The sequence below is a fragment of the Ovis canadensis genome, chromosome 3 (genome assembly GCF_042477335.2).
Source record: "Ovis canadensis isolate MfBH-ARS-UI-01 breed Bighorn chromosome 3, ARS-UI_OviCan_v2, whole genome shotgun sequence".
Lineage (NCBI taxonomy): Eukaryota > Metazoa > Chordata > Mammalia > Artiodactyla > Bovidae > Ovis > Ovis canadensis.
Genome location: NC_091247.1, coordinates 72471586 through 72615764, shown reverse-complemented (window position 1 = coordinate 72615764; position 144179 = coordinate 72471586).

Genomic DNA, 144179 nt, shown 5'->3' with positions numbered 1-144179 from the left:
GGGTCATCTGTCCATGGAATTCTCCAGGCAAGAATACTAGAGTGGGTAGCCATTTCCTTCTCAGGGAATCTACCTGACCCAGGGATTGAACCCAGATCTCCCTAATTGCACCCAGATTCTTTACCATCTGAGCCACCAGGGAAGCCCTACCTCCAATGAAAGTAATTCTAAAATTTATACTTGTATGTGACAAGCAGGAAAAAGTTTAATGTCAGCAAATGCTGTCCTTTTCACAGGCTCTGGAGACATATGTCTCCCTGATGTCAGCAATACCTTGAAATATTTAACAATGCTTAACTGTAGTGACAAATTATTTTATAGTCCTATAGCATGTCAACCCAGCTTGAGTTGGCAGTGACAAGCAAATTTACAGAAGGGAAGAGAAGCAGACTAACATTTAATTTTCATATTTGTTCCAGATGTTCATGCGGGTTTTAGAAAAGGCAGAGGAACCAGAGATCAAATTTCCAACATCCACTGGATCATGGAAAAAGCAAGAGAGTTCCAGAAAAACATCTATTTCTGCTTTATTGACTATGCCAAAGCCTTTGACTGTGTGGATCACAATAAACTGTGGAAAATTCTGAAAGAGATGGGAACACCAGACCACCTGACCTGCCTCTTGAGAAACCTATATGCAGGTCAGGAAGCCACAGTTAGAACTGGACATGGAACAACAGACTGGTTTCAAATAGGAAAAGGAGTACGTCAGCCTGTATATTGTCACCCTGCTTATTTAACTTGTATGCAGAATACATCATGAGAAACGCTGGGCTGGAAGAAACACAAGCTGGAATCAAGATTGCTGGGAGAAATATCCATAACCTCAGATATGCAGATGACACCACCCTTATGGCAGAAAGTGAGAAGGAACTCAAAAGCCTCTTGATGAAAGTGAAAGAGGAGAGTGAAACAGTTGGCTTAAAGCTCAACATTTAGAAAATGAAGATCATGGCATCTGGTCCCATCACTTCATGGGAAATAGATGGGGAAACAGTGGAAACAGTGTCAGACTTTGTTTTTGGGGGCTCCAAAATCACTGCAGATGGTGACTGCAGCCATGAAATTAAGATATGCTTACTCCTTGGAAGAAAAGTTATGACCAACCTAGATAGCATATTGAAAAGCAGAGACATTACTTTGCCAACACAGGTCCATCTAGTCAAGGCTATGGTTTTTCCAGTGGTCATGTATGGATGAGAGAGTTGGACTATAAAGAAAGCTAAGAGCCGAAGAATTGATGTTTTGAACTGTGGTGTTGGAGAAGGCTCTTGAGAGTCCCTTGGACTGCAAGTAGATCCAACCAGTCCATTCTGAAGGAGATCAGCCCTGGGATTTCTTTGGAAGGAATAATGCTAAAGTTGAAACTCCAGTACTTTGGCCACCTCATGCGAAGAGTTGATTCATTGGAAAAGACTCTGATGCTTGGAGGCAGTGGGGGCAGGAGGAAAAGGGGACGACAGAGGATGAGATGGCTGGATGGTATCACCAACTCGATGGACGTGAATCTGAGTGAACTCTGGGCGTTGGTGATGGACAGGGAGGCCTGGCATGCAGGGATTCCTGGGGTCGCAAAGAGTCGGACACGACTGAGCGACTGAACTGAAGTGACTGACTGACAATTGCTAATCACTTTGCCTATTATGAAGGACCATACCTTGGAAGAAAAATCTGCATCCTAAACTAATATTAAAGATATGTCTAGTTTTTCACTTGCCTCTGACTTACTTAAAAAATCAGTATATTAAAAGTAAACTTAGATGTATATTTTTTAGAAAAACTTCAACTTTATTATCATACTGAGCAATCTAAGGTAATGGAGTAGTAGAGGAAAGAAATTTCAGGTGAAAAGAGCACTGGATTCATTAAATATTTCATTCATTTATGGAGTGCTTACTGAATAATTACAAAACAAACTATTTCAACTTATGAAAAGCCCAAAGAAATAAAAGTACTATATTGTAAAACAATCAGGAAATCTAGTCACTGTACCATGTTAAGAAAAACTTTTTTGAATAAGAGATTTTTACTTGAGGTCAGAATGGTAAGTAGAATTTCTCTGATGAAAAGATAGCGAAGACTAGTATCTTGTTCTGGCATTGCTCTATGTTAGTAACATTACTCTACTTACAGAAGGAAGCAGATGATAATTTTTCCCCCTACATACTTATATGGCAGATGTTAGGGCTGAATGACGGAGAAGGCAATGGCACCCCACTCCAGTACTTTTGCCTGGAAAATCCCATGGACAGAGGAGCCTGGTAGGCTTCAGTCCGTGGGGTCGCTAAGAGTCAGACACGACTGAGTGACTTCCCTTTCACTTTTCACTTTCATGCACTGGAGAAGGAAATGGCAACCCACTCCAGTGTTCTTGCCTGGAGAATCCCAGGGGTGGGGGACTCTGGTGGGCTTCTGTCTATGGGGTCTCACAGAGTTGGACACAACCGAAGCAACTTAGTAGTAGTAGTAGTAGGGCTGAATGAAAAAGTTATTTAAAATATATATATTATTTGTCTTTGTTCTGCCATTAACTTATTATATGACCAGGGAAAGTTACCTACTAATTTCAAATTTTAAATGACCTGGATTCAAGATAATAATTTTAATTTGTGTTTTGATCTTAAAATAAAGACTTTATGATTATATGGTGGCTTAAAGTTGCTCATCATTTATTTCTTTTTTTTTTTCTTTTTTTTTTTTTTGAATGCTGAATTTTTTTTTTTTTAGTTTTTTATTTTTTAAATTTTAAAATCTTTAATTCTTACATGCATTCCCAAACATAGAACCCCCCTCCCACCTCCCTCCCCATAACATCTTTCTGGGTCATCCCCATGCACCAGCCCCAAGCATGCTGCATCCTGCGTCAGACATAGACTGGCGATTCAATTCACATGATAGTATACATGTTAGAATGTCATTCTCCCAAATCATCCCACCCTCTCCCTCTCCCTCTGAGTCCAAAAGTCCGTTATACACATCTGTGTCTCTTTCCCTGTCTTGCATACAGGGTCATCATTGCCATCTTCCTAAATTCCATATATATGTGTTAGTATACTGTATTGGTGTTTTTCTTTCTGGCTTACTTCACTCTGTATAATCGGCTCCAATAAGAAAGCTGTGGTACATATACACAATGGAGTATTACTCAGCGGTTAAAAAGAATTCATCATTTATTTCTAATCTATTTGAAAAACTGATTGTTTTTATTTATTTATTTTTTATTTATTTATTTTTTTTACTTTGTTTTACTTTACAATACTGTATTGGTTTTGCCATACATTGACATGAATCCACCACAGGTGTACATGCGTTCCCAAACATGAACCCCCCCTCCCACCTCCCTCCCCATAACATCTCGCTGGGTCATCACCATGCACCAGCCCCAAGCATGCTGTATCCTGTGTCAGACATAGACTGGCGATTCGATTCTTACAGTAGTATACATGTTACAATGCCAGTCTCCCAAATCATCCCACCCTCTCCCTCTCTCTCTGAGTCCAAAAGTCCGTTATACACATCTGTGTCTTTTTTGCTGTCTTGTATACAGGGTCGTCATTGCCATCTTCCTAAATTCCATATATATGTGTTAGTATACTGTATTGGTGTTTTTCTTTCTGGCTTACTTCACTCTGTATAATCGGCTCCAGTTTTATCCATCTCATCAGAACTGATTCAAATGAATTCTTTTTAACGGCTGAGTAATACTCCATTGTGTATATGTACCACAGCTTTCTTATCCAGTCATCTGCTGATGGACATCTAGGTTGTTTGTTTTTAAAGTCACAAACTTAAGGAGAGGGAATAGCTATAGTACCTTGATTTTTTTTTCCCAAATAAAATAGAAAAGTTCTAATTTTTAGAAAACTATTAAAATATCCATCTCAGATTACCTAAATTGTTTATTTCAATTTCAACATAGATTAGAATCCTACATCTGGAGCTATACCTAAATTCTGAGAATACAGACAGTTGCCTGATTAGTTTTTAGAAAATCATAGAAATTGAACTTCAGCCAATATTAGGTATATATAGATAAGTATTAAATGACACTAAGTTCTTACTTATCAGTGATATTATCTATTTTCTCTTGAGACAAAATTTCCTATAAAATCAAGTATCTGTAAAATGAGATATTTAAATGAATGACCTCAAACATGCCTTTCAGTTATATGATTCCGTATATCTATAGAATACTTTTCAAATAGCATGTTTAAAATTTCATGTGACCTCTACTATAAGCTGCTTTTACAAAGTAGCAGTCGGCATGATTAAAAAATTGACCCACTTACATAATATGTTTAACATTATTTGGTAGGTAAACTTTGTTTTATTTTGTTAAGCAAGGTTTCAGGTCAATGGAGGGTGCACAGTCTGAGACTGCATGATGGGGAAGGTACAGCCACCATGTTCACTGCGGTGAATTAAGGGTCTTCATGGTGTCCTTGCTCTGCTCTGCTATGTCTCTGCCTAGAAGGGATCTGTGTCACCTTTACTCAGAGTGCACAGACAATAAGTCCAGTGGTCCTGCCTAACAGGAGGCTGGGAAGACAAAAAGAGGCTTAGAACACGAGCATCAGTAGGCCTCCCATACAGAACCACGCAGTTTTAGAAGGGAGAAGCTGTGTTACATACACTGCAACACTTTAAGGGATCAGAGTGACCCTAGAGAGATGAACTGATTTCATCAATCACATAGCCAGGGAGAGACAAACCTGGAACAGATAGTTCTTAATAACCTAGCTTTTACTTTATTAAAAAATCTTCAAGGTTTTATTTTAATGACTGAAAAGCATTTTAAAATACCAACAGTAGAATAACTGTAGACACTGTGTGTCTATGTAATTCTATCCTTTTAAGGATGAAACTTTCAGCCTAGAAACTCCTCAGATGTGTTTTAATTCTAATCCTCTGTGGGCATAGCATTTAAATTCTAGGTCATTGTCCAAAGCCAGGCAAATAGCTAAGGCCAGCACAATCTGGATAAGATGGACTAGGATTTAATTTCATTACTTCCTTTTATATATTACATAGATAGCAGAGTTATCTTTTAAACACAGGCCTATTACTCATTTTCAATGGTAAATGCTTAAGTTCACTACAAATACTTAACTTCTATCCAGGTGGCAATGCCTGCAATTTCCCCTGCATCTCATCGTAGTAAAAGGACTATTGCATCTTCTAACCCTGCCACTTTACCAGTGTGCTCTCCAAAGGGTTATCTATAAATACTTCTAGATACAGAGGCAGTTTCCCCTTTCATGCTCCCTCTTTATCTTTTCCCCCCCTTTTCTAAATAGATATGATAAAAAAAAGAAGAAAAAAATATTAACCACACTTGAGATCTTGTCTTTTTTTGTATGTGAATATTGTCCTAACATATCTCTCCTCCTGAAACTCTAGTATGTTTTAATTTCACATACATGGCCACCTTTTGAACTGTCTAATAATTTTAGGCAGGAATGTTCAAAAGGTTTCATTTCTAAAGTTCTGCCTGACTTTATCAGATTTTGCTATTTGTCTGTTTACAATTTTAGTCATTTGTATAATTTATGATTATAAATTAGAGATTTGCATTGCCTTTTCTCTGTTCTTAGCTACCCTGTCTAAACCCTCCTCATTGACCCTCTGCCTGAAGTCTATAATACCCAAATCATACTACCCTCTATTTAGCAAAAATATTTTACTACTACCTATTTAAGGTAAGGGGCTAGTGGAACAGCCCATAATCTATTCAGAGGCTTTTCCTATCCCATATAACATTCCATTTGAGTTACTAGCTGACTTTTCTAATACACCAACTCACATTAAACTTGTTACATCCATGACTGAAGTTAAAGTAATACATTATTTTGCCAAACAGCTTTTATGTTTTAGGATAAACCTCATTCTTAATCCAAAGAGGTGAATGTTAGACATTTCTCACACTTCAGCCTGTCAGTGAAGGAAAAGCTTTTTGCCTGAATAAGCTTTTAGTTTCTCTTCAATGATTTCCCATTGTGGGTACTTGCTCTGTACAAATCTTGTTCCCTTTGGCTGTCCTGTGAAAAGAGGTCAGCAATGGTATCTCCCATTGCACACGTGCCATGTTGCATTCTAACCACAGTGACTGTCTGCAGTCACAGGATAAGGGCCTGAACTATATAATTGTGGGCTCTCCCTTGAAGAGGAGAGAGAACATTTTCCATTTCATCTATGGAAGAAGGATGTCTTGAAAGAGGAAACAGAAACGTTAAATGAGGGCTTCAGTACATTGAACAGATTGAAAAGGAATTTCTCAGCTGTCTCTGTAAATCATGTCCTTACACTTGGATTTTGAGAAATTAAGCTGTCCCAGAGATTATTTATAAATGGATTTATGAAGGCTTTTACCATGTTTCCATGACCAGTAGCAAGATATCGAAAAATCTTCAAGGATAGTCCAAGATAAAGATGAGAGACCTATATTTTATAAGCAAGATAATTTAAATATAGCTTAGTGTTTCTGTTAGCTCTGAGTATTTAATAAAGTTTTGATTAAAAGATCTACTCTAGTAACTATCAGTTTTAGATTGTTGGGGGAAAATACCCAAGTGAGTACTTAGGAGCATTTAAGGGAAACAAAACCCCACTAAGACATATGTAGTAGTAAAAGTATTAATAAAAACAGAATAAAATAGTCTAAGCATTCTTCTAGTTTCCATGCCTTTTAATTTTATTAACACTACTAACTGATAGTGCTACTAATAAGCCCATTAATAGATGAGAAACTTGGGGCAGAGAAAAGTTAAACAATTTGTTTACAGACACAAAGATATTAAGAAATGGAGGCCACACCCTCAGAGGAAGTAAACCATGTTCGGGAATGACAGACTCAAAAATATTTTCCATACAATGATTCTGTCTCCTTCGTCTGCCTTGGGTATTCTCAGTTAGATTTTATTAAGCAATTCCAACATATTCAAGCATTGTTAACTTACTGAGTTTGGTTTTGTGGCTCCATTATTGCCCTTTTATGCCAATATGATACTCTCTTTGTCTTATTTAGTGATCAGATGATTAGGATAACTTACAGAGTTATCGCAATCGAATCTGCTTAGTTACATAAGAATTATTTCGATGAATGCCTTGTTTTTCTTGACATTATATTTCCTCTCAAATATCTCACACTGACAGAAACATTCTTATGTTTTTACTTATTTATAGAACTGTTTTCACTCTTTTAACATAAAGGATGTTTCCTCTACAGTAATAAAAGGTATTTGTTTGACCAAATAAACTACTTCCAAAGATCAGTCATTCTCAAGAAAAAGATAAGGTAAATTAATAAAACCTAAAGGCAATACCAAGGAATGCTCAAACTACCACACAATTGCACTCATCTCACACGCATTATAAAGCAATGCTCAAAATTCTCCAAGCCAGGTTTCAGTGATATGTGAACCGTGAACTTCCAGATGTCCAAGCTGGTTTTAGAAAAGGCAGAGGAACCAGAGATCAAATTGCCAACATCTGCTGGATCATGGAAAAAGCAAGAGAGTTCCAGAAAAACATCTATTTCTGCTTTCTTGACTATGCCAAAGCCTTTGACTGTGTGCATCACAATAAACTGTGGAAAATTCTGAGAGAGATGGGAATACCAGACCACTTGACCTGCCCCTTGAGAAACCTATATGCAGGTCAGGAAGCAACAATTAGAACTCGACATGGAAAAACAGACTGGTTCCAAATAGGAAAAGGAATATGTCAAGGCTGTATATTGTCACCCTGCTTATTTAACTTCTATGTAGAGTACATCATGTGAAATGCTGGGCTGTAGAAGCACAAGCTGGAATCAAGATTGCCGGAAGAAATATCAATAACCTCATCTATGCCAATGACACCACCCTTATGGCAGAAAGTGAGGAGGAACTAAAAAGCTTCTTGATGAAAGTTAAAGTGGAGAGTGAAAAAGTTGGCTTAAAGCTCAATATTCAGAAAATGAAGATCATGGCATCTGGTCCCATCACTTCATGGGTAATAGATAGGGAAACAGTGGAAACAGTGTCAGACTTTATTCTTGGGGGCTCCAAAATCACTGCAGATGGTGATTGAAGCCATGCAATTAAAAGATGCTTACTCCTTGGAAGGAAAGTTATGACCAACCTAGATAGCATATTCAAAAGCAGAGACATTACTTTGCCAACAAATGTCCATCTAGTCAAGGCTATTTTTCCAGTGGTTATGAATGGATGTGAGAGTTGGACTGTGAAGAAAGCTGAGTGCCAAAAAATTGATGCTTTTGAACTGTGGTGTTGGAGAAGACTCTTGAGAGTCCCTTGGACTGCAAGGAGTTCCAACCAGTCCATTCTAAAGGAGATCAGTCCTGGGTGTTCTTTGGAAAGAATGATGCTGAAGCTGAAACTCCAGTACTTTGGCCACCTCACGTGAAGAGTTGACTCATTGGAAAAGACTCTGATACTGGAAGGGATTGAGGGCAGGAGGAGAATGGGACGATGGAATCAGATGGCTGGGTGGCATCACTGACTCGATGGACATGAATTTGAGTGAACTCCGGGAGTTGGTGATGGACAGGGAGGCCTGGCATGCTGCAATTCATGGGGTCGCAAAGAGTTGGATATGACTGAGCGACTGAACTGAACTGAACTAAACATTCTCTTTAATATTCCACTTCTCTATTGAAAAGAGCAAGGCTAATAGTGTTGTCTTGAATAGGATGGTTAGAACATGAATGAATGACTAGCACTTTATTAGAATTTTGAAGCGCTAACACATTCCTAAAATGTTCTATAGCTTTCTTTTCTACTTCAAATCAACCAAATAATCTGTTAGCTACCTAACACCTTCCAAGCCTAAAACCTAGAATTATGAAGGTTTTCCAACTCTATACTTTTGAGAAATGGCAGACAATAGAAAAAGGGAAATAATTCAAAGACTGGAAAAGAAATATTTAGGCACTAGTCTAAGGGAAGAAAAAGGTAAGAAACAAGAGCAACGAGAGCTTATCTTTGGCATTCAGACTGATTGCAACAGGAGAGCTAAACAGAGGGGAAGCGAGAGAAAGAAATTAAAACGGATCACTTTAGTGTTCCCATGCTTAATTTAGAAAGAAATCTCCATCTTCAAATGGCACTCAGTTTCAGATTAAGTGAATACACAGTAATGCTGCAGAAGATCTGTACCTTGAAGAGCTTTCTTATATGAGAAAATATTTTGTTGATAATTACTGTGCTTTAAGACTACCATGTGACCATCTCCTCCTCTGTTATCCCCTTCTCCTCCCACATTCAATCTTTCACAGCACAGGGTCTTTTCAAATAATCAGCTCTTCACATCAGGTGGCCAAAATATTGGAGCTGCAGCTTCAACATCAGTCCTTCCAATGAATATTCAGGACTGATTTCTTTTAGAATGGTCTGGTAGGATCTCCTTGCAGTCCAAGGGACCCAAGGGTGTTTTCTCCAACACCACAATTCAAAAGCATCAATTCTTCGGCACTCAGTTTTCTTTATAGTCCAACTCTCACATCCACACATGACTACTGGAAAAACCATAGCCTTGACTAGATGGACCTTTTTTGACAAAGTAATGAGATGGTTGTATGGCATCATCAACTCAATGGACATGAGTTTGAGTAAACTCCAGGAGTTGTTGATGGAGAGGGAGGCCTGGTGTTCTGCAGTCCATGGGGTTGCAAAGAGTCAAATATGACTGAGTGACTGAACTGAACTGAAAGGAAGACTACCATGTGCATGTTTATTGTTTCTCATTACTTCCCATTTGTAGAAAAGGATGTGCAAGTTAGTTGGGGTAAGAATGGATTTAGTCCCCTATTTTGGTCCATAAAATTTGAGTCATTAATTAAGTAAGTTGAGGTTGTTTAAGTAATTGTGAGTACTGGTTTTATCTTTATTACAGTATAATCTTGGTTCAGGAATAGATCATGGAGTGAGCAACTGGTTGGAATCAATAGGTGGAGGGAAAGATCCTGAATTTCTCAGGAAGAATTAGTTTTTTCATGTTTTGAAAACCCAAGAGAACAGTTAGAGAACTTGGCAATTGTTTAGGGGGAAGGTTTACAGCAAACTTAAAGACAGGTACTGAGATTTACCAGAGAAGACTCTTGAGAGTCCCTTGGACAACAAGGAGATCAAACCGGTAAATCCTAAAGGAAATCAGTCGCAAATATTCATTGGAAGGACTGATGCTGAAGCCGAGCCTCCAATACTTTGCCACCCGATGCAAAGAGTTGACTCATTGGCAGACTCTGATGTAGGTAAAGATTAAAGCAAAAGAGAAGAGGATTGCAGAGGATGAGATGGTTAGACAGCTCTACCAACTCAGTGCTTATGAGTTTGAGCAAACTCTGGGAGATAGTGGAGGTAAGAAGAACCTGCTGTATTACAGTCTACAGGTTCACAAAAGATGATTTAGCAACTACACAACAACAACAGGCATTCCTCATGTATTTCCTGCCCTCCACAGCAATTGTTCAACTTTTTTTGTAACTGTAATATCTTTCTTTTCTTAACCAAAAGTTCAGGGGCTCTATTAAGTCCCCTCAAAATTTTATGACTATATTGCAAGTTTAGGTCAGGTTGTTGAATCTGGTCACTAACTGATAGGAGTTCTAAGGTGAAAAGTGGTAGACAGTGTTTATGATGAATAGCTCTAACTTCCACTTACCAAGAAACAAATGAAATTCTGGTAAATGTTGATTATATAGGTAACAACTATTTTTGGATGAGTGCTGGAAAGGGAGAAATTAGAAACAGAATAGAGGTTGTTGTTTACTCCATGATGCTTCATAGATTTTATATGCCCATTAACAGCCAATAAAATTTAAAAATAATAAGAAATAAATGTCTATGAGTTGTGTTTTGCTGTTTACATTCTATGAAATGTTTTTGTGTGTGTGTGTGTGTAATTTTGAGTTAATAAAATATGCCATATGTAACAATGACCTAGATGGTGTTATTAAATGTTAAAACCAACCTGCTGTGGAAAGCCTGTGTCAGATTCCTTAAAGTAAAATGAAATTTAAGACTTTCATTTATGGATAATAGATGCAAAGGATGAGGAATAAAACAAGTAATACAAATCTCTGTGAGCAAATATAAACAGGACAAGAAAAAATGGAAGATTAATAAACAAGAAGCTATTTCAATTTCAGTTTATGGCATCAGCAGCTACTCATTTATAAGCCCCTATCACTCAGTCCCACTTAGCTTATGCTTTTCTCCACTCTATCTACTATCTTCTGTCAACAGTGGCTTTCAGTTTTCTTACTCAGGTACTTTGCACTTCCTGTTTTTTCTGTCAAAAACTTTTTTCTCAATATACTTAACACTACTCACCCCTTCTCACCTCTCAGAGGTCAATTTACATAATATCTCCTCAGAAAATTGTCTTAAGAAATCATATCTTAATTAGCTCCCCACCCCTTTTAATTTCATCATTGTAAGAGAACAACATGAAAGCTAGACTCAAACATTTTAAGAGTACAGCCTGCTATTGTCGACTATTAGTACAACATAGTACAACAGATCCCTGGAGTTCATTAATCTTGCTTAACTGAAACTTTATGCCAGTTAATTAGTAACTCACCATTTCCCCCTCCCTCTAGTTACTGAGAAATCACTACACCACTCTTTGATTTTATGAATATGACTGTTTTAGATAACTCATATAAGAGGAATCAAGCAGTATTTATCTTTCTTGGATTAGCTTATTTCACTTATCAAGAAGCCCTCAAGTCTCATCCATGTTGTAACAAGTGTCAGAATTTCCTTCCTTTTCAGGCTGAACTACATTTTATTGTGTGTATATACCAAATTTTCTTTAACCATTCATCAGCTGACATTTAGGTTGTTTTCAAATATTGATTATAGTAAATAGCACTGCTATAGTAAACAGCTTCCCTGGTAGTTCCGACAGTAAAGCGTCTGCCCACAATGTGGCAGACCTGGGTTCGACCCCCAGGTCAGGAAGATCCCCTCGAGAAGCAAATGGCAACCCACTCCAGTACTCTTGCCTGAAAAATTCCATGGATGGAGGAGTCTGGTAGATTACAGTCCATGGGATTGCAGAGAGTCAGACACTACTGAGCAACTTCACTGACTAAATAGCACTGCAAGGAAAATTAAGGCTAGTATGTCTTCAAATCTTGATTTAAATTCCTTTGAATAACTATCTAATACAGGATTGCTGGATCAGATGCTATTCCTATTTTTAGTATTTTTGAGGAACTTCCATACTGTGTTCCATAGCGGCTGCACCATTTTGCTTTCCCACCAACAGTGTGCAATTGTTCCAGTTTTTCACATCATTGCCAAGACTTGTGGTCTTTTGTTTTTGTTGATAAAACATGTACTGACAGATATGAGGTGATACTTTATTGTGGTTTTGATTTTAAAGTTCTTAATGATTAGTGCACTAAGCAATATTTTGTATACCTGTTGGTCATTTGTAAGTCTTCTTAGGAGAAATGTCTATTCAGGACCCTAGTTGTTGATGCTGTCTTAGGAGGATGGTGGCCATGGAGGCTAACAGAATTCTAAGAATTCTTTTAAATCCACTGTTTCTGGCTCAGAGACTCAGGGACCTGCAGAGCTCTGTTTTAAAGAGGTATCGTATTTCTAATATTGAGAGATGGAGGTCAAGAGAACAAGGTCCCTCTCTATGCTTCCTATTCTTAACACTATATCCCTATGTATGTGCTGCTATTTTAGGCTTCTGATTGCCGTTTGTATTACTTTGGATCCTCTAACCTAGAATAAGGAGTATTAAGAGCTCTAAGTTTTCACCTGTGATTCAAGCCGAGACTGAAACCATCACATTATAATTTGGCAGCATAGTCAGTTATCAGAATAGCTGCCATTGTATGACTTGGTTCTTGGTTTTTAGGCCATGTTTCCAGGGAGAAGGGATTATGCTAGCAGGATATGTGGACTGAATTTTAACACCATTTTGTGTGTGTGTGTGTGTTTCCATTTGAGTAACTTCAGTTTTCTGACATTAGATATAAGATATATTTTTTTCAGTACTTTCTAGTTATTAAATAGTTTCTGAAATCTGATAAACTGATACCTGTTGCTATACTTCAGTTAGAAGTGCTTTTGAATATTCTTATTTTTATTGGGAAAATAAAAACTCTGACACTGCTTTTCATCATCTATATCACTGCAGAAATCATTTATTTTCTGATTATCTCAAACTAGGAAGATATATGAGTGAGTCAAGTAATATTTAATGATGCTGGTATACATTTGGCAACAGGGAAACTAGAAATAGATTTCACATATAGTAATTTAATTCATTTTGCATTCAAGTTACCATGGATATATCTTCTAATACATACTGGTACTCATTTTCTCCTCTAAAATTCAAACATCCCTCCCACCAACAAGGACTTTATAAATCAAATAGCTGTATTCCATTACTTTTCACTGCTTTACCAAAAGAAAAAATGCCAGTGAGAAAGAAACATTACAGCCATATATGCATCACTCTTACTTATCTGCTTTGGTTATTTCTGCCAAATTTAATATCTGTCATTAAAGATGGAATTTCACTCTGTATATTTGGCTCCAGTTTCATCCACCTCATTAGAACTGATTCAAATGTATTCTTTTTAAGGGCTGAGTAATACTCCATTGTGTATATGTACCACAGCTTTCTTATCCATTCATCTACTGATGGACATCTAGGTTGCTTCCATGTCCTGGCTATTATAAACAGTGCTGCAATGAACATTGGGGTGCACATATCTCTTTCTTTTTTTTATTTTTATTTTTTTTAATTTATTTTTTATTTATTTATTTTTTTTAATTTTAAAATCTTTAATTCTTACATGCGTTCCCAAACATGACCCCCTCTCCCACCTTCCTCCCCACAACATCTCTCTGGGTCATCCCCATGCACCAGCCCCAAGCATGCTGCACCCTACGTCAGACATGGACTGGCGATTCAATTCTTACATGATAGTATACATGTTAGAATTCCCATTCTCCCAAATCATCCCACCCTCTCCCTCTCCCTCTGAGTCCAAAAGTCCGTTATACACAGCTGTGTCTTTTTTCCTGTCTTGCATACAGGGTCGTCATTGCCATCTTCCTAAATTCCATATATGTGTGTTAGTATACTGTATTGGTGTTTTTCTTTCTGGCTTACTTCACTCTGTATAATCGGCTCCAGTTTCATCCATCTCATCAGAACTGATTCAAATGAATTCTTTTTAACGGCTGAGTAATACTCCATTGTGTATATGTACCACAGCTTTCTTATCCATTCATCTGCTGATGGACATCTAGGTTGTTTCCATGTCCTGGCTATTATAAACAGTGCTGTGATGAACATTGGGGTACATGTGTCTCTTTCAATTCTCGTTTCCTCGGTGTGTATGCCCAGAAGTGGGATTGCTGGGTCATAAGGTAGTTCTATTTGCAATTTTTAAAGGAATCTCCACACTGTTCTCTATAGTGGCTATACTAGTTTGCATTCCCACCAACAGTGTAGGAGGGTTCCCTTTTCTCCACACCCTATCCAGCATTTATTGCTTGCAGATTTTTGGATCGCAGCCATACTGACTGGTGTGAAGTGGTACCTCATTGTGGTTTTGATTTGCATTTCTCTAATAATGAGTGATGTTGAGCATCTTTTCATGTGTTTGTTAGCCATCCGTATGTCTTCTTTGGAGAAATGTCTATTTAGTTCTTTGGCCCATTTTTTGATTGGGTCGTTTATTTTTCTGGAATTGAGCTGCATAAGTTGCTTGTATATTTTTGAGATTAGTTGTTTGTCAGTTGCTTCATTTGCTATTATTTTCTCCCATTCAGAAGGCTGTCTTTTCACCTTGCTTATATTTTCCTTTGTTGTGCAGAAGCTTTTCATTTTAATTAGATCCCATTTGTTTATTTTTGCTTTTATTTCCAGAATTCTGGGAGGTGGATCATAGAGGATCCTGCTGTGATTTATTTCTGAGAGTGTTTTGCCTATATTCTCCTCTGGAGTTTTATAGTTTCTGATCTTACATTTAGATCTTTAATCCATTTTGAGTTTATTTTTGTGTACGGTGTTAGAAAGTGATCTAGTTTCATTCTTTTACAAGTGGTTGACCAGTTTTCCCAGCACCACTTGTTAAAGAGACTGTCTTTACTCCATTGTATATTCTTGCCTCCTTTGTCAAAGATAAGGTGTCCATATGTGTGTGGATTTATCTCTGGGCTTTCTATTTTGTTCCATTGATCTATATGTCTGTCTTTGTGCCAGTACCATACTGTCTTGATGACTGTGGCTTTGTAGTAGAGCCTGAAGTCAGGCAAGTTGATTCCTCCAGTTCCATTCTTCTTTCTCAAGATTGCTTTGGCTATTCGAGGTTTTTTGTATTTCCATACAAATCTTGAAATTATTTGTTCTAGTTCTGTGAAAAATGTGGCTGGTAGCTTGACAGGGATTGCATTGAATTTGTAAATTGCTTTGGGTAGTATACTCATCTTCACTATATTGATTCTTCCGATCCATGAACATGGTATATTTCTCCATCTATTAGTTTTTCTTTCATCAGTGTTTTATAGTTTTCTATATATAGGTCTTTAGTTTCTTTAGGTAGATATATTCCTAAGTATTTTATTCTTTTTGTTGCAATGGTGAATGGAATTGTTTCCTTAATTTCTTTTTCTACTTTCTCATTATTCGTGTATAGGAATGCAAGGGATTTCTGTGTGTTGATTTTATATCCTGCAACTTTACTATATTCATTGATTAGCTCTAGTAATTTTCTGGTGGAGTCTTTAGGGTTTTCCATGTAGAGGATCATGTCATCTGCAAACAGTGAGAGTTTTAATTCTTCTTTTCCAATTTGGATTCCTTTTATTTCTTTTTCTGTTCTGATTGCTGTGGCCAAAACTTCCAGAACTATGTTGAATAGTAGCGGTGAAAGTGGACACCCTTGTCTTGTTCCTGACTTTAGGGGAAATGCTTTCAATTTTTCACCATTGAGGATAATGTTTGCTGTGGGTTTGTCATAGATAGCTTTTATTATGTTGAGGTATGTTCCTTCTATTCCTGCTTTCTGGAGAGTTTTTATCATAAATGGATGTTGAATTTTGTCAAAGGCCTTCTCTGCATCTATTGAGATAATCATATGGTTTTTATTTTTCAATTTGTTAATATGGTGAATTACATTGATTTATTTGCAGATATTGAAGAATCCTTGCATCCCTGGGATAAAGCCCACTTGGTCATGGTGTATGATCTTTTTAATGTGTTGTTGGATTCTGATTGCTAGAATTTTGTTGAGGATTTTTGCATCTATGTTCATCAGTGATATTGGCCTGTAGTTTTCTTTTTTTGTGACATCTTTGTGAGGTTTTGGTATTAGCGTGATGGTGGCCTCATAGAATGAGTTTGGAAGTTTACCTTCCTCTGCAATTTTCTGGAAGAGTTTGAGGAGGATAGGTGTTAGCTCTTCTCGAAATTTTTGGTAGAATTCAGCTGTGAAGCCGTCTGGACCCGGGCTTTTGTTTGCTGGAAGATTTCTGATTACCGTTTCAATTTCCGTGCTTGTGATGGGTCTGTTAAGACTTTCTATTTCTTCCTGGTTCAGTTTTGGAAAATTGTACTTTTCTAAGAATTTGTCCATTTCTTCCACGTTGTCCATTTTATTGGCATACAACTGCTGATAGTAGTCTCTTATGATCCTTTGTATTTCTGTGTTGTCTTTTGTGATCTCTCCATTATCATTTCTAATTTTATTGATTTGATTTTTCTCTCTTTGCTTCTTGATGAGTCTGGCTAATGGTTTGTCAATTTTATTTATCCTTTCAAAGAACCAGCTTTTGGCTTTGTTGATTTTTGCTATGGTCTCTTTTGTTTCTTTTGCATTTGTTTCTGCTCTAATTTTTAAGATTTCTTTCCTTCTGCTAACTCTGGGGTTCTCCAACTCTTCCTTTTCTAGTTGCTTTAGTTGCAGAGTTAGGTTATTTATTTGACTTTTTTCTTGTTTCTTGAGGTATGCCTGTATTGCTATGAACTTTCCTCTTAGCACTGCTTTTATAGTGTCCCACAGGTTTTGGGTTGTTGTGTTTTCATTTTTATTAGTTTCTATGCATATTTTGATTTCTTTTTTGATTTCTTCTGTGATTTGTTGGTTATTCAGAAGTGTGTTGTTCAACCTCCATATGTTGGAATTTTTAATAGTTTTTCTCCTGTAATTGAGATCTAATCTTAATGCATTATGGTCAGAAAAGATGCTTGGAATGATTTCGATTTTTTTGAATTTATCAAGTTTAGATTTATGGCCCAGGATGTGATCTATCCTGGAGAAGGTTCCATGAGCACTTGAAAAAAAGGTGAAATTCATTGTTTTGGGGTGAAATGTCCTGTAGATATCAATTAGGTCTAACTGAATCTAATGTATCGTTTAAAGTTTGCATTTCTTTGTTAATTTTCTGTTTAGTTGATCTGTCCATAAATCTCTTTCAATTCTGGTTTCCTCGGGGTGTATGCCCAGCAGTGGGATTGCTGGGTCATACATAAGGCAGTTCTATTTCCAGTTTTTTAAGGAATCTCCACACTTTTCTCCATAGTGGCTGTACTAGTTTACATTCCCATCAACAGTGTAAGAGGGTTCCCTTTTCTCCACACCCTCTCCAGCATTTATTGCTTGTAGACTTTTGGATTGCAGCCATTCTGACTGGTGTGAAATGGTACCTCATTGTGGTTTGGATTTGCATTTCTCTGATAATGAGTGATGTTGAGCATCTTTTCATGTGTTTGTTAGCCATCTGTATGTCTTCTTTGGAGAAATGTCTATTTAGTTCTTTGGCCCATTTTTTGATTGGGTCATTTATTTTTCTGGAATTGAGCTGCAGGAGTTACTTGTATATTTTTGAGATCAGTTGTTTGTCAGTTGCTTCATTTTCTATTATTTTCTCCCATTCCAAAGGCTGTCTTTTCATCTTGTTTAGTTTCCTGGATGAAACTGGAGCCAATTATACAGAGTGAAGTAAGCCATAAAGAAAAAACACCAATACAGTATACTAACACACATATATGGAATTTAGAAAGATGGTAACAATAACCCTGTATGTGAGACAGCAAAGAGACACGGATGTATAGAACAGTCTTTTGGACTCTGTGGGAGAGGGAGAGGGTGGGATGATTTGGGAGAATGGCATTGAAACATGTATAATATCATATAAGAAATGAATTGCCAGTCTAGGTTTGATGCAGGATACAGAATGCTTGGGGCTGGTGCACTGGGATGACCCAGAGGGATGGTATGGGGAGGGAGGTGGGAGGGGGTTCAGGATTGGGAACACGTGTACACCTGTGGTGGATTCATGTTGATGTATGGCAAAACCAATACAATATTGTAAAGTAAAAAAATAAAATAAAATAAATACTTAAAATAAATAAATAAATAAAATTTAAAAAAATAAAAATAAAGATGGAATTTCTTATCTCTCTTATTTTGGCTAATATTTGGGGGAGGAATAAGGTTTGACTGTGATATCTTTCCTAAGACATTTATTTATGTTTTAGTCACCTCTAAAATTTGTTACATCTAACTTTGATTCATGTTTCTATTTCTGAATTATTATCCAAATTAATTGAAGCTAAAAGTCTTTGTTTGACCTATAGCTCCCAATTTAGACAGAATTTTAAAAATAAGACAAGCATTTACATGACAATACTAGTAATCTTTATTTTTGTAGTTAAGAGTAAGATATGAGGATGCACTTAACAGTGCAAGGTATATAGTCTTGTATTTTATATATAGACATTTTACAAAAACTTTACATGGAATATAATCTACAAAAACATCAAATCAGTATGATGTACATACACCTGAAACTAACATAATATTGTTGTGAACAATATTTCAATAAATATTTGTTTAAAAAACTTAATTAGGAAGGATTCATTCAGACCTGATATTTACATCATTTTGTTTAATAACAATCTTAGAGAACATCTTTCAATATCAAACTCTTTCTGAAGGAAATAAAGTTGCCTTTTTCCTCTTATGAGGCAATTCTTACTTTATGTTCATTAACCTTCCTGCAAGCAGGTCAAAGCAACAGTTAGAACTGGACATGGAACAACAGATTGGTTCAAAATTGGGAAAGGAGTACATCAATACCGTATATTGTCACTTTCCTTATTTAACTTATATGCAGAATACATTATGCAAAATGCCAAGCTGGATGAAGCTAAAGCTGGAATCAAGACACTGGGAGAAATATCAGTAACCTTGGATAAGTAGATGACACTCTAATGGCAGAAAGCAAGGAGAAATTAAGAAATTCGATGGGAGTGAAAGAAGAGAGTGAAAAAGATAGCTTTAAACTCAAAATTCAAAAAACTAAGATCATGGAATCCAGTCCCATCACCACATGCAAATAGATGGGGGAAAAAATGGAAACAGTGACAAATTTTATTTCTTAGGCTCCAAAATCACAGAAGAGAGTGACTGCAGCCATGAAATTAAGACAGTTGGTTGAAAAAATGCTATGAGAAACATTTAGTTCAGTTCAATCACACAGTCATGTCCAACTCTTTGCGACACCAAGGACTGCAGCACGCCAGGCTACCCTGTCCATCAAAGGCTCCAGGAGCTTGCTCAAACTCATGTACATCGAGTCAGTGATGCCATCCAACCATCTTATCCTCTGTCACCCCCTTCTCTTCCAGCCTTCAATCTTTAGCAGCATCAGGGTCTTTTTCAATCAGTCAGTTCTTCCCATCAAATAGCCAAAGTATTGGAGTTCCAGCTTTAACATAAGTCCTTCCAATGAATATTCAGGACTGATTTCCTTTAAGATTATTTTGATCTCTTTGTAGTGCAAGGGACTCTCGAGAGTCTTCTCCAACACCATAGTTAAAAGCATCAATTCTTCGGTGCTCAGCTTTCTTTATAGTTCATCTCTCACATCCATACATGACCACTGGAAAAACCATAACCTTGACTAGATGAACCTTTGTTGACAAAGTAATGTCTCTGCTTTTTAATATGCCATCTAGATTGGTCATAACTTTTCTTCCAAGGAGTAAGTGTCTTTTAATTTCATGGCTTCAGTCACCATCTGAAGTGATTTTGGAGCCTCCAAAGATAGTCTGTCACTGTTTCTACTGTTTCCCCATCTATTTGCCATGAAGTGATGGGACTGGATGCTATGATCTTAGTTTTCTGAATGTTGAACTTTAAGCCAACTTTTTCACTCTACTCTTTCACTTTTATCAAGAGAAAAAACTTTTGTAGCACTTCTAATTGCTCATCCCATAATCTGAACACTTTGACAAAAGTTACAAGAGATGGAAAGGTTAAAGTACAGAATGTCTTAAAGCTTTTTAAGGCATAAAGTCTGTTCATAGTGTTCTACAGCATCCTTCAAGACTGGACAGTTTTATGAGAGTATCCGATTCTAAAGAAGAAGACCTCACCACTTAGCTTTTGCTGCTGTTGCTGCTGCTGCTGCTGCTGCTAAGTCGCTTTAGTCATGTCTGACTCTGTGCGACCCCATAGACAGAAGCCCACCAGGATCCTCTGTCCCTGGGATTCTTCAGGCAAGAATACTGGAGTGGGTTGCCATTTCCCTCTCCAACTTAGGTTCTGTTGTGGTAATAATATAGATATGATGGATATGTAGATGGTTCAAAAGAATATTATAACTAAACAACTGATTTGATTCCACTTCTCAAAAAAAAAACTAAATCAAGAAAAATTATGCTAGAATATGATGAATCCAAATCAAAAGTTTTGATAACTCCTGATTTATATAGTCATAGAGAAAACTGACTTTCCAGGTGGTGCTAGTGGTAAAGAATCTGCCTGCCATTGCAGGCTACTCAAGAGACATGGGTTTAGTCCCTGGGTTGGAAAGATCCCCCTGGAGAAAGGAAAGGCAACCAACACCAGAATTCTTGTCTGGAGAATCTCACAGACAGATTCTTTACAACTAGCGCCACCTGGGAAGCTCATTGTTCACTACAATTGTCTACAAATGGTATGCATGAAAGTTTCAGTCTATAGGGTCACAAAGAATCAGAAACGACTAAAGCAATTTAGCATAGAGAAAATTGATTAAAGCGTCAGATTAATAATTCTACTATGTCCCCCCAAATTTCAACATATTTCAATCCCTCCTTATAATTCTGAAAATTATGAATAAGGAACTGATGCTTAAGGATGAAAATAACAGTCCAAGATCAAACAGGTAACAGGGGAATAGCTGGGATTAAACTACATTTATCTTACATAAACCCCATTCTCTTCCCACTGTCCTCAAATAAACAAAGTTATAAAAGTAAAATCTCAAATGTAAGAAAAAGGATGGGTGATTTTTTTTAATTTATATTGAATTTTATAGACAAATGAAATTTGCAATATTCCCTAAAATACCAATATGACTACTTTGAAATTTAAGAAATATGCATTTTTCTTGGTACATTATATTACGCTCTCTCCTTCTATTGCGCATGCTTATAGATGTATAATGAATCAAGGGCACAAAATACGTACAACATGGAACAAGCTGGCTAGCCAGCAATAGACAAAGAGTCTTGACTTACAAGAATAAAAACAAAGAAACAAAAATGAACACAATTCCACTCCAGATAAGCAGAAGTAAGGCAGGTATTGGAACTGACTAAATATGGCTAGCATCACCAACTCAATGGAAAAGAATTCAAGCAAACTCTGAGAAATAGTGGAGGATAGAGGAGCTTGGTGTGCTGTAGCCAATGGGGCTGCAAAGAGTTGGACATGACTCAGCAACTGAAGAACAACCAAACATGGTTAGACAGTAGAATATAAATTCATATTCAGCTAGAGCACAGCATTTCCAAAAATTGAAGATATGAAAGAAATTAGGCTAGTTGATCAGTTCAGTTCAGTTCAGTCTCTCAGTCGTGTCCGACTCTTTGCGACCCCATGAATCACAGCACACCAGGCCTCCCTGTCCATCACCAACTCCTGGAGTTCACTCAGACTCACGTGCATCCAGTCAGTGATGCCATCCAGCCATCTCATCCTCTGTTGTCCTCTTCTCCTCCTGCCCCCAATCCCTACCAGCATCTGAGTCTTTTCCAATGAGTCAATTCTTCACATGAGGTGGCCAAAGTACTGGAGTTTCAGCTTTAGCATCATTCCTTCCAAAGAAATCCCAGGGCTGATCTTCTTCAGAATGGACTGATTGGATCTCCTTGCAGTCCAAGGGACTCTCAAGAGTCTTCTCCAACACCACAGTTCAAAAGCATCAACTCTTCGGTGCTCAGCCTTCTTCACAGTCCCCTATCACATTCATACGTGACCACTGGAAAAACCATAGCCTTGACAAGACGGACCTTAGTCGGCAAAGTAATAGCTCTGCTTTTGAATATGCTATCTAGGTTGGTCATAACTTTTCTTCCAAGGAGTAAGCATCTTAATTTCATGGCTGCAATCACCATCTGCAGTGATTTTGGAGCCCCCAAAAATAAAGTCTGACACTGTTTGCACAGTTTCCCCATCTATTTCCCATGGAGTGATGGGACCGGGTGCCATGATTTTCGTTTTCTGAATGTTGAGCTTTAAGCCAACTTTTTCACTCTCCTCTTTCACTTTCATCAAGAGGCTTTTTAGCTCCTCTTCACTTTCTGCCATAAGGGTGGTGTCGCACAGGGTAAAATAAAAAGTAGTCAGATATTCTGATATCAAGACACCTTTTTTCCCCATCAGGATTTGCTAGGAGCTCATTACATAAATGGTTCTCAAGAGTGATATTTTACCTTTGTGTAGTGACTACAGCCCCAGAATAACTGCAGCATCAAAAGATAAACTTTATGACAGTATTAAGTTATATCTTAATACACGTAATGCAAAAATTAGAGCATTTTAAAACATTTTAAATTATAAGAATAGAGATGGGTTATGTGTACTTTGAAACTGGAAAGTTAGAAATTCTGGCATCATGATTTTCCTCCATTCCTTATCACTACTTTTCTTTACTCACTTGCTCCTTTTCCCTCCCCAGGTGCTCTCTCTCTGTTTCATAACCCACAGAGCTGAGTACAGTATCTCATAATACACTGTATGTGTCATGGAGGCTGGGTTTTTCTGTGTGTGTTTTCTTTTTAATTTTCCCTCTCTTCCTTTTCCTGTTGTTTTTGTGTTAAAATTATTGAGAAAGACACCGGCTCAACTTTAAAGAATCTGCCCATTTTGATGCTTCTTACCATTGATGAGACTATATAATATATACGTAGCTGCAGGGCCCTTTCCTCAAAACACAGATGCAGGGAGAGAACTCTCGTGAACTGGAAGATAACCAGGTTTCATGCTGAGTAGTCTACTCTTGCAACGGGAGAAGGCGCTATACACCATGGAACCCACTCATAAGAAAACAATTAGCAAGCATCACATTATTAATTGTTATTTAATTCTATCTTTGGCAGGATAAAAGCGACAAGTAATTTATTCAAATAAATCTCTCTTAATATGCTTATGATTTAACAATAACTTACAGAAAGCATAAATGACTATAAGATATATATTGAAATATCAGTAGTATTTATCTTCATGTATAAAGGAAGGAAAATTTCATGTATTAAAGTTTTAAATAATTTTGGTACAATATAATTTATGTTTCCTAAATATTTTATATTGAATGTACAAATTTGTTTAAAAAGATATAAAATAAAAAGTAATAAACATCATGGTACACAAAAACACACACATCTATATACATTATGTGTGCATGAACGCTAAGTCAATTCTTTGTGACCTTATAGACTGTAGCCCACCAAGGTCCTCTGTCCATGGTATTCTCCAGGCAAAAATATGCAGTTGGTTGCCATGCCCTCCTTCAGGGGATCTTGCTGACCCAGGAATAGAATCTTAGTCTTTTATGTATCCTGCATTGACAGGCATGTTCTTTACCACTAGCACCATCTGGGAAGTCCATACTCATTATATCATGATATACAAAGTATTTATGGTAAATAATATATATTATTTAATTTACTGTTTAAGAGTAGCACTCCATATTTCTCACTTATGCATACATAAACAGAAGCAATGTCTGCCTTTCCTAGTATATTATACCAATGAACCTCCATCTGTTTTTCCCAGTATTTTGTTGCTGTCAGGTCACTAAGTCATGGATAACTCTTTGCAACCCCATGGACTGCTGCACTCCATGCTTCCCTGTCTCTCATCAACTTCTGGAGTTTGCCCAAGTTCATGTCCATTTAATTGGTGATACAATCCAACCATCTCATCCTCTGCCACCCTCTTCTTCCTTTGCCTTCAAATTTTCCCAGAGTCAGGGTATTTTCCAATGAGTCACCTGTTTGCACCAAGTGGCCAAAGTACTGGAACTGGAGCTTCAGCTTCAGCATCAGTCCTTCCAATGTGTATTCAGGTTTGATTTCCCTTAGGATTGACTGGTTTGATCTCCATCCTGTCTGAGGGACTCTTAAAAGTCTTCTCCAGCAGCGCAATTCAAAAACATCAATTATTTGGTGTTCAGCCTTCTTTATGGTCCAACTCTCATATCCTTTCTCACTACTGGAAAGACCATAGCTTATGACTATACAGACTTTGTTGGCAAAGTCATGTCTTTGCTTTTTTTTTTTTTTTAATTTTAGTTTTTTATTTTTTAAGTTTTAAAATCTTTAATTCTTACATGCATTCCCAAACATGAACCCCCCTCCCACCTCCCTCCCCATAACAACTTTCTGGGTCATCCCCATGCACCAGCCCCAAGCATGCTGCATCCTGCGTCAGACATAGACTGGCGATTCAATTCACATGATAGTATACATGTTAGAATGTCATTCTCCCAAATCATCCCACCCTCTCCCTCTCCCTCTGAGTCCAAAAGTCCGTTATACACATCTGTGTTTCTTTCCCTGTCTTGCATACAGGGTCGTCATTGCCATCTTCCTAAATTCCATATATATGTGTTAGTATACTGTATTGGTGTTTTTCTTTCTGGCTTACTTCACTCTGTATAATCGGCTCCAGTTTCATCCATCTCATCAGAACTGATTCAAATGAATTCTTTTTAACGGCTGAGTAATACTCCATTGTGTATATGTACCACAGCTTTCTTATCCATTCATCTGCTGATGGACATCTAGGTTGTTTCCATGTCTTGGCTATTATAAATAGTGCTGCAATAAACACTGTCTAGGTCTGTCGTAGCCTTCCTTCGAAAAACAAGTGTCTAATTTCATGGTTGTAGTCACCATCTGCAGTGGTTCTGGAGCCCAATAAGAAAAAACTTGTCACTACTTCCACTTTTTCCCCTTCTACTTGTTATGAAGTGATGGGACTGGATGCCATAATCTTTTAGCTTTTTGAATGCTGAGTTTAACGCTGTATCTTTCACTTTTCTCTTTAACCTTCATCAAGAGGTTCTTTAGTTCCTCTTTGCTTTCTGCCACTAAAGTGATATCATCTCCATACCTGAGGTTGTTGATATTTCTCCTGGCAATTCTGATTTCATCTTGTAACTCATCCAGCTTGGCATTTTGCATGGTGTATGCACACTGCATATAAGTTAAATAAACAGGATGACAATATACAGCCTTGTCATACTCCTTTCCCAATTTTGAACCAGTCAGTTGTTCCATGTCCAGTTTTAATTGATACTTGTTGATTCACAAGTCTTTCTCAGAAGAGGTAAAATTGTCTGCCATTCCCATCTCTTTCTTTAAGAATTTTCCACAGTTTGTTGTGATCTACACAGTCAAAGGTTTCTGCATAGTCAATGAAACAAAAACATGTTTTTCTGGAATTCCTTTGCTTTTTCTATGATCCAACAAATGTTGACAATTTGATCTCTGGTTCCTCTGCTTTTTCTAAACCCAGCTTGTACATCTGGAAGTTCTTGATTCAAGTAATGTGGAAGTGTAGCTTGAAGGATTTTGAGCATAACCTTACTGGCATGGGAAATGAGCGCAATTGTTCAGTATTTTGAACATTTTTTAGCACTACCCTTCTTTGGAATTAGGATGAAAACGGACCTTTTCCAGTCCTGTGGCCACAGCTGGGTTTCCAAATTTGCTGACATATTAAGTGTAGCACTTTAACACCATTATCTTTTAGTATGTTATATAGCCCAGCTGGAATTGCATCACTTTCACTAGCTTTATTGGTAGTAATGGTTCCTAAGGCCCACTTGACTTTACACTCTAGAATGTCTGGCTCTAGGTGACTGGTCACACAATTATGGTTATCTGGGTCATTAAGACCTTTTTTGTATAGTATATTATACCAATATACAATGCTTCAAGACTTACTATTTCTTTTTCTAATCATTTTAATTGAAAAATAAATTATAAATAAATTATAAATCATAAATATATTTATATCTTATTTAAATATTAAATATGCTATTTAATATTATTTTAATAATGTTTAATTTATTAAATTTTAAATATTTTATTTAAATGTTATGTTAAAATATGAGCAAAATACAAATTATAATATAAATAATAAATAAAATATGATTGATTTACAAAGTTGTTAGTTTCTGCTGTAAATCAGACATATATATATATATATATATATATATATATATATATACACACACACATATATCTGCTCTTTTTTTTTAATTCTGTTCCCATACAGGTCATTACAGGGTACTAATTAGTGTCCTGTGCTACACAGTAGATTCTCTTTAGTTATCTGTTCTGTATGTAGTAGTGTGTATATGTCAATCCTTTGTGGCTCAGCTGGTAAAGAATCCACCTGCAATGCAGGAGACCTGGGTTCGATCCCTGGGCTGGGAAGGTTCCCTAAAGGAGGGAAAGGCTACCACTTAAGTATTCTGGCCTGGAGAATTCCATGGACTGTATAGTCTATGGGGTTGCAAAGAGTTGGACATGACTGAGCGACTTTCACTTTCATATATCAATCCCAATCTCCCAATGTAACCCTCCCTTCCTTTCCCCCTTGGTAATAACCACATTTGTTTTCTAGATCTGTGACTCAACTTCTTTTTTGTAAATAGGTTCATTAGTACCATTTTCTTAAATTCTACATATAAACAATGCATATTTGTCTTTCTCTATACTTCTTCTAATAAGGATCATGCCAGAATCTAAAACCTCATTAGGACATGTCTGAAAGCCTTTCTTGGCAAATGTTTATTTAAAAAAAAAAACACTTGCATCTAAGGGAATTTCTCTTTAATATTAAGATTCCTTCCATTCTGTGATATGAGCTGTATTTCAATGAGGAGATTCAGTTTTAGACAATGCATGAGACTAGAAAGTTTGTCGTGCATAACTGTGCTGTCTCCTGACATCTAGTGCAGCCATGACATTCAGTTGAGAATCAAAAATGAGAGGAAACAGTTCTTTCATTTTTCACCATCTATTTTTCTTGCCCACTGATATTCAGCAATATTTTATACATTTAGTTTAGAAAAAAAGCAACATGGTCTTTCTTTTAACAGGCCATCTATATGTTGAAATGTGCAGAATCATAGAAACATAGATTACTGATATATACTTATGCTTCTATAACAGTCTGTACTCTATGAATATTCTTGAAACTTTGGTATTGGTTCTATAAAATTTTTCTGAGTCTTACTGTCATGAAAATCAGTCCACATCAACTTCTAGAATTGTGGTGACAACTACATATGAGAGTATTCAATAAATCAATGAATTATACTGAAACATTCTGGCTTGTTTTGATGGTAGGAAGTTTCCATCTCTAAAAATCAATGAACTCTTGAGCAGTGTATTTAGTTAGACAAAAAACTTTAAATTAACCATGGAACTACAGATGTGCAGTATTACATACATTATACTGAAAGATTTTTTAAAATTGTCAAAACTTATTTAATGGGAGTATTTTTCAATTAACTTTCTTTCAAATATGCTCTTCTGTCACAGACAATCCATGAACATTGAAAAGGAAGCATATACATATGTTTCATATATATATATATATATATATATACACATACACACACACACACACACACACACACACACACACACACATATATATATATATATATATATATATATATATATTCCTAACCCTATTGCTTCCATATTTGCTACTGTTTCTGACAGAGTAGGTATGGCCCACAGCTCAGTTCAGTTCAGTCACTCAATCGTGTCTGACTCTGAGACCCCATGGACTGCAGCACACCAGGCCTCCTCATCCATCACCAACTCCTAGAGTTTACTTAAACTCATATCCATTGAGTTGGTGATGCCATCCAACCGTCTCCTCCTCTGTCATCCCCCTCTCTTTCCTCCTTCAATGTTTCCCAGCATCAGGGTCTGTTCAAATATGTCAGTTCGTTGCATAATGTGGCCAGAGTATTGGAGTTTCAGCTTCAACATCAGTTCTTTCAATGAATATTCAGGACTTATTTCCTTTAGGATGGACTGGTTTGATCTCTTTGCTGTCCAAGGGACTCTCAAGAATCTTCTCCATACCACAGTTCAAAAACATCAATTCTTCTGTACTCAGCTTTCTTTATAGTTCAATTCTCACATGCATACATGACTACTAGAAAAACCATAGCTTTAACTAGATAGATGGACCTGTGTTGGCAAAGTAATATCTCTGCTTTTTAAAATGCCATCGAGATTGGTCATGACTTTTCTTCCAAGGAGTAAGCATCTTTTAATTTTACGGCTGCAGTCATGATCTGCAGTGATTTTGGAGCCCCCAAAAATAAAGTCTGACACTGTTTCCACTATTTCAGCATCTATTTGCCATGAAGTGATGGGACCAGATGCTGTGATCTTAGTTTTCTGAATGTTGAGCTTTAACCTAACTTTTTCACTCTCCTCTTTCATCAAGAGGCTCTTCAGCTCTTCTTCACTTTCTGCCATAAGGGTGGTGTCATCTGCATATCTGAGGTTATTGATGTTTCTTCTGGTAATCTTGATTCCACCTTGTGCTTCATCCAGTCCAGCATTTCTCATGATGTACTCTGCGTATAAGTTAAATAAGCAAGGTGACAATATACAGCCTTGATGTACTCCTTTCCTGATTTGGAACCAGTTGTTGTTCCACATCCAGTTCTAACTGTTGCTTCTTGACCTGCATACAGATTTTTCAGGAGGCATGTCAGGTGTACAAAATATGTATTATTTTAGTAATGTGTCATTGGTTTTATTTCTGTCCATTAATTTTGGAAAAAAAATAAATAATTAGGCAAAGTCTATTACAATAATACCAACAAATATTAGAAAAGTCACATTCAGACTGATAAACAATAAGATACTGAAATTAAGGCTTGCATTCTGACTTGTGAACAATTAATGGATATCTGACTCTGTTGATCTGAAAGTTATTAAGAATTTCTGGTTTAATTCTGGAAACAGGAAAGCCCTCAGAATTTGTCCATGATTCGTCATAGTATCACACATCTGATTAACTCAATAACTTTGAACAGGCTGTTTACTATGTTAACATGTACTTTTCAAATCACTGTGAAGATTAAATGACACCAATGTATAATACATAGCGCAACTGGATCTTCTAAAAACAATAGTTTTCTTTCTCTTTTCACCAAAACATGTTATGAAAAAGTAATTGCTACAACTCTACATGATAAGTTATTCATTTATTTATACTCTTTAATTAAGAGAGAGTATTTTTTGTTTCAAGGGTTATGATGTATAGATAAATTGTCATTGGTAATTTAATGTAAATATCTGGGAAGACACTATTATAAAAATTGCAAATTTTCCAAATACAATTTTGTAGACTTTTACAAAAAGTCACTCAAAACCACAATTTTTTTTCCAATAGATATAGTAAGCCAACTGTAAAATTTGCATGTAAGTATAAGTAATAGGAAAGAAGAGACATGTTGGGTATATTCTTCCCAGGTGGCACAGTGGTAAAGAATCTGCCTGCTAATGCAGGAGATGCAAAACACCCAGGTTCTATTCGGGAGGATTCCACTGGTGTAGAAACTGGCAATCCACTCTAGAGTTCTTGCCTGGAAAATTCCACAGACAGAGAATCCTGGCAGGCTACAGTCCATAGGGTCTCAAAGAGTCAGATACAACTGAGCACACACATACACACACTCACATATTAAAAAGTTTTATATAAGTACAGCAGTGTTGGGGCAGGGTTAGAAAAACAAGAACAACAGATCAGGAAGAGAGGACAGAAATAAACATATGAATTCTTTAAGACCCAAATAACAAAACGGATGCTCTGGAAAAGATGGACTGTTAAATGGTATTACTGGGACACTTGGTTCACTGCAGTTCAGTCGCTGAGCAATGTCTGACTCTTTGCAACCTCATGGATTGCAGCACGCCAGGGTTCCCTGTCCTAACCCTAGGATAATCTGCTGAAGCTTGCTTAAACTCATGTCCACCGAGTCAGTGGTGTCATCCACAATCTCATCCTCTGTTGCCCCTTTCTCCTCCTGCCTTCAACATTTCCCAGTATCAGGTTGTTTTTTAATGAATCAATTCTTTACATCAGGAGCCAAAGTATTGGAGCTTCAGCTTCCAGATCAATTCTCCCCATGAATATTGAGGACTGATTTCCTTTAGGATTGATTGTTTGGATCTCCTTGTAGTCCAAAGGACTTTGAAAAGTCTTCTTCAACACCACTGCTCAAAAGCATCAATTCTCTAGTGTTCAGCTTTCTTTAGTACAATTCTCACATCCGTACATGACTACTGGAAAAATAATAGGCTTGACTAGATGGAACTTTGCCAGCAAAATAATGTCTCTACTTTTTAATATGCTCTCCAGGTTTGCCATAGCTTTTCTTCCAAGGAGCAAGCGTCTTTAATTTCATGGCGACAGGCACCATCTGCAGTGACTTTGGGGCCCCCCAAAATAAAGTCTCTCAGTTTCCATTGTTTCCCCATCTATTTGTCATGAAGTGATGGGACCAGATGCCATGATCTTAGTTTTTTGACTGTTGAGTTTTAAGCCAGCTTTTTCATTCTCCTCTTTCTCCTTCATCAAGAGGCTCTTTTGGTCTTCTTCATTTTCTGCCATAAAAGTGGTATCATCTGCATATCTGAGGTTATTGATATTTCTCCTGGCAATCTTGATTCCAGCTTGGGCTTCCTCCAGTCTGGCATTTCAGATGATGTACTCTTCATATAAGCTAAATAAGTAGGGTAACAATATACAGCCTTGACATATTTCTTTCCCCATTTAGAACCGGTGCATTGTTCCATGTCTGGTTCTAACTGTTGCTTCTGGACCTGCATACAGGTTTCTCAGGAGCAGGTAAGGTGGTCTGGTATTCTCATCTCTTGAAGACTTTTCTGCAGTTTTTTGTGATCCACACAGTCAAATGCTTTATCATAAACAATGAAGTAGATGATTTTCTAGAATTCTCTTGCTTTTCCTATAATCCATTGGATGTTGGCAATTTGATCTCTGGTTCCTCTGTCTTTTCTAAATCCAGCTTGAACATCAGGAAATTCTCTGTTCATGTACTGTTGAAGCCTATCTTGGAGAATTTTGAGCATTACTTTGCTACCGTGTGAGATGAGTGCAGCTGTACAGTAGTTTGAACATTCTTTGGCATTGCCTTTCTTTGGGATTGGAATGAAAACTGACCTTTTCCAGTCCTGTGGCCACTGCTGAGCTTTCCAAATTCGCTGACATATTGAGTGCAGCACTTTCACAGCATCATCTTTCAGGATTTGAAATAGCTCAACTGGAATTTCATCACTTCCACTAGCTTTGTTTGTAGTGATGCTTCCTAAGGCCCATTTGACTTCACATTCCAGGATATCTGGCTCTAGGTGAGTGATCACACCATTGTGGTTATCTGGGTCATTAAGATCTTTTTTGTATAGTTCTTCTGTGTAGTCTTACCACCTCTTCTTAATATCTTCTGCCTCTTTTAGGTCTACACCATTTCTATTCTTTATTTTGCCCATCTTTGCATGAAATGTTCCCTTCATATCTCTGATTTTCTTGAAGGGATCTCTAGTCTTTCCCATTCTATTGTTTTCCTGTATGTCTTTGCATTGATCACTGAGGAAGGCTTTCTTATCTCCCCTTGTTATTCTTTGGAAGCATTCAAATGGGTATATCTTTCCTTTTCTCTTTTGCCTTTTGCTTCTCTTCTTATCTCAGCTTTTTGTTAAGATCTCCTCAGACAACCATTTTGCCTTTTTGCCTTTCTTTTCTTGGGGATGGTTTTGGCCACTGCCTCCTGTACAGTGTCATGAACCTCCATTCACAGTTCTTGAGGCACTCTGTCTATCAGATCTAATCCCTTGAATCTATTTGTCACTTCCACTGTACAATCATAAGGTATTTGATTTAGGTCATACCTGAATGGTCTAGTTGTTTACCTACATTCTTCAATTTGAGTATGAATTTTTTAATAGGATTTCATGATCTGACCCACTGTCAACTCTTGGTCTTGTTTTGCTGAGTCTATAAAGCTTCTCCATCTTGAACTGCAAAGAATATAATCAATCTGATTTCAGTATGGACCATGTGTAAAGTCATCTCTTGTGTTGTTGAAAGAGGGACATTTGGTTGCCCATATGGGAAATATTTTTCTTACACATTACTTAAAAATTCCACATGGATACAAAAACTCAAATATGAAAGGCAAAACTGCAAACATTTTATAAAGAAAATACAGGAATGGTATATTTGTGATCTTGGAGTAAGAAGTGATTTAGCAATTTATAACATACAAAAACTCTATAGAAAAAAGAAATCAAAAATTCAATCTATTAGAATTAAGGTCTTATTCTGATTGAAAATATAATAAATGAAGGGAAGAAATCTGCAATTTGGATAAAGTGTTTCCAACACATAACTGAAATTAGTGTTGATTCAGGGAAATGTGTGTTACATGGAACCAGGGAGCATATACGGAGTAATTCAAAGATGATTATAAAGTTTTTCTGAATTTGGCAATGTCAAAGGACCAATTCAACTCACTTATTCTGTGAACTATTTACGATTTCCTGTGAACTCATACAATCTCTTGCAGGTTAAAAATAAAAACAACAAAATTTATAAATAAAATAAATGACTTAGAAAAAACACATGATAGAAGAAAGCTACATGCTTTCTATTAAAATTGGCAAATATTTCCAGAATATGATACTAATAATATAGGTAAAAAAGAAAAAAAATAGATAAATTACATTACACCAAAATTTAAATGACTGTGCATAAAGGATACAATTAACAGAGTAAAAAAGCAACACGCAGAATGAGAGAAAATATATGAAAATCATGTCTTTAATTATAGGTTAATGTAAAAATTATAAAGAACTTCTACAACCCAAAAACAAACAACCTAATTAAAAACTGGGGAAAGGAATTTAAACTGGGATTTCTCCAAGAAAGATATAAAATTGGCCAATGAGTCCGTGAAAATATTCTCAATATGGAAAGCAAATCAAAGCCAAAATGAGATACCACCTCACATCCATTAGAATGGCCATTATTTAAAAAAATAATAATAATAAACTCAGAAAACAGCAACCGTTCATGAGAGAAGTGAAGTAACTGAAACAGTTGAGCACCGTTGGTGGGCATGCAAAATGAAGCAATTACTACAAAAAATAAATTAAATAAAAATGGTACAGTAGGTACTGTTGAGGTTCCTTGAGGTACAGTAGGTTCCTTTTTGAGGAACAATAGTAGATCCATTCCTAGATATATATCTAAAATAACTGAAATCCCACTATTTTATATATATTCAGAGCAAAAACCTAGTCTCAAAGAGAAATTTGTAAACCAGGTAAATGTACTTAATACTACTGAATGGTACACTTAAAAATGACTAAGATGGCAAATTTTATACTGGGCCACCTGTGAATTTTACTACAGCTTTTCAAAATATTTAAATTTTCCCTTCCTGATATATGACAAGTGTAGAAGTGTCTTCAATTGACATAAAAATGTCTCAAAATCTACTGCTTTCAAATCAGCTTGAAATATTACCGTCCTCCCAGGATTCACCTGGTAACAGTTCTCAGAACACCTTATGTTTTGCTTTTTTTCTGTATTTGTCTATGTTTCCAGAGACCTTCAGGTCAAATGTACTAGGAGGCTTATTTTTATGCATTATATCATGTTTCCATCAATATTAGTTAAACAAAATCAGTGAGTCAATATGCCCAATGAGCTTACTAAAACATTTGAAGCAATTTCATGATTAATAAGTGGAAATGTTTATTTCACTATATTAACTTATATTGCAGAACTCTGAATCAATACAAGTATACTTCCAACAAAGCTGTACATTTACTAATTAAATTCTGCTTAGAATGGTAGGAGGTTCCAATATATATAAGCTCCTCATCTTGTTGTGCAAGACTGGTTATGTTGTGACATTTATATATTTTCAACCCATGTGAAACATTTTCTAAAAAGTGCCTGTGTTTGTTTCCAAATCAGTGTGTGACAGATCTCAGAGAGTATCCATGAAGTTATCATTACATATTTAAGATTTATTTACCTATTTTACTATTAACACTGGGAAAACAGAGAAGCTAAAAAGTATTTTCTAAGCCTGCAGCTTTTTGCAAATTTAAATTTAGTTGTCATGTGTATACTAGTTTTATTTTAAATAATAGTGTAAAGATAAACTGTCATAAAGTGAGAAATATTTGCTTTAAAACTGGGAAGGATTTTTATTTGATCATTCATCATCCACCTTTGCTGATTCTTTGCTCATATGTTGTGTTGATAGACTAGAATGTGTTACTGAAGACATAGAAACAGTTAGTTTTCTTATTGCTAACATTTGTAACCCTTCTAGAAATAAATTTGATGTTGGTTCTTAGTGGGGTACTAGCTATTTATTTCTTCAGAAAATCTCATGTATACATTACTTACACTTTATTTGTATGTCTTAACAAATGCAGTAAGTTTCATTGCTGGTGGAAAGCCTGAGCTGCCTTTCTACAAATCAATGATAATTAAGAAAAATCACTTATATTTCACAGATTATACATGGCCCAGAAACCTTTAAAGATAAAATATTAATATTTATGACAAAACAATGAAGCTAGTGTCACTAAATTTTATTGAACATATGAAGAAATATATTTAGTTTAGTTAGAATTTTAATAGTGGTGAGTTCTCAGCATTTGCATCTTAGAAAAAAGGAATGGAAATTCTGGAAGGAAATTAGATCATCATACTAATATTTAATCCACAGTTTAAATTCATTGAATTGAGTCATGAAATTCACCCCCTTCTTTTCTAATCAATCCCTTTCTTTGAAATGTTAAAGAGAACAGTAGATATTACTATGCATAATTATGTTAAATGAATCTCTATTGGTTGTCAAAATATTTCCACAGATTTGAAACACGATTCCAAGTGTAAAAACAAATACTTGGGTTTGGCTTTTCATTAAGGAGACTATATAAATAATTATATAAAATGTGCCTTCAAGAAAGATAAAATTGCTTCCTGAATAATTCTTTAGTACACAAGCTAATTTCTCTTGGTATTCACCTCAGGGCTCTAGAGAATTGTTATAATCCTTAGGGCTTTACAGATGATTCATAATTACAGAGAATTAAGTAACTGAAGGTCACATAGTAATCTCCAAAAATTATATCCCACAAATAAATGAACTGACTACCACAGAGGTAGAGATTTGTTCAGGGTACTATGCCCATTCTATAATATTAAAAGAGTTCAGTCTTAAGAATTTTCACATTCAATTAAGTTTTTTTCTGTCATTTCTCTCCTCTTTCTTCTTTCTCTCCCTTCCTCTTTTTCCTTTCTTCCTCTTCCATTTTTTTAAAAAAAATATATATCTTTAAGTTATGAACTCTTTCTTTCTTTTCATTTTTCTCTTTTTTCTATACTATCTCTAAGTCTTACTTTCTTTGTCAAATAAGAAAAGACTGGTCCAGCATCAGTCAAGTAACTAGTGTTGAAAGCTAGATTGAATGTAAGAGGGCAGAGCTTGAATGGTAAGCTTGTTACTTGCATCAAGATGGGATGCATTTTCAAACTAGAGTCAATTAATATAATATAATAAAATATAATTAATATACAAACAACAGAAAATAAGATTAGCTGTTATTCAGAGATTTAATAATTCTGTTCCAAACTTTTCCTTAAATAAGATGTTGCTGAATATTACTTGAACTATTAATATATACTCACTTAAGGTTTCACTTATTTCACTCATTTCCTCTTCATAGAGCCACAAAATTAAAAAATGCTTGCTTCTTGGAAGAAAAGCTTATGACAAACCAAGGCAGCATATTAAAAAAGCGGAGACATCACTTTGCAGACAAACATCTTATTATTCAAAGTTATGGTTTTTCCAGCAGTCATATACGGATGTGAGAGTTGGACCATAAAGGAAGCTGAGCGCTGAAGAAGTAATGCTTTCAAATTGTTATGCTGGAGAAGACTCTTGAGAGTTCCTTGGACAGCAAGGAGATCAAACCAGTCAATCCTAAAGGAAATCAACCCTGAATATTCACTGGAGGGACTGATGCTGAAGCTAAAGCTCCAATGCTTTGGTCATCTGGTGCATAGTGGACTCATTGGAAAAGACTCTGATGCTGGGAAAGATTCAGGGAAGGAGGAGAAGGAGGTAACAGAGGATGAGATGGTTGGATGGCATCACAAACTCAATGGACATTAGTTTAAACAAACTCCAGGAGACAGTGAAGGACAGGGAAGCCTGACGTGTTGCAGTTCATGGGGTCACAAAAAGTCAGACCTGACTTAGTGACTGAACAACAACATGCACTATATTCTAGCAAGCATTATCTAAAATCTATACCACATAGAACAAGAATCTGACAAGATATTTCACACAAAAATCAGTTTCATGTTAAAATAATCTTATATGCTAATATAAAGTATCACTTATATTTCCTATCAAAACTCCTAAAAAGTCCAACCACAGGAATTGTGCTTTATTTTCTAATTCAGAGTTTCTTAAGCATAACCTCAGGCCCATTTCTGTACATGCAACAACTGGTGAAAGTCACTCAGTCATGTCCAACTCTTTGCAACCCCATGAAATTCTCCAGGTCAGAATACTGGAGTAGGTAGCCTTTCCTTTCTCCAGGGGATCTTCCCAAACCAGAGATCGAACCCAAGTTTCCCATACTGCAAGTAGACTCTTTACTAGCTGAGCCACCAGGGAAGCCCAAGAATACTGGAGTGGGTAGCCTATCCCTTCTCTAGCGGATCTTCCCAACCCAGAAATCGAATCAGGGTCTCCTGTTTTGCAGACAGATTGTTTACCAGCTGAGCTATCAGGGAAGCCCAACAACTGGTGACATTCCCACAAAGCTTATTCATTTAACAGATAACTTTATTTCCAGAACTCTGTTGCATAGTGAGGATCAGTCTGAGATTTAGTAATCTATTCTCTGGGTCTGCCTTCTGCTCTAAACTCATTCAGTCATGCCCAACTCTACACACCCAAATCTTTCTTTCATATCTGAAACTTCAATGCCTTCATTCAGACGGTGAACATCAATTAGAACTGCACCGCTGTGTATCATCACCGTGCTGTATGTCAAGAGATAGCTCAATGTATTTACTTCTGTTAAACTTATCTAAAATTTCTTTCCCCAAATCCAAAATTCATTTTACCCATCTCTAAACATCTTGGCATCTTACTCAGATACCATCTCACTCAGTCTACCATTTGTTGTTTCAGTCTTCCCCTCACATTACAATGTGGATCTTTGTAGGCAGAGATTTTGTTGCTTTTGCATCCATACTTCTTGGACTTTCACAAAGACTTGAACATTCTAAGCATGAGAAAAAGTGTTTATTGAAGTGAATTTTACATAGAAAGAAAAAGACCTTGAAAGTGTATTATTTGGTGCCTGTATTAGGTATTTCAGATCCTTTCTAGCTGCTGTTTCAGCCACCAGTTTTCTATTGGTTTTTAAGCACTTTCAAATTTTCACTTACCAGTAACCAGGGTCAAGACTGGGCAGAGTCTTTTTGTTCTCTGCCAATGTGCTTCCTCTGAAATAAAAACAGGACAATACTTGCTCATGTAAAGTTCAGGCCCATGGAATGAAACTAAGAGTTGGCAGCTGGCTTATAAATTATTTCTTTTCTCCTCCAACTACCCCCCACCACTTACCACTGGCACCACTGAAGTTGTTAGGCTTAACAGGGGCCAGTTCTATGAGACTTACTTGTCCTTAGCAGAAGGCAACTAATGAATGTCTCTGAGTATCTTTCTTCCTTCTTCCCCAATTCATTCCCTTGATCCTTCATAGCTGGTCCCTCTGCTTATCAGTTCAGTCCAGTTCAGTTCAGTTGCTCAGTAGTGTCTGACTCTTTGTGACCCAATGGACTTCAGCATGCCAGGGTTCCCTATCCATTATTAACTCCCACAGCTTGCTCAAACTTATATCCATCGAGTTGGGGATGCCATCCAACTGTCTCATCCTCTGTACTCCTTAATAAAGTGGTAATTCAGTAACAGTTTTAGTTTCTACTTTATTGGAAAGGGTTTCTCTCATAGCTCAGTTGATAAAGAAACCACCTGCAATGCAGGTGACTCCAGTTCGATTCCTGGGTTGGGAAGATCCCCCTGAAGAAGGGAAAGGTTACCCACTCCATTATTCTGGTCTAGAGAATTCCATGGACTTTTTAGTCCATGGAGGGGTCACAAAGAGTTAGACATGACTAAGTGACTTACACTTTATGAGAAAACCAGGAAGAGATTGGGATTTAATAACTAATTACTCTCAAAACTCCTGGTATGAGAGTCTCTTAAATAATCAATGAATACATTAGAAAACTGAGCTGTGAGAATACAGTTTTTAGTCATCTTTCACGACCAAACTTGTGTTAATGAACTTCACAATTTACCCTTTTTCTTTCACAAATATCCATGTTTGTTATCCTCTTATAATACCATATTGTTTCTCTCTTCAAGACAGAAAATATTATCTTCAGCATACTACTAATACTACAATCAATATCATCATCATCATCATGAATCTGTGAGTAGATTAACACTACAATCCTTGATTTGGTTGTTACCAAAGACAAAATACTAATAAATTTATGTGAACTAAAATGGACTGGAATGGGTGAGTTTAATTCAGATTTATATCTACTAAAGAATCCCTAAAAAGAAAAGAGAAGCCATCATAGCAAACAAAAGAGTCCGAAATGCAGTACTTGGATGCAGTCCTCAAAATGACAGAATGATCTCTGTTTGGTTTCAGGCAAAGCATTCAATATTACAGTAATCCAAGCCTATGGATTCCTCTGAGTATTCTTGCCACCTCTTCTTAATATCTTCTGCATCTGTTAGGTTCCTACCATTTCTGTCCTTTATTGAGCTCATCTTTGCATGAAATGTTCTCTTGGTATCTCTAATTTTCTTGAAGAGATCTCTAGTCTTTCCCATTCCATTATTTTCCTCTATTTCTATGCACTGATCACTGAGGAAGGCTTTCTTACCTCTCCTTGATGTTCTTTGGAATTCTGCACTCAAATGGGTATATCTTTCCTTTTCTCCTTTGCCTTTAGGCTTGGACAATTTTCCATTACAGCCAATGTCATGGGGATGAATACATTATGTGCACTTCTGTTCTGTATACCTTTTTAATAATGGGATTGTGGTTTAGTTACTAAGTCGTGTCCAACTCTTACAACCCCATGGTCTGTATCCTGTGAGATTCTTCTGTTCATGGGGTTTCTCAGGCAAGAATATGAGAATAGGTAAAAGAACAACTCAGCATTTTTGGCTATTTACAAACACTGTGTAATCATACAAGAGTCAATATATAATTTTTAACCAAAGAAAAAGTAAAGCTTTATGAGATATAATAAATTACTTTTTAAATTAGGGAATTATTTTATTTTTTAAATTTTAAAAAAAATTTTTATTATTTATTTATTTATTTTACTTTATAGTATTGTATTGGTTTTGCCATACATCAATATGAATCTGCCACAGGTGTACATGTGTTTCCAATCCTTAATACATCTTCATCCAACACCTGTGCTGTGAAAGGTGTTGTAATGAATATAAAGTTATATCATCAGAATTTGGTTCTTATGGTTCATAGTTATGACAAATATATACAAATAATACACACACATAATTGTAACAAACATGGCCTACAGGCTTTCCTCATATCCATTTTTTCCTTTTTAATTCCTAATGGCAATGTATCCAGACAAAATGTCTCCCCAAGATCATTTACAGGTAAGAGCCATTTAACAATTCTTTCCAATGGAGTATAAAGCAAATCATGATTTTAGTCTTCCGGGAAAGCATTTTCTAAATAAAATAGATTCACAAGCAGCTTTATTTCACTTCTTTCACTTTCCTCTTCTTCCTGCCTAGAAAACAGGAAAAATACTTCAGTGTAAAGGAGTCATATTGGAACCATGAGCTTCCCAGGTAGCCCTGTTGGTAAAGAATCCACCTGCCAATGCAGGAGACATAAGAAATGCAAGTTTGATCCCTGGCTCCAGAAGAACCCCAAGGAGGGAAATGGAAACCCACTCCAGTATTCTTGCCTGGAGAATCCCATGGACAGAGGAGCCTAACAGGCTATAGTCTATGAGGTCACAAAGAGTCAGACATAAATGAAGCAACTTAGCATGCTCACATGCGTTAGGGCCATGCAAAGTGATGCTGTGCATTAAAATAAACAGAGCAGGAAGTTAGAAGGATCTTAGCTTCCTTCACTGGATATTTTAATTGCTGCATCATCCTGGAATGCTTACTTCTAGTCTCCTTATTATGTAGGATTATTATAACTGTCAACTTTTAGGTTACTATCTCATAGAATTCAGTTCAGTTCAGTCGCGTCCAACTCATTGTGACCCCATGAATCGCAGCAAGCCAGGCCTCCCTGTCCATCACCAACTCCCGGAGTTCACTCAGACTCACGTCTATCGAGTCAGTAATGCCATCCAGCCATCTCATCCTCTGTCCTCCCCTTCTCCTCCTGCCCCCAGTCCCTCCCAGCATCAGAGTCTTTTCCAATGAGTCAACACTTCGCATGAGGTGGCCAAAGTACTGGAGTTTCAGCTTTAGCATCATTCCTTCCAAAGAAATCCCAGGGTTGATCTCCTTCAGAATGGACTGGTTGGATCTCCTTGCAGTCCAAGGGACTCTCAATAGTCTTCTCCAACACCACAGTTCAAAAGCATCAATTCTTCGGTGCTCAGCTTTCTTCACAGTCCAACTCTCACATCCACACATGACTACTGGAAAAACCATAGCCTTGACAAGACAGACCTTAGTCGGCAAAGCAATGTCTCTGCTTTTGAATATGCTATCTAGGTTGGTCATAACTTTTCTTCCAATCACACATGTAGTCATATAAATACATATATAGTCATATATATGTAGTCACACATAAATATGTATATAGAGATATATACACAAATGTATAAACCTGCATGGGGATTATTTTATGATAATTCATAGATTTAGACTTTGTGACTACTTGCCTCTATTCTGTACACAGACAACAACCATTATTATATCATAGGAGTAAATCTGTGCTAATCTATGCTAATACTACATTATCACATAAGAAAACTGACTAAATAAACCTAATACACACTCATGCACTAGGGAATCAATCAAAATAAATGTGTACTTTAAGAAAGGATTGTTGCACAGTACTACAAATATGAGTACATACTAATACATGTACCTATATGTCTTTAATGCAGAAATAAAATAGAAAGTAGTATATCAAAATGAATACAGAGAAATCAGAGTGGGTTAATGAATTACAATACATCTGTTTTATGAATATTGCATTGTTATTAAATGTGTTAACTATAGGAAAATATGTAACATTGTTAGCTTATGATTCCACTTTTAAATGTTGTACATGTGTTTATATAAATATAATCTGTGTATAATAAATATGACTTAGCATGTAAAAAGAAGGATGCCCACCATACTGATAAGCTTGGAGAACTCAAGACAATGGAACTGACAGTGAGTCAGTTGTATAAAATTAATTTATTATATACCTTTTATTCTTCTGTATTATTTAACTTATATAAACATGTCATATATATATGCATGCATATAATATATGTACATATATTAAATCCACATTAAAGAGATTAAAAACAGGCTTTCTTGCTCTTCACTATTTCTTGTCATTTGCTCTACTTATGTCTATTGAATCAATGATATCATTCAACCATCTCATCCTCAGTCACCCCCCTCTCCTCCTGCCTTCAATCTTTCCCAGCATCACAATTTTTTCCACTGTGTCCGCTCTTCACTTCAGGTGGCCAAAGCGTTGGAATTTCAGCTTCAGCATCAGTCCTTCTAATGAATATTCAGGACTGATTTCCTTTAAGATTGACTGGTTTGATCACCTTACAGCCCAAGGGACTCTCAAGAGTGTTCTCCAACACCACAGTTTAAAAGCATCAGTTCCTCAATGCTCAGCTTTCTTTATGGTCCAACTCTCACATCCACACAGGACTACTGGAAAAACCATAGCTTTGACAAGACAGACCTTTTATTGGCAAAGCAATGTCTTTGACTTTTAATATGCTTTCTAGGTTGGTCATAGCTTTCCTTTCAAGGAGCAAGGGTATTTAATTTCATGGCTTCAGTCACCACCTAGAATGATTTTGAGCCCAAGAAAATAAAGTATCTCACTGTCTCAATTTTTTCCCCAAATATTTGCCATGAAGTGATTAGACTGGATGCCATGATCTTAGTTTCCTGAATGATGAGTTTTAAGCCAATTTCTTCACTCTTTTCTTTTACCTCCATCAGGAGGCTCCTTAGTTCCTCTTCACTTTATGCCATAGAGTGGTATCATCTGCATATCTGAGGTTATTGATATTTCTCCCAGCAATACTGATTCCAGTTTGAACTTCATCTAGATTGGCATTTCACATGATTGCATTCTGCATGTAAATTAAATAAGCAAGGTGACAATAGATAGTCTTGATATATTCCATTCTCAATTTTGAACTAGTTTGTTGTTTCATGTCCAGTTCTAACATCTATACAGGTTTCTTGGGAGACAGGTAAGATGGTTTGGTATTCCAATCTCTTTAAGAATTTTTCACAGTTTGTTGTGATCCACACACTCAAAGGCTTTAGCATAGTCAATGAAGCAGAAGAAGATGTTTTTCTGGAATTCCCTTGCTTTTTCTATGAACCAATAGATATTGGCATTTTGACCTCTGGTTCCTCTGCTTTTTCTAAATCCAGCTTGTACATCTGGAAGTTCTCAGTTTACATACTGTTGAAGCATAGCTTGAAGGATTTTGAGTATTACTTCGCTAGCATGTGAAATGAGCACAATTATGTGTTAGTTTGAACACTCTTTGGGATTGCCCTTCTTGGGACTGGAATGAAAACTGACCTATACTGGTCTAGTGGTCAACTGCTGTGTTTTTTAAATCTGCTGGCATATTGAGTGCAGCACTTTCACATCATCATCTTTTAGGATTTGAAATAGCTTAGCTGGAACTCCATTACCCACATTAGCTTTGTTCATAGTAAAGCTTCCTAAGGCCCACTTTGCATCACACTCAAGGATGTCTGGCTCTAGGTGAGTGATCACACCATTGTGGTTATCTGTGTCATTAAGACCCTTTTTGTATAGTTCTGTGTATTCTCGCCACCTCTTCTTAACATCGTCTGCTTCTGTTAGATCCAAGCAATTTCTGTCCTTTATTATCTCTATCTTGCATGAACTGTTTCCTTTGTATCTCTAATTTTCTTGTAGAGATCTCTAGTCCTTCCCATGCTGTTGTTTTCCACTATTTCTATGCATTGTACACTTAAGAAAGTTTTATTATGTCTCCTTGCTATTCTTCCTTGGAATTCTTCATTCAGATGGATATATCTTTCTTTGCTCCTTTACTTTTCACTTCTTTTCTTTTCTCAGATATTTGTAAGGCATCCTCTGACAATCATTTTACTTTTTTGCATTTCTTTTTCTTTGGAATGGTTTTGGTCACTGCCTCGTGTACAGTGTGATGTACCTCCATCCATAGTTCTTCATGCACTCTGTCTATCAGATCTAATCCCTTGAATCTATTTGCCACTTACAGTGTATAATCATGCATAATCATAGGAATTTGGTTTAGGCCTTATGTAGATGGCCTAGTAGTTTTCCCTACTTTCTTCAATTTAAGTCCAAATTTTACAATAAAAAGTTAATGATCTGAGCCACAGTCAGCTTCTAGTCTTGCTTTTGCTGACTGCATAGTGCTTCTCCTTCTTCAATTTCAGAATATAACCAAACTGATTTCAGTATTGACTTTCTAGTGATGTCCATGTGTAGAGTCTTCTCTTGTGTTGTTAGAAGTGTGTATTTGCTATAAAAAGTCTATTGTCTTGGCAAAACTCTGTTAGGCTTTCCCCTGCTTCATTTTGTACTCCAAGGCCAAATTTACCTGTTACTCCAGGGATCTCTTGACTTTCTACTTTTGCATTCCAGTCCCCTATCATGAAAAGGACATCTTGTTTTGTTTTGTTTTGTTTTGTTTTGTTTTTGGTCTTAGTTCCAGAAGGCATTGTAGGTCATCATAGAACTGTTCAACTTCAGCTTGTTTGCATTTGTAGTTGGGGCATAGACTTGGATTACTGTGATGTTGAATGGTTTGCCTTGGGGCGAACCAAGATAGTTCTGTCATTACTTTTGATTACACCCAATTACTGCATTTCAGACTTTTGCTGACTATGAGGGTGACTCCATTTCTTTTAAGCAATTCTTTCCCAAGGTAGTAGACATAATGTTCCTCTGAATTAAATTTGCCATCATCAGTTCAGTTCAGTCACTCAGTATTGATTCCAGCTTGTGCCTCTTCCAGCCCAATGTTTCTCATGATGTACTCTGCATAAAAGTTAAATAAGCAGGGTGACAGTATATAGCCTTGATGTACTCCTTTTCCTATTTGGAACCAGTCTGTTGTTCCATGTCCAGTTCTAACTGTGGCTTCCTGACCTGCATATAAGTTTCTCAAGAGGCAGGTCAGGTGGTCTGGTATTCCCATCTCTTTCAGAATTTTCCACAGTTTATTGTGAGCCACACAGTCAAAGTTTTTGGCATAGTCAATAAAGCAGAAATAGATGTTTTTCTGGAACTCTTTTGCTTTTTCGATGATCCAGCAGATGTTGGCAATTTGATCTCTGGTTCCTCTGAACCAGACCCTTTTCTAAAACCAGCTTGAATATCTGGAAGTTCACGGTTCATGTATTGCTGAAGCCTGGCTTAGCGAATTTTGAGCATGTGAGAGGAGTGCAATTGTGTGGTAGTTTGAGCATTATTTCGCATGGCCTTTCTTAGGGATTGGAATGAAAACTGAACTTTTCCAGTCCTGTGGCCACTGCTGAGTTTTCCACATTTGCTGGCATATTGAGTGCAGCACTTTCACAGCATCATCTTTCAGGATTTGAAATAGCTCCACTGGGATTCCATCACCTTCACCAGCTTTGTTCATAGTGATGCTTTCTAAGGCCCACTTGACTTCACATTCCAGGATGTCTGGCTCAAGGTGAGTGATCACACCATCGTGATTATCTATCTGGGTCATGAAGATCTTTTCTGTACAGTTCTTCTGTGTATTCTTGCCATCTCTTGTTAATATCTTCTGCTTCTGTTAGGCCCATACCATTTTTGTCCTTTATCAAGCCCACCTCTGCATGAAATGTTCCTTTGATATCCTCCTTGTCCAAAACATTAAGTCTGCCTTGATGCATATAATATATGAGGCATGATATCCTCTCACTCAAAAAACTCATCAAAAATGCTTGAAGAGATCTTCCATCCTTGGTGAGAAAGGCAGGTTAATAATTAGGACATATAAACAATTTCATATAATTTATTATATGTCCTGCTCATGGGCACATTTCAAATCCCTAATGCTAGAAAGTATCAACTATTATCTTCCTTCTGTACCTTGTTTACAACAATAAACTCAAGATATAAAGGGAAAGTTGAGTGTCAGAATCTTTTGAGAAATGTTCTGACATTGAACTCTTCAAGCAGGATGGAATCTTCCCTTTTCTCCTCACTCAACCCCATTATGCCCCTCCCTTCACCTCAAGATGATGTCTTTCCCTGTCAGTAGCTCTGAGAAGGAGTTTATTAAAACTTAGTTGTCAATCATGAACATATACTATTTTATAAATTAAAGGTTAAAAGTCACAGCCTTCAGTTGATGTCAAATCAATAGTCATCCACCTGTTTTGAGATACTATACAAATAACTATTTTATAATTGAAGAACTCTAGCACGGTGGCAGGTGCTGAATATCAAGGCACAGCCAAACTTCCAGTTCTTGGACTTATTATCTTCATGAATTTGGGGAAAATACTCAGCTACACAGAAGCTCAGATTCTGTATCCCCAAAATAAATAGTAATAGTACTTAGTTTGTTGTTCATTCACTAAGTCATGTTAGATTCTGTGCAATTCCATGGACTGCAGCAAGTCAGGCTTCCCTGTTCATCACCATCTTCCAGAGCTTGTTCAAACTCATGTCCTTATGTCAGTGATACCATCCAACCATCTCATCCTCTGTTGTCCCCTTCTCTTCCTGCCTTCTATCTTTCCCAGCATCAGGGCCTTTGCCAATGAGTTGGCTCTTTGCATAAGGTGGCCAGAGTATTGCAGCTTCATCTTCAGCACCAGTCCTTCCAATGAATATTCAGGGATGATGTCCTTTAGGTTTGACTGGTTTGCTCTCCTTGCAGTTCAAGACACTCTTTTTTTTTTTTTAATTTTTAATTTATTTAATTTTTTTTATTTTTTTATTTTTTTAATTTTAATTTTTTTTTTTTTAGTTTTTTATTTTTTAAATTTTAAAATCTTTAATTCTTACATGCATTCCCAAACATGAACCCCCCTCCCACCTCCCTCCCCATAACATCTTTCTGGGTCATCCCCATGCACCAGCCCCTGAAGAGTCTTCTGCAACACCAGAGTTTGAAAGCATCAATTCTGAGTTTACAGGGTCAAATTATATTAGGTATACCCTGTGAGGGCTTCTCAGGTGGCTCAGAGGTAAAGAATCCACCTGGAATGCAGGAGACACATATTCTATTTCTGGGTCAGGAAGATTCACTGGAGAAGAAAATGGCAACTCACTCCAGTATTCCAACTTGGAAAATTTCAAGGGCATAGGAGCCTGGAGGGCTAGCTCATGAGGTCACAAAAGAATCAGACATGACTTAGCAACCAAACAATAACAGCACCCCTAAAACACAGAATGAGATTAGTAAAAGTATCGCGTATTGTTCTGTCACCTAAATACGGATAAATGTTAAAATGCCTAGTATTTAAAAGTTTGTAAGACATTTCTCTAAGTATTTCACATGCATTACCAAATTTTATCCTCATAAAAATCCTAAAAGGAAGTAGAATATCCACATCATTTGTACATAATAAAACTGAAGCTCAGAGAAACTAGTAATTCATGGAGTTGGGATTCACTAACTGACAGCATAGTTCCTGTCAGCAATGCCCAAACTGTAAACCACAACAATATACCACTTTTCATGTGTCTCATCACTCACCTTTTAAAGAGTATGCATCACACTTATAGCTTTCTTTCTTTCTTTTTTTTTTGTATCTTATTTTTTCTTTTTTTTTAATTTTAAATATAAATTTGTCTTTACTCCATTGTATATTCTTGCCTCCTTTGTCGAAGATAAGGTGTCCATAGGTGTGTGGATTTATCTCTGGGCTTTCTATTTTGTTCCATTGATCCATATTTCTGTCTTTGTGCCAGTAGCATACTGTCTTAATGACTATGGCTTTGTAGTAGAGCCTGAAGTCAGGTTGATTCCTCCAGGTCCATTCTTATTCCTCAAGATTGCTTCAGCTATTCGAGGGTTTTTGTATTTCCATACAAATCCTGAAATTATTTGTTCTAGTTCTGTGAAAAATACCGCTGGTAGCTTGATAGGGATTGCATTGAATCTGTAGATTGCTTTGGGTAGTATACTCATTTTTACTATATCAATCTCTTTAACAAGTGGTGCTGGGAAAATTGGTCAAACACTTGCAAAAGAATGAAACTAGATCACTTTCTAACACCACACACAAAAATAAACTCAAAATGGGTTAAAGATCTAAATGTAAGACCAGAAACTATAAAACCCCTAGAGGAGAACATAGGCAAAACACTCTCAGACATACATCACAACAGGATCCTCTATGATCCACCTCCCAGAATTCTGGAAATAAAAGCAAAAATAAACAAATGGGATCTAATTAAAATTAAATCTTCTACACAACAAAGGAAACTATAAGTAAGGTGAAAAGACAGCCTTCTGAATGGGAGAAAACAATAGCAAATGAAGCAACTGACAAACAACTAATCTGAAAAATATACAAGCAACTTATGCAGCTCAACTCCAGAAAAATAAATGACCCAATCAAAAAAATGGGCCAAAGAACTAAATAGACATTTCTCCAAAGAAGACATACAGATGGCTAACAAACACATGAAAAGATGCTCAACATCACTCATTATCAGAGAAATGCAAATCAAGACCACAATGAGGTACCATTTCACACCAGTCAGAATGGCTGTGATCCAAAAGTCTATAAGCAATAAATGCTGGAGAGGATGTGGAGAAAAGGGAACCATCTTACACTGTTGGTGGGAATGCAAACTAGTACAGCCACGATGGAGAACAGTGTGGAGATTCCTTAAAAAATTGCAAATAGAGCTGCCTTATGACCCAGCAGTCCCACTGCTGGGCATACACACCGAGGAAACCAGAATTGAAAGAGACCCATGTATCCCAATGTTCATTGCAGCACTGTTTATAATAGCCAGGACATGGAAACAACCTAGATGTCCATCAGCAGATGAATGGATAAGAAAGCTGTGGTACATATACACAATGGAGTATTACTCAGCCATTAAAAAGAATACATTTGAATCAGTTCTAATGAGATGGATGAAACTCGAGCCGATTATACAGAGTGAAGTAAGCCAGAAAGAAAAACACCAATACAGTATACTGACACATATATACGGAATTTAGAAAGATGGTAATGATGACCCTGTATGTGAGACAGCAAAAGAGACACAAATGCATAGAATGAACTTTTGGACTCTGAAGGAGAGGGAGAGGGTGAGATGATTTGGGAGAATGGCATTGAAACATGTATACTATCATGTAAGAAACGAAGTGCCAGTCTATGTTCGATACAGGATATAGGATGCTTGGGGCTGGTGCAGAGAGATGATATGGGGTGGGAGGTGGGAGGGGGATTCAGGATTTGGAGCTTGTATACACCTGTGGTGGATTCATGTCAATGTATGGCAAACCAATACAGTATTGTAAAGTAAAATAAAGTAAAAATGAAAAAAAAAAAATAAATATAAATTTATTTGTTTTAATTGGAGGTTAATTACTTTACAATATTGTGTTGGTTTTGCCATATATCAACATGTATAAACCACAGGTATACATGTGTTCCCCATCCTGAACCCCTCTCCCTCCTCCCTCCCCATACCATCCCTGTGGGTCATCTCACTGCACCAGCCCCAAGTATCCAGTATCATGCATTGAATCTGGACTGGCGGCGACTTGTTTCATATATGATATTATTCATGTTTCAATGCCATTATCCCAAATCATCCCACCCTCTCCCTCTCCCACAGAGTCCAAAAGACAGTTCTATACTTCTGTGTCTCTTTTGCTGTCTCGCGTACTAAGAAGTTTTGTTGAAATTATATTGTCTATCAAATTTATGCTTATTCCAGGGCAGTTGCCCTGAGATTTCAGAGTTAGTTCTGTACATTTTTCCAGTTTTCTAATTTAGTCTCATTTTCACATTTATATTAATACCCTGAGACTCTCTCTTTACCACCAGATAGATTTTGCTGGCATCTTCCATACTTACAGATATTTTTCTCACCAAAAAACCACTTTACTCACCTTCTTCATCCTTTTAGGATTATAATTTCCATCCCTTAGCTTCATTCCCTCCAGATAATTATGGAGATGCAGATAAATCTCTCCTTCTACATAAAATTGCAGTATCACTAAGAATAGTATTTTAAGGATAGAAACAGAACTTATTTACTATGATGAATACAGAAAGCCCAAGGATTTATCTGAATGTTTTTCTTTTGAAATATTCTCAGAATATATGATAACATATATGTGAACATTTTAGGTCTATATGAGGTGGACATATTCTTGTTAAAACTCAGTATAACTAGAATTTTGAATTTCATGGATAAAGGTCTACAAGTTTCTAAGGGAAAATGGTATAATGTAAGATTATTATTTTCAGGCAATTCTTCTATCAGGTATAAAAAGCCGGTTCAATTTTCTAAAATGTGAAAGAACTCAAGTAGGTGATGAAGGCACTTGAAAAAATATAGTCAAAGAGACAGAAAATCATATATGTGAGGGAATATCAGAGTGGAATAAAATAAAAATACAACATAAGATAAAGCTAAAATGATATCAGAATGTCAAAATTATGTAACAGCATAATAAGTACAAGATATAAATCAAGGTATGTGAAAACCAGGTCCAGAAGTTCTATATTCACATAAAAGGTAAGAAGCAAAAAAATGACAATAATGTAGAAAAAAAAAACTCCCATACTGAAGGGACACACACATACACGACTCAACATGAAGCAGTGATATTTGAGAACATCAGTAATTAAAGGAGAATTGCAAATTATTCCAGAGACAAAAACATCTTCAAAGAATGACAAATAGATGTGCATCAGAAAAACATTTCACTAGCAAGTTTAATGCAAGAAAAAAATGCAGAAATATATTCCAAGTGCTGAGAGAAAATGCTTTTCAAAACTGAATTATTTGCCTCACCAATATAATAGGCAAGGACTAAGTAAAATAAATATTTGTGTAATTAGGTGAGAGCACATAAATGGACAAACCATCAAACAGACATCATTCCAAATAAGAAAAACAGATGACAAATAGGCCCATAAGAAAAAAAAAAAAAAACCTCAAAAATATTAGTCATTACAAAAATGCAAAATAAAACAATAAAAAGATATATCTCCATGCATTGGAGAATGGTTTAAATTAAGATAACTGACAATACCACATACTTACAAGAATATTAAGTAACTGGAATGCTCATGCATCACTGATAGGAATGAAAAATGATACAGGTATTTTTTAGTGGTTTTTATAGTCAATGATCCATTAATTTCCTAAGAAATAAGAAATGAAAAACAATGCACAAAACATACAAAAAGTTGAACAAGCATACAAAATTTGCAGCAGTTTTATTTTTAAAAACTAAATCTTCAAATAAATGAGACATCTTTCAAATGATGACTATATAAACTGTGGTATATCTATATACCATAATAGTGTACTATGTGCGTGTGCTAATAAGTAAGTTGCTTCAGTCATGTCTGACTTTGTGCAACCCTATGGACTGTAGCCTGCCAGGCTCCTTTCTCTATGAAATTCTCCAGGCAAGAATGCTGGAGTGGGTTGCCATGACCTCCTCCAGGGGATCTTCCAAACCCGGGGATCAAACCCATGTCTCTTATGTCTTCTGCCTTGGTAGGCAGGTTCATTACCACAAGCGCCATCTGGGATAGTACTTTGTAATAAAAGGGATCAAACACTCATGCTCATAAATGAGTTTTAAATTGATAGTTCTGTTAAAGAGCCAGACTCAAAATGCTGCATACTGCACAATTCTATGTATATGGCAGTCTAGAAATGCAAAATTCTAAGGGCAGAAAAATTGATTAGCAGAGAAAGAAAAGGAGGATGGTTACCTACAAAAGAGCAGTATGAAGAAAATTCAGATTGATTAAAGGTCAAACAAAGAAAAATATATTATTATTAAGAAATTTGTATAAACACAAATACCTCCTTTCTCTAAAAAACATTCACAATGACAGCACAAGAAGTAAATATAAAATATATATGAAAAAATTATGGATTAGATAGGGAACTATAGAATTCCATTTGAAGTGACAAACTCCCAGATGTTAGGAGACTATGAAAATAACACTTAATTCCTGCTCAAGATAAAAGTCCATTATTGTTCTTCCAAGAGCTGATTAAGGATTTCCTGATTCTTTTTCTTGTAGTAGTGTTGCTCTAAGTCATGAGGCTCCCAAATCCACCCAATGAGTAGTCTTCATTTAACCTATAAGAGGAACTAATATAGTGAATCAGATATGGGAGGTTTTGATGAGAGATCTGGATTTGTTGCATATAACTATCAGCTAGAATTTAGTCAAAACTCTAGATTAAATTATAAGACAGACTTAAAATATAAGAAGAAAATAATGAAGTTTGGGTGAATAGCCAGCACTACTCTGCCATAATTAGTAAATGTAACTACATTGCAATAAAACTTAACTGTGACTTGAGACACTATAAATTTAAAAGGTAAGAAAGGGGATTTAGAACTTTTATAAAGAATTTATATAAAGTCATATATATATATATATATATATATATATATATATATATATATATATAACAAGAAGACCACAGTGGAAGAACAGGATGGAAGAACTTCTTTAAAAAGGACAAGAAAAGATTTTTCACTAAATAAGATGAGAAGAAAAGAGATCAACTATAAGTATTTTTGGACTTCCCTGGTGGCTCAGACAGTAAAGCGTCTGTCTACAATGCAGGAGACCCGGGTTCGAGCCCTGGGTTGGGAAGATCCCCTGGAGAAGGAAATGGCAATCCACTCCAGTACTATTGCCTGGAAAATCCCATGGACAGAGGAGCCTGGTAGACTACAGTCTATGGGGTCACAAAGAGTCAGACATGACTGAGCGACTTCATTCAGTAAGTATTTTTTGCAGTGTTTTGCTATTTGAGTTTATTTAAACATATAAATATAATTTTATATAAATTTTATACAAATTCTAAATTTTATATAGTGTATATAATTAAGCCTGTTTGTCCTTGCATCCCCACTGTTCACTGTCTTACCTGACATTTTAGTTAAATCAGCTTGCCTAATGAAAGTTTTGGCTAGTGGTCCAAGAGTATCCAATTTTTTCCTCTGGTACTGATATGTAGACTGAAGCTGGGCAATTTCAAAGAGATACACAGTTTGGAAACACTTGATAACAGGAGTTCCAGGTATGGATATATTGACAATTGACAATAAATTAGAATACACTGGGAACAAGTGCCTCCTTGAACACCAACATACCATATTTTATTTGCATGACTCACTGCTCATGCAGTATGGTCCACAGCTAGATAACTAACATTACCCAGTACTGAACAGAGTGTCATCAAACATCTCCTAAGTCAACTTAAACTTTGCTCAGTCTTCTTTGATGACTTTACCATTATTTAAGTGGAGAAAAATGTACAATCTTGGCTGGTTAATGAGGTAAAACATAAAGATTTTTAGTTAAAGGGATGTCAGAGGTGTTTTTTTTTTTCCCTTTAATCTTAAAAAAGTCAGATCCATAACAAACACATAATTCTCAATTTGAAGCCCAATGTTTTTCTCTATTGTGCTGTACAATCAAGGTACCTCAAGTAGAATATCCACATCTGTTAATAAAATAATACCAGATTATTAATATTACTACAATAATAAGCATATCCAAACAGAATTTGGACATGGTGAAGAAAAAAAGCCATCTTATTCCAGAAAAAAGATTATTTCTGCACTATGGAGAAAGATTTCATCACGTTGTAGATATGACGCATACAAAAGAGTTAATGAGGCTAACCAATTACAAGTAATTACTCATGTTTTACTTTGAGAAAACAAAATTAGAATGCACAAAGCTAAAAGGCAAAATAAAAACAGCTCTTACAAATTCACCTTCAAGATATATTTTATGTAATAAATTACATTTTCCCCCAGTTTTTAAAAGTTATTTCCAAGTGGTTTTTTAAAATGAGTTTTCATATTAAAACACAATGTTCTTATTATATGGGTTTTCATTATATGAATTTGAGGAAAAAAATGTTTTCCTGTAAAGCTAACCAGTAAATTTTACAAAAGTAAAGCAAAACAGACAAACAAAACCCCAGTGCTTCCAACTGAAGATTTTATACAAAAGTAACAAGTCAATACACAGTTTCAGTGCATGTGGTTTAAACACGTTTTTTGTTTTCATCACAGGAAACTAACTTTCCTATCTTCTCTGAAATGGTTTCAGAGTAGAGGCTAAAAGTGTGAAAAATCTCAAGCGTAGACTAATATTATCAATGAACTGCACAGGTCCTGGGAAATTCACAGGCTATAAAACAACCAAGTAAGGATGCAACCTGTCAGAAGATTAAGATTAAAACTTGGTTGTTTGCCTGATGGCCAGTTAAAAAGTTGTTCTAACAATCCTATGTGGAAACAACCATAAATATCTGTGTTATTCATTTGAATATCATTTATCCTTTAAAGATTTTGGGTTACCTGACGGGGGCCAGTGTGAGGAACTCCACCCATGGCAAAGGTCATGAGGAAGGATGCTTGGCATATGCAAAGGCATGATCAAGCCTCAGGAAACCCCCTGTTCCCGAGCATCTAACCCCAAAACCAGAGTCTGTTTTTTGCTCTCACTTACACCTCTGACTTTACGGGGGGCTCTCCCCCATAACCGTTTCTCTTGGAGAAGGAGTTAACTTGCAGCTCCAAGTCAACAAAAATTCCTGGGCGTGACAAGAGTGTTTCAGCTTACGGACTCCTCTGAAGTTTATCTAGCCCACCTGTATAGGTTCCTCCGGCCACATGTGATTGTTTACAGCCTCCCAACCTGAGTCACGAGATGTTTTAGACTTACTAAAGGCAAATTCTTTGGGGGAGTTAGAAATTATTAGTATAGTGGGTTGGTTAGGAATTATATTGGTGAAGGGTTTTTCATTTGTTGTGTCAATAATTGCTGCTAATTCCCTGCTCTGGGTGGGACAAGGATGTCTCAGGTCAAACCTCTCTGCTGACAGACTAGCTTGTGTGACAGGATTATCCATACTCCTGCCACTACGCACATGATTGTTTACTATCTCTTAACCATAAACAGCACAGAGAGTTTTGGACTATTTTGAGAGTCTTAATTAGCATCGGGCTTTTTCTTCTTGTTGAGTCAATGATTGCAGCCAGGCCTCCATATCCTTAGGCACCTGGGAATATATTAATCAATGTATTTGGAATATAGAAAAGGAAATATAGTAGTTTTTAAGGTTAGCAATACTAGACTTTTTGAGTTAATGGATTTTCTCTTTTGTAATAGATCACTGTACTTTGTTATAAATCACTGTGTCCTTGCTATGTAAAAATGTAACTTTATCACTATCTTAAGACTAAATAGATCTTAAGGGGAGCATTGGTGAAAGGATTTTCATTTGTTGGGCTGATGTTTGCTGCTAAATCTCCATATTCCCTGCCCTTATAATGAATATGACTAACATATAGGAGAAATAAGTATTAACCTTTAAGCATATAGGAGAAATAAGTATTAACCTTTAAGATTAATCATGTTAACCTTGGGTTAAATAAATTCCTTTCTTGATTGTAACTCACTACACCCTCACCCTATAGGAATGTAACTTTATTTGGAGGGTGGGTCCTGGTTTAAGAAAAAACACCCTTGGAAAAAATAAGTTTTTTGGTTATCAGAAAGAAAGGATCATAAAATCCCTAAGACCTTTTTATGTGAAGCACCTGATTTTGATAAAGGTCAGGACTGCTGACCCCCGCGTGACTCTGTATTCATCCCTATGTGTAACAAAAGGTATATAAGCAAACCTAAAAATAAAGAAAATTGATCAGTTTCCAGAAAGACTGATTCCCCCATGTCATTTCTTTCTTGCTCCCTGTTTTTCTGGCTGAATTCCCATCTGGAGCATGGATGCTATTCCACGTAATCCAAGTTATTCAGCCTCTTTTTCTCCACTAATCTTTCTACTACACTATCCTTTTCTAATCTCTCTATATATCTGTAATTAAATATGTATTTTTCCAAGGACGCCAACCCCGTCCCCGCCTTCGAATTCCCTGGATCCACCGGGGCTGGACCCTGGCAGTTACCGACAATTTGTAATTCAAAATTCAATTACTTGAGTTCATATTTTTTTCTCTTCTTAAAATATGAGACACATTCTCTTTATACATATGTTCTGAAGAAGATTCTACAAAGAAGGGAATGGCAGCCCACTCTAATATTCTTGCCTGAATAATTTCACAGACAGAGGAGCCTGGTGGGCTTCAGTCAATGGATTCACAAAGAGTGGGACAAGACCACATGACTACCACTTGAAAGAAGATTAGAATACTGCTTAGGTCAAATCCCTTAACTGACCAACATGTATTTTTTTCTCCCTGAGTCTCTTAAAATAAAGCACTGTCCTTGGTCCCAAAATGGAAGAATTTTAAATTTAAGAATAACTTCAGCACTCAACAACAAAAGCCTTAATATTTGACAAATGCCTGAGAAAACTGGTGTTTGCTCAACTTTGCATAAAAATTTGCATCTAATATTACAACCTCAATTTTGAACGCTCAGTTCAGTTCAGTTTAGTCACTCAGTTGTGTCTGACAGTTTGCGACCCCATGAGTCACAGCACACCAGGCCTCCCTGTCCATCACCAACTCCCAGAGTTCACTCAGACTCATGTCCATTGAATTAGTGATGCCATCAAGCCATCTCATCCTCTGTCGTCCCCTTCTCCTCAAGCCCCCAATCCCTCCCAGCATCAGAGTCTTTTCCAATGAGTCAACTCTTCGCATGAGGTGGTCAAAGTACTGGAGTTTCAGCTTTAGCATTATTCCTTCCAAAGAAATCCTAGGGCTGATCTCCTTCAGAATGGATTGGTTGGATCTTCTTGCAGTCCAAGGGACACTCAGGCGTCTTCTCCAACACCACAGTTCAAAGGCATCAATTCTTCAGCACTCAGCCATCTTCACAGTCCAACTCTCACAACCATACGTGACCACAGGAAAAACCATAGCCTTGACTAGACGGACCTTAGTCGGCAAAGTAATGTCTCTGCTTTTGAATATGCTATCTAGGTTGGTCATAACTTTTCATCCAAGGAGTAAGTGTCTCTTAATTTCATGGCTGCAATCACCATCTCCAGTGATTTTGGAGCCCCAAAAAGTAAAGCCTGACATTGTTTGCACTGTTTCCCCATCTATTTCCCATGAAGTGATGGGACCGGATGCCATGATCTTAGTTTTCTGAATGTTGAGCTTTAAGCCAACTTTTTCACTCTCCTCTTTCACTTTCATCAAGAGGCTTTTGAGTTCCTCTTCACTTTCTGCCATGGTGTCATCTACATATCTGAGGTTATTGATATTTCTCCTGGCAAGCTTGATTCCAGCTTGTGTTTCTTCCAGTCCAGCGTTTCTCATGATGTACTCTGCATAAAAGTTAAATAAGCAGAGTGACAATATACAGCCTTGATGTACTTCTTTTCCTATTTGAAACCAGTCTGTTGTTCCATGTCCACTTCTAACTGTTGCTTCCTGACCTGAATACAGATTTCTCAAGAGGCAGGTCAGGTGGTCTGGTATTCCCATCTCTTTCAGAATTTTCCACAGTTTATTGTGATCCACACAGTCAAAGGCTTTGGCATAGTCAAGAAAGCAGAAATAGATGTTTTTTCTGGAACTCTTTTGCTTTTTCCATGATCCAGCAGATGTTGGCAATTTGATCTCTGGTTCCTCTGCTTTTTCTAAAACCAGCTTGAACATCAGGGAGTTCACGGTTCACGTATTGCTGAAGCCCGCCTTGGAGAATTGTGAGCAATATTTTACTAGCATGTGACATGGGTGCAATTGTGTGGTAGTGTGAACATTCTTTGGCATTGCCTTTCTTTGGGACTGGAATAAAAACTGACCTTTTCCAGTCATGTGGCCACTGCTGAGCTTTCCAAATTTGCTGGCATATTGAGTGTAGCACTTTCACAACATCATCTTTCAGGATTTGAAATAGCTCCACTGGAATTCCATCACCTCCACTAGCTTTATTCGTAGTGATGCTTTCTAAGGCCCACTTGACTTCACATTCCAGGATGTCTGGCTCTAGATAAGTGATCACACCATCGTGATTATCTGGGTCGTGAATATCTTTTTTGTACAGTTCTGTGTATTCTTGCCACCTCTTAATATCTTCTGCTTCTGTTAGGTCCAGATCATTTCTGTCCTTTATTGAGCACATGTTTGCATGAAATATTCCCTTGGTATCTCTAAGTTTCTTGAAGAGATCGCTAGTCTTCCCCATTCTGTTCTTTTCCTCTATTTCTTTGCATTGATTGCTGAAGAAGACTTTCTTATCTCTTATTGCTATTCTTTGAACTCTGCATTCAGATACTTATATCTTTCCTTTTCTCCTTTGTTTTTTGCCTCTCTTCTTTTCACAGCTATTTGTAAGGCCTTCCAGAAAGCCATTTTGCTTTTTGGCATTTCTTTTCCATGGGGATGGTCTTGATCCCTGTCTCCTGTACAATGTCACAAACCTTAGTTCATAGTTCATCAGGCACTCTATCATATCTAGGCCCTTAAATCTATTTCTCACTTCCACTGTATAATCATAAGGGATTTGATTTAGGTCACACCTGAATGGTCTAGCAGTTTTCCCTACTTTCTTCAATTTAAGTCTGTATTTGGTAATAAGGAGTTCATGATCTGAGCCAGAGTCAGCTCCTGGTCTTGTTTTTCTTGACTGTATAGAGCTTCTCCATCTTTGGCTGCAAAGAATATAATCAATCTGATTTTGGTGTTGACCATCTGGTGATGTACATGTATAGAGTCTTCTCTTGTGTTGTTGGAAGAGGGTGTTTGCTATGACCAGTGCATTTTCTTGGCAAAACTCTATTAGTCAGTGCCCTGCTTCATTCCGCATTCCAAGGTCAAATTTGCCTGTTACTCCAGGTGTTTCTTGACTTCCTACTTTTGCATTCCAGTGCCCTATAATGAGAAGGACAACTTTTTTGGGTGTTCATTCTAAAAGATTTTGTAGGTCTTCATAGAACCATTCAACTTCAGCTTCTTCAGCATTACTGGTTAGGGCATAGACTTGGACTACTGTGATATTGAATGGTTTGCCTTGGAGACAAACAGAGATTATTTGTCATTTTTAACATTGCATCCAAGTACTCCATTTAGGACTCTTCTGTTAACCATGATGGCTACTCCATTTCTTCTCAGGTATTCCTGCCTGCAGTAGTGGATATAATGGTCATCTGAGTTAAATTCACCCATTCCAGTACATTTTAGTTCACTGATTCCTAAAATGTCAATATTCACTCTTGACATCTCTTGTTTGACCACTTCCAATTTGCCTTGATTCATGGACCTAACATTTCAGCTTCCTATGCAATATTGCTCTTTACAGCATTGGACCTTGCTTCTATCACCAGTCCCATCCACAGCTGGGTATTGTTTTTGCTTTGGCTTCATCCCTTCATTCTTTCTGGAGTTATTTCTCCACTGATCTCCAGTAGCGTGTTGGGCACCTACTGACCTGGGGAGTTCCTCCTTCAGTATCGTATCATTTTGCCTTTTCATACTGTTCATGGGGTTCTCAAGGCAAGAATAACTAAGTGGTTTGCCATTCCCTTCTCCAGTGGACCACATTCTGTCAGACTTCTCCACCATGACCCGCCCATCTTGGGTTGCCTCCCAGGCATGGCTTAGTTTCATTGAGTTAGACAAGGCTGTGGTCCTAGTGTGATTAGATTGACTAGCTTTCTGTGAGTATGGTTTCAGTGTGTCTGCCTTCTGATGCCCTCTTGCAACACCTACCATCTTACTTGGGTTTCTCTTACCTTGGGCTTGGGGTATCTCTTCAAGGCTGCTCCTGCAAAGCGCAGCTGCTGCTCCTTACCTTGGACGAAGGGTATCTCCTCATTGCCGCCCTTTCTGACCTTCAACATGGAATAGCTCCTCTAGGCCCTCCTGGGCCCAAGCAGCCACCGCTCCTTGGACATGAGGTTGCTCCTCCCAGCTGCCGCCCCTGGCCTTGGGGCAGGGTGGCTCCTCCTGGCTGCCCCTGACCTCGGACGCAGGGTAGCTCCTCTCCGCCACCCTTAGTGCACCAGTCGCAGCTGCCCGCGCTTAGTGCGTCGGTTGCATCCTTAATAATAAACTTCATTCCACAGTTATTTCCACTACACCATGCTGTTTTTACCAATTGAAATAAATTATTTAAAAAGTGTTGGTTTTATTGCTATTTTCACCAAGATTTTACATTCTTTGGAAATTATTTTGCATAAAGCCTGCTTCAATCATTCAAATATAAACTTAAAAATCTACATTGTTCACCTGCTTTAGCTTGAAAGCAGCCAGCAGGGAATGCAGATGGAGACATTTAGAGCCTGGATAAGTTCCTGAATGAAGTTCAGTGCTGTTTCCTTCTGAAGCAATAATAAACATTTATATTTGGGAAATAGTTGAAGCCTTGGGCGTGGAAAATTAAGCCATAATGATCTCTTGTTGGGAATGGAGAGTCTAATGATACATAATAGTAATCATGATGACAATAATAATGATAAATCTTGATCTGATGATGAGTTGAAAATAGAAAGCAATGGGCTTTGTATGAAACAAATGAAACAGTTTATGGTATTCTGAGGAACACAGGTACTCTTAACTTCAGTCTATTTTCTGGGCCTATATAGAAACACTAAGTGAAAAGTAACAGATGCTGCCTCATTCCTGCTGCTTTTGAAAACTCACTTTTCTCTATTTCAGAATGAAGTGTTTGAGTTCTTGCACCGTCTAAACAGAATTCTTCTGTTAAACTTTAACATAAAACTCTAGAGAAATTACCAGGACTGTGTGATTGTCACATTGAGTCAAGGTTGTTTTCTTCTTTCTTCATGTTTATTTCTCTACTTACCATAAACCTTGCTAATACCCCTTGAAATCTTTTTTTGCTTGTTTTTCACTACTTCACATATGCTTTCCTATCTCCATTAAAATGTGTCTTTATATTATTTTCATTCCTACTTTTATCTCTGATCATTCACTGATGATGATCCCAAACATGTAATGGATTTTCTGGGCAAAATCATGAACACATCATTTTATGCTGCTTCAACCATGTGCTGTGTTAGGTTACTTTTGTTTTAGTACACTCTTGTTGGTTTAGATATATCTGATATTGGACTGCATGTTGATCAGTATTTTAAAACTGTGCTTATCTACCATCTTATACATTTCTGAGAAGTATGCAGAAAGTAAATTTAAGAACAACTCCTTGTAACTTTAAGAGCTCTAGAAATGTTCCACAACTATGTCAAACTCCACTAAAAATGTTAACAAGTGTTACTTTGACACATACAGTGTTTTTCATCTAGAAGTCATCATCATTTTGTCTAGCCTGCTCACATGTACCACTGGAAAAAAAATCGAAGAAATGGCTTTCCTCTTTCTATTTGATCAAGTTTTTCCAGAATGTAGAACAACATTATAATAACTTTTCAGCATATTAGGAAAAGGAACTTGAGAATTATTAACTGAAGGTGAGACCAAATGCTATTCAAAAAGTTAAATAGCAACAATAATAAGAAGAAAAAGAACAGATGGGAAAATCTTTAGAATCCCATATAATTAAAAATAATTTAAAGGTACAGCAGTAAGATAAGGTAAGGTAAATACACTTGCTGGATATTTGATAAAAGTAAAACTCTGATGAAGACTTTCATTCTTCAGTTGATTCAAAAGACAAAATTATAGAGCTGAAATATTGAGAAAATGATAGGACAGAAACTTAGAAACACTATCCTATATTTTAATAACAAAATTATTTTAAATGAAAGATAACCTCCAGCAAAAATAAAATGCAAAGTATGATTCCCTAAAGTTTCTATTTTGAACAATTCTATAGAGAAAATTTACCTTACTCTCTCCTCCTATACCAATCTTCAGAAAATCTATTTAATGATAGATGTAGCTTCTTCTCAGTTTGTTTAACCTCACTGAAAACAGAATAGCAGACCTATAACTTCACTCAATTTACTTCATGACTTCTCAGATAAACACTGTCAGCAACCAAATACCTGTGATAATCCCTGCATAATATGTCCTCTAGGGTCAGCCTATTGTACGTAGCTTTATGTTGCACAACACTATACAACAAGAGCTTTGACACCCTCTACAAGAGTCTCTGAAATAACAATATCAAATCAAACAGAACATTCAGTAAATATGCTAATATAAATGATATTGTTTTTAATTTCAAATTTGACTTATTTATTGTTGGTATATAGGATGTCAATTGATTTGTATATTAGCCTTGTATCCTATAACTTAACTTTAATCATTTATTAGTTTAAGATTTTGGAGAAGGCAATGGCACCCCACTTCAGTACTCTTGCCTGGAAAATCCCATGGGTGGAGGAGCCTGGTGGGCTGCAGTCCATGGGGTCGCTAAGAGTCAGACACGACTGAGCGTCTTCACTTTAACTTTTCACTTTCATGCATTGGAGAAGGAAATGGCAACCCACTCCAATGTTCTTGCCTGGAGAATCCCAGGGATGGGGGAGCCTGGTGGGCTGCCGTCTATGGGGTCGCACAGAGTCGGACACGACTGCAGCGATTCAGCAGCAGAAGCAGCAGCAGCAGTTTAAGATTTTGTATTGATTCTTTTGGATTTTCTTCATAGACTATCACATCATCTGCGAAGTGTTTTATTTCTTTTTTCCCAATCTGTATACCTTTCTACCCTTCTTTTTTGTGCTGAACTGCATTAGCAGTCCCTTCTATAATAGCGTTGAAAAGAAGTGGTGAGAAGGGACATCCTGCCTTGCTCCTGATCTTAATGAGGAAGCACTGAGTTTCTCACAATTATGTTGTTAGCTAAAGGATTTTTGTAGATAGTCTTTATCAAGTTGAGAAAGTTGCCCTCCACTCCGAGTTACTGAAAATTTTTACTCTGATAGGGTGTTGAAATTTTGTCAAATGCTTTTTTCTGCATTTATTCATTTTCTCACATGACTTTTTCTTTTTTAATTTTTTCATGTGGTGGATTACATTAATTTATTTCTGGTGCTGAATTAGCCTTGTATATGTGGAATAAATCCTACTTGGTCATAGTATGTAGTTTTTTAAATATTTATTTTTTTATTGAGGTAACATGACTTTATAACATTATATGTTTTACATCTACAGCATCATATTTCTACTTCTGTACACTCTACGGGAGGCTCACCACCAAAAATTTAGTTTCCATTCATCACCACACAATTGGTTGCCTTTAATCATTTCACCATCCTCTCACCCCTTCCCTTATAGTACAAATATTCTATTCTTTGTATCTATGTGTTTCTTTTTACTTGATTTGTTCATTAATTTTTTGTTTGTTTGTTTATATTCCACATTTGAATGAAATCATGTGGCATTTGTCTTTGACTTATGTGTCATATATGTTTATAGTAGTCTTCTTTTCTTGTAATGTCTTTTTCTGGTTTTGGTCTTAAAGTAATGCTGGCCTCATAGGCTAAGTTAGGAAGTATTGCCTTTATTTCTATCTTTGAAAGAGATTGTAGAGAATTACCATAACTTCTTTAAATTCTTCATATAACTAACCAGTGAACAAACACTTCTTTCATATCCAAATTATGTAGCCAATAAAATCCAACATAATGTTTCTGAAAATTTGACCAGAGAATTTATAAAGTGACAATTTTGTCTGTGATAACATTAAACAGCTGAATTATGACTCTGGTTACCCATACTTTTTTCCTCAGTTTAGTAGTAGAAGTTTATGCAAAAAATATATATATATTTCAGCTTGTAGAAGGAAATGGCAACCCACTCCAGAATCCTTGCCTGGAAAATCTCATGGACAGAGGAACCTGGTGGATTGCAGTCCATGGGATTGCAGAGTCGGGCACAACTGAGCGACTAACACACACACACACATCCATACTCAAGTAGCTAAAAATCGAATACCCTAATTATTAGATGTAATTTTTGAAAGCTAGACAGAAGCAATTTCTAGACAAGATTTTAACCTCAGTATTCTCATATTGAAGTCAACATTGAACGGGATGAATAACTTAGCAGTAGTTAATTTTCACCCTTGTTAAAATCTGGCTAATGTTGCTAACTTCTGCTTCTGGTTCATGGATCTTCTTCATATAGATGAAATTACACTGGGTATTCCCAAGTGGCTTGGTGGTAAAGAGTCTACCTGCCAATGCAGGAGACTCAAATTCAATCTCTGGGTCAGGAAAATTCCCCTGGAGAAGGAAATGGCAACCCACTTCAGTATTCTTGCCTGGGAAATTCCATGGACGGAGGAGCCTGGCAGGCTACAGTCTATGGGGGTCACAAAAGAGATGGACAGGACTTAGGAACTGAGCAGCAGCAGCCAAATTCAAGGTCAACAAGAATTTGAAAGTGAAAAAGGTAATTGTAATAATGCACAAGAGTGAGGATGTTTGGGAATTAAAATAATTTTATGACAATACATTGCTAAGTAATGAAGTAAAAGTTATTTTGATATAATGGTAACATGTTTTTAACTATTAATTTCTCATAATGATTTAATAAAAAGCACTCTGATAATGTGGCAATATATCACAATAGGAATTTTATTTCATAGGTGGAAACACAAGCTCAAATTTAAGTTGTCTAGAAAGTTGAGCAAATAATTATTTTTTAGTCCATTATTTGTTCTTTAGAATCACAAAGTATCTTTATAATGAAATGATATAAAATATATTCATAAATCTTAGAAATATATCTCCAGATAAGATTTAATTTCACCATGCATATAAAAATAAATCTGCATGATGCTAACTGCTAAACTGGCATTGTATAACTAAAATAAATTGACACTATTTGCTAAATAAAAAAGCTAAAGGACATATTGTAAAGCACAGGGAATATGTCAATATTTTATAGTAACTTTAATCAGAGTACAATCTAAAAAATCCTGAATCACTATATTATACACCTGCAACTAATATTATAAATAAACTACAACTCAAACAAAAATAAATAGGACTTCCCTGATGGTCCATTAGTTAAGAATACACCTGCCAATGTAGCAGACACAGGTTCAATCCCTGGTCCGGGAAGATTCCCATGTGTCACAGAGCAACTAAGCCCATGCACTACAACTATTGAGTGTGCATGCAGCAACTACCGAAGCTCTTGTGCCCTAGAGCCTGTGCTCCACAACATGAGAAGCCACTATAACGGGAAGCCTGCACAACACAACTAGAGAGTATCCCCCTCTTGCAAAAACTAGAGAAAGCACAGGCAAAGCAATGAAGACCCAGCAGAGCAAAAATAAGTAAAATAAATAAATAATAAAAATAATTTAAATAAATAAGCAAAATTGAAAATATACAGCAAGAACTATAAAATGTTGGAGGTGCTTTGGCATGATAATTCACTTTCTAAGAATTTTTTTCTTATAGGAGTAATAGGAACAATGGACAAGCATATAACAGTGTTCCTCACAGTTATCCCCTTCTCTGGACTTATCTTTGAAATATGCAGGAATGTAGCAAGATAATGTAGCCTCAACCAAAAATCAGCGATGCTTCTTAGATAAGCCAAGCACGAATACACAACTCCAATAAGGTTTTTAAGTATATTAACCTAAAGTTTTAAAATGTTTACCACTAAGATAAATGAAATTTCAATAAATGCATTGATAATAATATAAGACATTTCTTTCACTTGGTATTCCAAAAAAAAAAATTATTTAAATTTTTCCCCTGATCTTTAGGTGCAGACATATGACTTTGTAATGTTGGCTTTGCAGTTATAGAACTATTAGGGTTTGATTTTTCTAATGATTACCCTTGCATAAGTTCAAAAGTTTTGGTGGTGGCTTAGTCGCTAAGTTGTGTCTGACTCCCTGCAACCCCATGGACTGCAGCCCACCAGGCTTCCCTGTCTGTGGGATTTCCTAAGCAAGAATACTAGAGTGGGTTGCCATCTCCTTCTCCATCATAATGCTTAACAATCTAATTTATTAATTTAATAAAATTTTCCAGAAAATAATACCCACCATTAAGTTTCCAACTTTTCCTTATAATTATTATTTGTAAATTTTATTGAGATATAGCTGATTTACAATGTTGTGTTAGTTTCAGATATACATTAAAGTGAATCAGTTATATATATACATATGATGGCAGTGGTCAATCACTCAGTCATATCCAATTCTTTTGTGACCCCATGGACTGTAACCTGCCAGGATTTCCCAGGTAAGCATACTAGAGTGGGTTGCCATTTCCTATTCCAGGGGATTTTCCGGACTCTGAGGTTGAATTTGCATCTCCTGCATTACAGGCAGTCTCCTGTATTGCACGCAGATTCTTTACCAATGTATCTATTCTTTTAAAATATCCTTTCCCCATATAGGCCATTACAGAGTACTGAGTAGAGTTCTCTATGTTATTACACTAGGTTCTTATTGTTTAACTATTTTATATATAGTAGTCTGTATGCATTAATCCCAATCTTCCAGTTTGTAAACATAATAGTATTTTGCTGATGTTTTCTTATCTTCAAAAAAGTTACCTATTAATTTATGTTTATTTTCCAAAAGTAATTAAGGCAGCTTTAAAAGATGCATATATTATAATATTATAAAATGGCATCAATGATTAGGGAAGCAAGTTCTCTCGAAAAAATTTGTTTCTAGAAAAATCAAATCTCAGGCTTTCATTATCACAGTGAATAATCACATTACTTTCTCTTTATGACATAATGCTACTTATCCTTCAAAGTCATGATTAAACATCTTCTCCAGACTCAAGATAACCTCAATAACCAAAATCGGAAATAAATACATGGCTCTCTATGTTTTAATACTTTACAGTATAGTACTAATTACACTTGCTATTTTTCCTTTCGTTCAAGCGTTGGCTATGAGCCATAAATGGTAAGGGACTGCAAATTCTATCATCTCTATTACTCAGTGTCTAATAAATTCCAATCATAGAGTAAGCATTCAATTATGCTGAAAGAATGTCTGAGAAAATAAATAATCATCATTTTTTTAGATCAGTGACCCAAGCCAAAGACAACATATATGTAATTATGCAAAGGTGAATTTATTAAATGTTACAGTGAAGGAGAATATGACCACCATGGGGAAAAACAGGATGTTTCTGTAAAAAGGGTTTTGCAGGATTAAGTTTTGGCTGAGTGATTTGGAGGAGATGCTACAGAAGTGAAGGGTTGCTCTAGATTGGATGCTGTCAGAAAGCGAGGGAAATGGTATAATTCAATTAATCTCATCCATAGGAAGGAGAGATAATAAAGTAAATATTAAGGAAATAGCAGTCACTCATTGTTTCTAAGTGATAGGGCTTTTGGTAATTTTGTGGATAGAAGAGAAAACTTATCTATATTTCAGGTTGGAAAAAAAAAATATAAGGTTGCTTATGTTGTCTCATTTTATCATGGTCGTGACCAGGGATTGAAGCCAGGTTCTCAGTAGTGAAAGTGAAGAATTCTAACAACTGGACCTCAAGGGAATTTCCTCATGAAACATTTTCTGAGGTTAGTATTCCATTAGACTACTTATGTCTGTGATTATGGTTTCAGTGTGTTTGCCCTCTGATGCCCTCTTGCAATACCTACTGTCTTACTTGGGTTTTTCTTACCTTGGACGTGGGGTATCTCTTCTTGGCTGCTCCAGCAAACCGCAGCCACTGTTCCTTACCTTGGACGAGGGATATCTCCTCACTGCCGTCCCTCCTGACCTTGAACGTGGAGTAGATCCTCTTGGTGCTCCTGCACCAGCACAGCCACGGCTCCCTGGACGTGGGGTTACTCACCTCAGCCACCGCCCCTGGCCTCAGGCATGGGGGAGATCCTCTCGGCCGCTCCTGCACTGTTGCAGCCTGGAATTCGCGGCCGCCGCCCCTGACCTCGGATGTGGGGTAGCTCCTCTTGGCCGCTCTTTATAATGGACCACAGCCTTGTTTAACTCAGTGAAATTAAGCCATGCTGCGTGGGGTCACCCAAGATGAGTGGATCATGATGGAGAGGTCTGATGGAATGTGGTTCACTGGAGAAGGGAATGACAAACCACTTAATTATTCTTGCCTTGAGAACCCCATGAACAGTATGAAAAGGCAAAATGTTAGGATACTGAAAAAGGAACTCCGCAGGTCGGTAGGTGCCCAACATGCTACTGGAGATTGGTGGAGAAATAACTCCAGAAAGAATGAAGGGATGGAGCCAAAGCAAAAGCAATACCAAGCTGTGGATGTGACTGGTGATAGAAGCAAAGACCAATGCTGTAAAGAGCAATATTGCATAGGAACCTGGAATGTCAGATCCATGAATCAAGGCAAATTGGAAATGGTCAAACAGGAGATGGCAAGAGTGAATGTTGACATTCTAGGAATCAGCGAACTAAAATGGACTGGAATGGGTGAATTTAACTCAGATGACCATTATATTTACTACTGCAGACAGGAATCTCTCAGAAGAAATGGAGTAGCCATCATGGTCAACAGAGTCCAAAATGCAGTACTTGGATTCAATCTCAGAAACCACAGAATGACCTTTGTGCATTTCCAGCCAAACCATTCAATATCACAGTAATCCAAGTCTATGACCCAACCACTAATGCTGAAGAAGCTGAAGTTGAATGGTTCTATGAAGACCTACAAGACCTTTCAGAACTAACACCCCCAAAAAGATGTCCTCTTCATTACAGGGGACTAGAATGCAAAAGTAGGAAGTCAAGAAACACTTGGGAGTATCAGGCAAATTTAGCCTTGGAATATGGAGTGAAGCAGGGCAAAGGCTGATAGAGTTTTGCCAAGAGAACGCACTGGTCATAGCAAACACCATCTCCCAACAACACAAGAGAAGACTCTACACATGGACTTCACCAGATGGTCACATCAACATCAGACTGATTATATTCTTTGCAGCCAAAGATGGAGAAGCTCTATACAGTCAGCAAAAACAAGACTGGAAGCTGACTGTGGCTCAGATCATAAAGTCCTTATTGCCAAATTCAGACTGAAATTGAAGAAAGTAGGGAAAACCACTAAACCATTCAGGTATGACCTTAATCAAATCCCTTATGATTATACAGTGGAAGTGAGAAATAGGTCTAAGGGACTAGACCTGAGAGATAGAGTGGCTGATGAACTATAAACGGATTTGTGACTTTGTACAGGAGACAGGAATCAAGACCATCCCCAAGGAAAGAAATGCCAAAAAGCAAAATGGCTGTCTGCGGAGGCCTTACAAATAGCTGTGAAAAGAAGAGAAGAGAAAAGCAAAGGAGAAAAGGAAAAATATAAGCACCTGAATGCAGAGTTCCAAAGAATAGCAAGAAGAGATAAGAAAGCCTTCTTCAGCAATCAATGCAAAGAAATAGAGGAAAAGAACAGAATGGGAACGACTAGAGATCTCTTCAAGAAAATTAGAGATACCAAGGGAATATTTCATGCAAAGATGGGCTCGATAAAGGACAGAAATGGTATGGATCTAACAGAAGCAGAACATATTAAGAAGAGGTGGCAAGAATACACAGAAGAACTGTACAAAAAAGATCTCCATGACCAAGATAATCACGATGATAAGATTACTCACCTAGAGCCAGATATTCTGGAATGTGAAGTCAAGTGGGCCTTAGGAAGCAACATTACAAACAAAGCTAGTGGAGGTGATGGAATTCCAGTGGAGCTATTTCAAATCCTGAAAGATGATGTTGTGAAAGTGCTGCACTCAAAATGGCAGCAAATTTGGAAAGCTCAGCATTGGCCACAGGATTGGAAAAGGGAAGTTTTCATTCCAATCCCAAAGAAAGGTAATGCCAAGAATGTTCAAACTACTGCACAATTGCACTCATCTCACATGCTAGTAAAGTAATGCTCAAAATTCTTCAAGCCAGTTTTCAGTAATACATGAACCGTGACTTCCAGATATTCAAGCTGGTTTTAGAAAAGGCAGAGGAACCAGAGATCAAATTGACAACATCCACTGGATCATGGAAAAAGCAAGAGAGTTCCAGAAAGGCATCTATTTCTGCTTTATTGAATATGCCAAAGCCTTTGACTGTGTGGATCACAAGAAACTGTGGAAAATTCTGAAAGAGATGGGAATACCAGACCACCTGACCTGCCTCTTGAGAAACCTATATGCAGGTTAGGAAACCACAGTTAGAACTGGACATGGAAGAACAGACTGGTTCCAAAAGGAAAAGGAGTATGTCAAGGCTGTATATTGTCACCCTGCTTATTTAACTTCTATGCAGAGTACATCATGAGAAACGGGCTGGAAGAAGCACAAGCTAGAATCAAGATTGCTTTGAGAAATATCAATAACCTCAGATATGCAGATGACACCACCCTTATGCCAAAAGTGAGAGGAACTAAAAAGCCTCTTGATGAAAGTGAAAGTGGAGAGTGAAAAATTTGACTTAAAGCTCAACATTCAGAAAACAAAGATCATGGCATCTAGTCCCATCACATCATGGGAAATAGAGGGACTAACAGTGAATACAATGTCAAATTTTATTTTTTTTCAAATTTATTTTTTGGGGGGTGTTAGTTCTTTATTTTTCAGATTTTATTTTATTTATTTACTTTACAATATTGTGTTGGTTTTGCCATACATCAACATGAATTTGCCACAGCAGATAGTGATTGCAGCCATGAAATCAGAAGACGCTTACTCCTTGGAAGGAAAGTTATGACCAACCTAGACAGTATATTCAAAAGCAGAGACATCACTTTGCCAACAAACGTCTGTCTAGTTTAGGTTATGCTTTTTCTGTGGTCATGTATGGATGTGAGAGTTGGACTGTGAAGAAAGCTGAGCGCCAAAGAATTGATGCTTTTGAACTGTGGTGTTGGAGAAGACTATTGAGAGTCCCTTGGACTGCAAGGACATCCAACCAGTCATTCTATAGGAGATCAGTCCTGGTGTTCTTTGGAAGGAATGATGCTAAAGCTGTAATTCCATTTTTGGCCACCTCATGTGAAGAGTTGACTCATTGGAAAAGACTCAGATGCTGGGAGGGATTGGGGGCAGGAGGAGAAGCGGATGACAGAGGATGAGATGGCTGGATGGCATCACCGACTCGATGGATGTGAGTTTGAGTTAACTCTGAGAGTTGATGATGGATAGGGAGGCCTGGCATGCTGCAATTCAGGGGGTCTCAAAGAGTCGAACATGACTGAGCGACTGCACTGAACTTATGTCTAATAGTACAATAATGTGCCCTAGCTTATTGTCATGCTAGCTTCTGAGTGTCAAAGCTATTCCTTTGTTCACTTAATTTGCTTCATCATCTTAAAATTTTGATAATTCCAAAGTAAACTATAAACTACTAAACAATTAGGTTTTTAAAGGATCTGTTAAATCTTTTACACACCACATTGTTGGACAGCGGTTATATATGGAATGTAACTTTATAGAAGAGTTTTAAATAAATATTGCCTCTGCCTACTTAAAGGCAGGGACATCATAATGAAACTGTTCAAAATAAAATTATAATTTTGATTTACATTTCTTTTTGGATATATTTATACATAGAGTATATTTTGGGGGTCCAAAACCACTGCAGATGGTGATTGCAGCCATGAAATTAAAAGATGCTTATTCCTTGGAAGGAAAGTTATGACCAACCTAGATAGCATATTCAAAAGCAGAGACATTACTTTGCCAACAAAGGTCCGTCTAGTCAAGGCTATGGTTTTTCCATCGTCATGTATGGATGTAAGAATTGGACTGTCAAGAAAGCTGAGCACCAAAGAATTGATGCTTTTGAACTTTAGTGTTGGAGAAGACTCTTGACAGTCTCTTCAACTTCAAGGACAACCAAACAGTCCATTCTAAAGGAGATCAGTCCTAGATGTTCATTGGAAGGATTGATGCTAAATCTGAAACTCCAATACTTTGGCTACCTCATGCAAAGAGTTGTCTCATTGGAAAAGACCCTGATGCTGAGAGGGATCGGGGACAGGAGGAGAAGGGGCAGACAGAGGATGAGATGGCTGGATCGCATCACTGACTTGATGGACATGAGTTTGAGTAAACTCTGGGATCTGGTGATGGACAGGGAGGCCTGGTGTGCTGCGATTCACGGGGTTGCAAAGAGTCAGACCCAACTGAGCGACAGAACTTTATTGATACATAGAGTAAAAACTTAAGAGGAAAACAGTAATTAAAGGTAACATGTCTAGGATATTACCAAAGACAAAATAAGTTGTAACTAATCTTCTTCAGGTCACCATACAGTCTTAAATGGTATTCCACACTGATTTACAATCAATGTATAAACAGTTCACGTGACATAATAGACAAACTAAAGGATATTCATTTCAAGACTGAGATAATCACAATGGTGTGATCACGCATCTAGAGCCAGATATCCTGGAATGCAAAGTCAAGTGGGACTTAGGAAGCATCACTACGAACAAAGCTAGTGGAGGTGATGGCTTTCCAGTTGAGCTATTTCTAATCCTTAAAGATGATGCTGTGAAAGTCTGCAATCAATATGGCAGCAAATTTGGAAAACTCAGCAGTCGCTACAGGACTGGAAAAGGTGAGTTTTCATTCCAATCCCAAAGAAAGGCAATGCCAAAGAATGCTCAAACTACCTCACAATTGCACTCGTCTCACACGCTAGTAAAGTAATGCCCCAAATTCTCCAAGCCAGGCTTCAACAATACATGAACTGTGAACTTCCGTATGTTCAGGCTGGATTTAGAAAAGGCTGAGGAACCAGAGATCAAATTGCCAACAATCACTGGATTATCGAAAAAGCATGAGAGTTTCAGAAAAACATCTATTTCTTCTTTATTGACTATGCCAAAGCCTTTGACTGTGTGGATCTCAATAAACTGTGGAAAATTCTGAAAGAGATGGGAATATTGGACCACCTTATCTGGCTCTTGAGAAATCTGTATGCAGGTCAGGAAGCCACAGTTAGAACTGGACATGGAACAACAGACTGGTTCCAAAGAGGAAAAGGAGTACATCAAGGCTGTATATTTTCACCCTGCTTATTTATCTTATATGCAGAGTACATTATTTGAAATGCTGGACTGGATGAAGCACAAATGAATCAAGATTGCTGCAAGAAATATCAATAACCTCAGATATGCAGATGATACTACCCTTATGGCAGAAAGCAAAGAGGAACTAAAGAGCCTCTTGATGAAAATGAAAGAGTGAAAAAGAGTGGAAGAGTGGAAAAGTGGGCTTAAAACTCAACATTTAGAAAACTAAGATCATGACATCTGGTCCCATCACTTTATGGCAAATAGATGGGGAAACAATGACAGACTATTTTGGGGGGCTCCAAAATCACTGCAGATGGTGACTGCAACCTTGAAATTAAAGGATGCTTGCTTCTTGAAAGAAAAGTTATGACCAATCTAGACAGCATATTTAAAAGCAGAGACATTACTTTGCCAACAAAGATCTGTCTAGTCAAAGCAATGGTTTTTGCAGTAGTCGTGTATTGATATGAGAACTGGGCTATAAATAAAGCTGAACGCCAAAGAATTGATGCTTTTGAACTGTGGTATTGGATAAGACTCTTGAGAGTCCTTTGGACTTCAAGGAGATCCAACCAGTCCATCTTAAAGTAGATCAGTCCTGGGTGTTCACTGGAAGGACTGATGTTGAATCTGAAACTCCAATTCTTTGGGTACTTGATGCAAAGAGCTGACTCATTGAAAAAGACCCTGATGCTGGGAAAGATTGAAAGCAGGAGGAGAAGGGGATGACCAAGGATGAGATGGTTGGATGGCATCACTAACTCAATGGACGTGAGTTCGAGAAAGCTCAGGGTGTTGGTGATAGACAGGGTGGCTTGGTGTGCTGCAGTCTATGGGATCACAAAGAGTGGGAGATGATGAGTGACTAAACTGAACTGAGCTAGAGAGTTTAGCTTAGTATCTGCATCACTTGTGTGTAGGTATTTGCTCAGGTACTTAACTGTGTTCGACTCTTTGATGCCCCATGGATTGTAGCCTGCCAGGTTCTTCTGCCCATGGAATTTTACAGGGAAGAATATTGGAGTGGGATACTCCAGGGGATCTTCCAGACCCAGGGACTGAATCCACATCTCTTGTGTCTTCTGCACTGGCAGGCAGATTCTTTACCACTAGCACCACCTATGAATCCCAGCTTCATCCCTGGATATCTCATATTTTAAAATTACATATAAATTTAAAATTATATTAGCTTTCTACTTTGTTCATACTCTCATTTTCAACCAACCCTAAATTTATTTGCAAAGTGTACTCCCTGATAACACATTGAATGTAATAGAATAAATTTAATGGTTACTCCAAACAATATGTTCCCAATTTAATGTCATTTTCTCTTAACCAGTCCTTCTTCTTATATTTCATAATTCTCCTTTCCATATGATGATGCACATTTTAAATAACATACAAATTTATCACTCTTAATTATACCAACACTATCCTCATTATCCTCACTTAACTTAAATTAACTCATTTTTTGTGTGGGTTTTTTTTTCCATCTACTTAATACTGAATATTAGACAGTCATATTGATTCATAAAACATAAAGTTTAAGAACATGATTTCCAGAGTCTGCCCAGATTTGATCACACATGGATGAATTCTAACTCCATCACTTACTACTCTCTGAACTCTCTAGGCCACAAGTTGGGATATCTGAAAAATGATAGTATTAATAACATCTATCATTTTTGAAAGTGAAAGTGATGTTGCGCAGTGTGTCCGACTCTTTGCGACACCACGGACAGTAGCCTACAAGGCTCCATCGTCCATGGGATTTTCCAGGCAAGAATACTCGAGTGGGCTGCCATTTCCTTCTCCAGTGGATCTTCCTAAACCAGGGATCAAACTCGGGTCTCCTGCATTGCAGACAGATGCAGGATTTACTGATTGAGCCACGAGGGAATGATAGTAAAAAGTTGATGGTTGTAAGAAGTAACAGAGACATAACAGGAAAAGCACTTAAAATAGTACTGGAACATTGTAAGCCCTCAAAATTGTTCCTAATATTATACCTATACTTCTTTTTAAACTAGACCTCAATTAATTTTAATTCTGAATTTGTAATTTCCTCTATGATTTCACTCTTTCTCCCACCACCTATCTACTATCTGTTTCTACTCCTTATTATTCCTTAATTAAATGTCCAGAGTAAATTCACAGTTGCAGTAATTTTATAGCAGAATAATCACATGAGGAAATCATATACTTCCTAAGAAACTATTAATTAATTTCCTTCCATAAAATATCTATAGATTAATGACCTTAAGGCCTAAGCCTCAATCCCACATCTCTTATGTCTCCTGTATTGGCAAACGGCTTTTATCCCTGGGTGGGGAAGATGCCCTGGAGTAGGAAATGGCAACCTGCTCTAGTATTCTTATCTGGAAAATTCCACAGATAGAGAAGCCAGGGAGGCCACAGTCCACAGGGCTGCAACGAGTCAGACATGACTGAGTGACTGAGCACACACACATAAATAAATAAACTTTATTTATTCATTTAATAAATGTTTATTGTACACCTAAATTCATGTGTGTTTTATCTTAAGCTATTCAGTATTTCCTAAATATTTCCATGTGCTCTCCATCATCAATATTTTCTCATGGTGCTTCCTTCTTTTAATGCCCTATTCTCTTTTAATTGTTCTCTTTAATTTAAGATGTTATATTGAGTAACAGGATGTGAACTCATCATCTATTGAACATTAATAGCATTTTGTTTACATTTTATATTATCTTTCCATTAGTTTTCTGTCTGCTTTGATTTTATTTATTAATATGCTGCTTTTGTCTAGCCACTATATAATGGCCTAATCTAAGCAAATACAGTCATGCACAACCAGTAGGCTATTTTTTAATTTTTAAATATGATGAAATTTAGTTGATCTCCAGTATGTCATTTCAAGGTATTAATTAAATCTAAGCAAAAATTCTCCCAAACATACCGGTATTTAATCAAGCAAGTGTTTATCAGTAAGTACCCATGACACATTATACAACAGCATCAGTAAATTCAATATATTTCAGCTACTTCAAGTGTTTAAAAAAACCACTTAATATGAAATGTCCATGCAAGGCATTTGCAAGTACTTTCTAGAAACAGAATTATTTTCTCTTTTAGTTGAAATCAGTGAATTAGAATAACTGCTAACCAATGACTCAATGTAGCAACAATTAAGGGTGAAGCTTTAGAATCATTCCTAAATAGTGGGGAAGTTTTTCTAGATGCTTATATTGTCACCCTGCTTATTTAACTTCTATGCAGAGTACATCATGAGAAACACTGGGCTGGAAGAAGCACACGCTGGAATCAAGATTGCCAGGAGAAATATCAATAATCTCAGATATGCGGATGAGACCACCCTTATGGCAGAAAGTGAAGAAGAACTAAAAAGCCTCTTGATGAAAGTGAAAAAGGAGAGTGGAAAAGTTGGCTTAAAGCTCAACATTCAGAAAACTAAGATGATACCATCTGGTCTCATCACTTCATGGGTAATAGATGGAGAAACAGTGGAAACAGTGTCAGACTTTATTTTTCAGTGGCTCCAAAATCACTGCAGATGGTGATTGCAGCCATGAAATCAAAAGACGCTTATACCTTGGAAGGAAAGTTACAACCAACCTAGATATTATATTCAAAAGCAGAGACATTACTTTATCAACAAAGGTTCGTCTAGTCAAGGCTATGGTTTTTCCAGTGGTCATGTATGGATGTGAGAGTTGGACTGTGAAGAAAGCTGAGCACCGAAGAATTGATGCTTTTGAACTGTGGTGTTGGAGAAGACTCTTGAGAGTCCCTTGGACTGCAAGGAGATCCAATCAGTCCATTCTGAAGAAGATCAGCCCTGGGATTTCTTTGGAAGGAATGATGCTAAAGCTGAAACTCCAGTACGTTGGCCACCTCATGCGCAGAGTTGACTCATTGGAAAAGACTCTGATGCTGGGAGGGATTGGGGGCAGGAAGAGAAAGGGATGCCAGAGGATGAGATGGCTGGATGGCATAACCGACTCGATGGACATGAGTTTGGGTAATCTCCGGGAGTTGGTGATGGACAGGGAGGCCTGGTGTGCTGCAATTAATGGGGTTGCAAAGAGTCGGACATGATTCAGCTACTGAACTGAACTGAACTGAAACAAAACTTCTTTAGATTGCAGCGTATCTGATATCCTAAACATTCATCGAATATTTGTTTTAAAGTAGAACAAATGACTGTCCCTAAAGATATCAAAAAATTAAACACACACACACACACATATATATACATACACTTAATTTTACCTGCTGATATATCTTAAAATAAACCATAGATACTAAAACATAGCTCATTATCTTAATACATTTCTAAAAGCTATAACCTATAAGTTTTTGTTTGTTTTATATTCAGTATTAATACTGCCTAATGAAAATTAATCTCTTAACTGGATACTTACCTACTCTTCATAATGAACTGGACAAAATACTAACATAAAAATTTAATAATAACCTTGCCACACTAACCAGACTAATGATGTCATTGGCCTTTTAGTCCTAAAAATCTTGTACACAAACAATTAATCTGAGGGGTTTTTCTAGCATAACATTTTAAATCACTACTATAGGAATAGATTTTAATGATGTTTGCTTTAAAGGGTAATTTCAACATCTATCTAACCTTCTGAAGTCACTCTTTTCCTTCTCCTTCAAGTTCTAATTTTGTAAGTTACTGTTTTCAAATTTTATAAATATGTTTCAAGGAGAGGTGTGATAACATCTGCCATGATAATTATAGAATTATCTATTTTACCTGTTTGCTTTAGAAGTTTGATTTATATAAATTTGAGATAATTTTATTAGTTTTGTCTATATTTAGAATTGTTCTTTGAAGGGGTTAATCTTTCATATTATAAAATATTCTCTTTATCTTTAGTAAGACCTCATGTTAAAATGCACTCTAACAGGTTCAACATGGCTCTAAAAGTTATAAATCATTTTAATGCAATACATCAAATGACCAATATAGTCACTTAAAATGAAAAACATTTATTATCTTACAGATTTGGGGGTCAAGAATCTGAATATGGATTACCTATGTCCTCTGCTCAGGGTCTTGCAAGGCTGTGTTCAAAATGTTGGCCTGGAAGAGCTGCCATCTCATCTACTATTTGGGGTCCTTTTCCACTCTCACAAGTTATTGGCAGAATTTTCTCTTTGTAGTTGTAGGACTGAAGTCACTGCTTTCTTATTGGCTATGGCTATGAGGCACTCTTCAGTTCCTAGAGGATGCCTCAAGTTCCAGTCATGAGGCCCTTTCCTAGCAGCAGACTTCCTCAAAGCTAGTTAGGGAGTCTCTTTTTTTCTCCCTTCAGGGAAAGTCTGGTCCTTCTTTTAAAGGGCCTACCCGATTAGGTCAAGTCCTGTTAAAATAATCTCCTTTTGATTAATTTGAGGTCAACAGATTAGAGACCTGAATTATATCTGCAAATCCCTTCACTATTTCTTCACAACAGCCACCTCTTATGTAGTAGAATCCCAGAATATTCAAAAGAACCATACCCTAAAGGAGCCAACTTCCTGTGCAATGCAGAGAACAAAGAGCACTTTAACTCCACAGAATCCACTTTTACTTTTTGTCCTTTTGTTGTCATTTCTCAACTCTAAAAGACATTGTATCACTTTCTATAGTCAGCATTCATTATACTCATAGATTTGTTAAGTTTCTCTATGTTCCTTTGTGCATCTCTGTACTTCTGTATGGAATCGTTTTCCTCTTTCTTTTAGTGATATCATTGGTATTTCCTTTTGTGCAGTTTGGTGATTAAATCTGTCAATTTCTCTTTCAGTTTCTTATTGTAAAAATAGAGATTCCTGTTTCATTTTACAGAGTTTTTTTTTTTTTCTTTAAGAGTTAAATATTCCAAGAAAAAGTTGCTGAAAGAAAATTAGATGTGAAAGAAACTGTTTAGGAAAAAAGTCTGTGGGAGACAATAGGGAGGGGGCAAAGAAAGGCTGAGAGAGTGCTCAGATGGCAACACAGGTCAAACTGAGAGATGGAGAACAAGAAGAAGGGAGAAAGATAAGAAAAGTTGAATGGAATTGTGTTAGTCTGCAGTGTTTCTCAGGGAAAATTCACCGAGTCTATGAGGGAGGCTTCAAGCCACAAACGCCTACCAGAAGGGTCCCTAATCTCCTAAAATGGGCCTGTCACAGTGTCCCTACCATACTCAGTCATTAGCAGTCTATGAGAAGTATGGCTTCTGCACCAATTTAGGCACAGATTTCAGAGCACAGAACCTGAGATCTTCAGTTAATTATACTTCTCGAGGTTGGGGATTTGAGAACACTGAAAAATCCCATGGACAGAGGAATCTGGTGGGCTATAGTCCATAAGGTCACAAAGAGTCAGACATGACTGAGCGACTGAGTGTGCCTAAACACGTGCATGTGCACGCATACACACACACACACACACATACACACACACACACATACACACATACTGCTATGGCAGCCATAGTATAGACTTCTACTCTTGTATTTATTTATTTTAGAGCTTAGGACACTATCTTTTGTTGCCTGGTTGCCATTGTTTCTGCCAAGAAATCAATTCTATTATGAAAAGCAAAGATGGAGATTTCGTTGCATTTACCATGTTTGTTGTTTTTGAACTTCTTTAATCTGGATTCATATCTTTTGATAACTTTAGCGATTATACAAATATGACTGGTCAATATCATTGGAAAGTTTTGCCATACTTGAACAAAAAGTATATGCATAATGAATATGTACTTCTCCATTTTATCCTCAATGTTTATTAGGACATTTTATACATCTTCCATTCTTTTCCCTTTTGTTTCCGATTAGAATATTTCCATGTGAGATAACTTTGTATTTTCCAATTCTCTCTCATGATATATAATCTAACATTAGAGCATCTACTGAGTTCTTATTTTCAACTATTTTATTTTTCACGTCTAGAACTTCCCTATTAAAAATATACTTTCTATTTCATTACTGAAGTATTTAATATTAACTACAAATATTTGAATGTCTAAGCGCAAGAGTTCTAATATTTGCATTGGTTGTAAATCCATTTTATTATCTATTTTTTCTTTAAAAAAAAAACACATGGTTAGTTTTGATTGACTGCCACACAGTGTGCTGGAAAACTGAGACACAGAGTAACTTTTCTCAATGTGTTATTTTTTCTCAATACCTAATTGATTAATTTTTATTTATGACAAGAATTTATGTTCACTTATGTAGTCATGGATCAAACTGAACTGGGCTTCAGTCATTGTGAAGATGATCAATTTCTAACTTACTCTTTTTTTCCTCTTTAGTCCCTGGGTTTCTCAAGTGAAAACATGCAGCCCTACCTCTATACTGAGATCTAAACCCAAATACTCACTTTCCACACTCCATATCAGATGCAGAGAGTTCTCCTCACTTGCAAGGCTTCAGTTTTGAATCAGCAAATTCTTTGAGAAGTAAATTGTTTCCAAATATTGCACTAAACTATTCTTCCCTTTTAGGATGTCTTGCCTCTTCAAATTCTTGCTATCTTGGTAGTTTTTGGATGTCTCCAAACAAATATTATTATATTGTTATGTATAGAATTTAGTTATCAGGTAAGGTTGAACTAGATACAGCTAACCTGCTGAAAGTGAAAATTATTTTTAATAAGTATTAAATAAACAATTTAAAAAGTGAATTTTTTGCTATATTTATTCTACCAAAATGTAGTGCTATGTTAAGATAATAAAAAATATAGTGAGATTTTACTTCTTTTTTTTTACTTGGTAATTCACTTCAGTTCAGCTAGTTTAGTCGCTCAGTTTTGTCTGACTCTTTGTGACCCCATGGATTTCAGTATGCCAGGCTTCCCTGACCATCACCAACTGTCAGCGCTAGCTCAAACTCATGTCCATTGAGTCGGTGAAACCATCCAGTATTCTCATCCTCTGTCATCCCCTTCTCCTCCTTCTTTCAATCTTTCCCGGCATCAGGATCTTTTCAAATGAGTCAGTTCTTCCCATCAGGTGGACAAAGTATTGGAGCTTCAGCTTCAACATCAGTCTTTCCAATGAATATTCAGGACTGATTTCCTTTAGGATTGGTTGGTTTAATCTCCTTAGTTTACAAGGGACTCTCAAGAGTCTCTCCAACACAACAGTTCAAAAGCATCAATTCTTTGCTGTTCAGCTTTTTTTATGATCTAACTCTAACATCCGTACATGACTATAGGGAAAACCATATCTTTGACTAGATGTACCTTTGTTGGCAAAGTAATGTCTCTGTTTTTTAATATGCTGCCTAGGTTGGTCATAGCTTTTCTTCCAAGGAGCAAGTGTCTTTTAATTTCATGGCTGCAGTCACCATCTGCAGTGGTTTTGGAGCCCAAGAAAATAATGTCTGTTGCTGTTTCCATTGTTTCTCCACCTATTTGCCAAGAAGTGATGGGACTGAATGCCATGATCTGAGTTTTCTGAATGTTGAATTTTAAGCCAACTTTTTCACTTTCCTCTTTCACTTTCATTTGGAGGCTCTTTAATTCCTCTTTGATTTCTGCTATAAGAGTGTGATTATCTGCATATATGAGTTTACTGATATTTCTCCCGGCAATCTTGATTCCAGTTTGTGCCTCATCCAGCCTGGCATTCCACATGATGTTCTCTGCATATAGCTCAAATAAGCAAGGTGACAATATACAGCCTTGTTGTACTCCTTTCACAATCTGGAATCAGTCCATTGTTCCGTGTCTGGTTCTAACTGTTGCTTCTTGACCTGCATACAGATTTCTCAGGAGACAGGTAAGGTGGTCTGATATTCTTAAGAATTTCCACAGTTTGTTGTGATCCGTGCATTCAAAGGCTTTAGCGTAGTCAATGAAGCAGAAGTAGATATTTTTCTGGAATTCCCGTGCTTTTTCTATGATCCAACAGATGCTAGCAATTTGATCTCTGGTTCCTCTGCCTTTTCTAAATCCAGCTTGAATATCTGAAAGTTCTCAGTTCACGTACTGTTGAAGCCTAGCTTGGAGATTTGTGAGCATTACTCTGCTAGCATGTGAGATGAGTGTAATTGTGTGTACTTGGAACATTCTTTGGCATTGCCTTTCTTTGGGACCAGAATGAAAACTGATCTTTTCCAGTCCTATGGCCCTTCTGAGTCTTCTAAATATGCTGGCATATTGCGTGCAGGACTTTCACAATATCATCTTTTAGGATTTGAAATAGCTCAACTGGAATTCCATCACCTCCACTAGCTTTGTTCATAGTATGCTTCCTAAGGCCCACCTGACTTCACTGTTCAGGATGTTTGTTTCTAGGTGAGTGGTCACACCGTCATGGTTATCTGGGTCATGAAGTCCTTTTTTTGTATAGTTCTTTGTATTCTTTCCATCCCTTCTTAATATTTTATTTGACGAATTCTGATTAACAGAATGAAACATACAAATGTGTTATAAACTCCATTTACGTGAATTTATTTTAAACAGAAAGGCATGTATTTGACTCTTGTTATGTTCATACAATTTTATCAATTCAATAAGAAACCTGTTTACAAAAACTACATCACTTTTATGCTTTCAAATCAATATGAGACAATAGATTAAATATATGCATAAGACAGTTATTAATGTAAAATTATCTGCTTGACTTTTACAATTGCATGCTTAACAACAAAATTCAGATGAATAAATAGTGAAAATTACATGTTTCAGTCTCAAAGTTAATTGAACTCACACTAAGCATTTTAATATATGCTTAATAAACATCCAATTTGGAATTAAGAGCATAGATTATAACATACTAGAAGGCCATTTTTCCCTCTAATATAAATAGTGGAGCTAGTTAGACACTTAGTAGCTAGACATAGTTAGTATTTTCAAATGTACTTGTAAAAATAAATGAAAAATTAAAGTAGGTATTTGTAAGCCTACAAATCATTCAGTTGGAGAGAAATCAGAATGTTATCTATCCTGTAACTGTCTTGTTAAAAAATTTTACTTTTAACTTTGTGAGGTAGATCCATATTCATAAAAGCAATGGTCAGTTTTACTATTCTTTGCACAGGTAACTTGTGCAAATAAATGGTTTCTGTAATCCAATGTAATTGTAAAGTCATTTCAATTTTTTAAAAAAGTAAAATTCTACGTTATTGTACCCCCAACCATAGGCACAAATATAAGCAAAATCCAATCAATAATAACTATAATTAATCAAAAGAATATCTACTACTATTAGACATTGTTTCAATAAAGACACTTCTCTGCATTCTCAGAAAACAATTGACAATGTTTTTTACTCTTAGACTTGCAATATTCTTTCCCTAACTGTAAATTTTCCCAAAACTTTCTACGGACAAAAATTCCTTGGAAAGCTAGTATTCGTCAATTAGAAAGACTAAAATAAAAAAACTTGAAAATAGCAGTTCCTGATGACAATGTTAAGGACAAAGAACACATTCACTACTGATGGGAATGCAAAATGGTACAACCACTCTGAGAGAAAGTTTAGCGGTTTCTTACAAAGCTAAACATAGCCTTAACCTGCGATCAAGCAATCACACTCCCAGTGTGATTTTTACCCAAATGATTTGAAAATGTGGCTACACAAAAACCTGCACATGAATGTTTATAGCAACTGCATTCATAATCACCCAAAATTGGAAGCAACCATGATGTCGTTCAAAAGATGAATGCATAAACTCTCCCACATTCATGCAAAACAATATTATTCAGCAATAAAAGCAGGGGGGTTATCAAGCCAGGAAAAGACATGGATGGATCTGAAATGCACATTGACAAGTAAAAGAAGCCATTCTGAAACAGTCACATACAGTATAATTCCAATTATATGGCATTCTGGAAAAAACTAAGGACATAGTAAAAAAAATAAATAAATAAAAAAAATCAATGATTCCAGAAAGGGACACAGGCTGATAAAGTGAGACATGGGGTATTTCTTAGGGCAGTGTAATTATTCTATATGACACTATAATTGTGGATAAATTACATCATATTTTCTAAAACACATAACATTTTCCAGCACAGTCAACTTTAATGTTATATATTCATAAAAAATCATTTAGGAACTCAGAGAATCAAGTTGATTCTGTCAAACTGATGGAATGTAATGTATTAAAAATAAATAAAACAATATTACTGCATTACAAATGTATGCAATAACATTAGTGAAGGTAAAATATTAACATATTGATCTAAATAACTTTGGACATGAGTAAAGTAAGTAAGACTAAACAAAGAAGAAGGTCTACACAAGCAATGAGTATACTGAAATATGCTCTACTATCTTCATAGTTTGGCAATAGGAGTTCATTATCTGAGCCACAGTCAGCTCCTGGTCTTGTTTTTGCTGACTGTGTAGAGCTTCTACATCTTTGGCTGCAAATAATATAATCAGTCCGATTTTGGTGTTGACCATCTGGTGATGTCCATGTGTAGTCTTCTCTTGAGTTGTTGGGAGAAGGTGTTTGCTAAGACCACTGCATTCTCTTGGCAAAACTCTATTAGCCTTTGCCCTGCTTCATTCTGTGTTCCAAGGCCAAATTTGTCTGTTACCTCAGGTGTTTCTTGACTTCCTACTTTTGCATTCCAGTCCCCTATAATGAAAAGGACATCTTTTTTGGGTATTAGTTTGGAAGAGGAGAGTGAAAAAGTTGGCTTAAAACTCAACATTCAGAAAATGAAGATCATGACATCCGGTCCCATCACTTCATGGGAAATAGATGGGGAAAAAGTGGAAACCGTGTCAGACTTTACTTTGGGGGGCTCCAAAATCACTGCAGATGGTGACTTCAGCCATCATGAAATTAAGAGATGCTTACTCCTTTGAAGGAAAGTTATGACCAACTTAGACAGCATATTAAAAAGCAGAGACATTACTTTGCCAACAAAAGTCCGTCTAGTCAAGGCTATGGTTTTTCCAGTGGTTATGTATGGATGTGAGAGTTGGACAGTGAAGAAAACTGAGTGCTGAAGAATTGATGCGTTTGAACTGTGGTGTTGGAGAAGACTCTTGAGAGTCCCTTGGACTGCAAGGAGATCTAACCAGTCCATTCTAAAGGAGGTCAGTCCTGGGTGTTTATTGGAAGGAATGATGCTAAAGCTGAAACTCCAGTACTTTGGCCACCTCATGCGAAGAGTTCACTCATGGGAAAAGACTCTGATGCTGGGAGGGACTGGGGGCAGGAGGAGAAGGGGATGACAGAGGATGAGATGGCTGGATGGCATCACCGACTCAACGGACATGAGTTTGAGTGAACTCCAGGAGTTGGTGATGGACAGAGAGGCCTGGTGTGCTGCAATTCATGGGGTCACAAAGAGTCGGACATGACTGAATGACTGAACAGAACTGAACTGATCTTCATAATTTTTTTTTCTGTAAATATAACACTGTTCCTCCAAAGGGACCTATAATTAACCTATAATATTCTTATAGCTAAGTGACCATGTAACAGGTACAGTACATTAGTGGATTACAAAAGCATCTTTTGACAATTATTGGATATAGAAGCTGCATTACTGGATCCTGGGCTGGATTGGCACTGACATCCAAGCACCAAGAAGGTTTGCTATTATTAAAATGAGGGCAGAACACAGACATATAATAAAGATAGTCCAAACCTCATTCCAACTTACAGCAAATTTTCTGGGCTGACAGGCCCACACAGGGGTCATTTCTTTACTTTCCAAATGTATAATTGAATTGGCTAAGCTTTGTACTTAGCAGAACACTCACACCGGTTCTTAAATCTGTGGGATAAGAATCACTGAAGTGGGAAAGACAAATTAAATTCTCTGCAATTCCTTCACCAAGTTAAGTTGCCATATTAATAATAATATTACCAGGAAAAACTTCTGCCATGATAGTGTTAATAGTAATAAAATAAAGAAAAAAAAAAAGCACGTGATCATTTAAATAGATTCAAAGTATTTAACAAATTCTACATTCATTTCCAATATTCATGCTCAAACATTTAGTCATGTCCAAATCTTTGCAACCCCATAGACTGCAGCCTGTCAGGCTCCTCTGCCCATGGGATTCTTCAGGCAAGAATACTGGAATGGGTTGCCATTTCCTTTTCCAGGGTATCTTCCTGACCCAGTGATCAAACCCATGTCTCTTATGTCTCCCACATTGGCAAGGATTCTTTACAACTAGTGCCATTTCCAATGAAACACAGCAAACTCAAAGTAGAATAAAGTTGCCTGAAACTAATAAAGGATATCAATAAAATACCTAATGCTAATATCATAATTAATGGTAACAGACTTAATGCTTTCCTTAAGATTAGGATAAAAAAGGATGTCCATTCTCAGTAACTATCTATTTAACATTATAATAGTTTCTAGTTGGTACCATCAGAATGAATAATAAATAAAACTTACTCATATTGAAAAAGGTAAAAATATCTACAATTATATACATATGACATACTCTTCCATGCATAAAATCTTGAGAAAATCACATGCACACAAACACATACTTATTTCCATTCATTAAACTGATAAAAACATTTAAGAAGGTCACATAAGATCAATATACAAAAATCCATTGCATTTCTACTTCTGCTTCATCAATTATGCTAAAGCCTTTGACTGTGTGGGTCACAACAAACTGGAATATTCTTAATGAGATGGGAATACCAGAGCCCACATTACCTGACTCCTGAGAAACCTGTATGCAGATCAGAAGCAACACTTAGAACTGGACATGGAACTGGACTGGTTGAAAATTGAGAAAGGAGTACATCAAAGCTGTATATGTCACTTTGTTTATTTGGCTTACAAGCAGAATACTTCATGCAAAATCCAAGGCTGGATGAAGCACAAGCTGGATTCAAGACTGCTGGGAGAATTATCAACAACCTCAGATATGCAGATGATACCACTTTAATGGCAGAAAGTAAAGAGGAATGAAAGAGCCTCTTGATGAAGGCAAAAGAGGAGAGTGAAAAGCTGGCTTAAAATTTAGCATTCAAAAAAGCAAAGATCATGGCATCTGGAACTATCACTTCATGGCAAATACATGGGGAAAGGTGAAGACAGTGTCCGATTTCATTTTCTTGGGCTTCAAAATCACTGCACATGGTGACTGCAACCATGAAATTAAAAGACATTTGCTCCTTGGAAGAATAGCTATGACACACCTAGATAGTATATATTTTTTTTTTACTTGAATTTATTTATTTATTTATTTATTTATTTTTAATTTTTTTTTTTGGTTGTCTATTTTATTTTATTTTATTTTATTTTTTTTCCTCCGCTTTTGTTTTTGTTTTTTTTTATTTTTAGTTTTTTATTTTTTACATTTTAAAATCTTTAATTCTTACATGCATTCCCAAACATGAACCCCCCTCCCACCTCCCTCCCCATAACATCTCTCTTGGTCATCCCCAAGCACCAGCCCCAAGCATGCTGCATCCTGCGTCAGACATAGACTGGCGATTCAATTCACATGATAGTATACATGTTAGAATGTCATTCTCCCAAATCATCCCACCCTCTCCCTCTCCCTCTGAGTCCAAAAGTCCGTTATACACATCTGTGTCTCTTTCCCTGTCTTGCATACAGGGTCGTCATTGCCATCTTCCTAAATTCCATATATATGTGTTAGTATACTGTATTGGTGTTTTTCTTTCTGGCTTACTTCACTCTGTATAATCGGCTCCAGTTTCATCCATCTCATCAGAACTGATTCAAATGAATTCTTTTTAACGGCTGAGTAATACTCCATTGTGTATATGTACCACAGCTTTCTTATCCATTCATCTGCTGATGGACATCTAGGTTGTTTCCATGTCCTGGCTATTATAAACAGTGCTGCGATGAACATTGGGGTACATGTGTCTCTTTCAATTCTGGTTTCCTCGGTGTGTATGCCCAGAAGTGGGATTGCTGGGTCATAAGGTAGTTCTATTTGCAATTTTTTAAGGAATCTCCACACTGTTCTCCATAGTGGCTGTACTAGTTTGCATTCCCACCAACAGTGTAGGAGGGTTCCCTTTTCTCCACACCCTCTCCAGCATTTATTGCTTGCAGATTTTTGGATCGCAGCCATTCTGACTGGTGTGAAGTGGTACCTCATTGTGGTCTTGATTTGCATTTCTCTGATAATGAGTGATGTTGAGCATCTTTTCATGTGTTTGTTAGCCATCCGTGTGTCTTCTTTGGAGAAATGTCTATTTAGTTCTTTGGCCCATTTTTTGATAGGGTCGTTTATTTTTCTGGAGTTGAGCTGCAGAAGTTGCTTGTATATTTTTGAGATTAGTTGTTTGTCAGTTGCTTCATTAGCTATTATTTTCTCCCATTCAGAAGGCTGTCTTTTCACCTTGCTTATATTTTCCTTTGTTGTGCAGAAGCTTTTAATTTTAATTAGATCCCATTTGTTTATTTTTGCTTTTATTTCCAGCATTCTGGGAGGTGGATCATAGAGGATCCTGCTGTGATTTATGTCTGAGAGTGTTTTGCCTATGTTCTCCTCTAGGAGTTTTATAGTTTCTGATCTTACATTTAGATCTTTAATCCATTTTGAGTTTATTTTTGTGTGCGGTGTTAGAAAGTGATCTAGTTTCATTCTTTTACAAGTGGTTGACCAGTTTTCCCAGCACCACTTGTTAAAGAGATTGTCTTTACTCCATTGTATATTCTTGCCTCCTTTGTCAAAGATAAGGTGTCCATATGTGTGTGGATTTATCTCTGGGCTTTCTATTTTGTTCCATTGATCTATATGTCTGTCTTTGTGCCAGTACCATACTGTCTTGATGACTGTGGCTTTGTAGTAGAGCCTGAAGTCAGGCAAGTTGATTCCTCCAGTTCCATTCTTCTTTCTCAAGATTGCTTTGGCTATTCGAGGTTTTTTGTATTTCCATACAAATCTTGAAATTGTTTGTTCTAGTTCTGTGAAAAATGTGGCTGGTAGCTTGATAGGGATTGCATTGAATTTGTAAATTGCTTTGGGTAGTATACTCATTTTCACTATATTGATTCTTCCAATCCATGAACATGGTATATTTCTCCATCTATTAGTGTCCTCTTTGATTTCTTTCATCAGTGTTTTATAGTTTTCTATATATAGGTCTTTAGTTTCTTTAGGTAGATATATTCCTAAGTATTTTATTCTTTTTGTTGCAATGGTGAATGGAATTGTTTCCTTAATTTCTTTTTCTACTTTCTCATTATTCGTGTATAGGAATGCAAGGGATTTCTGTGTGTTGATTTTATATCCTGCAACTTTACTATATTCATTGATGAGCTCTAGTAATTTTCTGGTGGAGTCTTTAGGGTTTTCCATGTAGAGGATCATGTCATCTGCAAACAGTGAGAGTTTTACTTCTTCTTTTCCAATGTGGATTCCTTTTATTTCTTTTTCTGCTCTGATTGCTGTGGCCAAAACTTCCAGAACTATGTTGAATAGTAGCGGTGAAAGTGGACACCCTTGTCTTGTTCCTGACTTTAGGGGAAATACTTTCAATTTTTCACCATTGAGGATAATGTTTGCTGTGGGTTTGTCATAGATAGCTTTTATTATGTAGATAGTATATTAAAAAGCAGAGATAATGCTTTGGTGACAAAGGTCCCCATAGTCAAAGCTATTGTTTTCCCAGTAATCATGTATGGATGTGAGAGTTGGACTATAAAGAAAACTGAATGCTGAAAAATTGATGCTTTTGAACTGTGGTGTTGGAGAAGACTTTTGAGAGACCCTTGGACAGCAAAGAGATCCATCCAGTACATCCTAAAGGAAATCAGTCCTGAATGTTCATTGGAAGGACTGATGCTGAAGCTGAAACTCCAATACTTTGACCACCTGATGCGAAGAACTGACTCATTGGAAAAGAGCCTGATGCTGGGAAAGATTGAAGATGGGAGGAGAAGGGGATGGCAGAGGATGAGATGGTTGGATGGCATTACCAACTCAATGGACATGAGTTTGAGTAAACTCTGGGAGTTGGTGATGGACAGGGAGGCCTGGCATGCTGCAGTCCATGAAGTTGCAAAGGGTCAGACATGACTGAGCTCCTGAACTGAACTGATTCATTGGAAGGACAAGGTGCTGAAGCTGAAGCTCCAATACTTTGTCCACTTGATGCAAAGAGCTGACTCACTGGAAAAGACCCTGATCCTGGTAAAGATTAAGGACAAGGGGACAAGGAGATGACAGAGGATGAGATGGTTGGAAGGCATCACTGATTCAACAGACATGAGTCTGAGAAGACTCCAGGAGATAGTGAAGGACAGGTAAGCCTGTTGTGTTTCAGTTTATGGGGCTGCAAAGAGTTGGACATAACTCAGCAACTGAACAACAACATACTCATAATGAACATTCTGAAAAAGTAATTTAAAGAAATTTATTCCTAGTAGCACACCCAGAATAGTACTCAGTAATAAACTTAACTAAAGAAATGAAAGGCTTTAATGATGGGATCAAGGCAGCAAAGTAGGAAGATCATGTGATCATCTTCTCCCATAGACATACCCAAATGACAACTACATATAGAACAATTTTCCCTGAGAACAACTTGAAGACCAGCAGAATAGCTCTTCTACAAAGATCTAAAGAAAAACAAAACCAAACACTGAGATGGATAGGAGGGGAGGAGAAGCAATTTAAAAAGGACTCACATACCTTGAGGGCAACTCAAAAGAGGAAAGCATATCATAAGCTTGGTGGTCCTCCTTAAGGAGTGAATGGCTCACACTTCAGATTGTGTATCTTAACCCTGGGAACTCACACTGGGAAGACAAACCCCCTTAACTGGTTTTGAATACCAGCAGAGCTTAAGATCAGGAAAACTGAGGGGCTACAGGAAACCATGACTCCACTCTTAAAGGGCAATGCACAGACTTACTTATTCTGAGTCTTAGTGCAGAGGAGTACATTAAAAAGTACTTGACATCCTAGCTGTCCCAGAACGTGCATCTTGCCTGTCTCCTCCTCCTGACCCCTGCACTCAGCTCTGACTCCAAGCCCAAACACCCACCAAGATGGTGGATCACAATGTACCATGGGAGAAGCCCCAGCCTGTGCAAGGCTTCAGTTCTAGGTCTCCAGCAAAAGCAGCTGGACATACACTGCCTGCATAAGGACACTTCTACAAAAAAGACATGCCTTCAAGGCCAAGAAAGGTAAGTAAATTGTCTAATTCATAAGGACTAACACAGAAAGTCAAACAAAATGAAAAGGCAGAGAAATATGTTCCAAACCAAAGAAAAAGACAAAACTTGAGGAAAAAACTAGCAAAACAGAGATAAGTAATGAACTTGATAAAAGAGTTCAATGTAATGGTCATAAAAATGCTCACCAAACTCAGGAAAAGAATAGAACACAGTGAAAACTTAAACAACAATGTATTAAAGACCTAAATATAAAAGCTATATAACTCTTAGAAGAAAACATACACAGAATATTCTTTGACATAAATCACAGCAAGATCTCCTTTGACCCACCTCCTAGAGTAATAGAAATAAAAACAAAAACAAGCAAATGGGACTTAAAAGCTTCTGATGAGCAAAGGAAACTACAAATAAATAAGATGAAAAGACAACAGTCAGAATGGGAGAAAATAATTGACAATGAAGCAACTGACAAAGGACTGATCTCCAAAATACACAAGCAGCTCATGGAGCTCAATATCAGAAAAGCAAACAACCCAACTGAAAAATGGTGGAAGACTTAAACAGATATTTCTTCAAAGACACACAGAAACACATGAAAAACACATGAGAAAATGCTCAACATCATTCATTAGCAGAGAAATGCAAATCAAAACCTCAATGAGGTATCACCTCACATCAGTCAGGATGTTCATCATCAAAAAATCTACGGACAAAAAATTCTGGAGGATGTGGAGAAAAGGGAACATTCCTACACTATTGGTGGGAATGTAAATCAATACAACAACTATGGAGAACAGTATGAAGGTTCCTTAAGAGACTAGGAATAAAACTACTATATGACCCAGCAATCCCACCTCTGGGCAAATACCCTGAGGAACGCATAATTCAAAAAGACACATATACCCCAATGTTCACTGCAGCACTATTTACAACATCCAGGACATGGAAACAACCTAGATATCCATCAACAGATGAATGGCTATAGAAGTTGTGGTACATATATATAATGAATATTAGCCATTCAAAGGAATGATATTGAGTCATTTGTAGTGGTATGGATGGACCTAGAGTCTGTCATACAGACAGAAATAAGTCAGAAAGAGTAAAACAAATATCATATATTAACACACACATATGTATATGGAATCTAGAAAAATGGTACTGATGAACCTACTTTCAGTGCAGGAATAGAGACACAGATGTGAGAACTGACTTGTAGAAGTAGAGGAAGGAGAGGATGGAACAAATTTAGAGAGTAGCGCTGACATACATACATGACCAGGTGTAAAATAGATTGCTAGTGGGAAGTGGCTGTATAACACAAGGTGCTCAGCTCCATTCTCTATGATGACCCAGAGAGGTGGGATGGGAAGTTTGAGGAGGAGGCTCAAGATGGAGGTGATATATGTATACTTATAGCTGATTCATGTTGTAGAGCAGAAACTAACAACTTATAAAGCAATTATCCTCTAATTTTAAAAAATAGCACTTGGAAGAATATAAAATATATAAAAAATGTTTGCACATGTTATCACATGAAAAATATAGAATCTACATCTTTTTTTTTAAAAAAAGGAAGACATACAGATGAACAACAGGTGCATGAAGAGGCTCAACATTACTAATCATCAGGGAAATACAAATCAAAACCTGAAGGAAGTATCTATCACTTTACAGTTATTAGAATGGCTATCATCAAACAGACAAGTAGTAACAACTAACGGAAGGATATGAAGAGAAGGAAGCCTCCTACATTGTTTGTGGGAATGTAAATTGGCATAGCCACTATGGAAAACAATATGAAGTTTCCTCAAAAAATTAAAAATCGAGCTATCATATGACCCAGATTCCAATCCTGGGTATTTATCCAAAGAAAATGAAAACAATTAAAAAACACACAGGCACCAAAATGTTCATTGCTGCTGCTGCTGCTAAGTCGCTTCAGTTGTGTCTGACTCTGTGCGACCCCATAGACGGCAGCCCACCAGGCTTCCCCATCCCTGGGATTCTCCAGGCAAGAACCCTGGAGTGGGTTGCCATTTCCTTCTCCAACGCATGAAAGGAACTGTGAAAGTGAAGTTCCTCAGTCATGTCCGACTCTTAGCGACCCCATGGACTGCAGCCTACGAGGCTCCTCCGTCCATGGGATTTTCCAGGTGAGAGTACTGGAGTGAGTTGCCATTGCCTTCTCCCCAAAACAAACTAGTGGTTGCCAGAGGGGAGGTGGGTGGAGAAATGGGAAAAGTAGGTGAACAGGATTAAGAAGTACAAATTACCAGTTATACAATAAACAAATCCCAGGAATGTACTGCACAGTACAGGGACTATAGGTAATATAATAACTTTGTATGTTGCATAATCTATGAAAATATTGAATCACTGTTTTGTAAAACTGAAATTAATATGTCAAATATACTTCAATTATTAAAAAAAGAAAATGAAGTCTGTACAGTAAAAAGTTCAAAAGACTGCTGAGAGAAATTTTAAAGACTCACACAAATTAATAAGAATTCCAACTTTCCAAATTCATCTATAAATTCAATAAAATCCTCATCAATGTATCAGCAAGCATTATTGGTAGAGATTGACAAGCTGATTATTCAAATTAATATATAAATTAAATAGCTTTAACAATTTTGAAAAAGAAAAACAAAGCTTAAGGACATAAACTTAGATTCAGTACCAAAATATGATTCATAAAAGAAAAAAATTGTTTAATTTAATTTCAACAAAAGTAAAAATTCCTGTGTTTCAAAATAGATTAATAAAATTTAAAAGACAACCATGTATGTAATAAGGGACCTGTACCCAGAATATGCAAGTAACTCTTTCAAATCAGTATTTAAAAGATAAGAATTCCAACTAAATAGCAAGCAAATAATTTGGCATTTCATCAACAAAGTTAAACTAATGCCTATCCACATATTCACATGAAAAGATGCTCAGGAAAATGCAATTGAAAAATAAAATGAGATACCACCACATATGCACAATATGGGTATTATCATAAGACATAAAACAACAAGTGTTGGCAAGGATGTAGAAAAATAGGTAACATCATACATTTCTTGGGATAAAAATGATTTAGCTCTTTTAGAAAGAGTTTGGCAGTCTCTTTTTAAAAAATACATGTGTATTTATACATATCATATGGCCTTACCTTTCCATTTCTAGGTATTTACCTAAATGCTTATGTCCAGACAAAGACTTGTACATGAATGCTCACAATAGAATTATTCAGAACATCCCTTAGCTGGAAATAATCTAAATGAATATTAACCAGTCAATGGATAAACAAAATGAGTTAAATTCATAGCACATTTTCCAGATGCAAAAATGTATATATTGGATGATTATATTACATGAAATGTCAAGAAGAGTGAAAGCTACAGAAACTAAAAGCAGATAATTGATTGTCTAGGACTCATGAGAGTGGGAATTATTTGGAAATGCATGGGAGACAACTAATGGGCTGATACAATGTTTTAATATTGAATTGTAGTGATGCTTGAGAGTGAAAGTCAAAGTGTTAGTTGCTCAGTTGTGTCTGACTCTTTGCAACCCCATGGACTATAGCCTGCCAGTCTCCTCCGTCCATGAAATACTTGAGACAAGAATACTGGAATGGGTTACCATTCCCTTCTCCAAGATATCTTCCCAACCCAGGGATTGAACCCATGTCTTCTGCATTGCTGCATTGCAGGCAGAATCTTTACTGTCTGAGTCACTAAGAAAGCCCATAGTGATGCTTACATAGTTCTGTAACTTTACTAAACCTGACTTAATTGTAAGCTTATTATATTCTAGTCTACAGTATATAAATGTTAACTCCATTACACTATAAAAAATAGATATCACATCCTGGCAGAAAATGGCAGAGAATAGTGCCACTATCAAAGATTTATAAAGATGGGCCCATTTATATCTCTGTTCTAATTCACCAGTCTAGCAACTATATATTGTGTGTTCCAATCAGATATCTCTCTGGGCATCAATGTACCTGCTATAGGCAGAATATTGATCCCTCAAAAAGGTCTACATCCAAATTTCTAGAACCTGTGATATGTTAGGTTTCACAGCAAAGGAGAATTAAAGTTGCAGATGGAATTAAGAATACCACTCGGCTAATCTTGAAACAGAAAAAAAATTTGGATTATCCAGGTGGGCCCAGTGTACTCACAAGATTCTCATAAAGTGAAGAAAAAAATAGGAACGCCTATTAGAGTGATGCAGCTTAAGACTCCACCAGTTCTGAAGATGGAAGAAAATCTTGAGCCAAGGAATGAAGACAGCCTGCAGAAGCTGGAGAAGGAAGAAAGAAAACAGAATTTTCCCTGGAGCATCTGAAACAGAACACATCCCAGCTGACACTTTGATCCTAGCTCAAAGATACCTGCTTAAGACTTCTGACCTCCAGAAATGTAAGCTAATAAAAGTATGTTGTCTAAAGACATTAAATAAGCCAATTTTTAAACAGCAGTAATAGAAATCTAATGTGGCACTCACCCCCAGCTGCTGGGAACACTGGCTACTGGTGACTCAGAAATGTCCCTGACTAGAAACTCCTCAATTTTAAGAAATTGTCTAGTTAAGGTTTTACTTCCTTCCAGAGTGTGTCAATGACTAGATAACACAGGGTTGCAGAGACCTTAGTTGCAATTAAACTGTAGGTCAGCATGTTTCTCTGCTTCTTCCTACCTTCATTGTCTCAAAGTTATATACTTTGAGACCATTTTCCCAAAAAATCTGCATATAACTCTCCATCTTGGAATCTGTTTCTGGTGACACAGCTCCATTAACATAGATTCTGCAAAATGAGACAGCTTCTTCATTGACATCTACAGAAAAATCTCTGTCTCAGAATTTCAGTAGTTTCTAGAAAATCTTAACTTGGTAAAATTTTCTATCATAGTTTAAAGTCCCCCCCCCCCGCCCCCGATTCCTTCCGCATTTTGATTAGTAACCATACTTCCAAAGAGTAAACTGCTTCTATTGCACCCCAATTTCACTAAATAAGGCTTTAAAAATAAAATATTACATTTTTATTCAAAACAGCAATTTTGGTAGGTGATGTGTCAATTCAACATGTGTATGGAAAAGCAACTTTAAAACAAAGCTCTCTACTGGTACTTAATATCCTTGCCATAGCACATTATAAAACAAAACATACGTAATAAAACAAACAAGGAATAAACCAAAATGTTACAAAATTAACTTAATGTTTGTTTATAATGTATAGAGAGAGTAACACATAATAAAGACATAATATCTTTTTCCTTTGAAAACATTATTTTAGGTTGGTAATTCAGTATTAAATCTAGAAGGGAGCTTTCTATAGAATTGACTGATCATTGTTATCTATTCGGACCTACTCCTTTTTGAGTGACACCAGTATAATTAATTGCTGTTCCTGACTCACAGATATCAGATATTAGGTTTCACATGAATAAACAGTTAATAAAATTTATAAGTCTTGCAGGGAAGTAAGGAATCTGAGCAGTTCTATTATTTTTGCTTGATTTTTCCCTTTTGTGAAATATAGATAGCTTCAAAAGTACTCATCCACCTTTTTACGTTTTTATTCATTTAATGAACTTTTACTGAGAATAATCAGGGAATATTTTTATGTATTTGGCAAAAAGCACATCTTTATTACTGAATTCCTTGTTCAGATGATTTAAAATTAGAACTGAAAGAGACTCTAGAATGATTTCAATATGCCAAAAATTTTGTTCAGAGAAAAAGTAGACTTCAGTGTCCTCATTCCATATGTTAGGAGACAAAGACTTGAAAGTATATGAGATGCTCCTCAAGTTTATATATATACATAGTGGTTGGAGAGGCAGGATGGGAAACTAATACGTCTAATGGTATTTCCACCAAAAAAGACCTTAAAATATAAGAAGGAAGGAAAAAGGGAGAAATTCAATGTATGAGAGAGACCTAGCCTCTTATGGATGACTGGATAAATGAAGGAGGACATGTCAAAAACTTAAGAAGAAAGTAAACTCTGCTGCCAACCAGAGATTTTGGAAGGAGATGCCAAGTCCCAGATAAAAACTGCAACTTCTGATAGTAAGCTGATATCTTACTATCAGCCATATGAAACTCAGAGTACTGAAACCAACTATGTAGGCTGGAGGTTTGAACTACAAATGAACACTGTTTCAACTGGGTAAGTGTGTGGCAAATTATTATATAACAGCAGCAAACAATTTATTTACTATTTACTTTTTTTTTTGCTGTATGACCAATGAGTAAAAATTTTCTCCTCAGTGTTTTTTGTTGTTGTTGTTTGTTTGTTTCTAAATTCAGAGCAGAAACCAATCCTTTCAACAATTTAATTATGGATATCTGGACTCCAGAACTATAAAGGAAATAAACATCTTTTATTTCAATCTACTATCCTTGCGGTAATTAGCTAGAGCAGCTCTATGAAACTAATACAGTGTGGTAAATAGTATCAGTGACCCTGATTTTTTGACTCTCTATAGGTACACCTTGGCATGTGACTTCTCTCTAAAGTAGGAAAATGTATTTCACTAATTCTTGACTCTGGGCTTGGCCACCTGATTTGTTAGGCTAATGGAATAAGACAATTGTGATAGTGAATCAGTTCTAAGCTAAGGCTCACAGAAACATTGTATGTTTCTACTTGTTCTTTTATACTTTGTTTGTTGTTTAGTCTATGTCTGACTCTTTTGAGATCCCATGGACTGTAGCCTACTAGGCCCCACTGTCCATGGGATTTCCCAGACAAGAATACAGAATGGATTGCCATTTCCTTCTCCAGGGGATCTTCCTGATCCAAGGATCTGACCTGCATCTTCCATATTGCAGGTGGGTTCTTTACCACAGAGCTACTAGGAAAGCCTTCTTTTATGCTGCAGCCAGGTTCAAAGAAAAAAGGTGCTTGGGCCAGTCCTCTGGGTCTGGAAGAATGATGAACAAAATCACTTCAACTGAGCCCAATCTAGATCAGTTGGCTCCTGGTGAACATACAAACTGTGAGCAATAAAAAATTGCTGTTTTAAGTCATTACATTTCAATATGGTTTTTACACAGAATTGCTATGAATATAATGAGTAAATAACTCTCTTCACAATAACAAAATATTTGCTAAGGACTTTTAAAAGTTAATGATTTATATTGAATGTCCTATTTAAAGTAGTTTTTAATTGAGAGGTAGAAGAATGCAAAAAACATGTAATCTCTTCTCCACATTGGCAGGCCCTGGGATTAGTACTATGTAATCCTTTTTAAATTACCAGAAACTGGATTTTGATATTGTAATATATTCATCAACAGTGTTTATATTAAGCACATGATGACATCTCATGTCCAGAAAAATCCATCAGTTAGTTCAGTTCAGTCGCTCAATCATGTCCGACTCTTTGTGACCCCATGAACCACAGCACACCAGGCCTCCCTGTCCATCACCAACTCCTGGATTTCACCCAAACCCATGTCCATTGAATCTGTGATGCCATCCGACCATCTCATCCTCTATTGTCCCCTTCTCCTCCTGCCCTCAATCTTTCCCAGCATCAGAGTCTTTTCAAATGAGTCAGTTCTTCACATCAGGTGGCCAAAGTATTGGAGTTTCACCTTCAACATCAGTCCTACCACTGAACACCCAGGATTGATGTCCTTTAGGATGGACTGGTTGGATCTCTTTGCAGTCCAAGGGACTCTCTAGAGTATTCTCCAACACCCCAGTTCAAAAGCATCAATTCTTTGGTGCTCAGCTTTCTTTATAGTCCAACTCTCACATCCATACATGACCACTGTAAAAACCATAGCCTTGACTAGACAGACCTTTGTTGACAAACTAATGTCTTTGCTTTTCAATATGCTGTCTAAGTTGGTCATAACTTTCTTTCCAAGGAGTAAGCGTCTTTTAATATCATGGCTGCAATCACCATCTGCAGTGATTTTGGAGCCTAGAAAAATAAAGTCAGCCACTGTTTCCCCTGTTTCCCCATCTATTATCTGATCATAATAGTCTCTGACTTATACTAGTCTCTGTTCAGTTCATAAACACAAGTAGGTAAATTCCAAACTCCCTAATAAGGTGCACAAGGCCTGCATAGTCTAATGCTGCTTATTTACTTGTAGCAGACAAGTTTGTGCCTCATATAACATCTCTGTAGCCCATCTGTGATTTTACTTGCAGCTACTGTGGAGAGTCCATGTCCACAGTTTATGTTTCCAACTGATCTCTTGATGGCAACATCCCATCTGAAATATATGTTGGAAATCCTTAACTTGCCTTCCAGTTCAAGGATTCTCATCTTGGGGTGGAATACAGGGCCAGGCTGGGAGAGTTCCCACAGAAATATGGAAATATGGAGGCATTAATGCTTTAAGACAAGATCAATTGATAGGAGTGCCTCTAAATAAATATCCCAGCCTTCTTTCCTTTAGGAGTGTAAGGTATGGAGTTAGAATAGGCGAGATTCAGAAAAAGAATGAGACTGGCACTCTACAAGAACCGATCACCTTTAATGAGGCGAGAAGGGGCAGCAGTCAGATTAGTGAGCTGCTGCACTTTTCTAAGAAAAGAGTAAGTATATATAGGCATGTGTGTAGAAAGCTACTGTCTTAAGGGGGCCTGTTCTTCTCCAAGGTTGGTGGGAGTAGTTATCTCTTAAATGGCTGGGGCAAGGAGTTCTGGAGATCAGCCAGAGGCTGAGCCAGCTTGGCCTGGGCGTAATCAACCTAATGTCTATTTTTTTTCTTTGGGTGAGAGAGTTCTCTGTTTTGCCAGAATGGTGGGGAGGACCTGGAGGGGAGTTTTAATTCCAGGTTACCTTGAGCCATGCAACTTTTCTTCATTCTCGACTTTAAGGAATATATATAAAAAGAGAAAGAGATGCGGGTGCCATTAATGTTCACGGCTTCTTTGTGCTGATAAATGAGGGTCAGGGGTTTGTAGTCTGGGAGGAAGGAAGTCTAAGCACTGTAGTGTTGATTTTCTATTCTCGCTGTCAGGGTTTCAAGCAAAAGAACAGTCTTGACTTGGTCTCGAGGGACGGCCCGAATCCGTTCTTGGAGAAACCTTTGAAAGAGATTGAAGAGACAGGGTCCAAATAAAAGGAATAAAATGATAAGTACCAATGGTCCCAAGAAAGGGAGTAACCAAGGGAGGGCCTGTTGGAACAGGTTTTGGGGAGTGTAAAGGTTTTGTAATTCTTTTTTGTGGCATTCAATTCTGTCTCTAAGTTATTTGACTCTGTCCTAGACTATGTCCATTTCATTAAAAAAAAAAAATAGCAGCAGTCTTTTCCTAGAAAAAGGCAGGTCTCTCCCTTTTTTGTGGTGAGAAGGTCCAGGGCTCGCCTATTTTGTAGGGCCACAGAAGCCAATGAGTTAATTTGTCTTTGGACTGAAATGAATGGTGGGGAGGACCTGGAGGAGAATTTTAATTCCAGGTTACCTTGAGCCATGCACCTTTCCTTTAAGGAGGATATCTCAAAGAACTATTATTTATCTTTCTCAGTAGGTTTGATGAAATTGAGCTCCTGTTACACAAATAATTATTCTTAATATCAGTTTTTTCTTCTTAATCAAATCACCCTTCCTGTGCTTTCAACCCTGTTTTATGGGATCACCTTTCTAATAAAATATCAACATTAATGTCTACATCATTGGCTTGGGCTCTGCTTTAGAGGAAATCCAAACAAAGACTTCCCCACCCCATTCATCTCTCTGACTTTTTCTCTTTCACTTTACTCATTTTCATCATTTGAGCTAAATTGGAACTGCTTGGAACAGTCTCTCTTAAGCCCTCTTCTTTTAGCCTTATCTTAACTTCATTTAGATTTTCTCACAATTATAAAGCTATAGCATAGGTACCAACTTTTTCATGATGTTCCTCCAAAGAAAGCAGGTACACTTTGTCAAGTGCTACTGTGGTGCAGTTGTTAACGAATCTGCCTGTGAAGGCAGGAAATACAAGAAAAGTGGCTTCGATCCCTGAGTTAGGAAGATCCCCTGGAGAAGAAACCGGCAACTCACTCCAGTATTCTTATCATGGACAGAGGGGGCGTGCAGGCTACAGTCCATGGGGTCTTAGAATTGGTCACAACTGAGGACCTAAGCGCACACGGTATAAGAATTCATATATCATTACACTGATAAACTTGAATAATAATAAAATACTACTTGTTATTCTTTTAGTCCCTCCTAGCTTGTATATCTTTCATTATTGTAATGAAGGATAGGAAATTTTGCTATCAAGTGCACCAAAAAGTAAGAGCATTCTGTTTGGAGGTGTTAGCTATTCTCCTTTCTTAAACAACATTTCAGACATTTAGCACTGTGCTCACACACTACATTTGCTACTCAAAACCATCTCTACTGACAACTTTGCTTTTATCTTTATCTTCTATGAAGGTCTCTAAGTGTAAAATTATGTTTCTGGATCAAACCTAGTAACATTGAAAATGCATTATACTTTAACCAATTTATTCAACAAGCAGTTAATTTCATCTGTATGTCAGGCCATGCAATTAATGTTGGTGATACAAAGTTAAATAAGACACTCCCTGCTGCTGCTGCTAAGTCACTTCAGTCATGTCCGACCCTGTGCAACCCCATAGACAGCAGCCCACCAGGCTCCTCTATCCCTGGGATTCTCCAGGCAAGAATACTGGAATGGATTGCCATTTCCTTCTTCAATGCATGAAAGTGAAAAGTGAAAGTGAAGTCACCCAGTCGTGTCCGACTCTTCACAACCGCATGGACTGTAGCCTACCAGACTCCTCCATCCATGGGAGTTTCCAGGCAAGAGTACTAGAGTGGGTTACCATTTTCTTCTCCCTATGCACTTAAACATCCAGTAGTGAGATTCAAGTGATGAAGTAAGCCTTTGATCTAAACACAACTATTATCTGTTCTGTATTAAAAAGAAATCTGTAGCAAAGACAAATTAAGCAATGTGTGCAAAGTAAAGCAAAAATGTAAGAGTTAGAATTCTAACTCAGGTAGTCTCAATCTGTAATTCCTATGCTTGTAAACCACATTTCAGATGTTTAGATAATTATATAAGAAATTACCAGAGTGTCTGGGTGAATGAGGAAAGAAGGCAGTAGTTAATTGGAAAGAGTTTTTGGTTGTTGATAATTGATACTGTCCATAATTAACCACAAAGGCTTATGTGGCACAGTTATTACAAAATAGAAGTCACAAATCTTACCAAAGTAACAATTTTACTTGAGTTTATTCACACATGCAATCTAAAATTTCTAAAACATTTTTACCTCAGAAATGTATTTTTAAACCCCACAAATGCTATTAAATGACAATAGAGAAATGCCATATATTTCTAGGGAAAACTCATTGTTTTGTCAGAGGCCATTCTTTTGATATTTTTTATTTGCAGCCCTAGCGGATGCTAAGGTACACACTCTGGGCTTTGCTATTTCCCTTGCCTTTAGACAAGGAGAGACCACCATATTCAACAGCAGGCTTCATTTTGGGGGGCAGTCTACATGCAAAGACACACAGGCCAGATCTTCTTGCCTCCATATGTTGCATGTCTGCTGGGTTATCCCTGATCCATGTTGCATGTCTGCTCGGTTATCCCTGATCCCAATTTCTTTGCAGCACTATCTGGGGTCTTTGGTGTGACTGCAACATACATCACTTCCTTCTGCCTAGCTTTGCCACTTTCATGACCCCACAGAAAACACCCTTCCCCCACTCCCACACACACAATTTCTTCAGGTATAAAGGTCTAAAATTTGTCTGTATCCTACTCAGAAACTACCAGTTACTCTGTTACCCTTTCAAGAAGGCTAGCAGAAGAAAGGAGACTCCTAGTTCAGAGCTGTGAAAGAAACAAGACTTCTGGTTCCGAGCCAAATGAAATTATTACTCATAGCAAAGCAAGCAGCATGAGAATAAAACTTGAATCAGTTCTCCCATGACCTTCAAGCCCAACAATGCAAATTAAAGGTCAAATGGATACTTGCACATACTGTGCATTCCCTTAAAGAGGAACATGTAGCTTAGGGAATCAGGTTCTTTAAAACAAGCATGGAAGAAACCTATGCTTCCTCATGAAGGGAGACATCATAGCATGCCTCAAGATTTCTTTCTACATACACAGTCTTGAGAAATGTCTTGTTTAAGAGTAGGCAAGGCCTCATGTTCCAAGCACTCCAGGTAAAACCGAGCATCATTGCTTAGGGTTCTCCCAATACTTTCTTTGTACCAGAATTTGCTTCCCAGGGACATCAATCAATCAGAACAATACCTCGTGTAAAACCGACACCACCCATAATTAGTTTTTCAGCTGTTATCATCTTCTGACATATAGCTTGTATATTAGTTATCCAAAGATTTCTTTAAAAACTATAGTTGTAGTATAAACTGCTGAGTGTGTTGACAGTCATGTGCTTCAATTCTACAAGTATGTGTGTGTGTGTGTGTGTGTGTGTGTGTGTATATATATATATATATATATATATATATATATATATATATATATATGTGAACAAGTTTTGAAAAAAAAAAATACCTTATTGTCCTGGATGCCAGAGGGCCACTGTTCCGGAGCCTTTCTCCGGAGTCTCGTACACGTCATGTATCAAGTAAACCTCAGTCCTCTCAGACTCCTGACCCTCACAAAACTTGGAGGCATAGCGAGGTCTGGGCTCTCTCAGGAACACAGCCAGGTGACTAGAAACTGGATTCCGCACAGATGTTGCGCTCTTGCTGGAATGCCCTGACAGGAGCCGGACACTCCAGGCAGCGAGCTGCGCATGCTCGGGCTGCAATTCTCACTCCTTCCAGAACCAGCGCTCCGGAATCTCCCGGGGAGGCAACACCAACCTGTGAGGTGCAGCTGTGGAGCCACAATCCGAGTCCGCCAGCTTCTGAGGCCCCGAAACCATTCTGATTTGCCCATCCTCCAGGTCAGTTTTTAACTATATAGAATTGTTAAAGTTTCCCAGAGGAAAAGAATTGCCACACATTGTACTTCCAAACTGGTTTGGAAAAAAAAAAAAAAAAAAAAGAAAGAAACTTTGAAGTGACTTTGTATTGTTTCAGCACTGAGGTAATTTACCTAAATGCTTCTGATAAATTAATGAAATTTTAAATCTTAAACCTTGCTGAAGCTTTTATGATAAGGTCTTTTTCTCTGAAGAAGGGGAGGAAAAATGAGTGAGCTTTGTTTTTGTGTGGATATGTGGATTTCTGTTTCTCATATCAAAACCAAGAAAATGGAATACATGTCTTGGATAATGATTAGATACTACCAATGTGAACAATTTTAAAACTGTCTTGAATTTTTCTGTGTGTTTCCTTGAAAATATATAGCTTTCAAATTATTTAAAACTGCTTTAGGGAAATAATTATTTTTATATCTAAGATAATTATTTTTATATCCCTCCTTTTCCTTGGAAGAAAAAACTTAGTGATATAAGGAAGTATAACAATTAAGAAGAAATATATAGAAAACAAGTAAAGATTTTTCAGTGAGAGAGAAAATGTTCATGTAAAATATACTTTGGTTAGAACAGACAGCAGCAGCAGCAGCAGCAGCAGCAGCAGCAGCAGCAGCAGCAGCAGAACAGAAGTGATAGCTGCATTGTATCAATACATAAAACCTGTGTGTTATCAAATTTCTTTTTTTTTTTAAACCTAAATAGATCAGGTATTCAATATGTCCTTGCAGGCAAAAAAAAAAAAAAGGCACCATACTTTTATTCATTGATTTCACCAAAATTCAATATATATATATATATATATATATATATATATATATGTTTTTTTTTTTTTAAGTTGGGAGAGGGCTTGCAATAGTTAATGAGTTAAGGTTTAGACCACATTTTAGGCTGTGTTACTCTGAATTTGTAATATAAAAGTTCAGGATCAAGTTTTGATATAGCAAGAAGAAAATGAGCCTTGAGTGCTTTGACCAAATTCTTGCCATGAATCACAGAATATCCCTGTAACAGAAGGTTGAGTGAAAACATTACTACTTCTACCTTGGGTCTTGTTTCTTACTGGTTGCAGGAGAGTTTATTGAAAGAGAGAGCTGAAAGAACACAAGAGAGAGGTAAGCCAGGCCAAGGAAGCTAATGGCCAAGGAGGGCTGGGGTGTACAGCTTTTAAGGCAAGGTTTTTTGCATAATCCAGGTGGTTGTTGATTGACAGTCTTAATTAACAGCAGCTTCCAGTTATACAATAAGAGGCCCTATTGAGCAAACCCTGCCCATAATTCAGTCAGTTATAATTAGATGTATGTATCCATAGAATATTTATAAACATTTTAATAAGCCCAGTGGCTGCCAAAGGTTATCTAAGGACAAGATAATGTGAGACGTGCACATGTGTCTCCACTTGGGCAAGTGGAGGATTTTTCCAGGCCGATGACCATTTTGGAGGACTGATGGGGGTCTGTTTTGGGCTGGTTGGTAAATAGCAGGATTAGGAGGCTATTGACTTTTCAGCCCATGGGGCTGCCTGTCATACGCGCATAGCTAACTTCCTATCTAACAGAACATTTTTTGTTTGTACTAGAACTGGCTATTAGGGTCCAGAGCAGGAATCAAAGAGACTCTGATATTTGATAGTAATGTGGCAACAATTATGGAGAAGGAAATGGTGACTCACTCCAGTATTCTTGCCTGGAGAATCCCATGGACAGAGGAGCCTGGTGGGCTGCTGTCCATAGGGTCGCATAGAGTCAGACTCAACTGAAGTGATTTAGCAGCAGAGGGAACAGCAGTGGCAACAATTTGATCCAAATCCCCTTATAAAACCCACTCAGAAATGGAAGATCCATGTGTGTCCACAATCAAATTGCACTCAATTCTCAGTAACTTTGAGGAGAGTTTTCTTTAACTGTGGGCTTCCATGATAGTTCAGTTGGTAAAGAATCCGCCTGCAATGCAGGAGGCCCCAGTTCAATTCCTGGGTCTAGAAGATCCACTGGAGAAGGGATAGGGTATCCACTCTAGTATTTTTGGGTTTCCCTTGTGACTCAGCTGGTAAAGAATCTGCCTGCAATGCAGGAGACCTGGGTTCGATCCCTGGGTTGGGAAGATCCCCTGAAGAAGGGAAAGGCTACCAACTCCAGTATTCTGGCCTGGAGAATTCCATGGGCTGTATAGTACATGGGGTCACCAAGAGTTGGACATGACTGAGCAACTTTCACTTTCACTTTTCCTTAACTGCCTATCTCACATGGCAAATCTGTGAGCCTCTACTCCACAGCTGAGAATAGGGACAGTATTCCCCTTCTCCTTGGATGATACCACCTCATTATGAGGGTATTCAGTGAGTATGGTAGCCTTCTCAGCTGACATCTCTGAATATGGAACTTTTGCCCAATAAATGAGTTGAGGAAAGGCCAATAAAGACTAGAAAAATCTCAGCCTGGAGTAAATCCTCTGCTAGGTGTGGAAAGGGTGTGTTGAGGAAGGAAGCCCCTAAGTTGTTTCAACACTCACCAGGAGTTTAGCCTCTGCTGTTTGAGGGTGGAATGGAGAAGAGAAATTCAAGTGGCCTGCCCCTTATGTTGAAATACCATATCTTTGACTGAGAGGTAAAGGGAGAGGGAAACCCTATTTTTACTGGTCATACTGCCTAGATTGACGTTTCTATTATCATACTTTATTTATTTATTTTTTTTAACAGTCAAGCCTTACTACTTTAATAGAGATAAACATGCATATCAGTGGTTAGGGCATGAAACTGAGAAAGTAAGTCCAGATTCTAGCCTGCTGGTAAGCCTAAAAATGTTGTTGATGAGAGAAACTTGTCAGAGGGAACAGGCATGGTGTGGGCTGTGCTTCCCACAGAAGGGTGGGGAGAAGAGGAGAATGAGGGAACAGGTCACAGTCAAGTGCCATAGATTTGCAGTGTTCTTACCAAAATTTAGTAAATTTTCTAAAATAAATGTTTCTTAACTTTCTCTGTGTCATTAGAATAATTTTCAGAGTCTTTGAATTGTTATCTTTTTTATACTTTTTACCACTTGTCACCAGTGTTTCCCTAGGACTGGGTCTGCAGAGATACTCAAGTTTCTGCCATCCCAAACATCTAAATTTGATAAGCGCATTCTTAATACAGCCATTGGAGCAGATTCAGATTTTTGAGAGATAGTTGAGATATCAAGTTTATCAACCCACAAGAACTGAGCCAATCAAAGCAAATTATTTTATAGGTTCTCAAAACTTCAAAAAGAAATCTTGTTTAGTCCAATAGATAATTTTTTTTTTGTGAGTCAATTTTGAACACTGCCAAAAATGGCAACCCACTCCAGTACTCTTGCCTGGAAAATCCCATGGATGGAAGACCCTGGTAGGCTACAGACCATGAGGTAGCAAAGAGTCGGACATGACTGAGCAACTTCACTTTCACTTTCAAGCATATTTATTTTGCTTAAAATTGCTGATATTAACCATATCCTTCCCTACATGCTAATTTTCTTTAATAAATTATGGTCTATAAAATTTATGAATTTAGTCTAAATTATCAACAAAACAGAAATCATGTATGTGCTATGTAACATACTCTTTGTGGACTGGGAAATACAGAACTCCCGAATTAGTCTTTGTCCTACCCCTATGATCTCAGTGACTTTGAATGGTTATTCTTTCAAGTTATACCCTTATCTGGAACTTGAGATTTGCCTAGATGATCTCCAGGTCAGTTGGAACTTTAACAGTCTTTGATTCTGTAAGATAATAGCCTTATATTCAAATAGAAATATTAAGGAGAGAGTTGGAGATAAGGGATTAGAAGCTTACTGAATGTTCAGAAGTAGAGCTTTATATTTAAGACCGATTGTTATTGATTTTATTTTTAGAGAAACAAGAATAGATTTGCTTTTTGTAGAAAAACAAATGGAAAAAAGAAAATTATCAGAAAGACAGACACAAGTACAATGAAAAATCAGGACATTTGAAAGTCTTTGAACTTAAAGGTAGTTTCAAGAAGGAAAACTGATCATAATGGTCAAGAGACAATCCACAGCATATTTAGAAAAAAGGACTTTTGATCGAACAGTTTTGCAAAGCATATAGCAGTTTTGAAGAGTGGGGAGATAAGTAGTAAGTTTGTCAGAAATAAAGGAAAAACTGAATAGAGAAGAAACTAAAACTTTGTTTATATAAGAAAGAGGAGTGATAAGACTGTCCTGGAGCTTTGATTACATATACATTTGCAAGCAGCTAGTAACTGCATCACTTGAAATAAGTTTAATAATCCTTTCCCTGAATTGTAAATGGAATACTTCTATTTTTCCTGAATTAACCTCTTTTTTATGTTAGAGGGAACCTATTTATATAATTATTGGATTTGGTGTATAATTTATTTTTATCATGTTCATATTTTCATAGGTAAATAGCATTTCTATCCTCTGTTTTATAGCTGATATCTTATTTTTGTTTTATGTAACTAGTTGTTATAATTTATAAATTTAGTTATATTTGAATGACTATATTGTATAAAAGAAATCTTGACAAATCAATTTGATTAACTGTTCATCACTAGAAACAGGATATCCAAAACAATATCATGATTTTAAGAGAATATGCTACAGCCTACACAGTTTAATTTTAAAAATTATGTATGTACTTTTATTATTTTTTTCTCAGTCTTCCATTTCTCACTTTGGAATTTACTCACTTTGGAATTTCTCACTTTGGAATTTACCCATCTGCTGGTAGGCTGTATGTAACACTCCTACAATTTTCCTCAGCCGCTTTGTTGGCAAGATTTCCTCTAAATGCAAGTATTGATACAAAATTCCATATTATTTCACTGATTTTTCTTCTTTTCTAGTGAGACATCATCTTACTGATATTGAGAACTTGTTCTATTTTAAGTAGCTTATTGAGAAGAAACTATATTCTTTGATGGTTATAATCTTTATATCTTTTTTTAACCTGGAGAAGAAATTTTGAAGGAAAGATGCAAACCAAGCCTTTAACCATCTGAAGGGCTATCAGATGGACAGGAATACACACTTTTCAAAGGGTAGAACTTGGACAAAGCAGTAGAAGATGCAGTGTTTTGACTCAGCATAGGGAGCTTTATGACAATGGAACAGATAGCCTCCAGAGAGAGCAGACTCTCCCTAAGTGATGCTGAGGGGATCAAACATCCTCAAGAAAAAATCACTGGACTAGCAAGAGGCTATATCAGACATATAAAATTTGCAATCAAAAGTCACTTTAGAAACACATAGCTTCTTACATTTATGAATGAGCAAAAGTGAAATGCCCATGATCATTCATCATAATAAACCCTAACTTAACTGATTATTATATTCACTTGCATTTTGTTGTGTGCTTGTGTGTGTGCAGTGGGGGCATGCTTGTTGGTAAGCTACAATTTACTGACTCATCCCAAGATGACATAATTGGAATTTCTGTGGATGGGTATGGAAATGTAGTTTCCAAAAATCCACTAAGTTTGGCAACCGCTGATATTGCTAAGGATACCAGGTTCTCAGTCACATCTTCTTTTAACCATTTGGCATTGGTTAAGTCCCTTCCACTTTTTTCTTTAAAACAGTAATCAGTGAAATTTGTGATCTATTCGACTCTTGAGAGTCCCTTGGACTGCAAGGAGATCCAACCAGTCCATCCTAAAGGAAATCAGTCCTGAGGGTTCACTGGAAGGACTGATGTTGAAGCTGAAACTCCAATATTTTGGCCACCTGATGCAAAGAGCTGATTCATTTGAAAAGACCCTCATGCTGGGAAAGATTGAAGGCAGGAGAAGGGGATGACAGAGGATAAGATGGTTGGATGGCATCACCAACTCAATGTTCATGAGTTTGGGTAAACTCTGGGAGTTGGTGATAGACAGTGAGGCCTGGTGTGCTGCAGTCCATGGGGTCGCAAAGAAGCAGCCATGACTGAGCGACTGAACTGAACTGAGCAATGTTATTTTGGGAATCCCAGGTGGCTCAGTGGTAAAGAATTCATCTGCCAATACAGGAGATGTGGGTTCATCCCTTGGTTGGAAAGATCCCCTGGAGGAGGAAATGGCAACCAACTTGAGTATTCTTGCCTGGGAAATCCCATGGATGGAGGAATCTGGTAGGCACAGTTCATAGGGTTGAAAAGAGTCAGAAATGACTGAGCACAGTTATTTCAAACTGGATCAACATAGGTTGTCCAGTTAGGCTGCGTTCAACTTTAATTATAAACTGTTCTGTGAAATATAGAACTTAACAAGAAATTATCCTAATATGAGACTAAACAAATGTGGGTGAGGCCAGGAAACCAGTCTAAAAATAAATAAAATTAAATCTAAACATACTCTAATATAAGAGTTGTTAACAGATACAGAGAAATAGATTGCTGATTTATGTCTATTTCTTTGCTGGTTCCTACAATTTCTTTTGATATCCCCTTCATAGCTGCTGCTTTCTGCTGTCTTCTAAGACTTGTTATTTTTGTTATAATCAACTCCCAAGTATCCTTTACCAATATCACCTGCAGGCTCTAAAGCCAAGAACTTTTTGAAGAGAGAGATTCTAATTTGTGAGTGTCCTGTTTGAGAGGTCATGCTGGAAGCTGGTTAAATATAGTAGAATTGGTTTGATAGTTCTGACTTCATAGGAAGTTGGATGAACTACATTCTAGATGTGTAGTTCCTCTATATTAAGTTAAATATGTTTCATTCAATTATTTGATGAGGTGATCATTTTGTAATGCTGCTTTTAACAAAACGTCATTTGACACCACTAAATCTTCCCTCTATGTCTTTCTTTTTAAGTCATATCTTACTCATCCATGTATGTTAAGCTAGTTTATTTATCTATGTGTAAACACTTACATAAATCTCTTCTTGTGTAGCCTTAAAAGTCTAAATTGTTTCTTTGATCTCTAGTCGTCTCATGTACAAAATGACTGCATTTTACTTCTTGTCCAGGGAACCTTTATCCTCTCTAATTTGACATTCTCTTGAAATAACTTGCTCAAGCAAAGAAATGAGCTTATGTTTATAACTCAGTCATTGGTAAGGGCCTAAGTGAGGAATACAAACACAGCACATTCTCTTAAGATCTTTAGAATGAAAAGTCTTAAATTCACACAATTCCAGTGAAATTCATTTATGTTTTCTACTTATTTAGTCATACTTATTTAGCATATGTGTTATCTGCTCTTAACAATTCACTTTGAGTTTTAGGACTATTATATAGATAGACAGATAAATGCCTTCCCCATCTAGATAAAGTTAACCAATCTTCTGGTATAGCTAGGACCAACGTCATATGTCCTTATTATTTTTAAATTATCTAGATTCTCCTTAACTTTCTGGTTGAAAAACTTTCTATGGTGTCCATTTTTTTAGTACATATATTTATTTTTATTGGAGTATACTTGCTTTACAATGTTGTGTTATTTTCTGCTGTACAGGAAAGTTAATCAGTTGTATATATACATATATTTATTGAGTACATTTTGAATGTATCTCTAGCTTTATGTATTACTGCTTTGTCCCATGAGCTTTTAACTGATTGTCAGTTTTTATACTATGTCAAAGAGAGCCACTTACCCATTTGACACTGCCTGTCAGTCAATCCTTATGAAGCTGTAAATAGTGTGAAAAATGTCATTGTTCACCAAGTCGAAAAAACAATGTTAAATTTTTCATCAGAAATTTTTAGAGCAACAATAACCAACAGAGACAAGGTTGGAAAACACAAATGTGCACAAGTTGGAATAACATATATGTATAGTTGATGTATTTTTATCTTAAGATTAAATTTTCTGTTGTTAGCATATAGGTGAAGCAGTCAAAAATATTATAAATAAGAGAAATGTGAGTATTCTCTGTAATTTATTTTTTAAAATATTTATTTATTTGGCTATGCAAGATCTTTTACTTGCAGCATATGAACTGTTAGTTGTGGCATGTGGGATCTAGGTCTTTGACCACGGATATAACCCAGGCTAGGAGTGTGGAGTCTTAGCCACTGGACCACCAAGGAAATCCAGTCTCTATAATTTAAAGTGTAAAGTCAACCCTAAATAAACTAAAGCAGACATATGCAAATTGCTTGAAGAAACAGTATTCCCAATATCAATTTAAGCATATTAAATTATTCAAATACAGAAATAAATCAAGGGGGAAAATGACCCATGATCATATAGCATCCATGGATGGACTAAAAAGATGTACTGGTAGTGCCTTCAGCTGATGAACTGGGAGTGATACAGCCCTTTGACAAAGACTCCATATGATAAGACCGTTGTGAACAAGCCTGATTCTGAAATGTAGTCTTATCCTAAATAGGTTTCTACACTGTGAAACTAGACTGATTATTCCAAAAACTATCTCCCATTTTTGGTGATAATTCTTATAGAAAAATAACATGACATTATGGAAAATACAGGATTGTCAGCTGGGTGGCACATTTTGAATATTATGAGATATACACATAACATTTAATAATTTGGCTTCATGAACTAATACATTAGTCTTATGATGTGGTATTTTACTAACAAAAGTCAAGTTTCTGAACATGTAAGACTGACCTGGGAAATGATAAATTCCCCAAGGTCTATGTGGAGAAGGAAATGGCAACCCACTCCAATACTCTTGCCTGGAAAATCCCATGGATTGAGGAGCCTGGTAGGCTGCCGTCTATGGGGTTGCAGAGTCGGACATGATTGAAGAGAGTTAGCAGCAGCAGCAGCAGCCAAGGTCTATGAGATATCTTAAGAGATCTTTTAATATTCTTTCCCTCAGGACAGGAGAACATAACTGTAAACATCTGATTCAGAATTTTAATTTCCACATTTCTGTATCAAAAAAAAGCAAGTGCTTTCAAATTCACAAATACTTTGATTCAAGATCTAGCATATTTATTATTTTATCTTGTGCATCCTTATCTATGAGGGCAGTGACCTTCCTGAATAAAACTACATTCTTCATATAACTCAGCATCAGTTCTAAGAATTTTACTATTTGTATTACACATATATTTAAAGCTATACAAGTTATTGTTATTGCTATTTTTCTGCAGAAAAGTATTTAATTTTGAAGGGGTCATTTTGTCCTTAATCTTATAGTCACAATTTGGGATATTTTTCATTACACTTGATGCATAACTTTAGTGTTTCTTAAATTCATATCTTATTATGATAAATTTTATTAGTTGGTGTGTGTGTGTAAAATATCTTTCTTTTAAACTCACTTCTAAAGAAAATCTGATTGGATAAAGACTTTCCTCCAGTCTGGATAAAGACTTTCAGCTAGTCCCTCATCATACTTCCAAATTTGAAGTTATTTAATTGTCTTCTAAGACAGAAGGCAGTGTTTCATTGTTTCATTGAGAGGTTAGCAGTCAATCTTACTAAGCTACTGAAGGTAGTATATCCTTTCCTTTTGTTTGAAAAATGATAATCTTAAGATTTTCTGTGTCTTTTCTTCAGTACATTTATACTTTTGTGCCTAGCTGTGATTTTCTTTGTATTTGTAGCAATTGTTGAATATATGGTTGGATATCTTTCATCAGTTTTGGAAAATTACCACCTATGATCTCTTCAAGTATTTCTTATGTTACCAACCTTTTTAATCCACACTGGCTACTTCACTTAAAGCTAATATAGAGCAATTAAATCTCTTATTAATTGTATATTATCTTCAGTGAAACCCAATCTCATGTTTGCTCAATATCAGATACTATATATTAAATTCAAATTTCCCTTTGCTTCTTTTTTGAAAGTTTCCATTTTCTGCTGAAATAATAATGTATTTTATTTCCTAGAACAGAGTTGGTAATATTTTTTATATGAAGAGCAAGATAATAAATGTTTTAGTCTCTGTGGGCTATGTACGGCCCTGTCCCATAATTGTCTTTGTGTTTCTGTCATTATTGCTACTGTTGTGTCTTTGTTTTTTACAAACCTTTAAATGAAGTATTTAGCTCACAGACTGTTTATGAATCACAGCTGGTTTAAAGTCCATGTCTTATAAGACTATTGTCTGGATACACTATGATTTTTTACTTATTTATATTCTTTCTCTTGATTTTTAAAGTCAGATCACTTGGTCATATAAGTCAGATTATTTTTTATTGATGAATAAGTTTGATAGATAAAGAACAGAATGATATAATTTCATTCCAGATAAGATATAAATTTTTTTCAGGCGTGTGGCTATAAGTCAATTAACAATCCTGGAATACCAGAATATAATTAGTTATCAAAATGATTTAAAATTGGTCTTTCAAATGATGTCAGCAAGATGGTCAAATAAGACATCCCTCTTTGTTCCCCACCCCACAACAACAATCCTTTATTCATACACAACACATTGACACTGTGAGATCCAACACCATATACCAAGGAATCCAGGAGGAGTTTCACCCACTCATGCATCAGGCAGTAGGTGTACAGACTTTATTCACAGCTGTGAAACCTGCAGTAGTCTATAGTCTAGTTCCAGCCTGTCTCAGTGTGGTCCCAGGAGTCCCTGGAGAACACTGTTTCAAACAATAACCCACATATGAAAGGACTTTTGTAGAAATCTAAGAGACCAGAAGAAAAATTCCAGTATACCACCGAAGCAAAAATATTCAAGTTTAGATTCGTTTAAGAGAGTAAGAGGAACAGTTTGACTTCATCCACATTATACCTCCCTCAAGGTATTTAGCAAAACTAAATGTCAAGAGACCTTTCTTAGCCCAGGATTTTTCACACTGGGGAAAGTGAGGCCTTGTGAGTGGGAGTTTGGAGTCCCAGTTGTGTGGGACACAGCCAAAGATGTCCTTTTCTGTCTTGCCCCATGTAGGGCATTAAGTCATGAGCTACAAGACTAGAGGTATGAACAGGCTTGTAGAGCAGAAGATAATGATGCTCAGAGGGTAATTAAGGGGACATATCTTATTAACCGTATTGCAGCCTCCATCAAGAAGCCCATAAATGAGCTGCTGGAAATTATTTGCCTTTAATTTCTCACAACTGGCCCATGGGCACCACTAGTGCTCTGCAAGCCAAACCCACACACCCCCAACTCTGTGGCTCTCTCCCTGTGCATGTCCTGATAGTGATAAAAGTAAACTTTGAAAGGTGTCTAGTGAGAACATGCAGAAAATTAATGCAAATATATAGACAAGAAAGAGACCACAAACTTAAACTTATACACTGTGATCAAAGTGGATACAAGAATAGTTCATTATATTAAATCAATAATGTGATATGCAGATTAATAGAGTAAATAAAAAATTGTATCATTTTTATCAGATGCAGAAAAAGTCAGTTGAAAAAACAGCATTCTTTTAGGATAAAAATCTTCAACAAAGTAGAAATAGAAGGAACATATATCAACATAATAAAGGCCATGCACAAAAATCCTACAGTTAAGAGAGTTTGATAATGGAAGGTGGAAAGCTTTTCCTCTAAGGTAACAAGACAAGGGTGTCCACTCTTACCACTCCTATTCAACATACTATTTGAAGTTCTAAACAGAGTAGTTTGGCAATAAAAGACATCTAAATCATAAAGGTAAGAAAAAAAGTATCTGTTTACAGATAATATGACCTTATTTATGGAAAGTCCCAGACTCCACCAAAAAATTATTAGAACTAACGAAAAACTTCAGTAAAGTTGCAGAATATAAAATCAACATATAGAAATTATTTATGTTTTCATATCCTAACAAGAAAATATCTGTAAAAGTAAAGATTTATAATACCATGAAAAACAATAGAATGTTGTTGTTCAGTCATTAAGTCATATCTAACTATTTGCAGCCCCATGGACTGCAGCATTCCAGGTAACTTGTTAACAGGTTAACTTCACTATCTTCCACAGATTGCTCAGATTCGTGTCCATTGAGTTGGTGATGCTATGTAACCATCTCACTCCACTCCCCCCTTCTCCTTTTGCTTTCAGTCTTTCCTGGCATCAGGGTCTTTTCCAGTGAGTCAGCTCTTCCCATCAGGTGGCTAAAGTAGTGAATCTTCAGTTTCACCTCAGTCCTTCCAATGGATAGTCATGGTTACTTTCCTTGAGGATTGACTAATTTGATCTCCCTGCAGTCCACAGGGCTCTCAAGAATCTTCTTCAGCACCACAATTTAAAAGCCTTAATTGTTCAGCATTCAGCTTTCTTTATGGTCCAAATCTCCCATCCATCCATACATTACTACTGGAAAAACTATCAATTTGATTAAATAGACCTTTGTTAGCAAAGTGATGTCTCTGCTTTTGAATACACTGTCTAAGTTTGTCATAGCAAGGAGAAAACATCTTTTAATTTCATGGCTGCAGTCACTGTCCACAGTGATTTTTGAGACCAAGAAAATAAAATCTGTCACTGCCTCTACATTTTCCCCTTTTATTTGCCATGAAGTGGTGGGACAAGATGCCATGATCTTAGTTTTTTTTAAACACTGAGGTTTAAGCCAGCTTTTTCACTCTTCTTTTTGACCCTCATCAGTAATTATTTAGTTCCTCTTCATTTTCTGCCATTAGAGTGGTATCATCATCTTTTCTGTTGAGCCACCAGTTTGAATCCACCTGCCAATGCAGGAGACACTTGTTAGATTCCTGGGTCACAAAGATTGCCTGAAGGAGGAAATGGAAACCCACTCCAGTATTCTTGCCTGGTAAACTCCCATGGATAGAGGAAACTAGCAGCTACAGTCCATTGTGTTGCACAGAGTAAAATCCAACTAAGTAACTAAGCACACACTGTGTGTATATGTATATGTGTATATACATACATGCATTTATATGGACATAATGTAGTGTTTTGTCATGAGAAAAAAGGGAATATATGTATATGTGTATATATGTGTATGTATATATGTATATGTGCACACACATTTTGTCATGAGAAAAAAAGGGAATACTGACATTTGTGACAACTTGCATGAACCTTGAAGGACATTACAAGAAGTGAAATAAATAAGACAGTGAAAGATAAGTACTTTGCAATCTTACTTATATGCAGGATTTGTAAAAGCCTATTTCATAGAAACAGAGTAGAATGGAGGTTGCCCAGGGGGAGGGGTAAAAGAAATGGAAGATATGGGTAAAAAGTCTATAAACTTTCAGTTATAAGATGAATAAGTTCTGGGGATCTAATGTACAGCATGTTGACTCTAGTTAATAATACTCTATTATATTGTTGAAAGTTGCTACAAGAGTAAGGCTTAAATGTGTTTGCCATAAACAAGACAATTGTGCAGGGTGATGAAGGTGTTTATTGAGCCTACTATGCTAATTATTAGACTCCGAAGTGCAGTACTTGGATGCAATCTCAAAAACGACAGAATGACCTCAGTTCGTTTTCAAGGCAAACCATTCAGTATCACAGTAATCCAGTCTATGCCCCAACCAGTGATGCTGAAGAAGCTGAAGTTGAACGGTTATATGAAGACCTACAAGACCTTTTAGAAGTAACACCCAAAAATGATGTCCTTTTCATTATAGGGGACTGGAATGCAAAAGTAGGAAGTCAAGAAACACCTGGAGTAACAGGCAAATTTGACCTTGGAATACAGAATGAAGCAGGGAAAAGGCTAATAGAGTTTTGCCAAGAGAATGCACTGGCAATAGTAAACACCCTCTTCCAAAAACATAAGAGAAAACTCTACACAAGGACATCACCAGAAGGTCAACACTGAAATGAGATTGATTACATTCTTTGCAGCCAAAGATGGAGAAGCTATATACAGTCAGCAAAACCAAGACCGGGAGCTGACTGTGGCTCAGATCATGACCACCTTATTGGCAATTCAGACTTAAATTGAAGAAAGTAGGGAAAACCACTAGACCAATCAGGTATGGCCTAAAGCAAATCCCTAATGATTATACAGTGGAAATGAGAAATAGATTTAAGGGACTAGATCTGATAGATAGAGTGCCTGATGAACTATGGATGGAGGTTTGTGACATTGTACAGGAGACAGGGATCAAGACCATCCCCCTGGGAAAAAAATGCAAAAAAGCAAAATGGCTGTCTGAGGAGGTCTTACAAATAGCTGTGAAAAGAAGAGAAGTGAAAAGCAAAGGAGAAAAGGAAAGATATAAGCATCTGAGTGCAGAGTTCCAAAGAATAGCAAGAAGAGATGAGAAAGCCTTACTCAGCGATCAATGCAATGAAATAGAGGAAAAGAACAGAATGGGAAAGACTAGAGATCTCTTCAAGAAAATTAGAGATATCAAGGGAACGTTTCATGCTAAATAAAGGACAAAAATGGTCTGGATCTAACAGAAGCAGAAGATATTAAGAAGAGGTGGCAAGAATACACAGAAGAACTGTACAAAAAAGATTTCATGACTAAGATAATCACAATGGTGTGATCATTCACCTAAAGCCAGACATCCTGGAACGTGAAGTCAAGTGTGCCTTAGAAAGCATCACTACAAACAAAGCTAGTGGAGGTGATGGCATTCCAGTGGAGCTATTTCAAATCCTGAAAGATGATGCTGTGAAAGTGCTGCACTCAATATGCCAGCAAATTTGGAAAACTCAGCAGTGGCCACAAGACTGGAAAAGTCCATTTTCATTCCAATCCCAAAGAAAGGCAATGCCAAAGAATGCTCACACTAACGCATAATTGCACTCATCTCACATTCCAGTAAAGTAATGCTCAAAATTCTCCAAGCCAAGCTTCAGCAAAGTCAGAGGAACCAGAGATCAAATTGCCAACATCCGCTGGATCATCGTAAAATCGAGAGAGTTCCAGAAAAAAACATCTATTTCTGCTTTATTGACTATGCCAAATCTTTGACTGTGTGGATCACAGTAAACTGTGGAAAACAATGAATGAGATGGGAATACCAGACCACCTGACCTGCCTCTTGAGAAACCTATATTCAGGTCAAGAAGCCACAGTTAGAACTGGACATGGAACAACAGACTGGTTCCAAATAGGAAAAAGAGTGCATCAACGCTGTATAGTATCACCCTGCTTATTTAACTTATATGCAGAGTACATCATGAGAAACACTGGGCTGGAAGAAACACAAGCTGGAATCCAGATTGCTGGGAGAAATATCAATAACCTCAGATATGCAGATGACACCACCCTTATGGCAGAAAGTGAAGAGGAACTAAAAAGCCCCCTGATGAAAGAGAATGAGAGTGAAAAAGTTGGCTTAAAGCTCAACATTCAGAAAACGAAGATCATGGCATCTGGTCCCATCACTTCGTGGGAAATAGATGGGGAAACAGTGGAAACAGTGGCAGACTTTATGTTTTTGGACTCCAAAATCACTGCAGACGGTGATTGCAGCCATGAAAGTAAAAGACGCTTACTCCTTGGAAGGAAAGTTATGACCCACCTAAATAGCATATTCAAAGTAGAGACATCATTTTTCCAACAAAGGTTCATCTAGTCAAGGCTATGGTTTTTTCCAGTGGTCATGTATGGATGTGAGATTTGGGCAGTGAAGAAAACTGAATGCCGAAGAATTGATGCTTTTGAACTGTGGTGTTGGTGAAGACTCTTGAGAGTCCCTTGGACTGCAAGGAGATCCAACCAGTACATTCTAAAGGAGATCACCCCTGGGTGTTCTTTGGAAGGAATGATGCTAAAGCTGAAACTCCAGTACTTTGGCCACCTCATGAGAAGAGCTGACTCATTGGAAAAGACTCTGATGCTGGGAGGGACTGGGGACAGGAGGAAAAGAGGATGACAGAGGATGAGATGGCTGGATGGCATCACCAATTTGATGGACATCAGTTTGACTGAACTCCGGGAGTTGGTGATGGACAGGGATGCCTGGTGTGCTGCAATTCATGGGGTCGCAAAAGAGTCATATATGACTGAGTGACTGAACTGGACTGACTGATTTAAATATATTAAATCATCATGTTGGACACCTTAAGCTTACACAATTATGTAAGTCAATTATATATTATATATGTCAATTATATATGTCAATTATATCTCAATAAAACTGGAAAAGAAAAACAGCAGATTGGTCCCTTGGAGAACAGTTGTATGTCTAATTCAGCTACATATGTAGTGTATAGTATTTTGTGATCCTAGATGAAAAGAGTCCCTTGGACTGCAGGGAGATCCAAGCTGTCCATACCAAAGGAAATTAGTCCTGAATATTCATTGGAAGGACTGATGCTGTAGCTGAAACTCCAATACTTTGGCCACCTGATGCAAAGAACAGACTCATTTGAAAAGACCCTGATGCTAGGAAAGATTGAAGGTGAGAGGAGAAGGGGACAAAAGAGGATGAGATGGTTGGATGGCATCACTGACTTGATGGACTTGAGTTTGAGAAAACTCTGGGAGTTGGTGTCGGACAGGGAGGCCTGGCATGCTGCAGTCCATGGGGTTGCAAAGACTCAGACATGACTGAGTGAATGAACTGAACTGAGATGAAAAGCTAGGGGACTTAACCTGCTACTTTTCTTCCCTTGATAGGGTCCAAACTCCAGTGTTGTCTTCCAACCCAAGAGTCTGTCAGAATGTTTAGTTTCTCAGTATCTCAGGAATCTCTTCTAAAATTGACATATGTCCCTAAAGGAATAATGGCCCCACAAATTTCTCTCATTTCTTTGGATATTTGTTCTCTTGAACTTGCCCAAGTAATTAATTCTGCAGCACTTTCATAATGATAATTTCAAACAGATGTGCTTCCCCCCCCCCCTATACTTTCTGCTTATTGGTAGCAGAATATTTGGTCTGAATGTTTTATCTTTACATCAAGGAGTATTTTAAATTCACCTACATATCAAACAACTTAGATGAGTTCAAAGAAATAGCAAAAACATAATTCTTGTTTTACAAATTGTTATCGATGTATAAAGTAAAAATGGTGTCTTTTCGAATAGCTTGTTTATATTAAGACTAACATAAGAACTGGGTATTTTTCTTTATATTCCAGTATGTGGTTTTTTTGTTTGTTTGTTTGTTTTCCCTCAATATCATGTTGTCCTCTTTAAAAGCGCTCAAATATCCTCTTCCAGAAGTACCTAAGTTAAATTTTTTCTCATTCCTTTTATTGCTTCATACCAAAATAATTATCAGTAGCCCTTTTTTTGCATGTGTTTCATTCTACGTAAAATAGTCTCATACAATTTGAAAAGTATTCTTAATACCAAAAATGTTGCAGTAAAATTGCACATTAAAACTGTAAAATTTGCACTGTAAAATTGCACAGTAAAACTGGCACATTAGTGCCAGTGCTTTTAGAAAGAATTTATGAATATCTATAAAAATGAAACAATTACATATCTCTGGATGTATCCTTGGCTTTCCATAGATAATCTTTGTAGCTTATCCACTAATCCCCAGTTTTTTATCTCAGGATCACATAGAAATTTTGGAAATTTACATAGAAATTTTGGAAATTTACCAAATGGCGTGATATACTAGGGCTTCCCTAGTGGCTCAGACGGTAAAGCATCTGTCTGCAGTGCAGGAAGCCTGGGTTCGATCCCTGGGTTAGGAAGCTCTCCTGTAGAAGGAAATGGCAGCCCACTCCAGTATTCTTGCCTGGAAAATCCCATGGACGGAGGAGCCTGGTAGGTTACCGTCCATGGGGTCGCAAAGTGTTGGACACGACTGAGCGACTTCACTTTCACTTTCACTAGGCTTTGACTTATATGTAATGAAAGTTTCTGAGAAGAAGAAATTTCCAGATCTTTTAATGTAGGGATTAAGCAAAAATGCATCTAATGGAAGAATTGATAATGTGTTTACCTGAGTACTGTTGGGCACCAAGATGTAAAAATGAACTCAGATACATTCATATAAAATGTGTTATGTATTGTAAACTTGTGGCCATCATGGAAATGTAGTTTGGGTGCTAGTCCACAGGAAGGCTCAAAGAAATCAGACCCAGAAGGGTGGGAACCAGAGACAGTTACCTCTGTAATTCTGAGAAGCTGCATCATATTTGGTTCTCTCTCCTTCTCTCACTCTATCACTCATTGTCATCCTCATCTCTCCTTTCTAATGTGAATCTTCTCTTTTCTGTTCGCTTCTCACTCAGTCAACTCCTTATTTTATACTTAACATGGCTTTTGCTTTCTCGTGTATTTCTCTTTCTTGTGAATTTGGAATGCTTTTACAAAAGTTCAAGTCCAAAATCCACATTATCATTCTACTCGAAAACTTAAAGACCAACTGCAATCTCATCATTCATTGAGGTTTTTTGGGGAAATAAACTGATTGGTTCTCAACTAGGGAAATAATGTTCAGATCATAACTTAGGTGTTAACTTTGGTCTATCAGTCTTGCCTGAGGGATGGCAAACGTTGGAAAATTAGGTAAATATTATTATGGCTACATGCTAGAGATTATGGGTACTGTTGTCTGGTACCAGATGAGGTTAACTTTTAGAATAAAAGAGAGAGGGATGTAGCATCAGCTCTCTAATGCTGTATTCTAAGCTAAGTTAATAGGATTCTGGCTATTTTGGTTATTCCCTCTGGCTTTGCCCTCAGCAGGTAGGTCAAGTTCACAAACTATTGGCCTGTGAGCTTAGTATGTCAGAGAATGCATTTACACTGAACAGCTGAAGTATTTTGTTTTGTTTTATTTTGAATTTAATATCTGTGTTTGTGGCATGCACTTCCTGAGTCTACACAAGCCATATATGCCAGCAGGTTGCTGTTATTGACTTGTCACAGAAAACATTGAAATTTACAACCACAGTGTTAGAGTCCATAATATGTATGGAATTTGCCAAGGTTATTGTTATCCAGTTGTTGAAATACTTGGCCTATGGAGACATCCTTACAACTAGGCAGGAAGGATGCTTTCCCTTTAGATAATGTGAACTGAATATTATGATGGACTGTTTTAATATGCTATCTTATTTAATAATGACAGAAACTCTGAAGATATTTATTATTATCTGTATATGGGGATTAGGAATAGCAATTCTGGGCTTGAGTCCAAGTTCTCTTTCTTACCATCCATGTTTCCTTGGAAAGATACTTAAACTCTATTAGTCTTAATTTCCTCCTTTGTAAAATGGTGGTGATAATACCTGAAATATAGGTTTAATGTCAAAATTAAATGATAAAAGTGTTTAAAATTACTTACATGTAATAGATAATTAAGCATTCCCTTGTCTTTGGCACAGTGATTTTAGACAATACAAATTTAATTATTTGATGAATCATCTATCATCACCTCTACTCTTGAGCTGTGTGGTTACTACTTAAGTTAGGAAGATATTTCCATAATTTTTTTAAGCTTCTATATACTTAGGACCAGTGATACAAATTTGAGTACTGACTGTATTAATCTACTTGTTATATTAAAGAAGCTCTTTAGTCAGAGGAATAGTAATGAAGTTACTTAAAATCATTTGGGTCAAGGGATTGTGGTTCTACAACATTGTTTATTTTCAGTGTTTTACTGTTCATGAAGGTCAGCACTGCCTTTTTTGAATTTGCTATTCTGTGTTAAAATTGTCACACTCTAACTGAATTATTTCAGTATCATATCAATAGATCCAGGACAATCCATAATACTTCTCTTTTCAAATCATCTATTGGAGCATACAATTCGTTCTCATATCATAACAGGTGTAAATAAGATTACCAGAAGCTATGTGTCCTAGTAGATGGTTTATTTTCTTGGGTGCATTCATCTTCTCTGGGAAATTCATTCCAACTTATCTTTGCATGAGAAACAGGTTGTTGTTTCAGGTCTTATTCCCTCCTAATGATCTTTTTTATTCACTTGTGTGTTTGACTTGTAGACATGGGAGATTTCATTTGAGGGGTTGGGTGTGATTTTCTCCATCTGGAGCTTTAAGTGCTTGGGGCATATCAGGAGAAAAAAAACTCTTGAGGTAACTCTTGAGCTTTAAGCCAACTTTTTCACTCTCCTCTTTCACTTTCATCAAGAGGCTTTTGAGTTCCTCTTCACTTTCTGCCATAAGGGTGGTATCATCTGAATATCTATCTATCTTTCTTTCTATCTACCTATCTATCTACCTTCATAATCTTGCCTCTCCCAGTACAGTTCTTTATCTCAGTAATTCCAGGCTCATTGTTTTGGTAGGGCAATAACACAATTGCCCCAATCTCCACCGTTGCTATAAAGAATGAGGCATATACAGAGTAAAGCAGTTTAGACACCTAAAGTAGGAATGAACCTGGTGTTGCAAGGATGTGTACAGAGACTTCTGTGGCTAGAACATAATAAACAAAAGATTTCTTGGTGTGATTAGAGGCCCAAAGGTAAACAGGAATCAGATAATATAAGGTCTCTTAAGACATAATAGAGAATTTAAATTTTATTCAGGTGCAAAATAAAGCTACTGGAGTATTATAAGCAGGGGAGAGAAATGATTTGATTGATATTTCATTTTGACTGGTGTTTGAGTAGAAACAAGAATAGAAGGGAGATCAAATAGGAGACTGGGAAAATTCCAAGGAAAAGATAATGATGATTTTGGCCAGGTTGGTTGTGATACAGATGGAGACAATTGGAGAAATTTTGGTAATGTTCTGGAGTTAGAGGCTACTGAACTTCTAAATAGTTCAAATGTGTGGATTATGGGAAAAAGAGAAATTAAGAATTGCTTAATTGGTCATCTATGTCTTTAGAAAGAACAATTTTATGGAAGTTGTAGAGACACAAGCTCAGCATGACTAGTTGAGGTGAGAATTAAAGATTGGAAAAAAGATGCAGTGATGAGAGAGAACACTGAAAGGAATTTTTGTTGGAAAAAAGAGGGAGATGGGATGGTTGCTGGAAAAAAATAAGAGGTATTGGGAGGAGTTGTGTTTTTTTAGTTTGAGAGCTCCTATTTGAGTATTTGAGGCTTCCCACATGGCACAGTTGTAAAGAATCTTCCTGTCAGTGCAGGAGACACAGGTTCAGTCCCTATGATCCAGGAAGATCCCCTGGAATAGAAAATGGCAACCCACTCTAGTATACTTACTTAGAAAGTTCCACGGACAGAGGAGCCTGGTGGGCTACAGTGCATGGGGTTGCAAAGAATCAGACGCACTGAGCACACATGCACTCACTTATTTGAATACTCACAGAATATTGATGAAAATAATCAAATAGAGGTTAACTGAGGATATTGGGAACAGATGGAAGAATTTTTTTTATATAATTTAGTTTAGTTTTTTTTTTTTTTTTTTGGCTGTGCTGGGTCTTGTTGCTGCATGCAGGCTTTCGTTAGTTATAGCAAGTGAGGGACTACTTTCTCTTTTTTTAATTTAAGTTTATTTATTTTAATTAGAGGCTAATTACTTTATAATATTGTATTGGTTTTGCCATACATCAACATGAACCTGCCACGGGAGTACACGTGTTCCCCATCCTGAACCCCCCTCCCACCTTCCTCCCCATACCATCCCGTCTGGATCATCCCAGTGCACCAGCCCCAAGCATCCTGCATCTGTGGAGAAAAAGGAACCCTCTTACACTGTTGGTGGGAATGCAAACTAGTACAGCCACTATGGAGAGACTACTTTCTAGTCATAGTCCATATTCTTCTCATTGTTATGGCTAAGTGAAGAATTATTGAACGGTGAAAAATGTATTTGTGTTTGAATTTTTAAAATTTTTCTATTGACAGATTTTACCATGCTTTAAAGAAAATTATCACAGCATATGAAAAGTCAGTGATAAAATCAGTCTTGCTTTTTCAGAAATCACAAAGAGAGTAAGCCTTGCGTGCAGAACAAAGAGAGTAAGTTGGAAAGTTTTCTGTAAATCAAGTTCTTCTGTTCCCTCCTATATATGCCAATATTTTAATTTTATTGCATTCAGTTCAGTTCAGTTGCTCAGTCGTGTCCGACTCTTTGCGATCCCATGAATTGCAGCACTCCAGGCCTCCCTGTTCATCACCATCTCCCGGATTTCACTCAGACTCACGTCCATCGAGTCAGTGATGCCATCCAGCCATCTCATCCTCGGTCATCCCCTTCTCCTTCTGCCCCCAGTCCCTCCCAGCATCAGAGTCTTTTCCAGTGAGTCAACTCTTCTCATGAGGTGGCCAAAGTACTGGAGTTTCAGCTTTAGCATCATTCCTTCCAAAGAAATCCCAGGGCTGATCTCCTTTAGAATGGACTGGTTGGATCTCCTTGCAGTCCAAGGGACTCTCAAGAGTCTTCTCCAACAGAAATATTTTGAGATAGTCCACCCCCTTTTCCTCTGCTTATCTTTTTTCAGTAGTATTGATTTTTGATTTTGTATGTATGACTATAAAATTGTTGGCTCATCATTTCATAGTGTTTGTGGAAAAAAGTCAAGGAAAACTGAAGCGTTGTTGTAAAGCAAGGTTTGACAGTCCTTTTGGGGGGGTGGTGGAGGGAGCTCTTAGAGTTTGGGAAAGAGAAATAAGCCATCATATCAGATATCAGAGGACAGTAGTTCTGCAATTAGCAGTCCTGATCCAGACCTAACCACAGCTCAAGAAATCACAGTATTTGCACTTAATAATTTGGTGTTCTTTGTAGTAGATAATCACAGTGTTTGAGTGAGATTGAACTGAAGTCATCATTGATGCTTTAGGCAGTAATACAGAATTGCCTGAGAGGATATTTGCAGCTGGTTTCAAGAGAAGTGTGAACTCTACAGTTTCTTTTACCGTGTACAGAACTTGAACGTTTCAGTATTAGGTTATAATTGTGTTGAAATCTAAATGATAAACGCAGACTGGGTTACTCACCTTTCGTCATTAGTTTGCAAAAATTTCTCTTGGATGCGTTTATGGTATAATTCCTTGATGCATACAGTTATGCTAAGATAGAGTCAGAGTCATCTGTGTGCATGCAGTGTACATTTTAAATGGGCTTGCCTTAAATTTGTAATTCTATATACTCTGTGACTCTCTGGTAGTTTTATCTTTTAAATCCAGACTCTAGATCTAAGTATTTAACCTGTGTGTTTAATTAGAAGTTTTATTTGACCTTCTAATTATGTTTGAAGGCAGATGGATAGAATACAAGGTTTTAGAAATGGACTCTTTTATTTAAACTGGAGAATGTGTGTGTGGCATGGAGATTTGCATAGGTAAATACTCAATTTCTGTTTTCGCTATAAACCAAAATGTCGCCTTCTTTATTTGAATAGAACTACAAATAATGTAAAATGTCATTCAAAACAGCTACAACATAATTTTATAGGATTTTTTTTTTAATGTCAAACCTATCAGATATTTTAGCTTCCCTGGTCAAGATCCTTGATTTTCAGTGATCTCAAAGACAATTCTAAGGTAGTAAAAACACTTTGAATCTCCTTCTGCAGTAAGTAATTTAATCTTAAAACCTTTTTTCAAGTTTTGATTCCATTGGTGCTACTATTTAATGATTATAAAGCAATCATTAGCCACTAGTCATATGTACAAATAATCAGCTTCTCTATAAATTTAGTGATTTCAGCCTGAGGAGGGTTCAGTTTTTGGCAAACCAATATTCCATTATTTGCATTACTTGGAAACAGTCAGAAAATGACATTTAAAAGATGTTTAACATCTTGTAAGTAACTGGAAAAATTTATATCTAGCCTCTAGTCAAAAAGCCACTGTATCATATAGAGTAGTCCATGAAAGAACATTTTAGGGACAGTAAAATTTCTAAGATTTATTCATCCGTTTACTTATTCAGCATAAATACCATCAACTCAGTGACTATTATGTGTCAGATATGCTTCTAGGCAAGGGAAATACGGTAATAAATAGGCTAGACAATTTTTTTTTTTGTCTTTTAGGAACTTATATTCCAATGGGAAAATAGAATATACAAATATACAATATACAAATAAATATATACTATGTCAGGTACAGCTTTGTACACAAAAGTACTGTGGAGGGCATAAAGGATCTCTGGGAAGAGGGTGTTGGTATTTTATTAGATTCATTAGGAAAAATTGAGGGCAAGAGGAGAAGGAGGTGACAGAGAATGATATAGTTGGATGACATCACTGACTCAATGGGCATGAGTTTAAGCAAACTCTGGGAGATAGTGAAGGATAGAGAAGCCTGGTGTGCTGCTGTTCATGGGTCGCAAAGAGTCAGACATGACTTAGCGACCGAACAGCAACATCAGAAAAGACTTAACTGACAGGGGAAAGAAAAATCTTGCATCTCTTTGGGAGAAGAACATTTCAGGCAGAGGCTAAATCAAGTACAAAAGTCCTGAATTTGCATGTTGTTGTTGAGTGGCTAACTTGTGTCTGACTCTGAGACCCGTATACTGCAGCACACCAGGCTTCCCTTTCACTATCTCTAGGAGTTTGCTCAAACTATGTTGATGTTTGCTCAAATTCAGTCGATGATGCCATCCAACCATCTCATCCTTTGTCACTCCCTTCTTCTCCCACCCTCAGTATTTCCTAGCATCAGAGTCTTTTCCAATGAGTCAGCTCTTTGCATCAGGTGGCTAAATTGTTGGTGCCTAAGTGTTGGAGCTTCAGCTTCAGGATCAATCCTTCCAATGAATATTCAGGGTTGATTTCATTTAGGATTGACTGGTTTGATCTCCTTGCTGTCCAGGGGACTCTCAAGAGTCTTCTCCACACCACAGTTGAATTTGCATAGTTAGACATTTGGAAAGAGAAGTGAGGCCAGTATAGCTTAACTGGAGTAGAAAGTATACAAGATTATAAGATAGTGAGGCCTGAAGATCTAAATTTTATAGGTGACTATATATATTCTGGCTTTTATTCTGAGTGAAATAATTAGTGACTGGATGGCTTTAAAAGGATAAACAACACAATATGACTTATATTCTAAAAGAATAGCTCTGATTGCTATGTACTGGCACAAAGACAGACATATAGATCAATGGAACAAAATAGAAAGCCCAGAGATAAATCCACACACATATGGACACCTTATCTTTGACAAAGGAGGCAAGAATATACAATGGAGTAAAGACAATCTCTTTAACAAGTGGTGCTGGGAAAACTGGTCAACCACTTGTAAAAGAATGAAACTAGATCACTTTCTAACACCCCACGCAAAAATAAACTCAAAATGGATTAAAGATCTAAATGTAAGACCAGAAACTATAAAACTCCTAGAGGAGAACATAGGCAAAACACTCTCAGACATAAATCACAGCAAGATCCTCTATGATCCACCTCTCAGAATTCTGGAAATAAAAGCAAAAATAAACAAATGGGATCTAATTAAAATTAAAAGCTTCTGCACAACAAAGGAAAATATAAGCAAGGTGAAAAGACAGCCTTCTGAATGGGAGAAAATAATAGCAAATGAAGCAACTGACAAACAACTAATCTCAAAAATATACAAGCAACTTATGCAGCTCAATTCCAGAAAAATAAACGACCCAATCAAAAAATGGGCCAAAGAACTAAATAGACATTTCTCCAAAGAAGACATACGGATGGCTAACAAACACATGAAAAGATGCTCAGCATCACTCATTATTAGAGAAATGCAAATCAAAACCACAATGAGGTACCACTTCACACCAGTCAGAATGGCTGCGATCCAAAAATCTGCAAGCAATAAATGCTGGAGAGGGTGTGGAGAAAAGGGAACCCTCCTACACTGTTGGTGGGAATGCAAACTAGTACAGCCACTATGGAGAACAGTGTGGAGATTCCTTAAAAAATTGCAAATAGAACTACCTTATGACCCAGCAATCCCACTGCTGAGCATACACACCGAGGAAACCAGAATTGAAAGAGACTCGTGTACCCCAGTGTTCATCGCAGCACTGTTTATAATAGCCAGGACATGGAAACAACCTAGATGTCCATCAGCAGATGAATGGATAAGAAAGCTGTGGTACATATACACAATGGAGTATTACTCAGCCGTAAAAAAAGAATTCATTTGAATCAGTTCTGATGAGATGGATGAAACTGGAGCCAATTATACAGAGTGAAGTAAGCCAGAAAGAAAAACACCAATACAGTATACTAACACATATATATGGAATTTAGAAAGATGGCAATGACGACCCTGTATGCAAGACAGCAAAAAAGACACAGCTGTGTATAACGGACTTTTGGACTCAGAGGGAGAGGGAGAGGATGGGATGATTTGGGAGAATGACATTCTAACATGTATACTATCATGTAAGAATTGAATCGCCAGTCTATGTCTGACGCAGGATACAGCATGCTTGGGGCTGGTGCCTGGGGATGACCCAGAGAGATGTTAAGGGGAGGGAGGTGGGAGGAGGGTTCATGTTTGGGAATGCATGTAAGAATTAAAGATTTTAAAATTTAAAAAAATAATAATAATAAAAACTTTTTAAATAAATAAATGTATGGACACAAAGGAAATGTTTAAAAGGTTATTGCAATAATTTGGGAAATAGATGGTGATGGTAGAGTAAATATGATAGATTTTTTGTATCTATTGAGGATTGAGCTAACAAGTGTTTAAAGATGGTTATACATGAGGTATGAGAGAAAGAAGGAGAAAAAATACATAATACTTTTTAGTGTACTAACATGGAAAACTAGAATAACTATTTTCATAAATGAGAAATAGAAACAGGCTATACAAAAAGCAGGTGTTTTTTTCTGGATGTGTTGAGTTTGAAATGTCTGTTATACATTTAAATGAAAATACTGAATAGGCAGCTAGAGATATGAGTATGACATTCGAGGTAGATTATAAACATACATTTGGTAATTATCACCATACAGGAAGTATAGGTGGTGTTCAATGCTTAAAGACTTGAAAATATTGTTGGAACTGAGCTTTCTTTTTTGGAGAGGGAGGAAGCTCAGTTCCCCAAACAAGGGTTGAACCCAGGCCCTGGCAGTGAAAGCCCAGAATCTTGACCACTAGGCAACCAGGAAACTCCCTGAAACTGAGTTTTATAGAGTAGTTGAGGATTGAACCTGGGAGCACTTTAGCTTTTAAAATTTGAGGATGATGCTCAGTCGCTCAGTCATGTCTGACTCTTTTCAAGTCCATGGACTGTAGTGTGCTGGGCTCCTCTGGCCACGAAAATCCTCTTGCTGGATTTTCCAGCAAGAACACTGGAGTGGGTTGTCATTTCCTATTCCAGAGGATCTTCCCAACCCAGTGATTGAACCCACGTCTCTGGCATCTCCTGCATTGGCAGGCAGATAGATTCTTTACCATTGAACCACCTGGGAAGGCCCCAAATTTGAGGAGACTTCTTAAAAAAAAATCTAGCTAAGAGAAATATAAAAATTGGTTAGTGAAGTGAAGCAAAGTTTAATGAATACACAGTAATAAATCATGTTAAACAACTGGTCAGTTAAGCTGAACATTAACTTTTGATCATAGAAGTTGGTAAAATGAATGTTACCAGAGTCCTTGACAGAAAGTTTGTAAACGAGAAAGAATGATTCAGAGACAGAAACCTTCACATTTTTTGTTAGGGATACTGGCACTCATAAATGGATTACTACTATAGTCAGTTCAGTTCAGTTCAGTTCAGTTCACTCACTCAGTCATGTCCAACTCTGCGACCCCATGAATCACAACATGCCAGGCCTCCCTGTCCATCATGAACTCCTGGAGTTCACTCAGACTCGCATCCATCAAGTCAGTGATGCCATGCAGCCATCTCATCCTCGGTCGTCCCCTTCTCCTCCTGCCCCCCAATCCCTCCCAGCATCAAAGTCTTTTCCAATGAGTCAACTCTTCACATGAGGTGGCCAAAGTACTGGAGTTTCAGCTTTAGTATCATTCCTTCCAAAGAAATCCCAGGGTTGATCTTCAGAATGGACTGGTTGGATCTCCTTGCAGTCCAAGGGACTCTCAAGAGTCTTCTCCAACACCACATTTCAAAAGCATCAATTCTTTGGCTCTCAGCCTTCTTCACAGTCCAACTCTCACATCCATACATGACCACTGGAAAAACCATAGCCTTGACTAGACGGACCTTGGTTGGCAAAATAATGTCTCAACTTTTGAATATGCTATCTAGGTGGGTCATAACTTTTCTTCCAAGGAGTAAGCGTCTTTTAACTTTATGGCTGCAATCACCATCTGCAGTGATTTTGGAGCCCAAAAAAATAAAAGTCTGACACTGTTTCCACTGTTTCTCCATCTATTTCCCATGGAGTGATGGGACCAGATGTCATGATCTTCTTTTTCTGAATGTTGAGCTTTAAGCCAACTTTTTCACTCTCCTCTTTTACTTTCATCAAGAGGCTTTTTAGTTCCTCTTCACTTTCTGCCATAAGGGTGATGTCATCTGCATATCTGAGGTGATTGATATTTCTCCCGGCAATCTTGATTCCAGCTTGCGTTTCTTCCAGTCCAGCGTTTCTCATGATGTACTCTGCATAGACGTTAAATAAGCAGGGTGACAATATACAGCCTTAACATACTCCTTTTCCTATTTGGAACCAGTCTGTTTTTCCATGTCCAGTTCTAACTGTTGCTTCCTGTCCTGCATACAGATTTCTCAAAAGGCAAGTTAGGTGGTCTGGTATTCCCATCTCTTTCAGAATTTTGCACAATTTATTGTGATTCACATAGTCAAAGGCTTTGGCATAGTCAAAAAAGCAGAAGTAAACGTTTTTCTGGAACTCTCTTGCTTTTTCCATGATCCAGTGGATGTTGGCAATTTGATCTCGGGTTCCTCTGCCTTTTTTTAAAACCAGCTTGAACATCAGGTATGTATATAAATAGAAGGAAGACTTCACTCTATCAGTTCAGTTCAGTCACTCAGTCGTGTCCGCCTCTTTGCGACCCCATGAATTGCAGCATGCCTGGCCTCCCTGTCCATCGCCAGCTTCTGGAGTTCACCCAAACTCATGTCCATCGAGTCGGTGACACCATCCAGCCATCTCATCCTCTGTCATCCCCTTCTCCTCCTGCCCCCAGTCCTACACAGCATCAGAGTCTTTTCCAATGAGTCAATTCTTCTCATGAGGTATAATTGTATGTATAATCAATGTTTTATAATTCTTGTAGAGTACTATATTGTGTTTCAAGGACAGAATACAGAAATTAATATTTTAATCTTATCAAGTAGTTTGGAATACTCATATTAAATCTTTCCCCAATCCTCCCCACTGCACTCATTTTCTAGCTAAGATATTAACTTATTTAAATATATTGATATGTCATCTTTGTGAAGATTTAAAAAAATAGTATGTTTTTCCAACTTCATTGTGGTTGCCTAAGGTTAAAATTTTAATCAGAATGTTAAAAAACATTCCCTTCTTCTATGCTCCCCACCTCCGTGCTGACACATTGTTTTAGAATGTTTATGGTGGAATGTCTCCACAATAAACACAAGGTATCACTAGGTGTTTGTAGTCTGTGATATTCTTGGGGTAACTATAGTAATAATAATCTTTATTCTCAGTTCAACTGCTGACTATAATATCATAATCTCCCATACTAAAACCCTTACAGAAGTAAAGGTGTACACATCTCCAAGCATAAACATAACTGACCTCAAGAGCTGTGGCTCCATACAGCATGTCCAGTGTTTAAGAAATAATTACAAAGTCCACTCAAAGACAAGAAAAAACAGTTTAAAGAGATTTAAAATTTTCCATAATTAATCCCACACATGATACAAATATTGTCACTATTAGGGATTTAAAATAGCTATTATTGTTAGTCTCAGGTGCTCAAGATAAAGGTAGACAACACATAAGTAAAGATAGGTAACTTATGCAGAAGGAAAAATAACTATAAGAAATAATAAAATGGAAATGTTGGAAATCAAAATCATAACAATCAAAATGAATAATGCCTTTTTCAAGTATATTAGAGGGCTCAAAAGCATCAAGGAATGAATCAGTGTTAGCAAGAGAGTAGAAATTACCAAAACTGAAAAAAAAAAAAAAAAAAACCTAAAGAAAGCAGTCAGAACAGAACACTCAGAGTCTTTTGGACAATATAAAATAATTAATCCAGTACAGCCAACATAAGACCACCTCAATACATAAGACAAACACTAACAGACATAAAAGGAAAAATTGACAGTAACACAATAATAGTAGGAAACTTTTAACATGCCACTCACATCAATGGACCGATCATCAAAACAGAAAATTAATAAGGAAACACAAGTCTTAAATGATACATTAGATGAGATGGATCTCATTGATATCTTCAGAACATTCCATCCAAATGCAGAAGAATACACCCTCTCAAGTGTTGATTTCAACACAAAGTATAAAATGAATATTCATGTGTATATGTGCTCAGTTGTGTCTGGAAGAATGGATACAAAAACTAGACCCCTATATATGCTGTCTTCAAGAAACCCACTTCAGACCTGAAGACACATATAAACTGAAAGTAAGAGGACGGAAAAATATATTCCATACAAGTGGGAAGCAAAAGACAGCTGGAGTAGCAATCCTCATATCAGACAAAATAGACCTTACAATAAAGATTACAAGAGATAAAGAAGGATATTACATGATGATCAAGGGATCAATACAAGAGGAAGACATAACAATTGTAAATATCTATGCAATGGCACCCCACTCCAGTACTCTTACCTGGAAAATCCCATGGACAGAGGAGCCTGGTAGGCTTCAGTCCATGGGGTCGTGAAGAGTCAGACATGACTGAGCTACTTCACTTTCAATTTTCACTTTCCACTTTCCTGCATTGGAGAAGGAAATGGCAATCCACTCCAATGTTCTTGCCTGGAGAATCCCAGGGATGGGAGAGCCTGGTGGGCTGCCATCTATGCGGTTGCACAGAGTTGGACACAACTGCAGCGACTTGGCAGCAGCAGCAGCAGCATGCCATTTCCTTCTCTAAGGGATCTTCCCGACCCAGGGATCAAAACCGCATCTCTTGCATCTCCTGCATTGGCAGGCAGATTCTTTACCACTGTGCCACCTGGGAAGGCAAATTCATACTAATATAAATAAATAAATAGGTGGATAGATGGAGAAAAGAGGACAAACCAATCTTACAGAATTTCAGATGATATGTATAGATGTTCCCCTTCAGAAAGTGGAGTTTAATCCACCTAGCCTTGAGTATGGACTTGACTTAGTGACTTGTTTAGAAAGAGTGGAATATGGAAAATGGAAAAATCATAATAAGAGAATATGAAAAACCCAATACCTATAAATTCAATAACTTAAAATTCAGTTCTCTGAAAGACACTAAACTGTGAAAACTCATTGAAAAATAATTAGAATTCTTAAATAGTGAGAAGGAGGGAGAGAGGGAAAGGACAAAGGGGTGGGGAGAGAGAGAGTGAACACCATGTCATATTACTGGTAGAAGACACATGCACACATTCACACACACGTGCACACACAGATGCTATTCAAAGAGAGATTATAAAGAGATATATAATCTATATTACATATATAATATAGATATAAATTGTATACACACATATATAGATAGATATAGGCATATAAATAATTGAATATGTTGTTAGCTGCCTCTCCTCACCAACAAAGGAAATTCTAGGTCCAGATGATTTCACTAGAAAACTCTGCCAAATATTTAAAAAATAAATAAAATCAATTCTATAAAATTGCTTGCAGAAAGTTAAAAAATAGGGAATGCTTCCTAGCTCATTTTATGATGGCAGCATTATTGATGAGAATGCAAATCATTTTATTTAATGTATGGTTACATTTTAAGCACACTTAAAATATGACTCAGATATTTCACTCTTAGAAACTACCCCCCCCAAAAAAAAAGACAAAAGAAAACGTGTATCCACAAATAAGAATTTTAATGATTGTTCTAAGAAGCATTCATTATTTATAACCATTACAATTTGAAACAACCTTCCCAAATTTGAAACAACCACGTGTCCATCAACTAGTGAATGGATAAAAGAATTTAAATAAGTTAGTTTACACACAGAGACACGTGTGTGAGTATACTGAAATACTATTCATCAATAAAATAAAGAATAAAGACCTGATATATGCTACATATGTGAACATCAAAAATGTCAAAACATGATGCTAAGTGGAACAGATTACTACACGTTGTATAATTCCATTTTTATGAAATTCTAGAAATGGCAGTATTGTTACAACAGAAAGCAAATTAGTAGTTGCCTTAGACTAAGGTAATGGGAGGAAATTCATTGCCCATCTGCAGTAGGAAACTTTTTAGGACAGTGGATCTATTTTACATCTTCACTTTGGTGGTTATTACATGACACTACACTTACTAAAATTCAGTGAACTGTGTGTGTAAAGAGAGTAAATTTTGTTTTATGAAAATTGCACATCAGTTATTCCAGAAAAAGTAAATACACTGTCAGATACAGGAATAAATATGCCATAAGGGTAGTGCTGCTCCACTTTGAACATTTATTCCATGTTTTAATAACAGCAATAAAGATGAAAATATAATTATTTTAAGAAATTCAAACTGTCTAGAAGGTGTAATTAGATGATTCAGATTGAATAAATTAATTATCTACCTTATAGTATATGAAATTTTCTTCAGATGTTTTTACCCTTTGTCTTGGAAACTAAGATGAGTATCTTTGTAGAGTCTGCTGCAGTACCTTTGAAATTCCTCCTTCTTGTGATAACGAAGTAGGTTTTAAAAAGTGCAAAGATGGTAATTATTTATGCGGCAAGGTTTCCTCTCCTATTTTCACTTCCCTCCTCTATGATTCTTAATTATTCTTTTGTGAGATGGTATTGGGTATCCTATAATTTTACCTTTTGTCCTTTTATAATTATCCCACGTGGTGGCTCCAAGAAAAAGGCACTCCAAATCAGCATTTTCAAAAACAAACTAGCATCTAACCATTTTTCACAACAAAATCTTTGCCAAGTCAGGTCCAGTTTTGTGAAACAAGGAATGATTCTTTGCCCCAGCTGAAGCCACATTTACAAAAACCTAGTAATGAAAGAAAAATAGAATGTTTGTGGAAGTCGTCAGTCTATTCCTTTGTGGAGCTAACAGGCCTCTTTCATTTCCATTGACTTAAATTTCTGGCAGGTCTAGATAAGTATGTTTGGAAATAACCTCTTTGTCACATTTGATATTAGTTTTCAGTCTATAAAAAGTAGAGATGGAAAAAATGTGTGTGTTCAAAATTGAGTATCAAATGTTGTGTCTCCAAAAATACATTTTAAAATATTTTTGAAACCTTTGTGTTAAAACTTAGTGAACAATCAAATGTAGAAAGATATGCCCACATATTACCAGACCTGATTGACTTCTTCATTTTTGCTTTGAGTATTGTTATAAACATATCTGATATACATATATATATATATATACATATATATATATAGTATATTTCAATCATTTGCAATAGTTATTCTTGCTTTATACTCACATTGTTCTGTCTATGGCCGATAGGAAAAATCTTGTTTGGCTCTTATGTCACCTTGATATGACTCCCACTAGACTTGCACCTAGTCACTTGCTTCCTGGAATAACATAGTGGCTGAAACAGTAACCTACTGTTCTTTTAAGTAGAACCAGTTTTCAAGACTACCTTCTGAGTCTTAAGTGGGGTCATTGCTACTATATTATTTTTGTTTCTAGGTCTTTTCAGTGATAGATTTTTATATTGATATTTCTAACTCAAATGTAGCATTATAGAAATTATTTTTCAAATTTTCTTTTTTTGACATTTTTATTAGGGTATAGTTGGTTTACAATGTTTTTTTAGTTACAGGTGTACCGTAAAGTGAATTGTTATACATATATATATACTCATTTTTAGATTATTTTCCCTTATAGACCTTTATGGAGTATTGAGCAGAATTCCGTATGGTATATAGTAAATCCTTATTGGTGGTGGTTGTGGTGTAGTCGTTAAGTCATGTCTGACTCTTGAGACACTAGACTCCTCTGTCCATGGGATTCTCCAGGCAAGAATACTAGAGTGATTTGCCATTTCCTTCTCAGGGGATCTTCCTGACCCAGGAATCAAACCTGACTCTCCAGCATTTTAGACAGATACTTTACCAACTGAGCTATCTTTATTATCTATTTAAATTTCTTCATTTTATATCTGTATCTCTTTTGTCTGAGATTGAAAAGGTGAGCTCCAAATAATGTAATAAAGTTCTTTAAAACTACGCTATCTATTGATGGGATTGTGATTATCACCCTAAGGGTGACACACTGCCCCCTTCCTCTGGCTACTTTTGACAAAGAAGTAAGTCATCTTGTGTTAATATATGATGGCAGAGATTCAGTTCAGTTCAGTCGCTCAGTCATGTCCAACTCTTTGCGACCCCATGAATTGCAGCACACCAGGCCTCCCTGTCCATCACCAACTCCCAGAGTTCACTCAGACTCATGTCCATTGCCCCCAGTCCCTTCCAGCATCAGGGTCTTTTCCAATGAGTCTGACAGAATGTGGTCCACTGGAGAAGGGAATGGCAAACCACTTCAGTATTCTTTCCTTGAGAAGCCCATGAACAGCATGAAAGAGCAAAATGATAGGATGCTGAAAGAGGAACTCCCCAGGTCGGTAAGTGCCCAATATGCTACTGGAGATCAGTGGAGAAATAACTCCAGAAAGAATGAAGGGATGGCAGGGATTACTTCCGGTTACTTAACTTCAAAAAGGTCAAGGATGATAAAACCCCTGAAAAACAGCATACATTTTAAACATTTACATTTTGCTCAGCCTAAAATGCTAACATCACATCTGTAAAGAAGCACATAGAAGCAGAGAGGGGTACCAGAAAGTTAAGGAAACAATTTTCAGAGCCTCTCACTTGCAGTGGTTCCTTGATAGGGTCTCAGAGTACTCTAGCAATCCAGAAATATATTCACGTGGTCACGTATCCCTTTTTAAACTAACTGTAGTAAACTATTTTAACTGAAATTGATGAAGATCTCTTCTCCTTCTACTCTGGCTTTGACTTTACGCTCACAATTCCCTTTATCTTTGGCAGCTATGAAGTGGCTACAGACATTTGGGGATCCAACCAAAGGGATTTTTTTAATGTGCATGTGATTGGCTTTTGTTTAGTGGATTATATGTGTGTGGTTTGTTATCATTACCACGTACAGTTAAGTTGTTGCTTGCAGTCCAGTATAGGTGCAGCTTCTTATGGCTCTCCACAGTGTTCACTGTACCTGCTCACCTGCATCTAGAAGAGATGTTGCATTCTGATATAAGTATGCCCTGTGCCCATCTCTAGAATTAAATAAGTAGGAGTGGAGATTCAAAGCTAGTCTATGGAAAAATCTTCCAGTTATGGTATTGTTCAAGTTGTAATTGACTTATTTGGTTTTATGGATTCTAAGTCAAAAACCAAAGTTCTATCCTCGGAAGAAATTTCTTAGTAATGCAACATATACAATTTTAAATTCTACTAGTAGTGTGTGTGTGTATGTGTGTGTGTTTTGATGGTACTTGTAAAACTAAAATATATCAGAAACCTTGTGTTTGAAAGACTGAATATAGTGTTATTTAAATATCTGGTGTATTTGGTATGAAATAGCATGCTTCATGCTTCAAAACTATTAATGATAAAAAACATTTTTTTTTTACCATGCCAAAGGGAAGATTAAATTATTTTCCTGTCCTCTTTCATCGAAAATTTTTACAAAATTCTTGTCAAATGAAGAAAGAAAAAATACAGTAGAGGTATACCAGGTACTTAAACTGAAAACAGATTTGAAAGTATTTGTCAATGCATTGAAATTTTGAGTTTTTGTTATCACTTTCATTTTAAGTAAATATTATTTCATACTTAATTTTGTATATTATTTTCCTAAAGATCTCATACTCTCAATTGTATAATATCATATTCTATAAAACCTGGATCTTTCTTCATATAGAAAGAAATAGTAAGCTCTGTGTATTAGTCTAGTGACAGATGATAGTGGTTTGTACTTGTTTGGTGAGAACAAAGGCATGGGTGATTAAAAGATAGGTGGTAGATAAAATATACTATATTCTGGAAGGTAGATTCAATAATGTCATGAAACACATATTAAAGGAAAATTTTTATGTAATCCAAAATCTCCTATTTTGAGGGGGTGGGAGGCGTTGCCTGGTATGTCAGATGGTAAAGAATCTGCTTGTAATGCTGGAGACGTGGATCTGATCCCTGGGTTGGGAAAATCACCTGGAGAAGGGAATGGCTACCCACTCCAATAGTCTTTCCTGGAGAATACCATGGACAAAGGAGCCTGGTGGGCTACAGTCCATGGGATCACAAAGAATCAGACATGACTGAGTGACTGTGTGTTCAGTGATCCCATTTTTTACACATCATTATTTTTCTTCATAGGATTAACCACTTTTTACACATTATATTTTTCATTCCTAAAAATCTTTGTAAATTATTTTGGTTAGACATAATTGTCCTTGAATTATAGGTAAAAAGACAAAGTTTTGGAGACTGACTCTCAAAGTTGTTGAGCTTAGTGTTATCAGTGCAATCATGACCTTTTCTTTTCCATGCTGAGCTGTTCTATAGTGATTTATTCAGAGCTGTCATACAGTAGTTAAATTTCTCAATAAATAAATAAATAAATAAATAAATAAAGGTCTCTAAAAAGCAAGAAGAGAAATAGCTGAGGCTGGAAACTTTGTGGTCTAAACTTAAAACTTCCAGGCAAGAATACTGGAGTGGATTGCCATTTCCTTCTCCAGAGGATCTTCCCGACCCAGGGATCGAACCCAGGTCTCCCATATTGCAGGCAGACGCTTTAACCTCTGCACCACCAGGGAAGCGCTATATATATATGTGTGTGTGTATATATATACATATATATATATATATATGTATATATATATAATTTAAACTATACACATATAAAACTATATATGTATAAACATATATATACATATATGTACAAGTATATATGTATATGTGTATATATATATAATGAAAAACAATTATTTTACCATTGGATTTCAAGCAAATAGTTTTAAGTTCATATATATATGTATATAAACTTTATATAAAAGTTTATATATATAAATGTAACATATATATAAAACATACATATAAAACATATATATAACATATATGTAAATATATATAAATTATACATATTTTAAAAACATATATATATATATAAAAGTTTATATACATATATAAACTTAAAACTTTTTACTTGAAATCCAATGGTAAAATAATTGTTTTTCATTACAGGCAGATTTCTCCTTTTACCAAGATAAAAAATTAAAATACAAATATATAATATTTTTATACAATATAAACATCTAATTCCTTAATATTTTAGTTATTTGTTGATCTAAATCAACAAAATTTTGTTTTGTAATATGCAGTCAGTGTCAATTGCCAGAGGTGAAGCAAGCTTTTGATATTTCCCTTTAAATTTCCTCTGTTAGACTTGGTCACTGAAAATCACTTGAAATTGTGATTTGTACAACTGATCATGGTTCTGTACATTATTATCCTGTTATTTATATTTCTCTCATCAAGCACTCTCCACTCTCCCTCTCTGCCCTACCTCTTTCAAATATGTGTTAAATTCCCTTTTCTAAGCACTAGTCCTAGAACCATATCATTTAAAGATATAATTGAGTTGGGAGTCAGGCCAGAGCAATTCTAGATCAGTATTTAAGTTGGAGCACTGTGCCAATAATTGACTTATTATAAGAAGTGGTACTGAGGTTTCAATAGGCTGTACACTGACTTCCAAACCCCTGGTGACTCAATATAGGAACAGAGAAAAAGGCAATGGTGTGCCTTGCTTTGCCCTCATGGTGCATGGATGGAATGTTTGTAAAGCATGTCTCTTGTTGAATACAATAAAAGAGTGGTTTCCAGAAAAGAAAAACTTACAGTAATTTATTTTGTAAAGTAGATAATTTATTTATAAAATACCTAACCATCCAGAAATGCTGGGCTGGAAGAAGCACAAGGTGGAATCAAGATTTCTGGGAGAAATATCAATAACCTCAGATATGCAGATGATGCCACCCTTATGGCAGAAAGTGAAGAGGAACTCAAAAGCCTCTTGATGAGAGTGAAAGAGGAGAGTGAAAAAGTTGGCTTAAAGCTCAACATTCAGAAAACAAAGATCATGGCATCAGGTCCCATCACTTCATGGAAAATAGATGGGGAAACAGTGGACACTGTGTCAGACTTTTATTTTTTTTGGCCTCCAAAATCACTGCAGATAGTGATTGCAGCCATGAAATTAAAAGACGCTTACTCCTTGGAAGAAAAGTTATGACCAACCTAGATAGCATATTGAAAAGCAGAGACATTAGTCAAGGCTAGTCAAGGCTATGGTTTTTCCAGTGGTCTTGTATGGATGCAAGAGTTGGACTGTGAAGAAAGCTGAGCGCCGAAGAATTGATGCTGTTGAACTGTGGTGTTGGAGAAGACTCTTGAGAGTCTCTTGGACTGCGAGGAGATCCAACCAGTCCATTCTAAAGGAGATCACCCCTGGGTGTTCATTGGAAGGAATGATGCTAAACCTGAAACTCTAATACTTTGGCCACCTCATGTGAAGACTTGACTCATTGGAAAAGACTGTGATGCTGGGAGGGATTGGGGGCAGGAGGAGAAGGGGATGACAGAGGATGAGATGTTTGGATGGCATCACCGACTCAATGGACGTGAATTTGAGTGAACTCTGGGAGATGGTGATGGACAGGGAGGCCTGGCGTGCTGCAATTCATGGGGTCTCAAAGAGTCAGACACGACTGAGCAACTGAACTGAACTGAACTGAACTGAATCATCCAAAGGTTAATAGAGTTTTGCCAAGAGAACGCACTGGTCTTAGGAAACACCCTCTTCCAAGAACACAAGTGAAGACTCTACACATGGACATCACTGCAGATGGGCAACACCAAAATCAGACTGATTATATTCATTGTAGCCAAAGATGGAGAAACTCTATACAGTCAGCAAAAGCAAGACATGGAGCTGACTGTGGCTCAAATCATAAACTCGTTATTACCAATTTCAGCCTTAAAGTGAAGAAAGTGGGGAAAACCACTAGATCATTCAGGTATGACCTAAATCAAATCCCTTATGACTATATAGTGGAAGTGAAACATATATTTAAGGGCTAGATCTGATAGAGTGCCTGATGAACTATGGACCGAGGTTTGTGACATTGTACAGGAGACAGGAATCAAGACCATCCCCAAGAAAAAGAAATGCAAAAACTATGAAAAGAAGACGCAAAAAGCAAAGGAGAAAAGGAAAGATATACCCATTTGAATACAGAGTTCCAAAGAATAGCAGGGAGAGTAATAAAACCTTTCTCAGCAATCAGTGCAAAGGAATAGAGGAAAACAATAGAATGGGAAAGACTAGAGATCTTTTCATGAAATTTAGAGATACCAAGGGAACATTTCATGCAAAGATGGGCTCAATAAAGAACAGAAACAGTATGGACCTAACAGAAGCAGAAGATGTTACGAAGAGGTGGCAAGAATACACAGAAGAATTATACAAAAAACATCTTCCCGACCAAGATAATCACAATGGTGTGATCGCTCACTATCACTTAGAGCCAGTCATCCTGGAATATGAAGTAAAGTGGGCCTTAGGAAGCATCACTACAAACAAAGCTAGTGGAGGTGATGGAATTCCAGTTGAGCTATTTCAAATCCTAAAAGATGATGCTGTGAAAGTGCTGCACTCAATATGTCAGTAAATTTAGGAAACTCAGCAGCGGCCACAGGTCTGGAAAAGGTCAGCTTTCATTCCAGTCCCAAAGAAAGGCAATGCCAAAAAAAATGCTCAAACTACTGCACAGTTGCACTCATCTCACATGCTAGCAAAATAATGCTCAAAAGTTCTCCAAGCCAAGCTCCAGTAATACATGAACTGTGAACTTCCAGATGTTCAAGCTGGTTTTAGAAAAGGCAGAGGAACCAGAGACCAAATTGCCAACATCTGCTGTATCATCGAAAAAGCAAGGTAATTCAAGAAAAACATTTATTTCTGCTTTATTGACTATGCCAAAGACTTTGTGTGGATCACAATAAACTGTGGAAAATTCTGAAAGAGATGGGAATACCAGACCACCTGACCTTCCTCTTGAGAAACTTATATGCAGGTCAGGAAGCAGCTGTTAGAATTGGACATGGAGCAACAGACTGGTTCCAAATAAGAAGGAGAGTACATCAAGGCTGTATATTGTCACCCTGCTCATTTAACTTACTTGCAGAGTACATCATGAGAAACACTGGGCTGGAGGAAACACAAGCTGGAATCAAGGTAGCTGGGAGAAATATCAATAACCTCAGATATGCAGATGACACCACCCTTATGGCAGAAAGTGAAGAAGAACTAAAGAGCCTCTTAATGAAAGTGAAAGAGGAGAGTGAAAAAGTTGGCTTAAAGCTCAACATTCAGAAAACAGAAATCATGGCATCAGGTCCCATCAATTCTTGGGAAATA